Source organism: Melospiza melodia, chromosome 20 (genome assembly GCF_035770615.1).
Source record: "Melospiza melodia melodia isolate bMelMel2 chromosome 20, bMelMel2.pri, whole genome shotgun sequence".
Taxonomy (NCBI): Eukaryota; Metazoa; Chordata; class Aves; order Passeriformes; family Passerellidae; genus Melospiza; species Melospiza melodia.
In genome coordinates this window covers 5600769-5740665 of record NC_086213.1, presented here as the reverse complement: position 1 = coordinate 5740665, position 139897 = coordinate 5600769, and the positions used below count along the sequence as shown (strand labels likewise).

The 139897-nt window shown below is 50.6% G+C and overlaps 1 protein-coding gene across 1 annotated transcript; it reads left to right on the top strand.

The window, feature by feature from the left end:
• Positions 1-63206: 63206 nt before the first annotated feature.
• On the top strand, positions 63207-125354 carry RBM19 (RNA binding motif protein 19). The gene is made up of 25 exons (XM_063173119.1): positions 63207-63330; positions 63966-64148; positions 64927-65052; positions 65824-65862; positions 73798-74011; positions 75102-75358; positions 75795-75869; positions 76110-76188; positions 76835-76906; positions 77836-78036; positions 78507-78637; positions 78963-79084; positions 79788-79884; positions 80295-80405; positions 81210-81410; positions 81923-82040; positions 82270-82403; positions 83744-83804; positions 85069-85148; positions 85545-85600; positions 87518-87634; positions 106491-106596; positions 112089-112209; positions 118282-118395; positions 124976-125354. The coding sequence occupies exons 1-24, from the start codon at positions 63295-63297 to the stop codon at positions 118371-118373; spliced, it is 2829 nt and encodes a 942-aa protein (XP_063029189.1). The 5' UTR covers positions 63207-63294; the 3' UTR covers positions 118374-118395; positions 124976-125354.
• Positions 125355-139897: the final 14543 nt, after the last annotated feature.

The following is a 139897-nucleotide window of genomic DNA, read 5'->3' as shown; positions in this document are numbered from 1 at the left end:
TATATTAAGGCACTGAGATTACAGTGTTATTCATTAGCACCACATCTGCTGGAAATCAGCGTGGGGAAGGCTGCTGAGGGTGCTAAAAACCTTCAGGATGGCACAGAGAGAATACTCCCCCAAAAAGGGAGAATTATGGCCCTCCCCTGCTGGGGTGGCTCAGTGCTGATGAGCCATAAACACGTGGGGCAGCCTTGGATGAGCTGCTGGGGACAGGGGACACTGAGAGCAGCAGGTCCCAGCCTGCCCACTCTCTTCCTTTCCCCCTGCCTGCTCCAAGTGCTCTCTTCTCTCCTGGCACAGCTCTTTGCATGGCACATCAGGTTTAACCCACATCACCCTTCACTGTCACACCATGGGATGAAGATCCCGTGTCCTGCGTTTTGAGGCTCTCAAAGATTCTGTCTCAATCCAGTCATACAAGAAAACTTTGGTTCATGACAAATCCAGAGTGATAAAGGAACTTTCTGCCATTTGTCCTGCCTTGCACAGAGACCTGCCCTGAGGGCTGCCCCAAAAAGCCTTCAGCTTTCTCATATTCCTCTGACAGGTGAACTAAACTCATGGATAACTTCAGGAGGAACTTCCTGATTTTGTTTCCTGCCTGGCCTGTTGAGCAGCCAAACTTCATGGCTCTCCTGGTTTATAGGCTGCAGGAAAACCCCTTGCAGCAGAATTTGCTGATTCTGAGGTTCAGCAGTTGCAGCAAGATTTAAACCATTCTTCAGGACCACTCCTTGGCTTTTCCAAGCAATTTCAGCCACCCAGAGAACAAGGCATCAGGAACATTAGGGCTCCAAAGGTATTTCATGGCCTTGTGGCTAAAAATGCAGAACAGGCTGTGAACTGTGAGGATCTCCTGGAGCTGCCATGGTGGATTTTCTTCTCTCCAAAGTCTGAAGGTGACTCCTGAGCCATGGTGGATTTTCTTCTCTCCAAAGTCTGAAGGTGATTTCTGAGCCATGGTGGGTTTTCTTCTCTCCACAGTCTGAAGGTGATTTCTGAGCCATGGTGGATTTTCTTCTCTCTGAAGTCTGAAGGTTTCTGAGCCATGGTGGGTTTTCTTCTCTCCAAAGTCTGAAGGTGGTTTCTGAGCCTCTCCAGGCACCGCAACCCACGGCAGCCACGCTTTGATTCCCAGGGATGATGTGGAGGATGAGGAGCACTGCTGGCAGGCACTGTGCTGATGTGTGGCTCTGCACGAGGGCTCAGAAATCGCATCCAGCCTTCCCTCAGGAGCCAGGGCCGCTGATCTGCAGAACCTCAGCTCGAGGAGCTTTCAAAGGACCGTTTCAGCAGCTGGTGTGAACCATCCATCAGTGCTCCTGTCTTCGCTCTAACCCGCTCCATTCTGGGCTGCCTTAATTCAGTTATGATGAAATTTCGAGCAACTGCTCCTGACAAATGAGACTTCCTCTAGTGGGTTGCTTCTTTAAACTGTTAACACATGCTTAAATATTGTCAGAGCTCAGAAGGAGAACGTTTTAAGTTCCCAAAGTTCCTTCATTATCAAAGGCAGCTGCTGGCGTGCAGGGGATCCCTGCTGCCCAACTGTGCATCCATGGGAGAGTGTCCTGGCAGGGATCCTACAGTTATAGGGACGAAGGCTGCTGTCCTGGAAAAGGGGCTGGAGGTTACAACAGCAGGGGTGGGGAACTGTCCACAGGCAGAAGAGGAAAGGGGTGGAAATGCAGAGTGGACAATGCTGACTTCCAGGATGTGAAGGGAGTCTACAAAGAAAAGATGGGGAGGGAATTTTTACAAGAGCCTAAAGGGACAGGACACAGGGAATGGCTTCCCACTGGCAGAGGGCAGGGTTAGATGGGAGCTTGGGAAGGAATTGTTCCCTGGGAGTGTGGGCAGGCCCTGGCACAGAGGCTGTGGCTGCCTCTGCATCCCTGGGAGTGTCCAAGTGGACAGGGCTTGGAGCCACCTGGGATAGTGGAAGGAGTCCCTGCCACAGCAAAGGTGGGATGAGATTATTTGAGATGAGCTTTAAGATCCCTCCTATCCCAAAACACTCTGGGATTGTGTGGCTTAGCACTTCTCCCCATTCCACATGGACCTCAAGGAGCTTTAGCTTCCAAGGAAAGTCTTGCAATGAGAACAAAGGTTTTGTGCAGCCCCTCTCCCAGCTCAGCTGCCATGGCTGCTCAGCCTGTCCTGCAGAGAAAGGAACCCCAGGAGATTCCCCTTCTGCTCCTCCCAACCTCCCCCACCCCAGTTTCCACTGGTGCTGCTGTGACAAGCATCTCTGGAGGACACCAGGAGCTCTGGTGGCTAATCCTCATTAATTGATTCACCAGGAGCGAGGAAGAATCCAATCCAATTAGAGATAAATAATTGATGCCATCGAACGGCGAGATTGGGGCGTTATTGATCACGGGCACGAGAGGGGCTGACAGCTGTTCCTGGTGTCAGAGCCACGGAGCCTGAACTGAGACAATGACCCCTCAGCAGTGCCAGGGGACACCAGCCCCACGTGAACCATCTGAGCTCTGCACAGAGGAAACCACTTCAATCCTTTAATCCTTGGCCTCTGACCACACTGAGTGCCCTGAAACCTGCAAAGCTCAAAGGATGCCTGAGGTATCAACAGGAGGCAACTTTTATCCCTGGGAGCTCAACTTTAGTCTTTAAATTGACATTGGTCATCCTACTAAAGCCATATCCTGGACAGGAATGAGATGTCCCCTCCAGAAGCACCAGGGAGGAGCTTTGTTGGACAAGTAGGACAGGATGAGAAATGATTCTGCTGCAGCTTTGTGGTTTGGTGGCTCCAGACAACATGGAAGGGAGCAAGAGGGAAAATGCTAATAAGAACATGGCCTTAAAGGTATCCTATAATGGGAAGAAGAGGTTGGGGGTTGGGGTGTGTGGGGTGAGGATTCCTTTCCTGGGGATTGCTCCTCTGGGTCTCCCTAATGGAGGGGCATTTCAGGAGCTGGGGCTGGAATGTGGCCAAGGAGGATCAGAAAAGTTTGGTCTCTGCCCACCCCATCCTTTTCAGCATTTTAATGGCTGAGGAATTGTTGAAAGCATGTGAACCAGATGGAGATTTACCCCCAGCTTTGGTGCAAGTTGGATTAGGCCCAATGGGACTGGGTCCTCACAGAGCTCAGGGAGAAGGGGGGAAGCTGTAAGAGGTCCAGAGAAGTGAGGATTGCTCACTGATATCCCCTTGGCACGAGCACATGGTGATTTCAGGCAAAGGAAATCTGTTATTTCCACTCCAGGACATTTATTTGGGTCAGGGTAGGGAAATTTGATTTATTTGCCAACATCCCACCGGGCTGGTAAAATTATAACTCCCACACATGATTCTGTGTGTATCCTGACCAGTGCCTGGCGACTGTGTTTATTACACTTGGCCACTCAGAGTTCTCTCTCTGTCCCCTCTCCTAAATTCACTGGAGTGAGTTTGCCCTGAGGGCTGCCAGGACCTGTAAAACCACGGAGAGGGGCTGGAACCAGAGGGATCTGCTGGTCCCCAGCTCCCTGCAGAGCTTCCAGAGCACAGCCTGCAGAGGGGAAACACCACAGGTCCTGTCCTCTGCTCAGGGACTCATTCCATGCCTCACCTGCCAGGGATGGGAGCTGTTCCCAGCATCCCAGAATGGGTTGGGAGGGACCATCCACTGCCACCCCTGCCATGGCAGGGACATCTCCCACTGGCCCAGGTGGCTCCAAGCCCTGTCCAGCCTGGCCTTGGCCACTGCCAGGGATGCAGGGGCAGCCACAGCTTCTCTGGGCACCCTGTGCCAGGGCCTGCCCACCCTCCCAGGGAACAATTCCTTCCCCATCTCCCATCTAAACCTATTCTCTGTCAGCTTGAAGCCATTCCCCCTCATCCTGTCACTCCAGTTCCTGGTGAACTGCCCCTCTCTGGTTTCCTTGCAGCCCCTTCAGATGTTGGAAGGCTGTTCTGAGGTCTCCTCAAGCTGCTCCTCTCCAGCCCCAGCTGTCAGCCTGTCATCACTCTCAGAGCTGCATCTCCCACGGGAGCAGGACATGGATTTCCCCAGGCTGGGCTGATGATGATTTCCCTTGTGATGATCCAGAAAGGTGCAGGGCAAAGAGGACCAGCATTGTGAAGATGCACTTCATTGATGAGAGGACAAATTCAGATTTCCAGGTTGGATTTCCAGGCTGGATGAAAACAGAGGCAGTGGATTGGAGCCTGTCAGCCAGGCACTGATCTCTGCTCTCTGGGGAGCAGGGACAGCACACAAAGCATGGCTGCAGCTGTGCCAGGGCAGTTTTGGGGTGGATACCAGGGAAAGGTTCCTCTCCCAGAGGGTGCTGGGCACTGCCCCGAGGCTGCCAGAGCTCCAGGGGCATTTGGACACCACTCCCAGGAACAGGGTGGGATTGCTGGGGTGTCTGTGCAGGAGACAGGCTCAGGATCAATGATCCAACTCAGGATATTCTATAACCCAAATGGAGCTTTCTAGCCCTACATTCCCAGCTCTGGGCCACAGCCTTCACTCTTGGCTTCCCAAGCCCCAGAACCGCCTTGTGAGCTGCACTGGACCTTATTAATTTGAACCTGTGCCACCCCCTGCTCTCAATTACCCCTGGCTCAGGGATTGCTGTGGGTGTGTCAGCACCAGGGTGCTGAGAGCTCCAGGCTCCTGCCTTGGACTGGCTGAACTCTGCTGCCTCTGCATATTAGGATTGGCCTGGATTTTTTTTCTAGGCAGGAAAAAGGTTGTTCTGCTGCTCTGGCACCATCATTGTAACAACCCCCAAGAGTCACTCTGAGCACTCAAGCTCCTGCTCTAAGGAAGGAGAGAGTTTTCCTTTGTATTTATCCCCCGCAGCACCAGACTGCTCCCTGTGCATTCTGCCAGCACAGCATCTCCATCCCCAGCAATCCAAGGGGAAAGAGGTGCCAGGATCTAAATCCAAACCCTGCTCCAGCTCCATCCCTGCCCGGGGCTGCGTGTGAGCTCTGGGTGCCAAAGGCAGCCCCAGGGTGCTCAGAGCTCCAGGATCCTGCCTTGCACTGGCTGAACTCTGCTGCCTCTGCATATTAGGATTGGCCTGGATTTTTTTTTTATTATTTTTCCAGGCAGGATAAAGGTTGTTCTGCTGCTCTGGCACCATCATTGTAACAACCCCCAAGAATCACGAGCGACTCTGAGCACTCAAGCTCCTGCTCTAAGGAAGGAGAGAGTTTTCCTTTGTATTTATCCCCTGAAGCACCAGCCTGCTCCCTGTGCATTCTGCCAGCACAGCATCTCCATCCCCAGCAATCCAAGGGGAAAGAGGTGCCAGGATCTAAATCCAAACCCTGCTCCAGCTCCATCCCTGCCCAGGGGCTGCGTGTGAGCTCTGGGTGCCAAAGGCAGCCCCAGGGGCAGCCCCTGCCCTGCCCTTGCTGGAGATACTGCATTAACTCACGTTCAGGGAGGGATAAAAGCAGAGGGAAATCAGCTCCCAGCCTGACCTGGGGCTGGCAGCACCCTGTGGAATTGCTCCCTTTTCTGCTGCAGCACACACTTCCAGGTAACAGCTTTGTCCATGGAAACGCAGCAGCTTTAGGAGGAGCAGGTGCTGTGCAAAGGCAGCAGCAGAGCCCACAAATGGAAAACTCCCTCACAGGCAGATGGGAAACCAGTCCTGCTCCCAGGGAAGAGAGCTGGGGGAGGTTTGCTCCCACCGAGGAGGTGCTGGCTGCAGAGATTTGCATATTGAGTGACTTCATGCACATCCACTCACCCACTTCCTTCCCCAGCCTCGCAGGGATTGCTCATTATTTGTTTTCACAGCTAATTAAAGCCTCCCCGAGCTCAGCCCCCTGATTAGGGAGAGGAGCTGAGCCCAGGAGCAGCCAGAGTGGAGGATGCCCCAGCCCACAGGCTGACCCCAGCCGCTCTGCAGACCCCACGCTGCAGTTGGGACATTATTTACCCCGATATTGCAGCGCTCTCCTAAAATATATTGAAGGAGAGATTGGGAAAATGAAGTGTAGAAGATTTATCCTGCACTAGAGGATTTCAGCATCCAAGAAAGCCAGAGAGTCCAGTCCCTCAGACTTAATAGAAACCTCCTGCTTTATTAATGTTGCCTGATTTTTTTTTTATTATTTTTTTCTCCTTGTCCACAGGTCCTGGGCAGAAAGTCAAAGCTGTATTTGAGGAGCTTTCCTGGAGGTTTTCATTAATAATAAGGCCAGGGAATCCACTGCAAATGTAAAAATAATAGATTTGAGAGCCCTAAAAGGATGGAGATTTACTCACTGTGGAAATATTAGGGAGAAAGTGGGAGTGGGAGGTTCCCAGGGCTCTGGAAGCTGCTGGCGGTGCGAGAGGAGGGAAGATTGCCTCCGAGCGGCTCTGCAAGGCAGCTGCGACTGCTCTGCCGAGCACCGAGCTCCCGGAGCCCTGGAAATTGCTGAGAAACGGAGAATTTCCTTCCCGGGGTCACGGGAAAAGGAGGATGGGGAGCTTTCATGGGGCAGGGTGGTGCTGATGCTGGGCAGGTCAGGAGGGACACACAGGCATGGGGATTGAGAGAGGGATTGCTGATTCTCGCCGTGCCCAGCTCTTGTGGGGATGCTGGAACCACGTCCTCTCCTCCCTAGGGGCTGCTCCTGCACCCCACACTGGTCACAGGCCATGCTGCCACTGCTGATGGTGGCACTGGCATCAGAGCCGATCCCAGGAGCCCTGACAGCCACCAGCATCTCCACACCTGAATCCTGACACGTTTCAGGGAGTGCCAGGGTCCCAGCTCCAGCTGAGCCTTATCACCAGCTGGGCTCTGTGTACAAATCACAAACGGGGCAGGACTGCCAGGAACTGCCTTGAGCTGTTTGATTTTCCACCATCAGCCTCATTCCATGGTTATGACAATGGGACGATGCCACCAGCTCACATCTCAGCCAGCAGACACAGAACTCAATATCACAACTCACTTTATAAGTTTTTTGCCCAATCACACAAAGCAAAAGCACATTGACAGCAGTTCTATCCAATCACTGTAAGCACAGGTACCTTTGGTTAAACAATGCCTGCTTATTTCAGATACAATACCTGCTTGTGAGCCTTAAAACACAATGCACAGAGCTCCATTATTAAGCTTCAAACTTCCTAATATCTTGCTAGATAAACTTTTCTGTAGCTTAGGGACTTATTCTAGTCAAGTGTTAATACACAGATCATTGTTCTATTTGTCCTTGCTTTTCTACAATTTAAATAATTTTTCTGCTGACCAATCTCATGGCTTCTGCTTAGCTCTAATCACAGTTCTGCTGCCTCTGAGGCCTGCCTTCTGCAGCTTTCCCAAAACCCTCTGGTTTTGTGGATTCCCACAGAGCCTGGCCTCAGGAGCTCCTGCAAGGACGGAGCCCCTGGGCCTCACGGACCAGTGGCTTGAAGGGTTTGCCCTCCTCAGCCCACTCCAAAATAGAGGTAATCTTCTGGAGCTTCTGGGGATGGGCTGGTTTTACTGTGGAAAATGGGTTTAGGTTACTCTGGAAGGAGGAACCCAGCCTTTAACTCTGTGCCATCTTCCAGGTAGATGTGAGAACCCCCAACGGGAGCTTCCAGCTGAGCCCTCCGGACACCAGAAGCCTGGGAGATGGAGGCATCAGTGAGTTTTCCTCCATCTGGACAAAAAAGGCAGCGACGCCCATGGGTGCAGACGGAACCGACTGCAGCTCGGATGCCAAATGAGCCCTCCTAGGAATCCTGGGGAGCCCCTGGGAGCAGCATCCAGCCTGCCCCGGCGCCCTTCAGCTCCTGCACAGCTCCTCCCTCGGCGTTCTGAGCGCCCCCAGCCCCGGCCGGCTGCGCTGGTGGCCCGGGGGCTGCAGGCATTTTCCCAGCGCTCTAATCTAACAGCACCAGTGGGAATGTTTACAGCACGCTGCCACTTGAGGGCTTATCAGCCTCGCTGCCTATCTCCCAGCGGGCCAGGCTGATAAAGGGAGGGGCTGCTGGCACCCGGGGGAAGCGGCCGGAGCAGGGCATGGAGCTGGGGACCTGTCCAGGGAGCCCCTGTGTGTCACCGAGCATGTGGTGCAGAGATGGAGCAGAGCACAGCCTTGCCCAAAGGATCCCTCAGAGCGATTTGGGAACATCTCATGGAAAGGTGAAGGGGCAAGGAAATGCATCCCTGGGAGGATTAGAGGCATGACATGAAATCACAGATAATTTATGTGGGATCATCAAGTGATCCCAGCACTGCCAAGGCCACCACAAAGCCATGTCCCCAAGTGTCACATCCACAGGGCTTTTAAATCCCTCCAGGGGACTCCGTCACCACTGCCTGGGCTTGACAACCCTTGGTGAAGAAAATTTCCCTTTTATCCAATCTAAACCTCCCTTGGTGCGACCTGAGGATGTTTCCTCTTGTCCCGTTACTTGGGGGAAGGGTCTGACCTCACCATAGTGGGCAGCTCCAATATCTCTATCAAGGAAACCAACTGCTGGGACCTGCCTGCCTTAGGAACAGGTTTTCCTTAATTAGCTTAATGAGCTGGGGATAAACTCAGCTCAGCTGGGCTCCACCCTCTGCTTTGTGTTGGGGCTGCAGCGACTTCTGTCTGCGTGAATCCCACAGGTACATCTATCCCCCTTATCCCCCTCCAGAATTAGAGAATACTCGGGTATTTTTACCTTAAGGGTAGACAGGTGCCCCCTGTGTCTTTTTGCGGTCCCCGAGCAGCCCTGGTGCCGCTCCGGGCGTGGGACACTCCACGATTGCCCTCTAGCGGCCCCCGGCCCGGGCAAGGGGCGCTCCTGGCCCGGGGGTCCCGCTGCCAACCCCCCCTGTACCCCTGCCAACCTCCCCTGTCCCCCAGCCGGGACCTCGGCTGGCTCAGCGCAGCTCGCCCGGCGTGCCAGCACCCGCTCCCTATCCCCTGAGTGTCCCCTGGGCTGAGCCAGTGACACACGCCTGGTCTCCATCCCCTGCGTGTCCCCCGGGCTGTGCCAGCAGCACATACCTGGTTCCTGTCCCCTGCATGTCCCCTGGGCTGTGCCAGCAGCAGAGCAACCTGTCGCTGTCCCCTGGGCTGTGACAAGAGCACACACCTGATCCTCGTCCCCTGGGCTGTGACAAGAGCACACACCTGGTCCCTGTCCCCTCGTGTCCCCCTGGACCCTGTCTCTGTCCCCTGTGTGTCCCCCGGGCTATGACAGGACCAGAGCACCCATTCCCTGTCCCCTAGGCTGTGACAGGTAGCACACCGCCAGTTCCCGTCCCCTCGTGTCCCCCGGGCTGTGCCAGCAGTACACACCTGGTCTCTGTCCCCTATTTGTGTCCCCTGCGCTGTGACAGGAGCAGAGCACCCACTCCCTGTCCCCTGAGCTGTGCCAGTAACACAGCACCCACTCTCTGTCCCCCATGTCTCCCCTGAGCTGTGCCAGCAGCTCAGACCCTGTCGCTGTCCCCTGAGCTGGGCCAGGAGCACACACCTGCTCCCTGTCCCCTGGGCTGTGCCAGTGTCCCCTGGGCTGTGCCAGTGTCCCCCATGTGTCCCCTGGGCTGTGCCAGTGTCCCCTGGGCTGTGCCAGGAGCACACACCCGCTCCCTGTCCCCTGGGTTGTGCCAGTGTCCCCCATGTGTCCCCTGGGCTGTGCCAGGAGCACACACCCGCTCCCTGTCCCCTGGGCTGTGCCAGTGTCCCCCATGTGTCCCCTGGGCTGTGCCAGTGTCCCCCATGTGTCCCCTGGGCTGTGCCAGGAGCACGCACCTGGTCCCTGTTGCTGTCCCCGGGCTGTGCCAGTGTCCCCTGGGCTGTGCCAGGAGCACACACCTGGTCCCTGTTGCTGTCCCTGGGCTGTGCCAGTGTCCCCTGGGCTGTGCCAGGAGCACACACCTGCTCCCTGTCGCTGTCCCTGGGCTGTGCCAGTGTCCCCTGGGCTGTGCCAGGAGCACACACCTGCTCCCTGTCACTGTCCCTGGGCTGTGCCAGTGTTCCCCATGTGTCCCCTGGGCTGTGCCAGGAGCACACACCTGCTCCCTGTCGCTGTCCCTGGGCTGTGCCAGTGTCCCCCATGTGTCCCCTGGGCTGTGCCAGGAGCACACACCTGGTCCCTGTTGCTGTCCCCGGGCTGTGCCAGGCTCTGGCCATGTCCCAGGTTCAATGTCCCACACCTGGCTGTAGCCCCAGCACGGCTGTTGTGCCCCTACCCCACCCCATGGGGAGGTTCCCCCACGCAGGGAAGCTCAGAGTTGAGTTTTGGAGGGTGGTGGAACAGGGAATTCAGTTTGGAGTCCTCCCCAGCTTTATTTGAAGTGTGTTTTTGTAGAATCACAGAATTATTAGGGTTGGAAAAACCCTTTAGGATCATTGAGCCCAACCATTGCCCCAGCACTGCCCAGGTCACCACAACCCTCCAGGGATGGTGACTCCACAGCTTCCAGTGCTTAATAATCCTTCTGGTGAAGAAATTTTCCTTAATATCCAACCTGAACCTCCCCTGGCACAACCTGGGGCTGTTTCCTCTCCTCCTGATGGAGTTAGCTGGGAGAAGGGAATGATATTTTAATTAATTAGAGATAAGAAAGTGGCTGCTGCTCCTAGCAGGATCCCCAGATCCCACATGAGATCCAACAGAGATCCCAACACCAGAAACAGAAAAATTGAGAGGTAAACTCAGGGAATGAGGGAAGTTTGCACAGGGAATGGGCTTTGTGTAATTCCTGGGATTGAGGGAAAGATTGATGAAAGATGTGGATGCAGGGAGGGAGAGGCTGGAGAATCACTGTGGATTTTCAAGAGTGCTGGAAGAGCCATGCATGGCACATTTTGCCCATATTCACCCTCCCCCTTTATCTCAATACATAAGGACCTTTTGGAGAGCAAAAATATCCTGCTCTTGCCAGAGTTGTGTTCCCAAAGTGTTGTTCTGAACAAATCCCTCCTCTGGTGGAGCTGGATGTTGCTATTCTGGTCCCTGCAGTAACAGGAACCCTTTGTGTGACTTGTCAGGACCTGCTTCACCCCAGACATGAGATCACAGCCTCAGTTCTCATTTATAAATAAATAAATGTTCTCATTTATAAATAAATAGATGTGGTCCTGGCAGGGCTGGAGACATGGGGGAAGCCTAAAGGAACATTTCCTCCCTGGGGTGGTCCCAAAGGGCTGGGCAAGGGGAGAAGGTGCTGCAGGAGAGGGTGAAATGTGGTGTCAGCCCATCCTCTGCAGTTGTTTCTGGAGAGGTTTGAGATTTTGGGCTCTTCCTCCAGCCCTGGTTTATGGAGCACAGGGATGGGCAGCACTGGGATCCTGATCCTGGTGTGTCCCAGTGCCTGACATGGAAAAGGGAGAGGACATTATGGGAGACTTTGAAGTGTGTGGAAGTTTTTATATAAAGCTCCCACTAAAGAAAATCATAGAATTTTTTTTCAGGGGTAGAGAAGGTCTGGGAGCACATCACCAACGCATGCAAACCACAGCCCACACAGTGACACTGTGCACAAACTGCACCACAGGTGCCAGCTGAGGGATAAATCAAATGTGAGCTGTGGATTGCACAGAAAAATACAAGGACAGGGGGGAAAAAAACAAAAGGAGAGAGTGAGAAAGTGATGTAGAAAGTCAGAAAACCATGTGGGGGAAAAAACCCAACCCCAGAGCAATAATGGGGGAGAGGAAATAGTTGGGAGCAAGCAAAAGGAAGTGAAGCTCTTGCAGAGGGTTTATTGTTCTCACCTGGAGCATTTTATGTCCTCCATTACCTGAATGTGTCCCTGGGTGATTGCAGGGTTTCATTAACTCACTGTGTGAGCCCTCAGGGGTTTTCTGGCTCAGGACAGGCCCCAGAGGAGATCACCACTCAGAGCTCCAGCAGCCACAGCTGTCCCCAAGCCACACCAGCACAGGGGCTCAGTGTGGCTCTCCAGGCTGCAGGGCCAGAGCTGGGGGTGCTCAGGTGCTGTTGCAGGGTCCTGGGTGGTGTTTCCATCCTCTCCTGGAAGCTGCTGCCCCTTCAGAGCAGGACAAAGAACACCCCTTAAAGCTGATTTAGCCATGCAGGAATCTCTTGTGTCCCTTCCCACAGGCAGAGGGGAGGCAATGAGGAGGTGCTGATGGGCTGAACCCTGTGCCTGGATTGGGATTTTTCTCTCCCAGGGAGACCAGGGGTGAGAAGGTCTCATTTCTGAGCCTGCAGGCTCTGATTTTTGCCCCTCAGTGACACTCAGTGCTGTATTTTGTGCCTTCCAAACTGCAATCTGGATAACCCAGCCCCCCCTCCAAGGCTGATCTCAATCCCTGGCCAGCCCCATCCTCCCTGCAGCCTTCCAGCCCCCAAACCCAGTTCCCCCGTGCTGCCCAAGGCTCTGCCCTGCAGATCCCTCCTCCTGTGCCCTCCTGGGCTGCTGAGGTGCCCTTTCCATGGCCAGGCAGCCCAGCTGCTGCTCAAAGCCTGCTGTGATGCTGTGCCAGCCCTCTGAGCGTGGCTCAGGGCACCTCTCCTGCCCACCAGCCCGGGGGGGACCAGGAGCCAAGCCCTGGAGCACAAAGGGGGCTGTGTGGCTGCTGTTTGCCCTCCAAGACCTGCAGGAAACTTGGCAGGGAGAAAAAAGCCTTTAGAAGCTCCTGGGATAGCCAGGATTTAGGTTAAGCTGCTCTCAGGAATAAAGGGAATCTTGAGTGCGAGCAGGTATGGCAGAAGGGATGTGGGCAAAGGGGATTTGTCTCCATATAGCCAAGAGGAGCAGTTCACTGTGCAGAACTCAGTTTTTGTCCTCCTAAATCACCTTTGTCACCTGTGGGAGGCTAATCCTGCTCAACCTTTGGTTCCTGAGGGGGTCTGGAAAAAAAACACCTCAGCCACAAATTTTGAACCTGAATGTCTTTAACGTTAGATCATGGAGAACGGCAAGAAGAATGAAAAACCCCAAAAATCTCAGGGAAAGGAGGCATGGTGCATACATCTGAGCTGGAGAACAAAAAGGTGGCTGTTTGGAAAGAGGGGCAGAAGTAGGGTGAGCTTAAAGGCACAGAACATGGAAAAGCCTCTCCTTGGAGAAAGGAAGGCTCTATCCCTGTGGCATTGTCCCAGGACTCGGGGAAGATGAGCTTCCCTGGGGATGAAAAGCCCTGCTGTGAATTTATTCCCTGCAGAGGGCTGGGCCCTGGCTTCTTTCAGGCCTTGTGGTTAAGGGCAGGCTGTCCCCAGCCAAAGAACAAAATCAATCTCCACCCTGGCCTGACTGAGCAGGGCCTGAGCCTGCTGTGGGGCTGGGACATGGCCAGGAGGGTGGTGGTGTGTGCTGGCCAGGCTAGCACAGACCTGGCTTTGAGGGCCAGGAGCCTGCCAGGCAAGCCTGGATCTCAGCTCCCTCTGGGAATGCCTGTCCTGGTGGTCCAGCTCTCAGAGCCCCATTGTGAGCGTTCCCAGGCCAAGGAAGGCTCAGGAGGCTTTCCTACAGCATCTGTGTGAGGGGATTCTCCTGCTTGCTTAGGTTTTATTCCTTTACATTTGAACCTGGTTTGCCCTTGGAGTGTTTTTCTCCCACTCCTGATCTCCACTCACGAGCCCTTCATTAATTTTCCCCCTCTCCTCTGACTAACTACAGCAGGAAAGGGTGAATGAACAACTCCTGTTAGTGCCTGGCCTTTGGCACACCAAGAGAGCCTCTCCCAGTGCAGATCCCCTCTGTCCTGCTGGTTCTCCATTGTCTTCAGCTTCATCCTGCTGGCTCTCCATTGTCTTCAGCTTCATTCTGGTGGTTCCTCAAGGTGGTGGCTCAGGACCCTCCTCTCTGAAGAGTGTTTGTGTGTTGGAGCTGTACAAAAGTGCTCTTCTTCTGCCTTATTGCCTGCGTGCCCCAGTGCTGACGTTCTCCAGCTGTAACCTCAGCCCTGGGCTCTGTGGGGGGAAGGAATCCCAGCCTGCCCATGCTCAGCCCTGTGAGTGACACAGCTCTGGGAGCCAGAGCCAGCCCAGCAGCTGGGAGTGATGGCATCCCATGAAAGGCCTCCTGTCTGAATCCCTGGGGGCTCCAGGGAAGGCCTTGGAAGCACCAGCTGTCCTGGAAGCACCAACTGTCCTGGCCATGGTGGAACAGCTCTGGTTAAACACCCTGGAGTGCTGAGGGACTCTGTGGGGCTGCTCTGTGTGACCGTGTTCACAGGGGTCCCAGGAAGAGGGAAGAGATGAGGATCTGACTCCATGTTTCAGAAGGCTGATTTATTATTTTATGATATATATTATATTAAAACTATACTAAAATAATAGAAGAAAGGATTTCATCAGAAGGCTGCCTAAGAATAGAAAAAGAAAGAATGAATAACAAAGGCTTGTGTGTCAGACAGAGTCTGAGCCAGCTGACTGTGATTGGCCATTAATTAGAAAACAACCACATGAGACCAATCACAGATGCACCTGTTGCATTCCACAGCAGCAGATAATCATTGTTTGCATTTTGTTCCTCAAGCCTCTCAGCTTCTCAGGAGGAAAAACCCTAAGGAAAGGATTTTTCAGAAAATATCATGGCTACAGCTCTGCCCGTGGGTCCTGCCCATCTCCCCAGCCTTGCTGGCCAAGAACGTTCCCTGGGGGTCTCCAGCTCCCTGCTGCTCTCCTGGCCCTTGGCTGCTGCCCAAACTCCCTTTGTCCCCCAAACCCAGGGTGTCCTTTTGCCTCTTGTTTTCAGACATTGGACTTCCTGTGCCAGCTGCCCAGACTGCCTGAAACTGTACAACAAAGCCAGGCTGACACCATTCCCTGGAGGAAAGCAGCTCATGCCCCACGTTCCGTGCTCCCCCTTTTCCCTCCTCTGCCTCACTGCTCCCCAGGAAATCTCGTGCTGGGGATTTATGGTCACTGAAAGGGAGAAGGAGCCTGACCTGGGGCTGGCTTTGCAAGGCCTCAGGGGGCCTCAGGCTTTTGCAAGGCCTCAGCTCAGCTTTCCTGGAAGGTGTTTCTTGCTGGTGGCTGCAGGTGGGTGAGCCTTGCCAAGCTGAGGGGCAGCAGAGCAGTGAGAAGCCATGGAATTAGTTCAGGCACTTTCTGTGGGCAGAGTGAGGGCAGAACCAACTGGTGAGAGCTCTGAAGCTGAGGATGGCTCCAAGCACAGCTGGCCCAGCCGCAAGCTATTCTCAGGACAAAGTCACTTTTGCCACCAAATGTCCATATAATTTTATGGCTCTGGTCTATCCATCATGCCTAATATGAGGCTGTGTAAGCCAAGCTTAAGTAATGAGCTGTGGCAGGCTGTACATTTCTTGGTGATTATGGCATGTGTCATAAAGCAAAGAGCTGGAGGCAATAATCCCCTGGAAACACATTGCCCAGGGGTGTCTTGTTACCGTTCTGAAATAAAATTACAAATGAAAAAATAATGAAAACACTCAAGAACTCCAGCCATAGGTAGGGCAGGACTGTCAGGGAATCAATCCTCCAGCTCCAAACTGTGGGGATCATTTAGATTCAGTGTCAGTACCACTCTCCCAGCCCATCTCCAGGCCCTGGATGCTGCTGTTTCTGCCTCCAGAATCCTGGGAAAAGCAGCTTTTCCTTGGGGTGAGGGGTTCCCTGCACTCTGCTCACCCCCAGCTCACCCTGGGGGATTTTCAGGGCCTGGGGAGGTCTGCACTCCAAACCCATTCAGTAAAAGCTTCCTAGTCAGTGAGCTGGGTTTTGGTGGTCCCTTCCAGCTCAGGATATTCTCTGACTCCTCTTTTATTCCCTGCATTAAGGTGAAGCATCTGTGAAAAGTTTGGGATGATAATCTCTCCTTTACTAACAGGGCTGCAGGAACTGGAGCCTGAGAGAGGTGGAATCTCAGAATGGAGAGGCTGAGAGCACTTGGCTTTTCCTTGCTTCTTTTCCTGGCCTCCACACCTCCATCTACTCCTTTTCCAGGCAGCAGGGAGCTTTTCTTCCCAGAGAAAGCTGGGAATATCAACTCAGGGAGCTGCCTGCAGCACAGGGACGTGCCTGTCCTGCCTTTGGACACAGCCAGGAGGGACCCAGTTTGAGCCCAGTGGGGACCTCGGGCACCAGGTTGGGCTTGAAAGCTCTCAAGGATCCTCCTGAACTGGTATTTCTGTGACTCCACAGGAATTTGGTGCCTTTTGGACACCAAGTTGCCTCTCTTTTCCATGAAATCTCATCCATGAGGAAACCACTCTCACCAGTACCAGGCACTGGTTGTTCCATGGGTTTTTCTCTCTTTTTTCAACACTAAATAAGGGATTGATCCATCACCACCATCCTGCAGACAGAGGTTTGTGGGACGACTTTCACCACCACCACGTGAGTGATATCAACAATAATTTCTGTGGCTGTGCAGAGAATTCCAACTCAAAATTGGAAGAAGAGCAGAAGAACTGCTCCTGTTCTTCTCCCAGCAGAAGCAGAAGAAGATGTTGGGAAATTACAGCACAAGTCTTTCTTCTCTTTCTTCTCTTTCTTCTCTTCCTTCTCTTCCTTCTCCTCCTTCTCTTCCTTCTCCTCCTTTCCTCTTTTTCCTCCTTTTCTTTTTCCCAAGCTTAAAAGAAACACCCAACAAAGAGACCTTCTTTTTTTCCCTTCTCACATCAACAGGATTTGAGAAGTAATGAGAGAGGACCAAGATGTGTCAAATGCCATCCCAGAAAGGTAAAGTGGCTTTGATATTCCACAGGATCCAGGTTTGTTTGCAAATTTGGGGCTTTTCAGGACAAAATCTTTGTCATCATTTCAATTAACAGGAGCAGAGTCTTTTCTATCAAGTTTTTATTTAAGAGAGAACTCAAAAATCTTGGTGGAAAAATCTTTTCCTCCTCTTTTCCCTCTGTGGGAAAAATACAAGCTGAGGAATGCCAGTGCCTCAAGAGCTGACTGAAAACTGCAGTCTTTTAGTTTGAAAACACAAAATGAAATTTTCCCCTTCTGCAAAGCAATTAGAAACCAGCATTTTTCATGCAGAAAAATGGGAGAAAAGCAGTTAAGTGTGGAGAAAGTCTATAATGCTTCCTGACTCTGGGATTTATTTTTTTTAATAATTTATTTTAATAAAAATCTGCCATTTAACTAGGAGAAAATGTTTTATTTGGATTTTTGTATACATAGTTGACATTTACCAGCATCAGAATGCATTATGACATTTAATATATAATAATATGTCATTTTATATTTTAATATTCTTTAAACAAAATGGTCCAGTGAAATAATGGCCAAAGTGAAATGAAATATTCCAGCAGTGCCTCTGGAAAACTGAGGAAAAGCTTTGTCCCTCTTCAAAAATTTCAGAGAAATTGAGAAGTTCTTGCAAAATATTCTGATTTTGATCCAAGTGTGGGTTTGGAAGGAGCAAGAACTTCACTTCCAGGAACTCTTTGATCAACTCCTTTGGATCCATGGCTCTCTAGCTGCACTTGGAACTCCAAAATGTGCTTTTTTGTCATTTCCTTCAATCAAATTATCTCATCCCTCTAGAAGGAAAGGCAAAATTGGTCATTATCCTCATTTTACTGCCCAGGAAGCCAAGTTTTAGGGAGAGTTGGAGGGAAAGCCAAGGTTTAGTGGCCAGCTCAGTGCCTCCCACAATGTGGATGTTCCTACAGGCCCAAAGGAGGAATATTCTGGATTAGGGATTTTGGGAAGGACTGTGGGAATCAACCTCCCTGCTAAATCCACTTTTGGGGGTTTTGCTGTGCTGTATCCAAAATAAACTGGGACTTTTACGCACTGCCACTGTGTGTAAAACTGTGTTATTGCCATTTCCCAGCTGGATTTTTCAATTTCACAATTTAATTTTGTCATTTCCCAGTTTGATTTTTGCCATTCCCAGTTGGATTTTTGCCATTCCCAGTTGGATTTTTGCCATTTCCCAGTTGGATTTTTGCCATTTCTCAATTGAATTTTGCCATTTCCCAGCTGGATTTTTGCCATTTCCCAGCTTGAATTTTTGCCATTTCCAGATTGAATTTTGCCGTTTCCAGATTGAATTTTTGCCATTTTCCAGCTGAGTTTTGTCATTTCCTGATTTAAATTTTGCCATTACTCAGTTTGATTTTTGTCATTTCCCAGCTGAATTTTGTAATTTCCTGATTTAAATGTTGTCATTTCCCAGTTGAATTTTTGGAATTTCCAGTTTGATTTTTTGCCATTTCCCAGTTCTGATTTTGCCATTTCCCCGGTGAATTTTTTGCCATTTCCAGACTGAATTTTTTGCCATTTCCAGACTGAATTTTTTGCCATTTCCCAGTTGAATCTTGCCATTTCCAGACTGAATTTTTTGCCATTTCCCAGTTTGATTTTGCCATCTCCCAGTTTGTTTTTGCCATTTCCCAATTGAATTGACCATTTCCAGTTTGAATTTTTGCCATTTCCCAGTTGAATTTTTGTCATTTCCCCACTGAATTTTTGCCACTTCCCAGCCGAACCCCCTTGGCAAGGAGCTGCCCCCATCATGAATTCCCTGAATATTCCCCAATTTTCTGTTTATTTGCTACAAACTGGAAGTGTGGCCGAGCTGCTCAGGGTTGAATGAAGGTTGTGTCCCGTTTCCTCAGGCTCTCCTTGATCCTGATTTTAGGAGAAGCTTCCTGAAAACAACATGACAAGTGTCGTTTGTCCCGTCACAGTCAGCCTGTGTCCCATCAAGTCACCCTCAACAGAACTGCAACCAGATTTGAGAGGTAAAACCTGTTTCTTTTTTATTTTTAAAGTGCCTGGTTTCCCCTGGAGGAACCTCTGGAGTCCTTGGGAAGACTCAAAAGTGACTGAATAAACTGGATTTTTTTAATATTAAAGTGTTAAAAACTGGTTCAGGCTGAAAGGGAACATTAGGAACATGATTATTTATTTTTCCCCCAAATTCCTATTGAAAACAAATAAATAACTTTATGGATTGGCATCTATCAGGGCTTTTTTCATGGTAACAAGTTTTTTTAGCCAAGATAAATGGCAAAATTAGATCAGGAAATGGCAAAAATTCAATGGGGAATGGCAAAAATTCAGCTGGGAAATGACAAAATCAAACTGGAAAATGGCAAAATTTAAATCAGGAAATGACAAAATTCAGCTGAGAAATGGCAAAGTCCAACTGGAAAATGACAAAATTAAACTGTGAAATTGAAAAATCCAAATGGGAAATGGCAATCACACAGTTTTGCACACAGTTGCAGTGCTTGAAATGGATAATAAATATAATTTCCAAATTACAGTAAATCACAGCAGCTTTGCCCTTGCTGCTTGAGACCCTTTGACCCAAAACTCTGGTGGAGGATTGCGATGAGCTGGGATTAAGGTCCTGGAGCAGGATAAGGTCCCACCTTCTGGATTTTGGGGTCTGTTCCTCTCCTTGGAGAAGCCAACAGGAAGAAGTCTCCACAAGGTCAGGTGAATTCAAGTATTTCTGCAATTTTCTGTCCTTTTCCAAGTTCCCATTCCTCAGATGGGTGGGAATCTGTCCCTTCCCAAACCTTCACCATCCCAGCTGTCCTGAGGAGGATCTGATCCACAGCTCCCAGAAACGGCAGCAGCCAGGGCAGCTCTGAGGTTCCCCCAGCTGGAATTACAGCAAACCCTGCAAAAGGGACCCTGCAAAGGGATCCCTGGTGTCCCGTGACAGGGACTGCCCTCATTTCCAGCCTGTTTCCAAAGGCTCTGACAGTGGCTGAACTGCAATCAGGGAAGCAATAAACAGGCTCCTTGGCCACAAATGAGGAATTAATTGAACACTTGCTTTTCATTTCCCCCCTCCTTGCCCAGGACTGAGCCAAACTCAGATCCCTTTGATAACGTGCTTGCCACTGCAGGAAAAGGCCACGATGGCAATTTCCCCCTCTTGGTTGGGGTTTCCATCATTTTCTGCTTGATTTGGGGTTTTTTTTACCAGTTCTTTTTCCTCTTTTCCCACAAGATCTTCTCTTTTTCCAAGCATGGTGAGCTGGGAGGAAGATTTGGGACAATGTCTGTGGAAAAGGTGTCAGTGGTAGCAGGGAGTGGCAGTATTTAGTCAATCCCAGAATTCCAGGATGGAATTTGAGTGGGAAGGTTTTGTATTTGCTGGGACCTCCATGGCAGGAAGGAATGATGAATGTGACTCCACGTTCTCAGAAAGCTAATTTATTATTTTATGATACTATATTATATTAAAGAATACTATCCTACACTAAAGAATACAGAAAGGATACTTACTGAATGCTAAAAAAATAATAATGAAAACTCCTGACTCTTTCCAGAGTCTTGACACAGCTTGGCCCTGATTGGCCAAAGAGTGAAAACAACTCACAGCAGAATGCAATGGAACAATCTCCTGTGGGTAAACAATCCCCAAACACATTCCACGTGAGCACAACACAGGAGAAGCAAATGAGATAAGAATTGTTTTCCTTTTTCTCTGAGGCTTCTCTGCTTCCCAGGAGAAAAACCCTGGGCGAGGGAATTTTTCAGAAAATGTGAAAGTGACAGTGAAAGTGACCTCAGAACTCCTTTTGTTCAACCCCTGCTGGGTTTTGCTATCCCAGGTTGCTCCAAACCTCATCCAAGCTGGCCTTGGCCACTTCCAGGGATGGGGCAGCCACAGCTTCTCTCAGTCCCTTGGTGTCACATCCTGTGCAGCACCTGGATCATGGATTGAGGAGAGTTTCCCATCTCTGCTTGCACCTTTGGATACTCCAGGTCTGGAATGACTTCAGAGAGCTGCTGGGATCCCTGAGAGCAGGTAAATTGTGAGTGAAACTCCTTTTCCTAGGGGACGTGTCTCCAGCTACAGAAAAATTGCTGCTGCTGTGGGAAAATGAGCTTTTCCCTCACCTTTAAGTGTCCCTGGCACTGGGAATTCCTCAATCCCGTTCCTCCCTGGTTTGCAGCATGTCTGTCCTCTACAAATATGGGAAACCTCCTGAAAATGATGGGAACAATGTTTGTGTGCCTGAGGAGAAGCAGGAACACTGTGCTCAGTTAGGGGTTGGGTTTCCCTCCCCATTTCTTGGTAGAAACGACTCCTCTGGGTCCCTGCCATGGATTTTCCCTTCCAGCCCTGATATTTTAAACTGAATTAATCTCTTTACCCTCAGGGCTGGTCTCTCCCCAGCCCTTCTCCCAGAGCAGAGGGACCATCCTGCACAGGCAGGATCTGACCTGTCCCAAGGCCATCCATGGTCACCACCTTGCTCCTCATTTCAGCGACCCCGTTCCAGGATTTTGCAGCAGAATATGGAATTGCAGAGAAGATCTGACACTTCCCTTGCCCTATTTTTGTCTCTCCCTCTCTTCCCCCAGCACGGCCCAGCCCCAATTACAGCCTGGGGCACTCCCAGAGGGGACATTCAGAGCCAACAAAGCCCCATCCTCCGCCCTACAAAGGCGACATCTCCTGGGCTTGTGCCCTAATGAGAGCAAATTTTTTGTCCAAACATTTGAAGCGAGGAGGTGCCTTCTCCTGCCACCCCCTGCTGGGGTTAATATCATTATCCACTTGGCTCTGGTTGGGAATTAAACCAGGGGCATTCCCTTCTTTTAATGAGAGCTGACAGTGGCTCCAGCAGTTCAGAAGGGAATTAGGGAAGCAGGGATGGCTGGGGAGTCTGTCTCCCTGGGCTCTTATCCACCAGCCCTGCTGCCCCGAGGGATCAAAGGCCATTTACCTGCTGCTGAGCACAAATCCCTTGGGCTGGCACGCTGGAATAAGGCTTTACCCCTCTGGAAAAATCATTCCAGCAGGCAGAGCAAGCCAAGGATCTGCTTCAACAGGGCACAGAGGAGCCCCTTGAGGTTTTGGGTGTCGGGAGTTTAGTTCAAGCATGGCTTAAAGAAAAAGGCCATGAAGCCATACAATTGAGAGAAAAGTAAAAGGTAGTTGCAAAGCAGTTCCAAAGCAGTTCCCAGCCTGATTTCTATAAACAATTAGACTCTCTGAGGCATCATTGTATAAACAATAAGGTTCTCAGGCAGTCTTCCCATAAGAAGTGTAACACTCTCTCTGGGAAAAGATGGCACCCTGAGAACAGATGTGGAAGTTTTGGGAACCGTTCATATCACAGTGAGAACACTGGTTTTGTTTTGTGTAAACAATCAACGGTGTAGTAAAACAAAAGGTGTGGTTAGAGTTTTCTCTGTTAGCCTATCATAAACCTGTATTTCGGAATATGCATGAAGTTCGTTAACACTGTTATTTAAACTGGCTGATCAATCAATAAATCGAGTCCGATGCATCACAGGATGGTCGTTCTCCCCTCACTTCAACATTTGGGCATCGTGGCCACATCTAAAATAGGATTTTGGAGTGTTAAACCTGGTTTTGCTTAGGATTTGGTGTGAACAGAAAATTGTTGGTGTAGACAGGCTGGTGAAAATGTAGCCAGAGTAACATTGAGGAGAAAATGCTGCATATACCTCTATGCTGCATATACATCTATTTAAATTTTTTTTTAAATTGAAAACTCAAAGTTTTCAATGGCACCTTTTGGAGTTCAGATAAGTGCTTCAGAGAAGGGGTTTTATTTTTAGAAATGAAAAAAAAAAAAGCAAGCTGATTAGAAAAACCCACCAAAACCTCCCCCTGTGTCTTATCACTGAAAAACAGCAAGTTCAGCCTGTCCTCCTCTCTGTCTCAGGATAGGTTTGATTAGAAACATCAAAAAAATGCGGGACAAAAATGTGAATTTTTAATCCCATTTTAAATGACCTTTACCCATGCGTGAACTCTCCTTTTGAAGTGCTGCAGTGGCTCTTGCCCAGTCTGCTCCGAGGGAGAGGTGCCCAAACAAAGGGAACCATTTGCAGGGATGGTTACTTGTGGCAGGATTCCAGATTCCAGCGCTGGGACATGACCAGGAACTCCATTTCCTGGGATGCCAGGGGAATTGCTGGTGCTCTGGAGGTGGGGAGGAGACACTGAGCCACACAAAACAGCCCCCAGGGTGTGAGAATGGACTGAACAGGCTGATTGCAGGGAATTTTCTTGGAGTTTTTTTTGTGTGCTGGAATAGTTTATAGCTGCCCTGTGAAAGGGATTGGGAGAAAAACCAATTCCTCCTTCATGGATCACAGAGAGGATGCACATTGCACTGCTCTGCCATGGAGCTTCAGGTGTAGCTGGATGATTTCAGGAGCTGATACAGGATAAATTCAGCCCAAACCCCACCATTTCATGGCATGGTGTCCTCAGGAGCATCCCCAGCTTAAAAGTCATGCTCTAGCATAAATCTTTGTCTAGGAATTACTAGCATAGATCTGGGGAGGCAGGATGCTTGCTGGAAGAAAATGGGAGAGTTAATGGCTCTGGGGATATTTCCTTGCTCAAAAGGGTCAGGTCAGGGGTGCTGCTGCTGGGGACCTGGTGGCTCTTGCTGTCCCCTTGGTAGCACTGGGGACAAGGGACAGCAAACAACAGCTTTGGGGAACTTACAACACTGGGAAAACCTGGGCAAAACAACAGTTTTGGGGCATTCAGAATACCAGGAGAAACTGGAGAAAATAACAGATTTGGGGTACTCACAACACCAGGAAAAGCTGGATGAAATAACAGTTTTGGGGCACTCAGAATACCAGGAAAAACTGGACAAAAAGAACAGTTTTGGGGCACTCACACCGACAGGAAAACCTGGATGAAATAACAGCTTTAGGACACTCACAAAACTGGGAAAACCTGGAAAAATAACAGTTTTGAGGCACTCACAATAACTGGAAAAACCTGGATAAATGTGTTGCAGTTACAGCTGTGATAGGAGAAAAAAATCCCTTTCCCTGATGTGCATCACAGAGAAAAAAAAAATCCCGCTTTTTCCCTTTAATTGGAAAGCTGAAAATTAATAATTAATTTGAAAAGGAAAGCACTTTTAGGCTTCTGGATGAGAGCTTTCACTTTCCAATGGCTGGGTGACAGAGCTTGGGGAAAGCCAACACTCTTAGGGGGAAAGCTGCCTGGTTTGGTGCAGGGCAGGGCTGCAGGGAAAGGCAGCATTAAGGAGCTGAACCCACTCATGCATGCCCAGCAGGGCTGGGGGTGCAGATGGAAGTGGCTGGAGCCATCCATCCCTTCCCTGCAGGCTGGGAGGGCACCAGGCAGGAGCTCAGGAAACAGCCTGTGAGAATGCAGCCCTCTCTGGCAGGAAATCAATTTGATGTGTGGGGGCTTTAGGTTGGCTTTTTCCCCGTTTCCCCTCCTCTTTCCCATCTCCAGGCAGGTGCCTGAGGTGAGGGTGTGGGAGGAATTGCTGCTTTGCTGCTCCCTGTGCTCACAGCTGAGGTGCAGCACAGCCCCCATGGCCCCAGGGTTTGTGCTGCTCCCTGTTCCCCATGCTCAGGGAAGGGGATGGAGCTGGAGAGGTTTTCAGAGTCACACATTTGAGCTGTTTGTGATAAAAACGAGAGCAGGCTCTGGGTACTAAAGTGATTTCAGCATTTATTATAGTAAAAGAAAGGCCCAAAGCAAGGGGGCCCTGGGCTGAGCAGGAGCGCTCCTGTTGAGGATGGAGCAGCAGAGATGTAGTGATGTTCCAGGAGGAGCAGCACACATTCAGTGGGTCAGAAGCCCTTTTTTATCCTGTTTTTGTCCCTTTGGATTGGTTTCTGTTTGGATCCTTCATTTGCATGAAGGTTTAAGGTGCATCTTTGATTGGTCTCATGTGATTGTTTCTTATTAATGGCCAATCACTCAGCTCCAGCTCTCTCAGCCTCTCTGGTCAGTCACAAGATTTTATTATCATTCCTTTCTATTCCTTGCTAGCTTTCTGATTAAATCCTTTCTTCTATTCTTTTAGTATAGTTTTAATATATCATTTTCTTTTCATATAATATATATCATAAAATAATAAATCAGCCTTCTGAAACATGGAGTCAAGATTCTCATCTCTTCTCTTGTCCTGGGACCCCTGTGAACACCACCACAGGGTTTGACTTCTGAACTTGATCAGAGAAGAAGAAAGGCCGAGCAGGGGGTTAAATCCAGCTCTGGTCAGGGAAAATCACTGAAGTGAAGGGGCAGCACAAGGGGTTTGGTACCAGGAGAACAGAAAATTGATGGGTCAGGCTTGGTGGATTCAGCAGGGCTGGCTGTATTTGGGAGCAGACCTAGCCAGGGGTCTGGGATTTGAGAGTGACCCAGCTTTGAGATCAAACCTCTGATCTTTAGATCCTCTTTGTCACTTGTCCTTGGTGGTTTGGGACCTTGCTTGCCTTGCTCCTCCCTTAATCCCCCAAAAATCAAAACTGGCCATCCCTTTCCACTGCTGGGTGCACAGAGACCTGGGCATGAGAGGAAGAGATGGCACTGGCTTAATCAGGAAGGGCCAAACTACATCTTTGCAAAGGTGGAGATGAGCTTAAGAGATCAAACAGCACCAAGAAATTGGATTTCAAAAAGCTTTCTGCTTGGAAATATCAGAGTATCTGGTGGTCTGGCCTGTAATGTCATGTTTTCATAAAGCAAAAACTGCCTGAGCTGAAATATCAGGTCTTAAATGGCTACTTGGGTCAGCAAACAGTCTTTCAGCCCAAATAATGAGGAAGGGAAATGCCACAGTGAGGGCAGGAAAGGGGACAGAGCAGGGGACTGATGGCCTTGAGACCAGGCCCATATCCCTGCATAGGGGCTGGCAGAGACCCTGATACATCATCTGTGCCTTTGAACAGCCCCAGGTCAGCCAGGCAGCTTCATTCATCTCCTTCAGGCAAGGAGAGGAGCAAATTCCCTGCCTGGTCTGGATTCCAGATGTGTGGCAGTACCTGGGCTGCTGAGTGTCAGCAGAGCCCCTGGGTCTGGAGAGCACCAAGTGCTCCTGATAGCAGCAGCACATCCCTGGGCACACCAGAGCTGCTCCAGCCTTTGGAGCATCCTGCTGGAGCTACCACCCACCACTGATGGATGTAACCCATTGCAAACGTGAAATGTTATTTAAATTCTTTCTCTGGCCAAAAGCTGAAGGAGAGAACTTCACACCACGGTCATTAAGACCCAGCTACCAAATCTCCCTCAGCTGCTTTTAATCATCTGGACATGCCCTGAGCTCCCAGATGCCAGGTTGGGTTTGTTCCCCTGCAGGAACTTGTTAGGCTGTCAGCCCTAAATGTTCCAGTATCCCAGGTGAGGCACCTCCCATCTTCATTTAATTATCTATCTCCACTCCTACAGATATATGCAGTCCCCCAGCTTGTAGGGGAAAATAGATGGCTTGGAAAGGAAAGGATTGAGGAGAGTTTGCTTTGCCTTTTGTTCTCCAGCCATCAGGTCTGGACTGGAAACCACAAGCTGACAAAAAGGCTTAGTATGGGGGGCTTGTACATCTGCTGCCTGCATGTCTGATCTGCTCAGGGCTGTGTTGGGCCACTTAAACCTGTGGTTTTCTGCCCTGTTAACAAGGCTGATGTTGGGAAAGGAAATGTCATCCTGGTTCATAATTTCAGGGAGGGGATAGAAGGGAATCAGTACACAGAACATTACTTGGCTTGGGCAAAGGGGCATTTTTCTCTCTCTTTTTCCGACTTCATTTAGATTCTGCAGAAGGAAACTGCAGTTTGGTTCAAGCCAAACCTAAATGGAAATATTATCTATAGAAGGCTTCAGAATGCTGTGGATTGGGGGTTTTTGTCTGCCTGCACATGATGTCATCTTTTAACACTTGTCTGTGTCAGCCCTTGGTGAGCCCAGCGTGGCCCCAGCGCTGTTCTGTAGCTCATGTTCAGCTCGTTGTGTCCCTGCTCAGTCCCTGGGAAGCAAAGATAAGGCCCTAAGTTATGTCTCTACCTCTTGGCTGTGTTTCCTGCTCCCCACAAACGAGCTGGAAACAGGGAGGAGGAAAATTCTCCAGGGATTTTTGCCCAGTTGCCTGCGAGCAGAGACCCTGCCAGGCTGGAGCATCCTCGCTCCCTGCTGCAAAGCCCAGGAGGTGCCACTGGCTCTGACAGGGAGAAGGAGGCTTTGGAAAACACTCACGTTTCTGCCGAGGCCTCTGCTGTGTCCTGTTCCTGCCCCCAGCCCACCGCTCTCATTTCAGCAATCAGCTGCAAGACAAACCAGCTGGCCCCTGCCGAGGTGTGGAAAGTCCACCGGGGGATTAAGCCGGTCTTACCATCAGTCCTCACTTGTGAAAATACAACCTACTAAGTTTTCCTAGATGATGCAGTTTTCAATTGCTTTTGTTTGCTTTTCAGGCAGGTCCTAAATCAGGCTGTCAGTCAGGCTCCCTTCCTCCCCCCGCCTCGCCTCCGAGGCGGCTTCCAGGCTGCTGCAGGACCTGCGATCTCTTTCCCATTGCCCTTTATTTATGGGGCTTTCCCTTCCTCCCGCTAGCAAGGGAGGGAGCCTGAGCGCTGCAGCTCGTTCTCTGGAGCTGCCAAAGCAGGGTGAGGGGCAGTGATGCTGTCAGGGATGCAGGGGCACCGTGGGGACACTGTGGTGGCACTGTGCATCTCCATTTTTCTCCTTCACCATCTGCGATGCTGCAGCCTCTGAAGGGAGGGTGTGGAGATCGTTATCAGTGTCCTACGAAGCTCTCACCTGGAGGAGGATTTCCCGTGAAAAGCTGAGGGAGAGGCTTTATATCTGCCCTTCCTTCCTGCCCTGGGCTGTCACATCCCTCTCTTGGCTGCAAAAGGGTTTGTGCAGTGTCCTGGTGTAGTTGAGATGGTCACAACACAAAGCAACTCTCCATTTCCAGAAGGTTTCAAATCCTATTTTATTACAGCATGCATGCTTTTTATATATTCCTAAAAAACTCCTAAGTTTACGTTTTACTCATTGGTCAGGAAAGACAAACAAAGTGCCGATTGGAATAGGCAGTTGCAGGTTTCTCTTAATTATAATTAATATATTTCATTATATAACTAATTATAATTATCCTTTCTTACTTGGTTTCTATGTCAACGAACTTGGTAGAGAATTCTTTCAGGGGTAAACATGGATCCTCTTCTCAAACTTCTCTCTGCTCACAGAAGTTGCTGTAAAACCCCTTCCACAATATCCTGCACGTAGAGAAGAGCTGAAGTTTGTTAGAACTCGTTGCTAGAGTTCCAAAAAAGGGTGCCACGTTTTTGGGAGGATGAGGAGAGGCTGAGAGGAGCAGGGAGCAGCTCTGGAAGGTGGAAACTGTGAGTTCATGAGGAGTCAGCTCAGCCTCGTGCTCCATCCCACCAGGCACATTTTTATATCTTTAGGTGCTTGAGTACAGCCCTGTCAGCACAAGGGAAAGGAGGTGGTCCTGCCTGAGTGTGTGCAGCACATCCAGCACATCCCAGGCAGGGATTGGCTCTGCCTGACCTCTGGAGCAGGTTTGTGCCTCTGGGATGCAGCAGAACTGCCCTGGGAACGTTCAGGGAGGATGGGCCAGGATTTCTGGGCATCCAGAGCAAGGCCTGACCCACATCTCTGGGCACTAAGGTACCTCTCTGAGCTGCTGCACAGGTCCCTCTGGCAGAGCTTGCTGATCTCCAAGGACCTCTGTCACTGTAGGACAGGAAACAACACAAGCGCACATCGCTGCTCTCAAGGTGAAGAAAAAGGGGAAGTTTATTTGCTGACTTCAACATTTGTTTTCTGATTCCAACATTTATAGTTTTCCAAAAGTGACAGTGGATTGGAGGGTGACAGTGCCACCTCTCCAATGACACTGGACAAACCAACAGTCCATCAAATTTCTCCTCCTCCATAAAAGAATGCAAAACAATGAGTTATTTACAGAAAGTGTGTGAGAAAGTTTGTTACAAGAATGTAAACATCAGAAGGCTTAGAAAATCTTAAAAATCTTGGAAATCTTAGAAAATCTTTAAAATCTTAGAAAATCTCAAAAAATCAGGGTGACAGACCTCTACAAATCTGGCCCCAATCCTGCAAGCAGCCACATCTCCCGCCCCCAGCCCGGCCTCAGCGCTCCAGGTGTTTTCTTCCACCTTTGTCTCATAACACAACTCACAAAGGACACAGCTCTTCCAGATCTGGCAATCCCCGAGTCTGCTCCCAGCAGCCCTCTAAATCCTGCCCCTGGATGTGATTTGAATTGCAGGGGCTGTGCCTAGGGGGAGGATTCGAATGTCACCTGGTTAACGAGCTCACCGGGTCCCTTCCCTTGCAGGGACAGCAGCAGGCAGGGATGGAGCTAAAACCCTCCAGCTAAAACCCTCCAGCTCTGCTGCTGGAGAAGCTGATCGCTCTGATTCCTCTGATTCCTCCGCTGTGGCTGGTGTGACACAGAGCTGGTGGGGCTGGGGCATTGCTGCTCTCCCCAGGCTCCTGGGGGAGCACCGTGCTGAGCTGCTGGAAACTCTCACCTCTGATAAGGGAGAAGGCAGAGAAAAGCCAGGGCTTGTCTCATGCTGGTGGAGCTGGAATTTGGTGTGCAACCAATGCAGAATGGTCCCTTCCTGGCAGAGAGGTGTGTCCTTGCACTTAACCCACAGAACAATGCAAATCCTGCTCTAACACACCCCATTGTTGCCACAGACAGGCAAGGAATCATCCCCAAATATTTTATTTAGTGAGAAGTGTGGCTACCTGGGCAGATAAGCAAGGCAAGGTACCCTAAAGCTGCTTGATGCCAGAGGAAGATTTGGGAGTGTTGATATCCAGGTGAATGGTGGTTTTCTGGCTGGCTGTAGGATGGGAGAAAGGGATTCCCAAGCATTTTTCCTGCTCTTGGCTGATGTAAAAATGGCTTGGTCAGCTGAAGAGTCACCATGCAGATGCATGGTCCCAGCCATAAGGCTGACAGTATGGTGGCCCCTCTCTTTAACAGCTAAACCCACAGGATCTCCTCACTCCAAGCCTTGAGCTGGGTTTATCTCTGATTTTAGCCAATCCTGAAAACATTGGAACTGAGATAAAGCTTTATTTTCCTTGTCTTCTTTGCATCTCCTCCCAAGCAGCCTGGAGATGAGTGGAGAAAGCTGCACCTTCCAGCGCTCCAGAGAGTCAAGAAGGACCCAAATTTCTGCTCTTAGTGGTTTTGTTCCATGCAGCAGGAAGGAATAAGAAAAATCCTGTCTGAAACACGAAGGTGGCTGTGCTGTTAAAGAGCCCAGCCCACAGAAGGAGGGGAAATACATTTTCCCCTGTGCCAAAATGAGCTGAAACACCGAAATTCCCTCGTGACACAGCCCTGATGTGAAAGCCAGGCTGCCTCCCCTTCACATATCTGCAGCTTCAGGGGAAAACCAGGCAGGCACAAGCCCTGCCAGGTGTGTGCAGCACAGCCAGGGCCTGGGGGGCTGCAGGGAACCAGGCTGGGGTGCACAGCATGGCTGGGGAGTGTTTGGGGGATGCTCGGGGTGGGAGCTGCGTTGTGACCGTGTTCACAGGGGTTCCAGGATGAGGGAAGAGATGAGGATCTGACTCCATGTTTCAGAAGGCTTGATTTATTATTTTATTATAAATATTACATTAAAACTATACTAAAAGAATAGGAGAAAAGGTTTCACCAGAAGGCTGGCTAAGAATAGAATAGGAAAGAATGATAACAAAGGTTTGTGGCTCGGACTCTCTGTCCGAGGCAGCTGAATGTGATTGGCCATTAATTAAAAACAACCAACATGGGCCAATCACAGATGCACCTGTTGCATTCCACAGCAGTAGATAATCAATGTTTACATTTTGTTCCTGTGGCCTCTCAGCTTCTCAGGAGGAAAAATCCCAAGGAAAGGATTTTTCAGAAAAGATGTCTGTGACACTGCATCATTGCCCTTGGGTGGCTTCATCCCCAGCAGCTTGAGCAAGGGTTTATCGAATTCCCAAAGTCCCCAGGGATGTGGCTCACTCAGCCGGCTCAGCTGGAGGAAGGAAAAGCATCTGGCTGGTGTCAGAGGTGGCTGTGGCTGAGGGAGCAATGAGGCATCACTGCACTGTGCCTGGAACTGGGATCTGCTGGATCTGGGACCTCCTGTTTGCTCCCAAGAGATCTCCACACCCTTGGAATGATGCTGGATTCATTGCTGGGAAAATGCTGCTCAGGAGTCTTTACCTGGGAGCTTGGTCCTGATTAAAATTGCAACATCTCAAAGGTAAAAAGGGTTCCTGAAAGAGCTCCAAAATACCTGCTGTAGGTATTTTAACCCAAACATAATAACCAAAGGGTTAATGTTTAACTGAGCTCCATGCACCAGCTTCCCTGGGAATCTGGTTTTTAACCTGATACAGAAAAATGGGAAAATGGCAAAGGTTTTATATTTTATTTGGATTGAGAAGCATCCAGAGGCAGCACCATTCCTCAGGGGGCTCTGGTGGGGACAGCTGGAGGCAAACCAGGCTGTGCTGTGGCACTGCTGTCCCAGTCATTGGAACAGACCTTGCAAGGGAATTTGGGAGCCACTGGAAGCAGAGCTGGCTGGGAATCTTTTTGATAAAGCACATGTTGGAGTCACTTGGTCAGATGAAACTTCTCAGAGCAATGTGTGACATGTGTCAAAGCTGAAACTGGGAATGCTTCCTCCTTCAGAAAGGAGAAAAAAGGAGATCCAGGAATAGAAATGGATTTGTGGAAGCGCATCCAGGCTGTGTTGGCTCCAGCTCTCTGCAGTCCCAGAGGCACAAGGGATGGCTGTCACTGACACCTCCTTGGCCACCCAAGACCCCTGATGTGGTGCCAGGACCCACCATGGTGTTGGTGTCCTCAGGGAGGGCCACGTGCCAGAGCCTCTTGTTCCGTGCATGGTGGTTTGGATAAAAGAATTCAGGTTGGAAGGGACTTTTAAAAGTCATTAAATCCAATCCCCTGCCATGGGCAAGGCCATCTTCAGCCTCAGAACCCCAGCCAGCCTGGCTTGGATGTTGCTGGATGTTTCCAGGCATGGGATGAGCCATGCTCCTCAATCCCCACTCAAAGCAAACTCTTGAGCCCAAGCCAATAATTCCAACCCCCGTGTTCTCCTTTCCCTTTCAGAAAAATTCTGGAGGTAGCCACTTCTGTGTGGTGGGAAGCAGGAACATTTTGGGAATGTTTCAGCATCAGTGTTCCTGCTGGGCATGGAGAGCTGCTCTGAGGGTGAGCTCCCTTCAGCTGCTCCTCAGGGTAAATCTGACCCACGTGCTCCCCCAGTGCATAGACACTGCCTGTTGAAAAGGCAGTAAATCAGCTAAAACCCTCAGTCAGAGCTGGCTTGGCAATGTTTTATGGTGGAATTAGAATAATGAATGAGAAGCCTGCTGTTTGTGTTAGTTTTGGCTTAGGAGCTGCAGAAAAAGTCTGGTACTGAACTTGGAGATAAACTCTCCTCCATCTCAGGTTGGAAACAACTTTTTAAAGCCTCCAAGAGCCAGGAGGGTAAGAGGCTGGCACAGCACGAGCTGAGTGAGCATTAGGGCTGGGATCAGAGGCCTGGGTGTGTTTTGGGGCATGATGAGCCCTCATCCAAGCTCTCCAAAGCTTTGGACACTCTCATCCTCAGGGCTGGCCCATGCTGGAGGAGCAAAGGGAGTTGGCCAAACCTGTTAAAATCCAGCTATTTCCATGCTCTGAGTACCAAAACTCTCTGGGATCTTTGGGGTTGCTCCACCCCTGGTGGCAGGTCACCCCTCACATGTCCTTGGCAGGTTCCTTTCCAGCTTTGCTCTCAGATCCCTGCCTGAGCTCATGGGTGTAGAATGAGCTTTGTGCTCTGCCAGAGCTGCAGGGGCTGGAGAGAACCTGGCTGGGATCTTGCCAAGCTTTGACCTGGCTCTGGATGGCTCCTGGGTGGAGCTGGGCCAGTTTTCCTCTGGCTGGGAGAAGATACTCTGGAAAAACCTGAGTGGGACACAGCTGGGATGGATGGATGGATGGATGGATGGATGGATAGCATTTCTGTGTTAGCATGAATGATCCAACAATGCAGTTCCAATGCATGAGCCCTAATCCATGCATGCTGCAGCAAATTCCCATTTTCTGGAGCACTCTGTGCCCATCAGCCCCTCTGATGGCACTGGGAGGAGTGGGCACCTGGCTGTGCTCAGCTCCCTGCCCTTCAGAACTCAGCAGGGCTCTACAAAGAGCTGGAATTATCTCCCTTTTCTGGATCCAGGTTTTATTTCCTGGTGGTGCTTTTTGCCCCCAGATTCCTGCTGCTTGGCTCTGAGTGGGAGACTCATTTCATCAAGGTTTAGGATCCTTCTTTTCCAAATCCTTACCCTAGAATATGGACCCAAATCCTAATTCTTTCACAGTATCAAAACCTGGCAACATTCAGTCTCATTTTTGCTTCCATGGTTGATTTTCTATTTCTAATTAATGTCACCTTTCCAGAGGAAATCCCTGCTCACCTGCCCTTGCCATTTTTCATCTTATTGGTGTTTTTTCCTCTGGATTTTTGAACTTTTCTTTCTTAAATTGTTTAAAAATAAATGTTTCATGATGGGAAACAACTTTTGAGAGCTGCACAAAGGCCTCTCCCACCTGGTGAGGTGAAACAAAAGCTGTGACATGCAGTTTGCAGATGGAGCCTCCCCTTTCACTCTAATAGGAACACCATTCCTAGCAGGATCCTACTCAAAAGACCAAACCATCGAAAGCCTAAACACATCCTACCTCACATCCATGTTGGATAAGCTGAAACCTTTGTGTGGGGGCTGCTTAAAGGGCGGAGTTTGGATTTCCAAAATTTGGAAAGGGTAGGATTTTCTGCCCTGCTGCATCTCCTGTGGGTGACCCCAGGGGAAGGCCCAGGCTTGGCTTTTGCCAGCAGCCATTGCAAGGCCCAGGGACAGCAGAGCCCTGTCCCCACCTCTGGCACAAGCGTGGGCTTTGCACACCCATGTTGAGCTCAGAAGCACAAAACAAATCCCAGCTGAGCTCAGCTGGCTCATCCCAGCTTGGTGTGCCCTCCCCAGCAGGGAATTCCCTGAGGGCTGGATCAGGGGAGAGCTCTGCCCTGTGGGCCCAGCCATGCCTGGACCTGCAACTCGGCATTTCTGTCACATCTTTCGGCATTTCTGTCACATTTCCAGCTGCTCTGGCAGGGCCAGCAGGTCTTGGGGGGACAACAACACCACCAGGGATCCCTCTGTGAGCCCTGCTGCCACCACAAAGCACAGGCTGTCCCCACACCAGCACCAGGCCTGGCCTCTCCGCGTCCTTCCCTGCCCCTTCTCCTCCTCCTCCATCACCCCTGGACTCCTCCACGCTGGGTTCAAGTTGGTCCCAAGTTTATTTTGGAGCTGGATCAGCCTCCCCTGAGGCCAGGCCCGTGGCTGCCTCCTGGCAAAGTGGCTCTCTCAGGGGCAGCCTTTATCTCTTTGAAGATTAGGGGGCTTTAACATGTCTTTAAAGTGAATTTCATCCCCCCCCTCCACCAGCACTGCTCTGTTTTATTATGATAATTGATGACCAGCAAACTTTTCTTTTCCTTTATCTCCTAAATATGTTTCTTTACCCTTAAAAATGCAATATTTCTTTTAACTGGGAATATGGATGGGTCTGTGTGGAGCAGGGCTGCCTTGGAATCATCTGTCAATTTGATCGTGTAAAGCCTCTGTTTTCAGCTGGCATCCAGTGCAGATTTCAAAGCTGTGACTCACCCCTTCTTTGCACAGTTAGGAGTGAAAAAAACAAAAAAGGTAATAAAAAAAAATTAAAATAAACGTTTTCCAAGTGGTCAATTACTGAGTTTTATTTTTGAGCCTCTGTGTCAAGGAGTTTTGGGTGTGTGAGCTCAGGAAGGATTAAAAGCACTAAAAGATTTCAGTAGCAAGGGCTACAAAATGAATGGCTGGCCTTGGAAAGAGGAGGTTGTAAGAAAGAAAATTATTGTAAATGAAAGGCTAAAATTCAAAGTTTTTTAACAAAAGATAAGGCAGGAAAGGGGAAGTCATGGTATTAATTTAATATATAGTCAAAACATTTTATTTGAGTATAATGTAGATAAACTCATATAGCAAATGCTTGGAACTGAAACTGCCTTTTTCCTCCCTGCAATAACTGTATAAATAACTAAATAAATCCATATCTAATGGATAAATATATAGCTATAAATCTAAATAACTAAAATTAACCCACTATTAGACACAAAGGACGTGTAAAACTGAAACACGGATACTTCAGTGAATATTGAAGTATGTGAAAATGTGAATATTTTCATATTCACTGAAAATGTGAATATGCTTTTTTTTAAAGCAAATTTATATGATTTTACCTAAATTGCCATTTTCATCAGTGTGATCAGAGCTCCACTGGGAACCATCCTGTGTTTGCTGGGCCTGGTACCCGGCCCAGGGTTCTGAAGGCTTCCAGGAGCTGACAGTGGCTCTGTGCTCCTGCCACCAGTGAATTCTGTCCCAAAATCCCAGGATTTCCCCAAGCCAAGTCTCTAAGTGGTGTCAGGACAGAGGGTGAGCAGCAGCTCGGGGTTTCCTGGCTTCTCAGAGATTTTTGTGACACCTCATCCTGGGCACCTTAAACCCACGTGTGGGGAAAGGAGGCACTAAAAATGAGCATTGGTAAAGCCTGAGGAGCACCAGTGGTGGCTCTGGGGCAGGAGGGTTCCAGCAGCAGGGATGATTCCCAAGGGCTCAGGGCTTGCCATGCTGTGGGTAGCAGTGCCAGCTTCCAGAATATCCCGCTCCAGGATGGGTGAGCCCAGCTCCCTGCAGGCTTTTGGGGTGAATGCCATGGGTGTTTGTGTTTGGGAGCTCCCACGTGGGACCCACCAAGGCAGGGTGAGCTCATGGTTAAACCCCAAAACCACAGAATTGTTTGGATTTAAAGGGACTTTAAAACCCATCTCATTCCACCCCTGCCATGGCAGGGACACCTTCTGCTATCCCTGGCTGCTCCAAGCCCCATCCAACCTGGGGGACACTTCCAAGGGTGGGACAAACCAGCTGTGACACCTCCAAAGACCCCAGAGAGACTGTGGGGCAGCAGAGCTGTGGGTCAGGACCTGGGTCAGATGCAGAAGTTCTAAGAGCACAAATCAGGACTTTTTAACCCCAAATTTGCAAGCATCTGCTGATGGGAAGCCCTTCATGATGCTGAGAAGAGCTGGGATCTGATGGTTGCTCAACCTCTGCAGTGAAGAGTGAGAGGGATGTGAAATGCAAAGATCCCACATGTCCACTCTAATTTACTGAGTTTACCATTCCTTGCACCAGACAGTGGCTGGAATTACTCCTTTCCTCAAGCATGATGATGTTTTTCCAAGTGTTTTGTAAGTTGACACCTTCCTTCTGGACCTGGGAGTGCTCCTGCCCAGCTCTGCTGGCTCTTTGTGATCACCTGCAATGAGCCACACTCACCTTTCCTTTGCTCAAAAATTCACACCAAGCTCCACCTAGAAGTGCCTCCAATGTTTTCTGAGCTTCTGAAAACCAAGAGCCGCTCACCAGAAATGTGCCAGGGGTTTTTTATAGCCTCTGAATGTGGCCTAGACCTGCAGAGAGCTTGAAATTGGTGTTTTTCAAAATATGGCTGGCAAAGTGAAGTAGAGATGAGATGGGGAGTGAAGGTTGGAAGGAGACAGACAGGAAGGAGAGCAGAACTACCAGACTGACCCCAGAAGAGCCCAGAGTTTGGGTCTGAGGGCAGGATCTTTGTGGTGACTGTGCTCTCTGACTGCTTTCAGTGAGTGAGCTGTTGGTGCTGAGGTGGTCCTGCACACACCCATCGCCTCCTGTCTCGGGCTGCTGTTGTTAGTTGCTGCCCCGAGATGTGCAGGATGTCTCTGCTTTGGCCCGTGCGTCTGAAGAACGAGTCTGGACTCTGCACTTTTCAGTCTTGAGGTTGTTTATTAATTTTTATCTATAAAATTTTATTTCTGCTCAGCTGAGATCAGCTCAGCAGGGCAGCCACAGGCACTCTGTGTTGTTCTTTTATACTACAAACTACCTATAACATATTTACACTTAATTCCCAATACCTATCACCTGTGTTAGACAGTGCACTTCTACTCTAAACCAATCCCAAAGTGCCAACATCACTGCAGAAAATGGAGAACAAGGAGAAGAAGAAGAAAGGCTAGACATGCCCAAGTTCCTCCATCTTGTCCCCATAACCTCCATGCCAAAAATCCTACAATCTACATTTTCACCCTGTGATTATTTTGTTATTACACCATTCAAACCTGTGTGACTTTCATGTCCTCATACAAAGCTGGCAACTTGCTCCAGGGGTCAAAATCAAATCCCCAGATTTTGGGCAGCATTGCCAGGGTCTCTGAGCCTCCCGATGAGGTCCTCAGCAACTCTGGACATCCAGAGGGATGTGCTGAGTTCCTACACTCCTGGGAAAGGTGATGGCCTTGGAACGAGATGGTTTGAAAAGCAGAGTCAGGCAGAGCTGGGGAGAAGCTCTGCTGAAATCCCCCTTGACCAGTGAGGCTCCCCCTGCTTTTGGGGCCACCTCCATCAGTAGCAACAGGCTCAGGCTGGGTCCTGAGTGGAACCAGGGATGAAAAGCTGCCTTACAGGTCCAGGAGCCCACCCAGGGCCCTGCAGCCGGCCCAGTGCCAGGATGAGGATGAATCCAAGGGCCATTGAAAGCCCTCATCCGGCGTATATTTGGTTTGTCTTGTGTGACACAGAGAACCTGAGTTATTATTTGATCCTGCTCTGAGTAATAACCAGATAAATGGGCCTGAGGATTTCCAAATAAACATTTTAATAAATGAGGGGGAATTAAAGGAGAGCTGCTCCCCCCTCCCCTCTCCCCTGCTGCCAATATTAATGTTCAAATGAAGGCAGGCAGTGTCTAACAGAGCCCCGTGTACTGTAAATACATTTCTTGCACTGTCACATATAAACACAGCAGAGATGGAGATCAAAAGGTCTCTCAGTGCCGAGCAGAGCCGTGTGATGAAGTGAACATGTTGCTTTGTGCCTGGGCTGGGGTGATGGGACGCCTGAGAATAACAGACTGGCTGGAGACGGAGCAGCCCAGAAGGCCTGGGGGGCCTCAAAGGGGAAAAAAAAAAAAAAGAAAAAAAATCCCCACTAGCAGCAGGAAAAATAAATAATTCCGTTATCTCTGATGAATTTCTGCCTTTGATCTGGCTTTTCCTCTCCCTCGTGCTGCCTTTTCGTTCCCTCTTCTCCCCCCAGCTCCCCCTCGGACGCTTTTTCCCCCCTTCCCCTCTGGGTTTGATTTATCCCTGATGGATGGGCAGAGCTCTCTGCCCAGCCCTGCCCCAGGACATCCCGGCTTCCTTTCATTCCTGGAGAGCCCCCTGGGCTCTGCTCTGCCTCCCTGGGATGTTCTTCCCCTTGGGCAAGATGATTTTTGTGCCTCTCCCAAAGCCCAGCCTGCCCCATGCCGGGGTTATTCAGCTTAACCTTGACAGCTGCTAAATAATTGGGTGTTTCTGCCAGGGCCAGTGCCTCCTTCCTGAGCCACATGGGTGCCTCTGATATTTCCCTGCAGCAGGAAAGGAATAAAGGTGGGGTTTGGAAGCAGCAGAGAGGGGTTGGGGTGGTGGGAGAGCCTGCTGAGGGCATGGATGGGGAGCAGGGATGGGATGTGGTGGGGTTCATCCTCCTCAGGGCCACTGGGATGGTCCTTGCAAGGAGAGGACACCAAGATATTGCTTGTCTGTACCTTAGGCTCAGCTCAGCTCTGGAATTCAGGTCCAGGAAGGCCCAAATTGCAGGAAAAGGCAGCAAAAGGGAATGGCTCAGGGAGCTCTCAGTGCCCAGGTGAAGATGTCCTTTAAAAACCTGAATTTTTGTCTCTCTTTGCTTGATAATCCATCCAAACCACTCCATGGGCCTGCTGCAAACTCCCAGCCTTTTTCTGTAGCTACAAAGGCAATAAAATGGTGTGGCTCTTGCTGGAAGGAGCTCTCGGGAGATGTAACAACCCCCTGCACACATCCCTGCTGCTGCACCCTCTGTCCCACCCCACAAACCCCTGGGTTGATGCATCTCCTGTTTCCCACAACTCAAAGCCAAAATTCACAGTGTCTTGACCATTGGGTTGACAAAAGGTGCATTAAAAAAATCCTGACAACTCTGCTTTGACATGTCCTGTCTCCCACCCCAGCTGGTTACAACTTCTGCTTCTACATCACATTTAATATTTAGAATTTTCCTAAAAATCCCTGTGAAATAAAGGACATTTCTGGTTCAAGCCCAGCTTGGTCAGATGTTCCCTCCCTTTTCATTTTTTTTCCTGCCTGTGGTGCTGTTCTGATCAATCATTCCTGATTTTCCATCCCCTGGAGATGTCTCAGCAGTGGCAATCTCTCCCTTTGGGCTCTTTGGCCCTAAATGAACTCATCCTTTTTCCAGAAGAGGATAACCTAAAAATTGATGCCCCACTTTTGGTGATTTGTATTTTAAGGTGTTTAAATTGATACAGAGTTCACTCATCTATTCCCTTTTGCAAAATCCTCTGGTACTTTTATTTGTGCAATTCCCTATTTTTGCTAGCTATAAAAAGAAGGTTTTGCATAAAGAATTTTAAGGATTTTTGTACAATCAGCGTGCTCATGGAACCTGCTGGCAGTGAAATTCCCCCAGACTTCTTAGTCTCACCAAAAACCACCTAACCTGTGAAAATTCCTACAAAACCAATGTCATAAAACCCTGAAATCAGCCTGACTGATGCTGCTGAGCACCATGCAGGGCACTCCTGCCCTTTAACACTTCAAGCAAGGGGGAAGAACTGATAGCAAAACTCACAAGGAGAAGAAATAATTCCAGAAATAAGAGCCCAGAGCAGGTTGGAAGCAGAGCTGGGAGGAGAAATTTGGCCTCTCCAAGCATTTTTTGTGGAGCTGCAAGGTGAACAGTAGCAATTGCAGTGCCAGGGAAGGTCACACCCAGCCCCTGGAATCATCCAGATGTGCTTTGAAGACATCCAGAGATGGCAAATCCATCACTTCCCATGGAGAGCTGTGCCAGAGCTAATCACCCTCACTCCAACATCTGTGCCGTGCCTTTGCTTGGAATTTGCAGGGCTTCAGCTTTGGATTTTTTAAAATTTTTCTTTCTTTCCCTTACAGAGCTTCAGCTTTGCATTTTTTTTTTTAATTTTCCTTTTTTTCCCTTGCAGAATCACAGAACCTTCCTGTCCTGACACCCTGAGCAAGGGCTTGGAGAGCTTTTCTGGGATGCTTATCTTGGATGTTTGATTAATTCACTTTTTTCCTACAGCTCAATACAAAACTCTGTACTCCCATCAGAGTGTACAGAGTTATCTTTTTATTAGGATAATAATACAAATTATTATTAGTAATTATACTATTAATAACTATATTATTATATAATAACATTACCATTTAATAACATATTAACAATAATTTAAGATATTAATAATTATTATTAACATTTATTAATTATCACTTAATTAACATTTAATAATTTCTATATTAATATTTATATTAACCAATAATATTAATAACTATATTAATATTAATATTATTAATAATGCTAATTAGTAGTAATATTGATAAATAATATTGATAAATAATATTGATAAATGATTTATAATCAATAATATTAATTTCTTGATAAGGAATAAAGAATTATCATTCTAATGAATGACAATTTCATTCTTCCTTTTATAATTAAGGAATAAAGAATTGTCATTCTAATTTAAATAAATATATATATTTTCTTATCCATGAATAGGAATTTTGGCATTAAATAAAAATGTTCTGATTTAAATCCCCTGCCAGCGGATTTCTCTAAATTGATAATTTGCAAAAAAAACACTCAGAAATCAAAATCAGGGAGGTGCCCTCTGTGTTTTTGTGGTACTATTTTGGTTTTTGGAGTTTCACTTGTCCAGGTTTCCATGGTAAATACAACATCATTTATGGGAATGATGGGGAAAATATTTTTAAAATTTCATTTTATCTCCAGCCATGCACCACAAACCAACTGTACAACTCCACACACTGGAGAGGCACAAGGGAACTGATCTCCACTCTGATTTTAACCAAGAATGGGATATCCTGATGAGCCCAGCTGGTAAAACACCCAGGAGGGAAGGAGAGAGGATTAATTAGCTGCCGGTAATCAGAGAAAGGGCAGGAGTGCCCCTCCCTGGGGTGGTGAATCCTTTATAAAGCCCTGGGGCTGCAGGAGCTGCTGGGATGCTGCGGTGGCTGCTGGCCAGGTGGCATTCCCTGGGGTAGGTGCAATTCTTTCCTGCATGGGGAAGGTGTTGTTTGCTTGTTTGTGTTATTTTTTGGGGGGCAGAAATCTCCTGTCCTGGGTGCTGCTGGTGTTTGGGGAGCAGCATTCAGAGGGCTGGCTGAGGAAATGCTCTGGGCTGGCCCAAGGGACAGAGTTTAGTCACTCCCTGTCCTGTTGAGCAATTCCATTGAGTCCCCTCCTCAGGCAGGGGCTGCTTTGTGCTTTACCAAGGTTCCTGTTCCAGCTGGATAATCCCTAAAAACCCCTGAGAGTCTTTGCCTTGGGGCTTGGCTGGCTCCAGAGCTGCAAGCAGGAGGGCAATGGGGATGTGCTGAGTTTCAGTTTTGGGGTCTTTGTTTCCTTGTTCTCCCAAATTCAGGTGTTCTCCTGAATTCTGCCCCAGTGGCCTTCACTCAGCAGAGTCTGGTGTGTCCCTGAGCCCTGCTGGGGACAGGAGGTGGCAGACACTATGGTGAGGGTTTATACCTTGCCTCCCCACCTTCAGACACCCCTTGGTTTTGGGAAAAGCCCTCAAAATCTTTGGATGAAGCAGGGCACTAATGGGCAGCAGTGGAAGCCACGGCCTCCTCTATCAAATAAATCCTCTAGCACAGATTTCTTGGGAAGTGATTTAAAAACCTGGACTTTAAAACCTTAAAACCCAGGATGTTTTAAGTCTGGAAGGATTTTTCTGTTCTTTAACCCCCTGAATCTCACTGAGCCTTTGCTGCCTCTGATTTTCAGGCTCCATCACGCATGTGGAGGTGAAGCTCTGGAGATGTTGGGGGCCAGCTGAGCAGGCTGGAGCTCCCTCCTGTTGGGAAGGATGAAAGTTTGACAAGAGAGTCTTACAGGTATGTGTGCTTAGCAGAAAGATTTTTAAATGTAGAGTCTGATGAAGAAATAGAGATGGAAGCAAGCTGTGATATTGAAGAAAAGAATTGCCGAGCCAGTCTTACTGGATAACCAAGGAGGCAAAGGGTGTGTTAGTTAGAAGGGGTTTTTATGGCTCAGAGCAAAGGATAAACCCACCTCAAAAAAAAAAAAAAAAGATGTTTTTACCAAGCAAAAAGATAGCACAGGCAAACAAGTCAGCAAAGTTGCAAGTAGAAAAAAGGTCTCAGAATTTTCCACTGCAAGAAAACTGAAAAACAACTAAGAGTCTAGTTTTTAAGCTAGAGCTTAAACTGTAATGTACTGACTTTAGTGATTGGAGAACAGTAACATGAATATGGTAATTATAGTAGTTATGATAGGCTATAGATAATAGTTAAGGTGTGGATTGGTTCTTTTGTATTAAGATGCTCAGCAAGGAAAGTCTATAATGCATTGTAACCAAATGAAAAGTATATAATGCAATGGAACCAAAACCACAGGGACTCCAGGCCTGCCTGCAGCTGGAGCTGACAGCTGTGGGCACAGCTCTGTCCCCCACAAGCCTGGATTGCTGTAACCTCTTGGATGGAATAAACTGCATTTTGGAGAGCCCCTGGAGTCCTGCATCCCTCATTTAGGCTCTTGGAGCAGCAGCCTGAGGAGGAGGAGGCTGCTGATCCAACATCTGGGAAGGAGCAGCTCGCTGAGCGCTCTGCTGAGTGACTCTCAGAAAGAGCCCAGGCCTGGGTGGGGAGGGGGGCCTTATCTCTCCCCCAAACATCTGATCTTGCTCCTGAGGCCAGGACCTGACAGCCTTGTACATTAGCACTTTTTTAAAGTGATGTCCACTTTTGAAATAGTACCTGTCCCAAGAGTGGTCACTTCATTTGACAAATGCCAGCGATGACAGCTGGATGTTACAAACTCCAGCCCAGCTCACCCAGAGCTCAGGGGGGATAGCTGTGCTCCCCTTGGTCTGTGGGGTTATCTGGATGTGGTGCCCACCCTGAGCCATGGCCCAGGGCCCTTTTGGACCTTGGATAGGGGCTGTCCCCATGGGATGGGTGCCTGGATCCCACCGGCAGCACGGTGGGACAAATGGGGCAGCTGAAGGCAGGAAGAAAAGGTAAAAGGGTTTTTACAATGGGGTTTTACCACCCTCTGTCTGTCCAGAGCAAGGAGTGAAGCCAAGCAGAAAATTCATTCATCTCCTCCTTACACAGGAAGGTTTGAGCTGAAGTTTCTGGAAAACCCACTTATCTCCTCTGTCACAGACATCTTTTATGAAAAATCCTTTCCTTAGGGTTTTTCCTCCTGAGAAGCTGAGAGGCCTCAGGAACAAAATGTAAACATTGATTATCTGCTGCTGTGGAATGCAACAGGTGCATCTGTGATTGGTCTCATGCAGTTGTTTCTAATTAATGGCCAATCAGAGTCAGCTGGCTCAGACTCTCTGTCAGACACACAATCCTTTGTTATCATTCCTTCCTTTTCTATTCTTAGCCAGCCTTCTGATGAAATAATTTCTCCTATTCTTTTAGTATATTTTTAATATTATATATATCATAAAATAATAAATCAAGCCTTCTGAAACATGGAGTCAGATCCTCGTCTCTTCCCTCATCCTGGGACCCCTGTGAACACGGTCACACTGCTCCTTACACAGGAAGGCTTTAGCTGGAAGTTTCTGGATGAGGCTCCATCTCCAAAACTGCCCCTGGATGGGATTTGCCCTGGACAGAGCTGGCTCTGGGGGCCTAAGGGGGTTTGCCTGGCTTTGTGGGGTTGCTGTGGGCAGCGTGCTGAAGAGCTGGGGCAGCCTGGGTGAGAGAAACAGGGCTGGGAATTCCCTCCCTGCTCTGCTGGGCCTGCCAAGAGCCCTGGTGCTGCTGCTGGCCTGTCCAAGTCACCACTAAAAGCTGCACTGAAAGAGCACAGCTGAAGTGACAAATGAAGAAAGCTGGGAAACACCACAATTTGGGTTGCTTGATGAATTTTCTGCCTTTTATTTCAACAGGAGGTTAAGTACACCCGCTGCCTTGGATGGTGGTGGCCTGCAGAGGTTTCTCTGGCAGATGCCTGGGGGTGCTGCAGCGATGTTTGTGGTGTGTTTGGTGTGAAAGGGCTGCTCACAGCCCCTGGCTGAGGGGTGCTGGGAGCAGATGGGGTTTTCTGGCCACTTGCCTGCGCTGTGGGATGCCCACCCACTGCTGGAAAAGTGAACTCTCAGCCCTGGAATCCAGAGGGAAGCAGAGGGAGCACCTGGATGTCAGCAGTGCTTTGCTCTTTTCTGTGCCTACCAAGCCTCTCCCCAAAGTTTCCCATATTATTCCCATTTTCCCAGCAGGATTTCCTAGAGAACAAGATGTGGCTGAGTGTGTGACTGCCGTGCCCTGGGGAGCACCAGCTCTGCCCAAGGTCCAGCGTGTCTGGTGCTCCTCAGTGTGTTTGGCTCCTCATGCCAGCAATGCTGCAGCTCGGGCAGCGCGTAGCTGGGCATTGGGCACCTCAAGGCAGCCAAAAACCCCTGAGCATGGAAACCTCTTCAGATAGAGCAGAAAAAAATGGTTTTTGGGAAATTCAGGCATAGCTGAACTCTTCTCTTGCTGATGGGCAGAGGGAAAGGATTTCAGTGCTCTTCAGGCATCTCCTGTGGGTTGATGTTCCTCTCTTCCCTGGTTCTTTGGCTCTCCACAGTTTGGCCCCACACCCTTTCTCCTCTGCCAGCCCTTTCTTCCCTTAAAAATATGCTCATAAAGAATGTCAGAGGCTGAAAGGATCCACAAGGATCTTTGTCCAGCTCCTGGCCCTACACAGGACAGCCCCAACAATCCCCCCCTGTGCCCCCTGGCTGATGGAGACTCTCAATTGCCAAACCCATCAGTTTTTGGGCAGTTGTGGGTGGGAGTGGGAACTGGATGAATTTTTTCTCCATTCAGAGGCTCTTAGATGCTTTCCCCAAGTATCACTTTGATGTCTTGTAGCCATCCCTGTATCTCTTGGCGCCCACCTTCCCCTGCAGCTGCCACATGTCCCTCCACCCCTCCTCACCTCCACTGAGACCCGAGTTATGATGTGAAACTCAAACACTTCTGGACAACTGGCACAGCCCAAGCTGAGCCTGCAATTTCCTGGCTCATAAAAACATGAGCTTCCTTCAGGCCCAGGTCTCTGCCAGGTCACACTGATCCAAGTCCCACACCACCTCCCCAAGGCTTCCCCACCTCCAAAATATTTTGTGACACCAGCAATGAGCTTGATTTTTCTTTTTTCTTTTTTTTTTTTTTTTTTTTTTTTTTTATTGTTCCATATGTTGGAGACACATGGAAAAATGCATAGGAGAAATCCTCTCAGCCAGGGAGTGAAAAGCCCCTGAGTTTACAGGGTGTTGCAAATAATCTGAGGCAAAACAAATGTTTAAGGCTGCCTCAACTGCCAATTTGGAGTGCATTGTTTTAAACCTGGGAAAACAGGCCAAGGGGCAGTTGTTAATGGGCCAGTAATTTTCTTCCTTTCTAGGCACCCTAGAGCAACAAATATCAAATATTCCTTGGGAAAGGAATCAAGTGTGGGGGCCTTTTTATTGAACATCTCCAAAGCCTTCATTGCCTGGCCCTTGGAGCGCTGCAGCTTCCAGGGAGGGCTTTACAAGCAATAACCTGCTTGGGAAGCAGAGCAGGGAAGCCACAGAGCCCAGTTTGCAGCTCATTGTTGGGGCTGCCTTTTACAAGCCACACTGGGGGCTCCCAGCAGCTGAGCTTTTTGTAGCCCAGTCCATTAAACACAGCAGGCAGAGCTAAAGAGCAGCAGGGGATGGAGCCCTGGGGATCCTGCAGAGCCAAGCCCTCTGCTCTGTAACCAGCTCAGCTGCATCCCTCTCAGCATCCCAGCAGCAAACAGCCTGGGCACTGAGGCTAATGTGCTGCTGAAGGGAAGGTCAAGTGTGGAAAGGGCCGGGAATGGGGTTTTTCCTCAGGGTTTGGTTGTTGCTGCAGGAGCAGTTGGCCAAAACGCTGCTGGTTCTGGTCATGAGCCAAGCCTGGTGTGTGTGTCACGGACATCTTTTTGTGAAAATCTTTTGCTTGAGATTTTTTCTTCTTGAGAAGCTGAGAGGCTTCAAGAACAAAATGTAAACCATGGTTGTCTGCTTCTGTGGAATGCAACAGGTGCATCTGTGAATGGTCTCATGTGGTTGCTTCTAATTAATGGCCAATCACAGTCAGCTGGCTTGGACTCTGAGCCACAACCCTTTGCTATCATTCTTTCCTATTCTATCCTTAGCCAGCCTTCTGAGATGAAACCTTTCCTTCTATTCTTTTTAGTGTAGTTTTAATGTAATATATATCATAAAATAACAAATCAAGCCTTCTGTAACATGGAGTCAGATCTATGTCTCTTCCCTCATCCTAAGACCCCTGTGAGCACTGTCACACGTGTGGGACTTTGGAGTCCTTGTTGAGGCTTCTCCTCCTGAGGTCTTGGTGTGCAGTCCAGGAGATGTGGCAGGACCCAGGGAAAGGCTGGAGCTGTGGCAGGGGAGGGTTGAGATGGATTTCAGGAGAAGGTTCTTCCCCCAGAGGGTGCTGGCAGTGCCCAGGCTCCCCAGGGAATGGGCACAGCCCCGAGGCTGCCAGAGCTCCAGGAGAGCTTGGACAATGCTCCCAGGGACAGGGTGGGATTGCTGGGTGTCTGTACAAGGCCAGGGGTTGGATTTGATGACTTTTGAGAGTCCCTTTGCACTCAGGCTGTTCTGTGTGTGCTGGGCAATGTCCCCAACCCCAGCTCCCACCTTTCCCTGGGCACGGTGTGGCTGTGCTGGCTCTGGGCAGCCAAGAACACCAACACTTCTGGAAGGTGCCTCAAACAAAGCCAGCCTGAATTTTGGAGATCCATTATTTCTCTTTTGGGCTGCAGGAGAAGGGAGGGCTGTTGCTTCGTAACATCAAGTGAGGGACTCTCACTCCATGGTGCTGCTGGTGCCATGAGAGGGGGGCGTACAGGGAAAAGGGATGAAGCACTTGGTTTTTACAACTCCCAGCTGCCCTCCCTGACTGCCAAGGGCACAGGCACTCCCTGCCTTGTTCACTAGCTGGGATTGCTGGTGTTTTCCCAAGAAAAGCCCCCCAGAGCACTGAATTCCCCCCTCAGCTCCAGCCCTTCCCCTCAGAGGCAGCAGCGTGGAAATCCTGCAGTGCTGATCCTGCAGGGGATCACCTGCCTGGGACAAAACTGACATGGGCTGAGTGGGGGGCAGCAAAAACAAACAAACCACCACTATACACATTTAATTTTTAAATTTGGCCTGGCTGAACCCTCTGCTGTCCTTCCTCTGCAGGGGCTGCCCTTGGTTCTCAGCTGCTGTCACTTGAGCTGAACATCTTGGTGTCCTCTCAGAGGACCTGTGTCTTCTTGTCCTTCCCCAGTGCTTTCAGTGTTTCACTTGGAGGCTTTTACCTGTTGGCAGCTCCTTTTCTGCCTGCCAAGGCTGGGGGAGGGAAAGGAGTTGTTAGATAATGCCCAAGGACTGTGGGCTAACACCAAGGCTGGCTTGCAGTTTTCATCAGTGTTTTTAGTTGGAAAAAATAGAGATCTGACAACCTGAGTATGCTGTGGGAGCTCCAGGCTGTAGCATATTGATGGAGAAAAGTAAATTTCTGCTTGAATTCCAACTGTTCACCTCTACTGTTTGCAGAATTGTCCTGTCATTTGTCTGCTTTGGAGCAACCTTGTCATTTAGCTGTTTTTTATCTTTGATTTTGAGGGGTTTTGTTTAAACCACTCGCATTACTTCAGAGGAAAATAGCTTGAGTCTGTATTTTAAATTAACTTCTGATTTATTGATTTGCAAGCCCAGGGTGTAAATTGGTCTGGTTCTGGTGTAAATGGTGATAATTCCACTCAAGCCCTCTGTGATAATTCAGCTGCACATTTTCCTGTGCAGGTACCTGCTATTGTCCCATCCCTGGCAGTGTCCAGAGCCAGGCTGGGCAGGGCTTGGAGCACCCTGGGATAGTGGAAGGTCCCTGTCCACGGCAGGGGGTGGAATGAGATATTTAAGGTCCCTTCCAACCTAAACCGTTCCATGATTCTATTGCACTCGTGAGGTAGAAAGCTTAAAATCATGGCTCTGAAAACAAGTTAATTTTTATGTAAAAAGTCTGGGTCGCAGTTCTCTGTGTTTAAGGAGGAATAATTCCTGTTCATTAAGGGATTCAGGGCTGTGCTGAGCATCCCGTGGTCCAGCGCCGGTCACTGAGGGATGCTGCAGCCGCTGGTTGCCATGGAGACGGGACAACAGCGAGCCTGGGATGCGATTTGGTCCCCAGCGATGTCGGGGGAGGAGGGGACGCGGCCGGGGACCCTCGGGGCGCTGCCCCAGCCCCTGCGGAGCGGCGGCTCCGGGGCTCTCGGGGCGAAGGGGGCGGGTGACACCTTGTGGTGGCGGCTCCTGGCCGGGGCTGGGCCACCAGAGCAGAGCCCGCTGGGTCACTGCGCTCAAATCCACGGGGAGACATTCCCGGGAGCTCCTGGCCGGGGCTGGGCCACCAGAGCAGAGCCTGCTGGGTCACTGCGCTCAAATCCACGGGGAGACATTCCCGGGAGCTCCTGGCCGGGGCTGGGCCACCAGAGCAGAGCCCGCTGGGTCACTGCGCTCAAATCCACGGGGAGACATTCCCGGGAGCTTCCCGGGAGCTCCTGGCCGGGGCTGGGCCACCAGAGCTGAGCCCGCTGGGTCACTGCGCTCAAACCCATGCGGAGACATTCCCGGGAGCTTCCCTGCCCGAAGCGCCCGCACAGCGCGGGATGGAGCCAAGGCAGGAAGGCCCGGGGTCCTGCAGGATGCAAAAGCCATTTTTTCCTCCTTGTGCCAACCAGGATGTGCGCCGGGGAGTGGAAATTCCAGCCATCCTCAGCAGCAGGGCTGTGGATGGGTTTTCCTGGAGTCCTGCCTGGCGGGGTGCTCGGCTTGGCCCATCCTGTTCCTGCACAAACCTGGGGAGGCTCTGGGACCCAGTGGGCACTCATTGCTGCCCTCCCTGGCATCCCACAGCACTGCCAGGCTCTGGGAAGGAGCCTCAGGAGGCAGAGGGCTCTGCCAGGGGGTGTTAAACACCAGGGCTTGGAGGTAATGGGGATGAGCTGTCCCTGGAGCAGCAGCAGGAATAACTCTGGAACAACTTTGTGCATGTGTTGACTCCTGATGCTGGCTGGTGTGAGGAGGATGCTGAGCCCTCTGGGTGTTCACCTCTTCCTGCTGGTTTTTATGGGCCTTGTGTCCTTTGGGAATCTGTTTCACCCCCAGATGTGGAGATAAAACATTAGAGCTCTGAGAATTCCTCAAACTGCAGGAAATTCCTGCCCTGTGCTCCATCCTGGAGAGGAGGGACAGGTGTGGTGGTGTTTGCAGGGGTCTGAGGATGAGGGAAGAGATGAGGATCTGACTCCATGTTTCAGAAGGCTTGATTTATTATTTTATTATATTTATTACATTAAAACTATACTAAAAGAATAGAGGAAAGGGTTTCATCAGAAGGCTGGCTAAGAATAGAAAAAGAAGGAATGATAACAAAGGTTTGTGTGTTGGACAGAGAGTCAGAGCCAGCTGACTGTGATTGGCCATTAATTAGAAACAACCAACATGGGCCAATCCCAGATGCACCTGTTGCATTCCACAGCAGCAGATAATCAATGTTTACATTTTGTTCCTGAGGCCTCTCAGCTTCTCAGGAGGAAAAATCCTAAGGAAAGGGTTTTTCATAAAATGTGTCTGTGACAGACAGGCACCCTGCTTTCCTGGGAAATGGGGAGGTTTGGAAGTGTTTGGCCTGTCCTGGGCAGGAAAAGGCTCATCCCTGCTTGGGACTGGGATTTTCTTATTCCCCTGGAGTGTGGTTTGGCTTCTGGCTCCCAGCACCCTCCTGCCACTGTCCTGGTCCCTGTGAGTGACAGGGACCTGCCTCCTCTGGGATGCTGAGGGAGCAGCCAGCAATTCCTGCTGTGTCCATCCCTCCACCAGCAATCAAGGAATAAAGAACCTTGGGGCTTTGGTGCTGGAGGTCACTGGGCTCCTGCTCTTTGGCTCCCTGGCTGCCAGCAGGTCCCTCCCCTGCTCTGCGTGAGTTTGGTGGCACAAAGTCCCTGGTTTGAGTCACTTTTTGGAGTGGGATCTTCTTGGTTCACCCAGCTCTGGGTGGGAGCAGGACTTGGAGTGCAGCTGGGATTTTATATCTGATGGGGGGTTACAGCTGCAGGTACTTCAGTGCTGGATTAATCAAGTGGATTTTGTAGTGCTGGAGGGAAGGAGCTGTGGAGTGAGACCCCACTTTGGGGGTTGTGGTTCTCCTTGGCCTCATGAACCCCTGGTGGGGGGCAGGTTGTCCCCACAGAGGCTTCTGAGAGCTCCTCTCTGGGCAGCTGAGTTGATGGGCAGTTAATGATTCGAGAAGGATGGAAAGGTTTAACTCTACCCTGCCTCAGCCACCATTTTTCTGGTTGGGTGGGCAGGAGGCTTAAAATGCCACTTTGGCTGGCAGAGAGATGGGGGCCAGAGGAAGGGCAAGGAAAAAAGCTTTTACAGCCAAAAATAACTCTGGAACAAAACGAAGAGGGCAGGGGGCAAGCAGGGAAAGGGAGAAGTGCCTTCTCCAGGGAGCAGCCCTGGAGTTCTCATGCTCTGAGCAGGAAAGCTTGGCTGTATTAAAGGCAGTCCCCAGGTGCAGAGCTAAAACAGGCACGTGTGAGAGCAGCAGGGGATGGTGGCACAGGGCACAGCGCTGCCCTTCCTCCACTGCATGCTCCAAGCTCAGCAGCCTCCCAACAAACTCATCTTTTCCAGCTGGGACACGCTGGGACGTGGCCATGGTGTGGTGGAGTTCACAGGATGAGGGAAGAGATGAGGATCTGTCTCCATGTTTCAGAAGGCTGATTTATTATTTTATGATATATATTGTATTAAAAGTAAATGATATATTAAAGTATACTAAAAGAATAGAGAAAGGATTCATCAGAAGGCTAGCAAGGAAAGGAAAGAATGGGATGATAGCAAAAGCTCGTGACTTTCAGAGAGTCAGAGCCAGCTGACTGTGATTGGCCATTAATTACAAACAACCAACATGGACCAATCAAAGATCCACCTGTTGCATTCCACAGCAGCAGATAATTATTGTTTTTCTTTTCCTCTGAGGCTTCTCAGGAGAAAAAATCCCAGCAAAAGGATTTTTCATAAAATGTGTCTGTTACAACCATGGCCCCTGTCCTTGCCTTGTCTCTGGTGATGCTGCAGCTTCCTCCCACCTCCAGCACTGCTGTGACCCTGGCACAGGGCAGGAGAGGGCACTGAGGGGATCTTGTGGCCCTTAATCCATGGATGTGGTCACCTCTTGTGTCCCTTAATCCATGGATGTGGTCACCTCTTGTGTCCCTTAATCCATGGATGTGGTCACATCTTGTGTCCCTTATCTATGGATGTGGTCACCTCTTGTGTCCCTTAATCCATGGATGTGGTCACATCTTGTGTCCCTTATCTATGGATGTGGTCACCTCTTGTGTCCCTTAATCCATGGATGTGGTCACCTCTTGTGGCCCTTAATCCATGGATGTGGTCACCTCTTGTGGCCCTTAATCCATGGATGTGGTCACATCTTGTGTCCCTTATCTATGGATGTGGTCACCTCTTGTGTCCCTTAATCCATGGATGTGGTCACCTCTTGTGTCCCTTAATCCATGGATGTGGTCACATCTTGTGTCCCTTAATCCATGGATGTGGTCACATCTTGTGTCCCTTATCTATGGATGTGGTCACATCTTGTGGCCCTTAATCCATGGATGTGGTCACCTCTTGTGTCCCTTATCCATGGATGTGGTCACATCTTGTGGCCCTTAATCCATGGATGTGGTCACATCTCGTGGCCCTTTATCCATGGATGTGCTGCTCCATGCCCATGGCTGTGTGTCCTGGAGATGAAGGATGGCACTCTCCAAGGCTGGGAAGGGCTGTGGTGTTCACCAGGCTCAGATCTGAGAAGAGCTGAGGACACCCAAGGACTGGGTGTCCCTCTGGGGACACCTGAGGGATGGGGACACATCTCCAGCCCCTCACTGATCAGATTTGATTTGGACAGAGGGAGATGCCTGTGGTGGCCGTGGGGAGCTCTGGCTGGAAGTGTTGCAGGTGGGACAGGAGGAACTTGCTGCTTTTTTGGGATTTTTGGATTTTGTAGGTTTTTTTGTCTCACCCCACTTGATCTAAACACCCATTTCCCTCAGGACCTCAGAACCCCCCTGAAGAACCTGTTCTCTCTCTGATCCTGCCAGATCCCTCCTGTCACAGGGAGCAATCCCATGGGACCCAGGAGCTGGCAGCTTTTGAGCACCAGGAGAGCAGGGAAAATGGAAAAAATTCCTGTGCCAAAATGGCAAAAAATCAGAATAACACCCCAGAGAGGATCTCCTGGCCAAGAGCAGCATCCCTGCAGGGCGCAGGGGCTGTCCCTGCTCCATGAGTGCCCTTGGTGCGTGTGCCAGTGCCTGATGCTGCCCAAGCCTCATCCCTGGGGCAGAGCCCTCCCACCAACACTGGGATTTTCAAAGGAAGATGCAAGGCAAGTGTTGGTTGGGTACTGAACTGTCAGTGGTGGCCAGGAAATGCTGCTATTCCTTCCCTTGCCAGAGCTGGGAGATGATAAACACCGGGGGCTGCCTCCATTCAGCTGTGATCCATCAAGGAGGGGGGGCCTGGCCCCAGGGAGGGGTGAGCAGAGGTCAGTGATTGTGTAAACAGGCACTTCAGAGTTCACCCCGAGCTGGTATTACTGTAATTCATTAGAGGTGTCAGCCTGCTTTGTAGTTCCTTGCTTGGAGAGCCCCCTTGCCTGGCAGCTTCCAGCACCCAGCCGTGCCAGCAGGAAAATAAACTTTGCAGGAGGCAAAGCTGCACTTGCAGCACCACCCTTAAGTAAAATAACATTTAAAAAAAAACCTTTTAAAAGTGAGGTTTGGTGGCTCTGCTGGTTTCCTGCCCAGGCTTTGCTGCAGGCTCAGAGGTTCCTCCTGCACTGGGGAATCTGGGCTTGGGGAAGGCTCTTTGCTCCTGCCAGACACGTGGAAGCGAGGAACAAGGTGGTGTCTGAGCTGGAACCAAGGGATTTGTTTAGGGAAAACACCCTGAGGGCACAGAACACCCCACAGGCAGCATTTGCTTCCAGGAATTCCAAACCCTTCCTAGGCAGGAGCTCAGGGAGCACAGCAGCTTCTCCCTGTGTGGAGCATCCTTGGAGCCAACCTCACCAAATCAACAGCTCTGTTGTGCCCAGGGCAGGGTGGGGAGCCTCCTCTGCAGCCCCCAGGTGGATGCTGGGCTTGGCAGGGGGCTTGGTGCCACTTGTCACCATCTGGGGAATGGTGACAGCAGCAGGAGCCTGCCAAGCCCAGGAGGAGGAGGAGGGCTGGAGCTCTGGAACAGCTTGTTCTGCTGCAATGCTTCACCCAGCACAAAAGGACACTCAAATTCCCCCTGATAGCGGTGAGGAATCCCAGCATGGCATATAAAGTGCCAGAGGTGCCCAGGGAGAGGCTCCTGGGGAGGATGGAGCACTGTGGGGGCAGCCCCACCAGCTCAGGTGGGCGCTCTGGTGTGGGGGCATGAAAAGAAAGGGAAAGAGAGAGAGAACAGTGATGCTCCACTGTGCCCAGAGGTGATAACAGCTCCCCTTCCCACCACAGTGTCCCTGCAGGTGTGTGTGGCACAGCAGAGCAGGGGACTCTGCAGATGGAGGTGTTGGGTGGCTGCTGTTCCCCTGGACCCTGCCCAGGAGGGACTGGGGGCTCAGCTGGCTGCTGACAGGGATGAGCTGGAGACTGGGAGTCCCCTGTGGGTCCTGCTGGGCTCTCCAGCTTTGGGGGTGTCCCTGTGTGGGTCCTGGTCAAGTCCAAGGTCACCTGCCAGTGCTGGTGCAGAGCTGAGAGGAACAGGCACAAAAATGCAGAGAATTCAGCTCTGTTTGCAGACATGGGGGCCTGGCAAATCCCTCTGCAGAGCTGGACTTCATCATCATCATCATCATCATCATCATCCTCCAGGGGACACAGCAGCCCTAGGTTTGCAGGTTTTGAGGCACCAATGGAGGTTTCTCCTCCCCTGGGGCACCTGCTGCTAAATGCTCTTTGCTCTCACCAAACCCCTGCTAAGGCAGATGCAATGTGGTGCCCAACCATGCTGGTCTGGACAAAGAGAACAGAGCCCCCAAAAACTGCTGAAATTCCAGAACTGGCTTGGTTGAAGGCTGGATTTGATGATTTGGAGGCTTTCCCCACCTTAATGATTCCACAATTCCAAACCAATGACTGCTAAGCCAGGTGACAATTCCTATTTCTCCTTTATCTGCCTCCTAAACGCCACAATCTGCTCCAGTCCCACCTCTCCACTCCCCAAACTCACTGCTGAGGTATCAGAGTGCTGCATTCCCAAACAAATCCATCCTCTCCCACCCCTCTGCCAGGCACTGTGTGTGAAACACTCTGAGATGGGCCCATTCCTGATCCCTTGGGGCTGGAACCAGAAAAGTGGCAGCTCCAGCACTGTAATTGCCAACAAACCATCTGGCCTTGCTTGTTTGAACGGTGTGCTGCTCCCTGGAGGGTCACTGAGGAGAGAGGGTGCCCTGCATTCCCCACTGGCATTCCCAGGATCTGTGCAGGGATCAGCACAGGCTTTGATCCCCAGCCAGGGCAGGTGCTGCCAATATTGCCCTGCTCAGCCTCTCCGAGAGGGAAAAGCATCTGTGAGATTGAACTGCAGGAGGAGGGAGCTCAGCTGGGGTAGGTGACAAATCCTCGGAGGGGGCTGCCCGTGGCCTTGTGTCACAGCTGTCCCTGTCACATCGGGCCCTCCCCACGCTGCTGTCACCGAGTGTGGCCCTCCCGAGGTGTCAGTGGTGGCCTGTCACCCTGTGCTGCCTCAGAGCAGTGCCCAGCGCTGTCCCCTCCCCTGCCACAGCTCTCTGTCCCTCCCTGCTGCCTCTCCAAAACTCCTTTCCATGGATGGGGATGGGGATGGGGATGGGATGGGGATGGGATGGGGATGGGGATGGGATGGGATGGGATGGGATGGGATGGGATGGGATGGGATGGGATGGGATGGGATGGGATGGGATGGGATGGGATGGAGCAGCTGCATCCCTGTGCTAAGGGTTGATTTCACAGCTTAGGAAGCCTCTGGCCACTTCCAGAGCCCCCACAAAAGTGAGGGTCCTTGGGTTGTCCTTAGTGCTGGAGCACAAATGGTGCAGGTGTGGCAAGGGGAGGCTGTGGTGGCACCCTGGCTGTGTCACCTGCCTTTTCCCTGTTCCTCAGTTTCCTTCCCTGCTCTTTGGTGCAGGATGTGGCCATAGTGGGGGTTGTGGATCTTGGTTTGTGGGGGATATTTTGGCAGGTGAACCCTTTGAGCTGGGACTTGACTGTGGGGACATGGCAGTGCTGCTCACACCATCCCTCCTGCCTTATTGAACCTCATTTTTCTGGCAAATCTTTCCAAGGAGCCTTCAGGTTCACTTGAGAAGACCCAGCCCCATATTCTGTGGGTCTGGCACAGGAACACCCTATTCATTCCCTGCCTGCTGCTTATCCTGCTCTGGAATGGGTCACCTGCAGCGGGGAGGGCTCAGCCTCAGGAGGAGCTTCCTGCTCTCCACAGCTCCCTGAGCAGAGCCTGGAGCCAGGTGGAGGTTGTTCTTTTCTCCCAGGCAATGACTGACAGAGAGGAAACAGCCTCGAGTTGCACTGGAGGAGATTTAGTGTGGATATTAAGGAAAATTTCTTCCTGGGAAGAGTTGCCAAGCACTGGCTCAGGGCAGTGGTGGTGTCCCAAAGCTGGAGGAATTTAAAAGATGGGTGAATGTGGCACTGAAGGATGTGGTTGGGCCTGATAATATTGCAGAGTTTTTCCAATCTGAATGAGCCCATGAGCTCAGGCACCCCCTCTCACCGTGGCAGCCACTCAGGTCATGGGGGATCCCAACCCTCCACTGCTCCCCAATTCCTCTGTGCCACCCCCATCACCTCTCCAACCCCAAACTCTCCATCCACCCCAAAAAAAGCCTCAGCCCTGCCAGACTCCCAGCCTGCTGCAGGACCATTTCCATGTCTTTATTTTCCCAGGCTTTGCTGATAAATGCTGTCTCCGTGTTCCCGGCCGTGATGGACTCGTTATCAGGCACTGCCCGGCGAGGAAGCGACCTGTGACCCCGCCCGGGGACACGGGGTGAGCCCGAGGGAGCCGCCCTTATCGGCCCTGGGGAAAAGCTTCCCTTTTTAAAAGCTTCCCAAAACACAGGAGCCTCGGCCGAGCCCCAACAGCCGCGGGGAGGAGGAGGAAGGTGAGAGCGGGCGGGATGAGGGATGCGGGAAGCACCAGGCATGGGGTGGGATTATTCCTGCTGGGGATGGAGGGTGTTCCTGGGGTTGGAAAGAGCTGAGTGCTGCAGGGGAGAGGGGCTGGGTTTGATGAACACCTTGGTGAGTCCACCTGCTCCTCCAGACAGGGATCCCACCCGCGTTATCAGAGGGATGAGATAGGAGCGGCCGCAGGGAAGGTGACACGGGACATCCTTGGCACCGGGACACAGCCCACACATCGGGGCTGTCCTGCACTGCCACCACCCGCCTGGCACAAAGCAGGGCTGGGAGCTGTGTCCCCCTGTCCTCTGTGTGTGTGTCCTGTGTCCCCCTGTCCTGTCTGTGTGTCCTGCACTGCCACCCACCCGCCTGGCACAAAGCAGGGCTGGGAGCTGTGTCCCCGCTGTCCCCACAGCCCACCTGTCTGGCAGGAGGAGCCGATTTGTCTTCTCTTTTCCTCCCAGCTGTTTTTAGAGACAAACGACCTGTCCATCCATCTTTTTGGAGGTGATAAAAGTCTCAGGCACTGAGACTGCCCCTCTTTTTCTTCAGCTGCCTCTCCAGGGAGGAGCTGCAGGGTTTGTGGGAGCAGGGATGATGGAGTGTCGTAGTTGAGATGGAGACAATACAAAGCAACTCTCCATTATCAGAAGGCTTCAGAGCTGTTTTAATTATAGAATTCATCCAAACCCTTTCTAGGCAGGAGCTCAGGGACCACTTCTCCCTGTGGGCTGATCCACCTGTGTGGAGCATCCTTGAAGAAAACCACCTGCAGCTTTTTATACATTCTCACAAAACTCCTAAGTTTACACTTTACTCATTGGTCAGGACAGACAAAGTGCTCACTGGAATAGACAGTTGCAGGTTTCTCTTATTTATCCTTCTTTTTTTTTTTCCTTGATTTTTATGTCAACAACCTTGGTAGAAAATTCTTTCAGGGGCAAACATGGATCCTTTTCTCAAACTTCTCTCTGGCTCACAGAAGTTGCTGTAAAACCCCTTCCACAATGGAGAACCAAGGAAGAGATGGGAATCCCATTTCTTGTTGCAGAGAGGACAACGCCCTGCTGGGGACAGAGCCCTGGGCAGAGGGAGCAGCCCTGCTCTGCTCTCCATCCCTCTTCTGGGCTGGGGGCTGTGCCTGTGTGGCTCCCTGGGCCACCCCCAGCTCCCAGCAGGGATTAGCTGGGATGGGTTTTTGCCAAGTCCCGGCTGTCACTGCGTTCCCACCTTTGATCAGGAGTCGGCATTCCTGGAGTGCTCCCTCTCCCACATGTTGTGCTGATCAAAGGCAGCTGTTGCCTGGACCCTCCCCTGAGCCCATTTGCACACACACACACCCCCGAAAATGCAGAAATAAAGGAAACTCAGGGTGGTGGAAGGGGTGATGGATGAAGGAGAAAGCAGGTGAGGGCAGCAGCAGGAAGATCCCTCTCCCTGGGCTCCTCATGGAGGGTCCCATCCACACCCCTCAGCAAGGGGTGGGGAGTCTGTCAGGGTCTGAAGGGAACTGCTGCTTGGGGCAGCTTGGAAAATGAGCTGGACCTTTTCTGTCAGCGCTGGGGGGGTGACAGCAGCAGCCTGGGCCAGCTGTGGCAGAGCACAGCCAACATCTCCCCCAGCTTTAGGTGGGGTCAGGAGAGAGCTGTAATCCCACCCCAGTCCTGGCAGTTTGTGTGTGCCCAGTGCCAAACCCAGCCCATCCCCTCTGGAGCTCTGCTGGGAGATGTGATGGGGAGAGTGATGCCAGGAGGGATTTGACCTCGTGGATCACCTCCTTCAGCTCTGCCAGCCAGCACCATGCACTGCTCCAGAGGGAGAGGAGGAAGGTCTGAGCCTGCTCTGCTGGTGGCTCCTCTCCTGGGCAGGTGTGGTCCCATCAGATGAATTAATTATTGCTCGTGGACAGGGTTTAACCTCTGCTCCCCAGCTGCTGTAATGCAAAGCACTTGGATTAGCTGGATTTCCAAGTCCTTTGTGAACCCTCCTCCATGGAGGTGGCATCAGCAGCTTGTTTGTGCCTGATGTGAGGGGGAAAATCCCTCCTGCCCTTCCTCATCCTCTCCCCCATCTGCTGATCTCAGCATTGCAGTTTGGCTGGAAGGCTTGGAAAAGAGAGATTGGCACAATCTCCACCAAAAAAGAGGGCAGAGAGCAGGAGCATGGACACACTCCCAGCCTGTCCCCTTGGCTGCAGGTTCAGGTGAGGGCAGGTGTGCTTGGAAGCCAAATTGTGCTGCCCACAGTGACACTGCAGCAGTCACACCCCCAGGCAAGGACAGCATCCTTGCAGCATCTTGTCCCTTAGCAGAGGGTCTGGCAGGCCAGGTGGGCAGAGTCCCAGGGATGAAGCCCTTCAGAAGGGCAATTTCTCCTCCTCCTCCCTTGGCTCCATTGTGCAGCACACAGCAGGGACAAGTGTCCCAGGCACTGCCTTTCCAAGCACCAGCTCTGTCTTTAAAGCAGCTTTTTATCTCCTTCAGGACTGTCAGCACAATCTGCTCATACAAGGAGTCTTTGGCCATCTCCCCTCTCAAAATTTAACATCTCCAGCAGCAAAACTGAGGAGGTTCAGGGAGCATTTCCTGTGGTGCTGTTATTAAAGTAATGTTAGCCACTGAAGCAGGGCCAGCAGACCTAAAGCAGGCTGTGAGTGTTGCTGATCCCATTCATCCCGGTCCTTGCTGCTATCTGTGGGTGAATTTAGTCAGTGGAAGGTCCTCAGCCAGGTGACAGCCCTCTGCAGTAACCCCCAAGGCAGAATTCACTCATTTCCCACATCTCAAAGAAAAGAGAAGGACTCAAGGTCCGTGTGCCAAGGAAACCGAGCACCCCCCATGCTTTCTGCCATAGAGGGGTGTGGGTACACTGGGAACCCTCCACAGCCCCCAGAGCTGCTCAGCAGCATCCTGTGAGCTCCAGAGAGGCTGCCTGGCGTGGGGGAGTCTGTCAGAGCCAAGGTGACCCCGGCTCAGAGGGATTTTTACCTTCCCTGTCCACCTCCAGAAGCGTCCGAGGCTGCCCCAATCCGACAGGCATGAAGGGCACCCCGGGGCTGTGCTCGTCCTTCTCACAGGGCTGGCACTGCCAGGCTGGCCAGGGCAGGACAGCACAGCACAGGGGCTGCTCTGGCTCGGGGTCACAGCTCTGCTGCTGCCACTCATGCTGGCATGGCACGTGTGGCACCTGGAGAAGTTGGGGAACCTCCGGTGCCCCTTTGGGCACAGAGAGAGAGAAGCTCTCCAAACACCACATTTGCAGCTGACCTCTGCCTTCTCCCACCCAGGGGCAGACAGGCTCTGCAGCAGCTCCTTTCTCTTCTTCCTCTCCTCCTCAGTAGCACTTTTCCCCCTGGTGCCCTCAAACCCGGAGCACAAGGTCCCTTTGTCCCTCTGCCCACAGAGAGATGGCCCTGACCCCATGGTGGCCTGCTTGGCAAAGTTCAGTTCCTTGGCTGCAGGCAGCCCATAATAACCCTCACAGCCAGCTGAGCCCTGCTCTTTGGCAGGGGGAATCTCTCAAGGCCCTGTCTGACACTGCCCCGGTGTCCCTGTGTGCCCAGCATGGGTCTGCAGAGCGAGGGAAAGGGGACAGTTGTCACCTGGACCCTGCCACCAGTCTGTGGGCGCCCCAGCATGGAGTGTGGGGACAGCAGACAGACATGGGGCTCTCTCTGGGGGAGGATGTGTCACCTTTACTGGATCTGTCACCTCCCAGTCACCCTCTGCCCCTTGCTGCTCTCAGGCACCTCAGGGAACAAAGCCTGGCACAGCCCTTTCCCTCCCTGCCCACCCAGGTGCCCCCTGCAGCCACCCAGCACTGCTGTGGGGACAGGTGACACACAGTGACACTGGGACACAGTCGCCATCAAAGACAATCGTTCCCATGGGGAAAAACCTCCCAAATCATTGATTTGGACTTTGTTTTAGAGCATGTGTGGGTGACCTGCCCCAGTGAACCTCCACACTGGCTCTCCAGTGCCTGGCTTGGCCCCTGCCCGTGCTCTGTGCCGGCAGCAGAAGGGTTAAGGATGATTTTCAGAGCAGCCATTTGAGCAATGGGAACTTTCCAAAATCTCCTTTGAGCCTTCTCAGGACAGGGCCTCAGTTTCCCTCGTTCCCAGGGCTGGGATCTCAGGCTGGAACTGAGCCTGCCTTGGGGAAGGACCTTCCATGATGCAGCATAACACCTGCTGAAGGGACAGATCTCTCTGATCCCCTTAAAATCCCCAGCTCTCCAGAAAAAGGGATGTTCCCACTCTTACATGTGCAAACTTAAAATCTTGACCCACCCTGAGGAGCAGAACCCACAAAGGAAATCAAACCTGAATTTGGCGTGTGTGAATCTTGTGCTTCTGTACTGCAGCTTTACATGTACGGGGGAGGGATAAAATCAGTTTGCAATTAAGTGAGACCAGGATTGGCCACATTCACTGCAAGAGTCAGTGGGTACCTGGCCTGGTCTCAGGTAAGCACTGCTGGGAGTGAGAAGTGTTCTCTTTCTGATCCCCAGGCATCCTTAGGGCTCACACCTGCAGCAACTGTGGGCAAAATTCCACATGGGCAAAATCCCCCCTGATTGCAGAAAGGGCAACGAGGGGGCTGCAGGTGCAGCTGTGGTGGGAGTGGGGAGCTGCCCAGAGCAGAGGGGTCAGACACAGGCAGGGTCCATCCCTGCCCAGACCCTCACAAGGCAGAAACAGGCAAGGGCAGCCCTGTCTGGGCAGCGTGGGCACTGCTGCCAGCTGCACGCAGCAGGTGAGGACGACACGGGCAGGGTGACAGGGGACAAGTGTCTCAGAGAGGACAGCAGTGACAAGGGCAAGGTCTGGATGCGTTAGTGATGGCGTGAGGGTCCTGTCAGTGCCAGCCTTCGTGGCAAGTGACAGCCCTGACAGCCCTGGTGGCCAAGGACGAGGCAGGAGCGGAGGGCAAGGGGGGAGGGAGCTGTGTCCCTGTGCTGTGACACCGCAGGGACAGCCCTGTGAGGGGACAGAGGGGCAGCTCCCCTGCCAGCCCCCATCAGGGCGGTGGGGTGCACTCTGAGCGGGGCACTGATGGCATTCCCACTGCTGTGAGGTCCCCAGGACGAGGTCAGAGATGAGAATTTGACTCCAAGTTCTCAGAGGGCTGAATATTATATTACATTACATTACATTACATTACATTACATTACATTACATTACATTACATTATATCATTACATACATTATATATTATTACATACATTATATACTATAATATAGTATAATATAAATATAATATAGTAATAATGTAATGTAATTATATGAGTATAACATAGTATAATATAATATAATATTATTACTATATTATATTATATTCATACTATTACATTACATTATTGCTATATTATATTTATATTATACTATATTGTACTCTATTATATAATATTTATACTATATTCTACTATACTATATTTATTATATTATACTATGTGAAATTATATACTACAACTATGCTAAAGAAAGAGAAAGGACACATCAAAAGGCTGGCAAGGAATGAATAATGAAAACCTGTGACTGACCAGAGTCCCAACACAGCCAGACTGGGATTGGTCATTAAGTTAAAACAATTCACATGCTGGGTAAACAATTTTCCAAATCACATCCCAGAGCAGGAAAACAGGCAGAAGATGAAGCTTCACAGCTTCCCTGGAGAAGAAATCCTGGCAAAGGGATTTTTGATAAAATATCGCAGAACAGTGACACAATGCCTCCTGCTCCCCCTGCCCTGAGCCTGGGCTGGGCTCTGCTCTGCCTCCTGGAAAATGCATTTCCCTTGCTGAGAGCAGGGGCTGCCCCCCATCCTGCCAGGACACTGTCCCTGCCTTGTGTCCCTGCTGCCTTGGGGACGGGCTCAGCCGGAGCAGCCTCCAAGGGCACCAGGAGAGGCTGTGAGGGGCTGGAATTGCTCCAGTGACCCCTGGGGTAGCTCCAGACCGCGGGGAGAGAGGGTGAGGGCTGGTGCTGGAGCTCGGAGCTGTCCCCAGCATCTTCCTCTGGGAACAAGGGTGTAATTTGGATTGGTGTAATTTGGATTGGTGTAATTTGGATTTCCAGCTGGTGTAAGACAGACAGACAGAGCTGAGGGCTCTGAGCAGGAGGAGATGCTTCAAGAACAACAGTTCTGCTCAGCCTCCAGCAATGGGTCATGGAAACATAAAATACTGAGTTGGAAGGGACCTACAAGGATCACAGAGTCCATCTCCTGGCCCCTCTCTAGGGGGAAGAACCTTTTCCCAATACCCAACCTGATTTCCCCCTGGCATGACTGCAGCTTTCCCTCAGGGCACAGCAGAGATTGGAGCTGTCCCTCATGAGGAGGCTGAGGATGGTGTTCATCCTGCAGTGTTCAGTAACCCTCCAGGGATTGCTTTATGCCATGACTTTTGCTCTCTTTGATCCTTTGGAGCTGTCACAGCACAGCATCCTCTGGCTGTGGGGTTATTTAGCCATTCCTTGGAGAAAATCTTTATTCACACAATCACAGAATGGTTTGGATTTGAAGGGACCTTAAAGCTCATCTCACTCCATCCCCTGCCATGGCAGGGACACCTTCCACTATCCCAGGCTGCTCCAAGGCCCGTCCAACCTTGAATACATCCAAGAGATCCAGAGTTTCCCTGGACTAGACCCTCTGTCCCCCCTTCCGCATGACTTTTAGGGATGACATCGATGCTCTCTCTCTGCGCCATCCCCCTGCAAACTCAGCATCTCTGGACCCAGGACCGGCGGGCGCGGAGCTCCCTCCTGCGGCCCCGCGGAGCAGCGCGGACGGGCCGGGAGGCTGCAGCCCGCTCTGCGGGGAAACCCGGGGGTGCTCACCCCCTCCTCACCCTGCCCACCTCCCCTCCCCGCCCATTCCGGTCCCCGGTGCCCCATGGATGCTCTCGCCGCCCCCAGCCCTGCAGGCCCCGTTGCTAAGGGGCCGTTGCTAAGGACCAACATCCGGGTCCCAGCGTGCGCATGCGCGGTGCCGCCCGCGGACCACGTGATCAGGAGAATATGGCGGCGCCCATGGGGCGGCGTGCGCGGCGCTGAGCGCTCCTTCTTTGGCGTCTGTCGCTGCCATGTCGCGACTCATCGTGAAGAATCTCCCCAATGGGGTGAGGCTCTGTGCGGTGCCGGGGTCTGGGACGAATCTGAGGGCGCTGCGGGGTGAGCGGGATGCGGGGCAGGGAGAGGCACCGGGAGGGGAGCGTGTGGTGGGGATGGGGGAGAGAGGGTCTTAAGTGGTGGGAGGATGAGGTTTTGGAGTGGGAACGGCGAGATGTCCCGGGGGAAGGGGCTATGAGGTCGCGGTCAGTGCAGGGATGCGGAACATGGGGACACTTCGGGGGGGAGGATGGTGGGAGAGCTCCTGGAGGGGTCAGGAAGGGGCAGGAAGCAGCGTGAGGGGCACGGGCTGGCAGGTGGCAGCCCCTCAGGGTGGGCACTGGATCGCTGTGGTCGCTGTGCCCCTCTCGCTGCCCGGGGTTGGGTGCCGGTGCTCTCGGTGCTGCTGTGCCCGGCACGATCCCGCCCTGTTCCTGCGCCCGGCAGGATCCCGCGTGTTCCCCGTCCCCACGCGTGGATTCGGGGGGACATGAACGGGTTTGGGGGCTGAAGCGGGGATTTAGCTCACAATGAGCTTCCTGCAGCCTTCCAGGAGCCCTTTGAGACAGACTGTGTTGGGTTGGACTTGTCCTCAGAGGCTCCCTGAGGCTGATTTCCCTTTGTGCTTCCCTCCCTCCTTTCCCAGATGAAGGAGGAGCGTTTCAGGAAGCTCTTTGCTGCCTTTGGCACGCTCACTGACTGCTGCCTCAAGTACACCAAGGATGGAAGGTTCCGGAAATTCGGCTTCATTGGCTACAAGTCTGAGGATGAGGCTCAAACTGCCCTGAACCACTTCAACAAAAGCTTCATTGACACTTCCAGAGTCACAGTGAGCTATCTCCAGGAATAAATCCTTGGAATTCCTAAGGAATGGGATCTCAGGGAGGGTGGGCAGGCCCTGGCACAGGGTGCCCAGAGCAGCTGTTGCTGCCCCTGCATCCCTGGCAGTGCCCAAGGCCGGGCTGGATGGGGGTGGGAGCACCTGGCATGGTGGAAGGTGTCCCTGCCATGGCAGGGGTGGCACTTTAAGTCCCCTTGCCATCCTGGGATGGTGTGCCTGTGCACTCCTGCCACTCTCATGGTGATTGAATTTATAGCTCTGTGCTTTTAAAAGCTCTTCCTGCACCCTCCCTTATTACCGCGCCTGAGGGGGTCGCAGCTGGTGATAGAGAGACTGTGAATCTTGTTTCTTGATCAGAAGGCTTGATTTATTAAGATATGATATATAATGCATTATGACTATACTAATAGAATATAGAGAGAGGTTTGCAGAGCAGCTAGGCTAGCTAAGAATAGAAAGAAAGAATCTATAACAAAGTTGTGTTCAAGGACTCAGTCCCCTAGCTTGCACTGGTGATTGGCTCTTAATTATAAACACAGGAAATGAGCCAATCAAGGTGTTCCTGTTGCATTCCACAGCATCTGATAATAATTGTTTACCTTGTCTTCTGGAGCCTCTGGCCTCCCGAAGACACAGAAATCCGAAAGAAAGCATTTCTGTGGAGAAATGTCTGCGACACTCCCTCCATCCCACCAGGGTTTCAGTAACTCCTGAGTGAAACCACCCAGCAATTACAGCCCTGTGTTTAATTACATTCTCATTCCAGGTGGAGCTGTGCAAGTCCTTTGGTGACCCCACGAAACCCAAAGCCTGGAGCAAGCACTCTCAGAAGGCCCCTGCCCCAGAGAAGCAGAGCAAGGAGCAGCCCTTGGCAAGTTCAGGCACAAAGAAGGTGAGTCCTGCCTTGTTGTGGTGTGCTGTAATGTCCCATTTTGGCCTTCCAGGTCATTCCCCCAGGTGTGCCAATACCTCTCTCCCTTCCCCCTTGCCCCCATGCTGAGTGAGTCCTGTCAATCAGGCTGAACATTCCAGCAAGGCGTCGTGTGGTTGGCCAAGTTCAAAGGATGCCCCTGTGCCCAGGGGTCATTGGCCTGTCTGGGTGTCATCTTCCCCTGAGACCCTGCCCCTCTCACCTGGTTGGTGCTCACCTGTACCTCCCCTCCCCCTGTCCCTGAGCTTAAAAAGGTGATCAGACCATGCGGCCGTGTTCTGTTGGAGCAGTTGCTCACGTTCAGACCTCTGTAACCATGGAATGAACCTCTGGACATTAAACCCTCCAGCAGAATCCTCTCCTTTTTCTCTTCACCATCACCTGAAGCCATTCCTCCTGAGGTAAACGGGGTTCCTAACAAGCCTGGACTTGTTCAGTGCCCAGCTGCAATCTCCAGCAAGCCAAGGTATCTCTGGGGTGATACACCACAGTTGCTGCCTTTGGCCCAGCAGCGAGGGTCAGACTGGCCCAGGCACAATCTAACTGGGAATACTGGGAGCCTTTTTCCAATACTGCCTGACACCTGTGTGCCAGTGTGGGCTGTGGGCAAGGGCACAGAACAGACAGCACAGTCCTGGTGTTTTCTGCCTCAGGGTCTCTGTTCCCTGTGCTGTTGGGTTAACTGGCTTTGCCTGTGTTTCTAATAAACCTTTCTGGGTGTTTCCCCCCAAGGATAAAAAGAAGAAAGATCCAGTGGATAACTTAAAGGAGGTGAGTTGAGGTTGGGTTGCTGTCCCTGCATTCTTGCTGCTGAATAGGGGTTGCTGTCCCTGCATTCTTGCTGCTGAATAGTTCCTGTCTGTTCTGCTTCCCACGCTGTTCATTCAGGCTGGGACAGCCCAGTTCTGTTGTAAAAAATCATTTTAACAACCCCAACATGGGGGTTTATGGTCAGCTTCTCCTGTGAGCACACACTGCACCCAGGTCTGCTCTGTTTCAGCAGCTCTGGGGTTTAAACATATCTGAATTGTATCACATTTAACTTTTCCCCTTTTTTGGGGGGGTTTCCTCCTTTTTTTTGTGTTTCCTCCTCCTTTTTTTGTGTTTCCTCCTTTTTGTTTTGTGTTTCCTTCTCCTTTTATTGTGTTTCCTCCTCCTTTTTTTGTGTTTCCTCCTTTTTTTTGTTTCCTCCTTTTTTTTGTTTCCTCCTTTTTTTGTTTCCTCCTTTTTTTGTGTTTCCTCCTTTTTTTTGTGTTTCCTCCTTTTTCTTGTGTTTCCTTTTTTTTGTGTTTCCTCCTTTTTTTTTGTATTTCCTCCATTTTTGTGTTTCCTCCTTTTTTATTTCCTCCCTTTTTTTTGTGTTTCCTCCTTTTTTTTTGTGTTTCCTCTTCCTTTTTTGTGTTTCCTCCTCCTTTTTGTTTTGTGTTTCCTCCTTTTTTGCATTTCCTCCTTTTTTTGCGTTTCCTCCTTTTTTTTTGCGTTTCCTCCTTTTTTTTTGCGTTTCCTCCTTTTTTTCCTCGTTTTTTTTTGTGTTTCCTCCTTTTTTTTGTGTTTCCTTTTTTTTTTGTGTTTCCTGCTCTTTTTTTTGTGTTTCCTGCTTTTTTTTGGTGTTTCCTGCTTTTTTTGCGTTTCCTGCTTTTTTTTGCGTTTCCTGCTTTTTTTTTTGCTTTTCCTCCTTTTTTTTTTGTTTTTCCTCCTTTTTTTTTGTGCTTCCTCCTCTTTTTTTTGTGTTTCCTCCTTTTTTTTTGCGTTTCCTCCTTTTTTTTGTTTCCTCCTTTTTTTTTGTGTGTTTCCTCCTTTTTTTTTGTGTTTCCTCCCTTTTTTTTTGTGTTTCCTCTTTTTTTTTCTGTTTCCTCCTTTTTTTTTGTGTTTCCTCTTCCTTTTTTGTGTTTCCTCCTCCTTTTTTTTTGTGTTTCCTCCTTTTTTGCATTTCCTCCTTCTTTTGCGTTTCCTCCTTTTTTTTTGTGTTTCCTCCTTTTTTTTGTGTTTCCTTTTTTTTTGTGTTTCCTGCTTTTTTTTGCGTTTCCTCCTTTTTTTTGTTTCCTCCTTTTTTTTTGTGTGTTTCCTCCTTTTTTTTTGTGTTTCCTCCCTTTTTTTTTGTGTTTCCTCTTTTTTTTTCTGTTTCCTCCTTTTGTTTTGTGTTTCCTCCTTTTTTTTTTGCGTTTCCTCCTTTTTTTTTGCGTTTCCTCCTTTTTTTTGTGTTTCCTCCTTTTTGTTTTGTGTTTCCTCCTCCTTTTTTTTTGCGTTTCCTCCTTTTTTTGTTTCCTCCTTTTTTTTGCCTTTCCTCCTTTTTTTTGTGTTTCCTCCTTTTGTTTTGTGTTTCCTCGGGGTTTTTTTGTGTTTCCTCCTCCTTTTTTTTTGTGTTTCCTCCTCCTTTTGTTTTGTGTTTCCTCCTTTTGTTTTGTGTTTCCTCCTTTTTTTTTGTGTTTCCTCTTTTTTTTGTGTTTCCTCCTTTTTTTTTTGTTTCCTCCTTTTTTTTGTGTTTCCTTTTTTTTTTGTTTTTCCTCCTTTTTTTTGGGTTTCCTCCTTTTTTTTTTTTTTGTGTTTCCTCCCATTTTTTGTGTTTCCTCCTTTTTGTTTTGTGTTTCCTCCTTTTTGTTTTGCGTTTCCTCCTTTTTTGTTTCCTCCTTTTTTTTTGCGTTTCCTCCTTTTTTTTGCATTTCCTGCTTTTTTTTGCGTTTCCTCCTTTTTTGTTTCCTCCTTTTTTTTGCGTTTCCTCCTTTTTTTTGCGTTTCCTCCTTTTTTTTGCGTTTCCTCCTTTTTTTTTTGTTTCCTCCTTTTTTTGTGTTTCCTCCTTTTTTTATTGTGTTTCCTCCTTTTTTTTGTGTTCTTTTCTTTTATTTTTTGGTTTCCTCCTCCTTTTTTTTGTGTTTCCTCCTCTTGTTTTGTGTTTCCTCCTTTTTTTTGTTTCCTCCTTTTTTTTTCTGTTTTCTCCTTTTTTTTGTGTTTCCTCCTTTTTTTGTGTTTCCTCCTTTTTTTTTGTGTTTCCTCCTTTTTTTTTGTGTTTCCTCCTTTTTTTTTGTGTTTCCTCCTTTTTTTTTCTGTTTCCTCCTTTTTGTGTTTCCTCCTTTTTTTTGTGTTTCCTCCTTTTTTTTGTGTTTCCTCCTTTTTTTTTTGTGTTTCCTCCTCCTTTTTTTTTTTGCGTTTCCTCCTTTTTTTTTTGCGTTTCCTCCTTTTTTTTGTGTTTCCTCCTCTTTTTTTGTGTTTCCTTTTTTTTTTTGTGTTTCCTCCTTTTTTTTTTGTGTTTCCTCCTTTTTTTTTTGTGTTTCCTCCTTTTTTTTTTGTGTTTCCTCTTTTTTTGTGTTTCCTCCTCCTTTTTTTTTGTGTTTCCTCCTCCTTTTTTTTTTGTGTTTCCTCTTTTTTTGTGTTTCCTCCTCCTTTTTTTTTGTGTTTCCTCCTCCTTTTTGTTTTGTGTTTCCTCCTTTTTTTTGTGTTTCCTCCTTTTTGTTTTGTGTTTCCTCCTTTTTTTTGCGTTTCCTCCTTTTTTTTTGTTTCCTCCTTTTTTTTTGTTTCCTCCTTTTTTTGTGTTTCCTCCTTTTTTTATTGTGTTTCCTCCTTTTTTTGTGTTCTTTTCTTTTATTTTTTGGTTTCCTCCTCCTTTTTTTTGTGTTTCCTCCTCCTTTTTTTTTTGCGTTTCCTCCTTTTTTTTTGCGTTTCCTCCTTTTTTTTTGCGTTTCCTCCTTTTTTTTGCGTTTCCTCCTTTTTTTTTGCGTTTCCTCCTTTTTTTTGTTTCCTCCTTTTTTTTTTGTTTCCTCCTTTTTTTTTGCGTTTCCTCCTTTTTTTTGTGTTTCCTCCTCTTTTTTTGTGTTTCCTTTTTTTTTTGTGTTTCCTCCTTTTTTTTTTGTGTTTCCTCCTCCTTTTTTTTTTTGCGTTTCCTCCTTTTTTTTTTGCGTTTCCTCCTTTTTTTTGTTTCCTCCTTTTTTTTTGTTTCCTCCTTTTTTTTTGCGTTTCCTCCTTTTTTTTGTGTTTCCTCCTCTTTTTTTGTGTTTCCTTTTTTTTTTTGTGTTTCCTCCTTTTTTTTTTGTGTTTCCTCCTCCTTTTTTTTTGTGTTTCCTCCTCCTTTTTGTTTTGTGTTTCCTCCTTTTTTTTGTGTTTCCTCCTTTTTTTTTGTGTTTTCTCCTTTTTTTTGTTTCCTCCTTTTTTTTTGTGTTTTCTCCTTTTTTTTGTTTCCTCCTTTTTTTTTGTTTCCTCCTTTTTTTTTTTGCGTTTCCTCCTTTTGTTTTGTGTTTCCTCGGGGTTTTTTTGTGTCTCCTCCTCCCTTTTTTTTGTGTTTCCTCCTCCTTTTGTTTTGTGTTTCCTCCTTTTGTTTTGTGTTTCCTCCTTTTTTTTGTGTTTCCTCTTTTTTTTGTGTTTCCTCCTTTTTTTTCTGTTTCCTCCTTTTTTTTGTGTTTCCTTTTTTTTTTGTTTTTCCTCCTTTTTTTTGTTTCCTCCTCCTTTTTTTTGGGTTTCCTCCTTTTTTTTTTTTGTGTTTCCTCCCATTTTTTGTGTTTCCTCCTTTTTGTTTTGTGTTTCCTCCTTTTTGTTTTGTGTTTCCTCCTTTTTGTTTTGTGTTTCCTCCTTTTTTTTGCGTTTCCTCCTTTTTTTTTGTTTCCTCCTTTTTTTTTGTTTCCTCCTTTTTTTGTGTTTCCTCCTTTTTTTGTGTTTCCTCCTTTTTTTTGTGTTTCCTTCTTTTTTTTTTGGTTTCCTCCTCCTTTTTTTTGTGTTTCCTCCTCCTTTTTTGTGTTTCCTCCTTTTTTTTTGTGTTTCCTCCTTTTTTTTTCTGTTTCCTCCTTTTTGTGTTTCCTCCTTTTTTTTGTGTTTCCTCCTTTTTTTTGTGTTTCCTCCTTTTTTTTTTGCGTTTCCTCCTCCTTTTTTTTTTTGCGTTTCCTCCTTTTTTTTTTGCGTTTCCTCCTTTTTTTTGTTTCCTCCTTTTTTTTTGTTTCCTCCTTTTTTTTTGTGTTTCCTCCTCTTTTTTTGTGTTTCCTTTTTTTTTTTGCGTTTCCTCCTTTTTTTTGTGTTTCCTCCTTTTTTTTTTGTGTTTCCTCCTTTTTTTTTCGCGTTTCCTCCTTTTTTTTTGCGTTTCCTCCTTTTTTTCCTCGTTTTTTTTTGTGTTTCCTCCTTTTTTTTGTGTTTCCTTTTTTTTTTTGTGTTTCCTGCTCTTTTTTTTGTGTTTCCTGCTTTTTTTTGGTGTTTCCTGCTTTTTTTGCGTTTCCTGCTTTTTTTTGCGTTTCCTGCTTTTTTTTTTGCTTTTCCTCCTTTTTTTTTTGTTTTTCCTCCTTTTTTTTTGTGCTTCCTCCTCTTTTTTTTGTGTTTCCTCCTTTTTTTTTGCGTTTCCTCCTTTTTTTTGTTTCCTCCTTTTTTTTTGTGTGTTTCCTCCTTTTTTTTTGTGTTTCCTCCCTTTTTTTTTGTGTTTCCTCTTTTTTTTTCTGTTTCCTCCTTTTTTTTTGTGTTTCCTCCCTTTTTTTTTGTGTTTCCTCTTTTTTTTTCTGTTTCCTCCTTTTTTTTGTGTTTCCTCCTTTTTTTTTTGCGTTTCCTCCTTTTTTTTTGCGTTTCCTCCTTTTTTTTGTGTTTCCTCCTTTTTGTTTTGTGTTTCCTCCTCCTTTTTTTTTGCGTTTCCTCCTTTTTTTGTTTCCTCCTTTTTTTTGCCTTTCCTCCTTTTTTTTGTGTTTCCTCCTTTTGTTTTGTGTTTCCTCGGGGTTTTTTTGTGTTTCCTCCTCCTTTTTTTTTGTGTTTCCTCCTCCTTTTGTTTTGTGTTTCCTCCTTTTGTTTTGTGTTTCCTCCTTTTTTTTTGTGTTTCCTCTTTTTTTTGTGTTTCCTCCTTTTTTTTTTGTTTCCTCCTTTTTTTTGTGTTTCCTTTTTTTTTTGTTTTTCCTCCTTTTTTTTGGGTTTCCTCCTTTTTTTTTTTTTTGTGTTTCCTCCCATTTTTTGTGTTTCCTCCTTTTTGTTTTGTGTTTCCTCCTTTTTGTTTTGTGTTTCCTCCTTTTTCTTGCGTTTCCTCCTTTTTTGTTTCCTCCTTTTTTTTTGCGTTTCCTCCTTTTTTTTGCATTTCCTGCTTTTTTTTGCGTTTCCTCCTTTTTTTTGCGTTTCCTCCTTTTTTTTGCGTTTCCTCCTTTTTTTTTGTTTCCTCCTTTTTTTGTGTTTCCTCCTTTTTTTATTGTGTTTCCTCCTTTTTTTTGTGTTCTTTTCTTTTATTTTTTGGTTTCCTCCTCCTTTTTTTTGTGTTTCCTCCTCCTTTTTTGTGTTTCCTCCTTTTTTTTGTTTCCTCCTTTTTTTTTCTGTTTTCTTCTTTTTTTTGTGTTTCCTCCTTTTTTTGTGTTTCCTCCTTTTTTTTTGTGTTTCCTCCTTTTTTTTTCTGTTTCCTCCTTTTTGTGTTTCCTCCTTTTTTTTGTGTTTCCTCCTTTTTTTTGTGTTTCCTCCTTTTTTTTTGTGTTTCCTCCTCCTTTTTTTTTTTTGCGTTTCCTCCTTTTTTTTTTGCGTTTCCTCCTTTTTTTTGTTTCCTCCTTTTTTTTTGTTTCCTCCTTTTTTTTTGCGTTTCCTCCTTTTTTTTGTGTTTCCTCCTCTTTTTTTGTGTTTCCTTTTTTTTTTTGCGTTTCCTCCTTTTTTTTGTGTTTCCTCCTTTTTTTTTTGTGTTTCCTCCTTTTTTTTTTGTGTTTCCTCTTTTTTTGTGTTTCCTCCTCCTTTTTTTTTTGTGTTTCCTCCTCCTTTTTGTTTTGTGTTTCCTCCTTTTTTTTGTGTTTCCTCCTTTTTGTTTTGTGTTTCCTCCTTTTTGTTTTGTGTTTCCTCCTTTTTTTTGCGTTTCCTCCTTTTTTGTTTCCTCCTTTTTTTTTGCGTTTCCTCCTTTTTTTTGCATTTCCTGCTTTTTTTGCGTTTCCTCCTTTTTTGTTTCCTCCTTTTTTTTGCGTTTCCTCCTTTTTTTTTGTTTCCTCCTTTTTTTTTGTTTCCTCCTTTTTTTGTGTTTCCTCCTTTTTTTATTGTGTTTCCTCCTTTTTTTGTGTTCTTTTCTTTTATTTTTTGGTTTCCTCCTCCTTTTTTTTGTGTTTCCTCCTCCTTTTTTGTGTTTCCTCCTTTTTTTTGTTTCCTCCTTTTTGTTTTGTGTTTCCTCCTTTTTTTTTTCTGTTTTCTCCTTTTTTTTGTGTTTCCTCCTTTTTTTGTGTTTCCTCCTTTTTTTTTGTGTTTCCTCCTTTTTTTTGTGTTTCCTCCTCCTTTTTTTTTTTGTGTTTCCTCCTTTTTTTTTGCGTTTCCTCCTTTTTTTTTGCGTTTCCTCCTTTTTTTTGTTTCCTCCTTTTTTTTTTGTTTCCTCCTTTTTTTTTGCGTTTCCTCCTTTTTTTTGTGTTTCCTCCTCTTTTTTTGTGTTTCCTTTTTTTTTTTGCGTTTCCTCCTTTTTTTTGTGTTTCCTCCTTTTTTTTTTGTGTTTCCTCCTTTTTTTTTTTGTTTCCTCTTTTTTTGTGTTTCCTCCTCCTTTTTTTTTTGTGTTTCCTCCTCCTTTTTGTTTTGTGTTTCCTCCTTTTTTTTGTGTTTCCTCCTTTTTTTTTGTGTTTTCTCCTTTTTTTTGTTTCCTCCTTTTTTTTTGTGTTTTCTCCTTTTTTTTGTTTCCTCCTTTTTTTTTGTTTCCTCCTTTTTTTTTTTTGCCGTTTCCTCCTTTTGTTTTGTGTTTCCTCGGGGTTTTTTTGTGTTTCCTCCTCCTTTTTTTTTGTGTTTCCTCCTCCTTTTGTTTTGTGTTTCCTCCTTTTGTTTTGTGTTTCCTCCTTTTTTTTGTGTTTCCTCTTTTTTTTGTGTTTCCTCCTTTTTTTTCTGTTTCCTCCTTTTTTTTGTGTTTCCTTTTTTTTTTGTTTTTCCTCCTTTTTTTTGTTTCCTCCTCCTTTTTTTTGGGTTTCCTCCTTTTTTTTTTTTGTGTTTCCTCCCATTTTTTGTGTTTCCTCCTTTTTGTTTTGTGTTTCCTCCTTTTTGTTTTGTGTTTCCTCCTTTTTTTTGCGTTTCCTCCTTTTTTGTTTCCTCCTTTTTTTTTGCGTTTCCTCCTTTTTTTTGCATTTCCTGCTTTTTTTTGCGTTTCCTCCTTTTTTGTTTCCTCCTTTTTTTTTGTTTCCTCCTTTTTTTTTGTTTCCTCCTTTTTTTTTGTTTCCTCCTTTTTTTGTGTTTCCTCCTTTTTTTATTGTGTTTCCTCCTTTTTTTTGTGTTTCCTTCTTTTTTTTTTGGTTTCCTCCTCCTTTTTTTTGTGTTTCCTCCTCCTTTTTTTTGTTTCCTCCTTTTTTTTTGTTTCCTCCTTTTTTTTTTGCGTTTCCTCCTCTTTTTTGTGTTTCCTTTTTTTTTTGCGTTTCCTCCTTTTTTTTTGCGTTTCCTCCTCCTTTTTTTTTGCGTTTCCTCCTCCTTTTTTTGCGTTTCCTCCTCCTTTTTTTGCGTTTCCTCCTGTTTTTTTGCGTTTCCTCCTTTTTTTTTGTGTTTCCTCCTTTTCTCCTTTTTTCTCCTTTCTTTTCTCTTTTTATTTTTCCTCCCTCCTTTTTCCTTCTCTCTCTTTTGTTTTGTTTTCTTCTTTAAAATACTTTCCAACCACCTATTATAAAAAAGAATAGGAATGAGACACCTTGAGAACATTTTAATCACCTTGTCAGTGAAAACTGATCTCCCCTTAAGGGATTTTTGGTTTTACACTGCTGGAAATGAGGTGATATCTTGGATTCCAGATTCACTATGAGTCTCTGTTCACAGCTTGTCCTTTTTTTTCCCCCTCAGCTGAAGGAAGATAAAACATTCCAGGAGTTCTTGGTGGTTCACCAGAAGAGGTCCCAGGTGGCCACCTGGGCCAATGACACTTTGGCAGAGGAGCCCAAGAAGGGAAAATCAGCCACAGCAGCAGCATCTGATTACCTGAACTTTGATTCAGATGAGTCTGAGGAGCTGAGTGAGGGTGGGCATGAACCCTCTGAAGATGAGGAGGAAGTCAAAGGTACCTGAGGGAGCTGTCACCCTTTGCTTGTGTGCTGTCACAGGGAGGGACAACATTGGACTCAGTGCCACCAGGAGGGCTGGCTCTCACCTTTCTCTGCTGGGAATGCCTGGGTGTCTCCCCAAATTTGGGGAAATGCAGTGTCTGATATCTTGGGGTGCCATTTATGCTTTCCCTGTGTCAGTAACAGGACAGACATCTGCAGCTTTCCTTGAAGTGTTTTCCTTCTTGCAGCCCTTTCATCCTCCAGGATTTTCAGGGCTGGAGGTGGTTTTGGTGCTTTAGGAACCTGTGGGTGGCTGGGAACTCATCTGGTGTCCCTTTGATGGATGTTTCTGGAAATTGGGCCTGCCAAGGTTGAGGGGAAGGGACAGGGTTCAGTGTCTTGGCTCCAGAGAGCAAATCTGGAGCAGTGGCTTCATTCTGAAGACTCACAGCCTGGTGTGTGGAATTTAGGATGCAGTGTCCCTGCTCCCACAGAGGGAGAAAGAGAACCTTGAATGTGTTTAATTTGGAGGCAGAAGAGGGAAACTTCAAATTTACAAAGTTTGGGGTGGATCTGAAGGGTTCACCTCTAACCTGCAGGAAGCCTCCTGCCAAGCAGGCTCACATAATCACACCAGGAAATAAAGATTTTTTTATCTCCCTCCCTCCTTCCCTCCATGGGATTTCCTTATCTGTTCTGGTGGAGTGGGTGATGTTTCCCCTCCTGCCCCTCATCTCTCCTTGGGTAACTCAAATCCAGGTGTGATTGTGTCCTTTTCCCTGTAAAACCAAACACTTCAAACCCTTCTCTGAGGCCTGCTTGGGGTATTTAGTTAAAATTGTGACAAAATACTTCATCCTGGAGTACCTCAAACCCCTTTCTACCTAAAACCTTTCGCGTTTTATACATGAACTGTTGCTTTGAAGTCCAGGCTGTCAGTCTGGCAGTGCCAAGATGAAATTGCTCTGTTGTTTTCCCATGGAAAAGGTGGAGGATAAGGAGGGGATGGCCATGATTGTGTCAGTTCTCAGCTTTTTCCTGGCCTGGGGGGAGAGCAGCAGCATCTGTGTGAATAAAACTTCTCTGCTCTCTCCTCTCTGCCAGGAAAGAAAGAAGGGAAGAAGGCAGCTACCAGCAAAGACCTCTCAGATATGGATTACCTGAAATCTAAAGTGGTGGAGGATTCTTCCTCCTCATCCAGTACAGAGGAAGAAACAGAGACTGAGGAAGAGGAGGAAAGTGAGACTGAGGAGGATTCAGGCATTGCAGAAACACACACAGAGAAAAAGGGGAAGCCAAAAGCCAAACAAACAGAGCCAAAAACACCAGTGGGGCAGAAGAAAAAAGGATCCACACCAGAGGTACAGCTGGGTTAGATTTGTCTTCTTTGAACAGCAGCTTTGTGGATAGCAGGTGTCTGTCAGTCCTGCAGAATGAGCTGACAGCCTGGGAAGCTGCAGGCCCCACTGGATACCAGCTCTCTTGCTTGGTGTGACCCATTTACAAATTTCACTGAATCCCCTCAGGGCTGACTAAATTCCCAAAGATGGGGCTTCCAGATAAGTGCTGCTGGTGCCCTTCTCAGAGGCTTTTTTCCAGGAAATGCTGCCCTGGAAAAGCAGAACTCAGCTTTTCATGGCAGTGCTCCTTCAGCTGGCACCTCCTGCCCCAGGCTGCTGCAGCTGTGCCATCTCCTGATATTCCCTGCCACTCTTCAGCCTCCTGTTTGTTGGCCAAGCCCAGCTGGTTGTGCTGTGATTTCTGTTCTTTCATTCAGCTTTTTCTCCTCCTCTGCAGAGCCAGGCCAGCTCAGGGGAAGCCAGCACTGCATTCACAGTGAAACTCCGTGGGGCTCCCTCCAACATCACTGAGGCAAGTTTGCTTTCCCAGCTGGAGAAGGGGGGCTCAGGGGTGTCTCAGAATGTACCTCTGCAAGATATTTGCAGAAATTTTTCACTTCTCAGTCCTTTGAGGGCTTTGTGGGTGATCAGGGCAGCTTCTGAACTGTCTTTGTGCAGAGATCTCAGTGCTTTATTTATAAAAAACTTAAGCCTGCAACTTGCTGCTTCCTGTATCTGAGAATTATTCAAACAATTCTGATTCTTCCCACAGCAAAAAATTCGGGAATTTTTCTTCCCTCTGAAGCCAGTGGCAATCAGGATGGGGAAAAAGGGCCAGGGGAAGAATTCAGGTAAGAGCTGTGTGTGGAAGAGGGGTGGGATCTGTGAGTTAGGGGATCTGTTGCTCACCCCTCTGCTCTTTTAGCCTGCATTTCCACATCCCTGGCTCGTGGCCTGATTGTTGGAGACCTTTCTGTGACTTTGCAGCTCTCCTGCCCTACTTGCTGGCCACAGGATGCCCTGGGCAGGGGAATGTTGGCTGTGCTCCCTTTGGAGTAGCAGCAGGAGCTTTTTTTTATTGAGTTACATCCAAAACTTTATTCTAAACACCCCAAGCCATGCCAAGGAAAAGCCTGTTCCCCTGGGATAGCTGCAGCAGCCCAGGGCACTGTGCTGATTTGTGGGAGCAGGTCCCTGGAGCTTTGCTGTGTGCAGAGGTACTGCCTTCAGTTTTCACCTTTTATTTGCTCTCAGAGGCACCTGTGAAAGCCTCCTCCAGCTGCTAAGTAAAGTTTTTGTGATTTTTTTATATAAAGAATAAGCTTTGAAAAGGCAGTCTGACATCATTTCCAGGCTGGATTGAAACTTTCCATGGGAGCTGAATGCTCTGCCTATAGGAATCTATATTAAAGCAAGCCCAATTCACCCTTAATTACCCAATTAGTGGCTGTGTGTGTTCCCCACATGATGCTCAGCTGAACCTTCCCTTCCTCCAAGGTTACATCTTTGTTGACTTGAAGAGTGAAGCAGAAATGCAAAGGGCCTTGAAGCGGAAAAAAGAATTCCTGGGTAAGGGCTGTTTGTTCTCCTCCTTGTTCCAGCCTGGGAGCTCAGCTGCTCGAGTGTTCCCTGCACAAGTGGCTGCTGTGATTGGAGTTTTTCCCAGGCACATGGGGGGGGGTTTGTTCCTTGGGATAAACCAGGTGGGGTTTTGGGGCCCTTGTGTTTCGCCCTGTGCTTGAGGTGGTTCTTGTTGGGGTAAAACTGACAGTGCTCGAGTGCAGCTTGGTACAGACAGTGCTGCAAGGCTGGGCTGCAGCCCTGGGCTTGGCCTAACCCTTGCAGTAACTCCTGAAATTCTGTTTGCAAATACTGCCTAGGCTGGCACAGACTCTCTGAAAGGAAAGGGGGCTGGGGTTGATACCCCGATTTTTATGAAGACTGATTTTTACAGCTCCCACCTCCCCCTTGTTTTTGAGTCCTGCTTAGAGCCTATGGGGCTGTAATTGTGTCTAACCCTGGGTTCTTTGTGATGCCTTAAGCTTTAGCTTTCACATTATCCAGATTCTGTGCTGCATTAGTTTATAACTCTGAACTTCATATCAAGTGTTAGCAAGTTCTCCTCACAGCTTAGTCAGACAAAATCCTTTTCCAGTTCAGACCCAAAAAGTGTAAACAGCAGCAAATTGAGGAGAGCAATCTGGGGGGATAGGACTTCACAACATAAGGTGTAATTGGACAATTAACCCCAATATGTGAATGGACCAAAACCTATAAAAGTGTGAAACCTCCATGACCCGAGGTTGGAGCCTTGGCCAGGCTCTTGTACACCCCAAGGTGTATCCTTTGGAGGCCTTTTAAATAAATACCTGCTTTATTCCTTTAACACTGCCTAGCCTGTGCTCTGGGCAGCCTCTCAAGGCATCATTTGCATGTGGGTGCTGTTTGCTCCTGGCCTTGGGAAGCATCCAGGATCCCTCTGTGTTCTTTGGGGTCAGGTGGGCACTGTGTGGAGGTGTCCCGGTGCAGGAACACCCCAAAAGAAACTGCTCCAGCAAAACCTGAGCACCAGCCCTGGCACAGGACCCTGAGGGATGATGAGGAGGAAGAGGACCTGTCTGAATCAGGGAGGCTCTTTGTCAGGAATCTGCCTTTCACCAGCACTGAGGAGGACTTGGAGAAGATCTTTTCAAAGTATGGTGAGTGTTTGCCACGGGATGGACAGAGCTTGGACATTGCCCAGCTCCCACATCTTTTATTTTCTGGTGTGATTGTGAGCCTGTTTGGCAGGAGGCTCCCTGCAGGTTAGAGGTGAACCCTTCAGATTCACTTCACATCCCAGACTTGGGGTGTAAATTTGAAGTTTCCCCTCTTTTACCTCCAAATTAAAGGCATTCAAAGTTCTCTTGGCATCCTGGGGCAGAGAGGGTGAGGCTGTGGATGTGTTTGCCCCTGACTGAAGGTCAAGGCAGCTGCTCAGAGCTTGCCTGGTTTGTGTCACCTGTCAGAGACCTTGGGCTGCTTGTCCTGGGCCCTCCTTGTCCCTCTGCAGCTCCTGGCCCAGGCTGGTGTCTCCCCACCCATCCAGAGCTGCCCCCCTCATCCCTGATTGTATCTGGGAGGTGCCAGTTCAGGGACATCTGTGACCACTGAGCCTTGCCTCCTGCAGGACCCCTGTCAGAGATCCACTTCCCCATTGACAAACTCACCAAGAAACCCAAAGGATTTGCCTTCATCACCTACATGATCCCTGAGCATGCTGTGAAGGCCCTGGCAGAGCTGGATGGGCAGGTGTTCCAGGTACAGCTCTGATGCTTTTCCTCTGCTTTGGACTGCAGCTGGTGGGGATGTAGCTGAGTTTGCTTCTGGGCTTTGTTAAAAAGGGTTTGAGGCTTTCCTGCAGGTTCTTTTGGTAGAGCAGCTTGGTTTGAGCAGCTTTCAGACACCAAAATCCTGGTAGAGGTGGGGAAGGAGCTCTGAGTCTGTCTCAGAGCCACTTTGACTTGCAGTGGTGGCTCCTTTGGGAAGGAAAATTCCCTCCTTCCACTGACTGGGTAAGATACCAGGAAATTTCCTCCATGTGGATTATTCCAGAGCTGCTGGACCTCTCCTTCCTGTCTTGCAGGGCAGAATGATGCATCTTCTACCGTCCACCATCAAAAAGGAAAAAGTGGAAGATGGAGATGCAGAAGAATCTTCCTCCTACAAAAAGAGCAAAGAGGCCAAGGACAAAGCCAACAGTGCCAGGTATTACACAAGCTGCCAGATTCCCAGGAATGCATGTGGGATCTTGACAGGGGTGCAGAGATTCCCAGAGCTGGTGAAGCATTTGCTGTGCAGCTCTGTTTCCTTTCTCTCTCACCTCCCCAGCCCCTCTGCCCAAGAAGCTGCAGCAGCTCAGTGAGCAGCAGGAATTGAGAGGTTTGAATGGCTTTGGTGGGAGTTCCTTCTCTAATAAGAGTTAGTCTGGTTCTGTAATTTCTGTAATTCTTCAGGGGGGTGGTTTCAGATCAGCTGGGCCTTTCTCCTCTGCTTGGCCACCTGTAATTGTAATTGTAGAGGCTTTTTCTTGCTGTGTGACAAATCAGTGTGAAAGAAGTGCCTGATACTTTCTGTCTTGAAGGGAGAAGGGTGCAAAGGGAATTGCAAGCCAGGGGTTTGCATGGTTTAGGAAACCAGTTGGAAAGGTGTGTTCCTGTGAGGCAGAGCCTGAACTTCAGCTGCAGAGCTGTGGCCAGTGAGGTGTGGGGAAGCAGAGCTCACTGCCTGCACAGCTTCTCTTTGCTCTCCAGTCACATCTCCCTCATCCTGTCCCTTCCCTAGGCATCTTCCACCCTTCTTTCCCTCTCCCTTCACCCTGCCTGCTCGTGCTGGTGCTCAGAGCTGTTTTATCCCAGGATTTTTGGCTGGAGGGGCCATGACTGACCCTGGCTGTGTTTTCTCTTGGCAGCTCCCACAACTGGAACGCTCTGTTCGTGGGGACGAATGCTGTGGCTGATGCTATGGCCCACAAGTACAATGCTGCCAAAAGCCAAGTGCTGGATGCTGTGAGTTGGGTTGGGATGGATCAGCTGGGCTGGGACATCATTTTCCTGCCTGTTTCTTTGTGGCCAGGGCCTTGTCTTGCACAGGAAAAGCCTCTGTGCATCCATGGGCACCACACAGGCTGTGGGGTCTGAGCCTATTGATCCCTTGGTCCCCAGCCTTCCTTCCCACTCTGCTTTCCTGTGGCTGAATTTTGCATTTCCACATAACTAGAAGTGGTGAAAATTAACACCCTAAAGCTCAGATCCTTCCTGGAAATTCCATTTTACTCTGGGACGCGTTTGAATTCCAACAGCACAATTTATTTCCAGCAGCTGCAGAGGAGCTGGAGCATTTTACCCTCCAGCTGCCTGCCACATTCCCTTTTGCATGTGCTTCTGAGAGCAGCAGGTGACTGAATTCTTGCCTGCAGGAGAGCAGAGACAGCGTGGCAGTGAGAGTGGCTCTGGGAGAAACGGAGCTGGTGCAGGAAATCCGCCGGTTCCTCGTGGAAAACGGAGTCAGCCTGGATTCCTTCAGCCAGGTGAGAGGCACCAGTGGGGATCCACCTCTTCTAGTCCTGGAAATTGGTAACTAAATCCTCAGCATCTTGCAGGATTGAACCCTCCCTGATGAGTTTGGAAATTATTGTATTTGTGGGGTGCCCCATGGCAGGAAGGAATGATGCATCTGACTCCATGTTCTCAGAAGGCTCATATATTATTTTATAACACTGTATTATACTAAAAAATACTAAAGTAACTAACTAAAGAATACACAAAGGATGCTTACTGAATGCTAAAAAGATAATAATGAAAACTTGTGACTCTTTCCAGAGTCTGGACACAGCTTGACCCTGATTGGTCATTAAGTCAAAACAATTCACATGAAACCAATGAAACAATCTCCAAACACATTCCACATGGGCACAACACAGGAGAAGCAAATGAGATAAGAATTGTTTTCCTTTTCTCTGAGGCTTCTCAGCTTCCCAGGAGAAAAACCTGGGCAAAGGGATTTTTCAGAAAATGTGAATGTGACAGGAAATGTATCCATTTGAAAAGGCAGTGGCTCTCAGGATGGGTGAAATCCATGATCTGATGGCATGAGGATGGTGGGCAGGGAAGGAGCCCTGTGGATCTGCAGCTGACGCCTCCATCCATGAGATGTGGATTTTCCAGGGAGTGTTTCCTTACATGCCTGTCAGTCCTGTTGGATCTGGGGAGAGGAGTGACACAGAGAGAGGGAGAACACAGCCTTGGAGATCTGAAATCTCCAGTTAGAAAATTGCTGGATTTTCTCTCTTCCATGCCATATTCTTTCTTTCTTTCCCTGCTGGCTGTGCCAGGCTGCTGGTGAGAGGAGCAGGAGAGTGATCCTGGTGAAGAATCTGCCAGCTGGCACGAGTGCCCTGGAGCTGGAGGAGCTCTTTGGGCAGCACGGGGACCTGGGCCGGGTGCTGCTGCCAGAGGGAGGCATCACAGCCATCGTGGAGTTCCTGGAGCCCACAGAGGCCAAGCAAGCCTTCACCAGGCTGGCCTACTCCAAGGTGAGGGCCCTGCCTGGGGAGGGGGGTCTTGGTGAGATGGGGAGCTGCAGGAGGGCTCACTCTGAGTGTGGGGGGCACAGGGAGTAATGGGAGGGTGTTATCCCAGAGACACTGATGCTCCAAGCTGTGTCCTTTGGGTTTAGGGAGGTGCCTGGTACAGCAGAGCAGGGCTCAGCCTGCAGAGGATGCTGGAGAAGGGGCTGTGACACAGCTGGAGGGTTTCCTTTTCCTTTCTCAGTCTGGGAGTGACCCATGGCAGGCTGTGGTCCTGTAAGGCTGGATCCTTCTGTGACAGAGGGTTTAGGCTCTGGTCCTGTAAAGCTGGATCCTTACCTGACAGAGGGTTTAGACTGCAGTCTTGTAAGGCTGGATCCTTACCTGACAGAGAGTTTAGCCACTTGCAAAGGTTATTCAGCTTTTCCACTGCTGATTTTCATTACAGAGCAAGGTGAAAGTGAAGCTGAGAGCAGAGTTTTTCCTTCACTCCTTCCTCTCCTGTCTTCCCTTCACAGTTCCATTCTGTGCCCTTGTATCTGGAGTGGGCTCCAATGGGGGTTTTCCTCAGCCCAACCCCTCAGAAAAAAAAAGCTGGGGTTCCAGGAAAGGAGAGTGAAGCAGGGCTGGTACCAGGTAAGAACTCTGGCTCACTTGCTGGGGTCTCTGTGTTTCTCTGGGGTTGTGTCAAGGCCCAGGATGTGTTTTATCTGGGTGACCTCCCACTGTGAGGGCTGATCTTCCCTCCCTAAACACATCACCTTTCTCCCCATCCCAGGGGCTCCCCCACAGTTTGAGTGGGAAACTCCCCCAAAATTTGGCTTTGTTGCATCTTACAAAGTTGGGTTCATTCTCCTTGGTTCAGGTGAAGCTATAAAAGACTCAGAGGAAGCAGCAGAAGAGGAGGAGGAGGAGGAAGAAGAAGAAGAAAATATTCCTGGTTGTACCTTGTTCATCAAAAACCTGAACTTTGCCACCACAGAAGACACACTGAAGGAGGTGAGCAGTAAGGACACAGTGTTTAAAGGATTTCAGCTGCAGCCAGTGTGATCTGGTGGGAGATGAGAGAGCACTGGGTTCTGCTGGGGCTGGGAACATCACTCCAGGTGTCAGATAAGACAAATGCATCTGGAGCTGGTTTTGTGGGGTTTAATTCCACCTAGAGACAGGTGGAGGCAGTAGGAAATCTTCTAACAGAAATCTACTAAATCTTCTGATTTGCCATGTTTTCTGTAGTGCTGCTCCTTGGGACAGGCACTGCTGCAGCTCTGCCACTGCCTGGTGTGTGAGAGGCAGTGAATGAATAAATAAATGATGATTTCTGAGTGTGCTTTTCCTCTCAGTTCTGCTGACAGTGTGCTGCCTTGTGCTGCTTCACCTCAATAAGCACTTGGGAGAGAGAGTGGCATTCCTGGAGTTACGTGGGGTGGTAATACCAAAATAAGGAAAAGCAGCTGGAATTTCCACCTCTGGCACTTCTTGTGGCTGTGTAAAATGCCACATTCCATGGCTCAAGCACCCTGTGAGTCCTGCAGAGACTCTGCTCCAGCTGTGGACAAATAAATACCCAGTGCAGCACTGGGACTTGTCCCCTTTTCTTTTTCTGGCTTTACAAGGGAGTCAAATAAATAGTTTTCTACCATCTAGCCCCCATTTTTGGGAAGAGCTGTGTTCTAGGGACAGGCAGCACCCACCCTTAAGGCTTCAACCTGGCTAAAGGCATCTTGCAATCCAGACTGTTCCTCCAGAGCCACCTCAGATCCCTGCACTTTTTGAGGGGTGATGGAGGATTTCTGTGAACTCCTGCCTTGATACCTTTCAAACTCTGTGTGTGTGTATTTGTACAGAATAATTTGCTGGGGAAAGGCTCAGCTGCAGTGCTGGGGAGGTGGGGCTGTGTGGCACAGGGCCCTGCTGGCAGTTGAGTTACAAGCCTGGAGGGCTGGGATTTGTCCTCTTTTCTTTTTCTGGCTTTACAAGGGAGTCAAATAAATAGTTTGCTACTCTCTAGCCCTCCCATTTTTTGGGAAGAGCTGTTTTCTAGGGACAGGCAGCACCTTTAAGGGCTCTATGTGGCTGAGGGCATCTTGTAATCCAAAGTGTTCCTCCAGAGCCACCTCAGATCCCTGCACTTTCTGAGGGGTGTGGAGGATTTCTGTGAACTCCTGCCTTGATACCTTTCAAACTCTGTGTGTGTGTATTTGTACAGAATAATTTGCTGGGGAGAGGCTCAGCTGCAGTGCTGGGGAGGTGGGGCTGTGTGGCACAGGGCCCTGCTGGCAGTTGAGTTCCAAGCCTGTGACAAAGGGAACTGAATCACGTGTCCAAATTCCTTGCAGACATTCTCCAAAGTGGGAGCCCTGAAGAGCTGCACAATATCCAAGAAGAAAGACAAAGCAGGTACTCTAGATGCTGCTGTTCAATTCCTTCCCTCAGCTGAGCTGAGGGCTCAGGTGTGGCATTGCTTCAGCACTCATCTGGCTGAGCATTTGTGCTCCTGCTGGCAAAATCCTCAGTGCTTCCAGAAGTGTTCCCGTGGAAATGGCTGCAAGCAGCAGCCAAAGCTCCCCCCAGGGTTGGGTCTAGAAGGTTAAAACTCCATTGTGGGATTTGTGGAGATGTGGCCTTCTCTTGAGATCTTGAGATGGGAGAAGCCAAACTCCTTCAGGATCACAGAGGAGAGTGGGATGCAGGCTGACAGGAGCCAGTGCCCTGTGATGATTAAACCCTGCATTATCCTGCAAATATCCTCAAGGATGCCTGGCTGAGAGCTGTGCTGAGTGGGCTGGGTTTGCCTTCTCCCTGCCAGCCCTGAGCCCCCCAGGCTGCAGGGATGAGTGCCTGTGCCTGCTGTTGGCTGCTCTCCCTTCCCAATGACTTGGATTAAGGGAAACACTGGCTGGAGGGGCTGGGGCTTCTCCCTGGGAGCTGCACAGCTTTGTGGCTTTTCCCCTTGACAGAGCTTCCTTGTGATGTGATATTTAAAAACTCAGATCTACTGGGAGATAAAGAAATGAAGTGAATTCTTCAGTTCTGTGGATCCAAACAGGCAGCGCCAAGTGTGGGCTGATCTTGTAGCACCTGATCCCTTCAGGCACTGGGGGTCACCTCTACACTGTGCCACTGCTGAGGCTCTGAAGTTGAAAATGGGGTGTTGTTTTCTCCCCTCATTATTAATTGTCCCTTAATTATGGCTGCTGTGCTAGGCACCACGTTGCTCAAGGGTGTGGTGGGACTGCAAACCTTGGCTGGGCAGGGAGGGGAAGGATGGGGAAGGATGGCTCTCCTTTGTTGTGCAAGTGCCAGCTGCTCACCCACTCATCCCAGGTTATGGGATGTCTGTCCCACAACAGGATCTCTTCCCCTGATTGTGACCAGCAGTTGCTTTGCAGTGTTTTGTTTAAGGAAGTTGCACTGAGATGACGCAAAGCAAAACATTGGTTTTGTGTGCAGCACCTCCTCATCACATCAGCACCAAAACCAGCTGCTCCAGAGCAGAGCCTTGCTCAAAAACTCAGCCAGGGCTGCTCATGAGGTCAGCCATGGACAGGCTGGCCCTTTTCATGGGATGTTAAGCTTTTGTCCCCTCAGTGCTTGCTCCTGGTTTGTTTTTATATCCTATATCATCACTGCTTTCTTACCAAGCCCCTTTCTCTCCTGACAGGCACTCTGCTTTCCATGGGCTTTGGCTTTGTGGAGTACAAGAAGCCAGAGAGTGCCCAGAGAGCCCTGCGCCAGCTCCAGGTGAGCCTGAGCCCGACCCCATGGAGTTCCCTCCAGAGATTTGCTTCAGCCTGGCACTGCCAAATGCCCCTGGGGATGTCAGGGCTGAGGGTTGCACTGCACAGGTGGAGAAGCCTCTGAAATGGGCCAGGCTTTGGAGGGAAGAGGGTTTGTAAAAGGACAGACTGGTGGAGAAGTTTGTTTCTCAGTGCTGATCCAAGGTGGGAATCCCAGAAAATGTGCAAGGATTAAATTTTCATGAGTTTTCCTGTCAGGTGCAGACCCAGATATCCCCTCACAGAACAAATACTGATTAATGTTCATTTAGTGCTGCTTTACCTTCTAATTCTTGTATATATTTATTTCTATTAATTATATCTCTTTTTTTTCCTGCTGTTTCTTTGTTTGCACTCCCAGGGCTGCACTGTGGATGACCACAAGCTGGAAGTGAAGCTGTCAGAGAGAGCTGTCAGGTGAGGCTCACCTTTCCCCTCAGTGACATTTCAGCTGCAGTAATCCTTGGGAGCTCCTTCCCTTTTTCCCTTTTTCCCTTTTTCCCTTTTTCCCTTTTTCCCTTTTTCCCTTTTTCCCTTTTTCCCTTTTTCCCTTTTTCCCTTTTTCCCTTTTTCCCTTTTTCCCTTTTTCCCTTTTTCCCTTCTTCCCTTCTTCCCTTCTTCCCTTCTTCCCTTCTTCCCTTCTTCCCTTCTTCCCTTCTTCCCTTCTTCCCTTCTTCCCTTCTTCCCTTCTTCCCTTCTTCCCTTTTTCCCTTCTTCCCTTCTTCCCTTCTTCCCTTCTTCCCTTCTTCCCTTCTTCCCTTCTTCCCTTCTTCCCTTCTTCCCTTCTTCCCTTCTTCCCTTCTTCCCTTCTTCCCTTCTTCCCTTCTTCCCTTCTTCCCTTCTTCCCTTCTTCCCTTCTTCCCTTCTTCCCTTCCTCCCTTCCTCCCTTCCTCCCTTTTTCTTCCCTTCCTCCCTTTTTCCCTTTTTCTTCCCTTCCTCCCTTTTTCCCTTTTTCTTCCCTTTTTCTTCCCTTTTTCTTCCCTTCCTCCCTTTTTCCCTTTTTCTTCCCTTTTTCTTCCCTTCCTCCCTTTTTCCCTTTTTCTTCCCTTCCTCCCTTCCTCCCTTTTTCCCTTTTTCTTCCCTTCCTCCCTTCTTCCCTTCTTCCCTTCCTCCCTTCCTCCCTTCAACATCTGCATCCAGGAGTGCTCCAGCTATTGAACACATCAGCCTTTGCTCTGCTCTACTGACTCAGTTTAGCTTGAAAGGGAAAAACAAAACGGGGAATGAGCTGAAGTGGGGCCCCAAAAATGAGCCTGAAGTGAGAACCAGGCAGAGTTTTCTTCCCTGCCCAAGGAAAAAATCCTGTTTTGGAGTTCCTAGGGGTTTAAAAAGTTCTTGGAAAGAAATCTTCTCTAGGTAATGAAGTATTCTATCTGCTCATCTGAGAAAAAAAGAGCTTAAGAATAATATTCAAATTATTTATCAAATCTGATCAAATCAAGACAAAACCAAATTTCCTGCTTGAAATAAAAGTTTGGATTTAGCTCCTTTGCTCTAGGCAATCAGGCACAGAGGAGAAGGTTACTTGTGGGTGAATTTACTTAGAATTAGGCTCAGTTTTTAGGGATTCTTTCCTAGTTCTTACTCAGCACAGAATATTCTAACTGTAAAGCTGCAAATTAATCCAGGTACTTGAATGTTGGCACCTAAACCTTGTGCTTCAGACACTCTGGAAACCCTACTGGAAGTGGTATCTGTTAAATGTCAAAATTTGTTTGAAAATCTGGTTCCTGGGGACCACAAGCAGTCTGACAGCTCCCTGTGTCTGCACTTTGTATTTCAATTCTTTCATAAACCATTTTTATCCAGTTTGATTTTGAAAATCCCTTCAGCAGGTATCCAGGCCACAATGGGAAGTGCTTTGCTTTATGAAATAAGCTGCTGCCTTTTGTGTTAGGTGAATTCTGACCTTGTCCAAATGCAATACAATTCCAGAGGTAAAAAAAATTAAATTAATACTCTGTTACAAAATTTCATTGACTGTTTTATAAGCCAGGAAGAAAAATAATTAAAATTAGCTTACATTAAGCTAATTTTTAAAAATATATTCATTAATGCAGTCTCCTTACAATTAAAGGGCAAGATTTGGTGACAGATGTGGCAAATTGAGATGAGGACCTCAACTGGAGCAAGATGGGCTATTTCATTTCCAGATGGAGGATTTTAGGGTGTTTGGAATTCGATATTTCTTGGTGTCCTGTGCCACTGGCACAACCCAGGAAGCCAGTGTGAGCTGGTTTCTCAATTTTCCACATTCCAAGTCCTGAGGGAGCCACAGTTCAAAGAGACTTTGCTGCTCCCTGCTCTTCACCTGCCCTTCCCGTTGCCTTCCAGGCCTGCTGTGAAATCAGCCAGGAAGAAACAGACTGCTAAGAAGCAGAAAACTTCCAAGATCCTGGTCAGAAACATCCCCTTCCAGGCCACTGTCAAGGAAATCAGGGAGCTCTTCAGGTAGGAAAGTGATTTCTGGGGTCTGTGGGTCGCTCTGGGGTGGAGCTGCTGTGATTTTCATACGGGGTCTTTCTCACTTTGTGAATATTGTGAATTTTTTCTTGTCTTTGTGGAAGAAAACGGGGATTTTGGGATCACCTCTGTTCTGTGTGTCCTCAGCCTTTTGTGCTGTGATTTAAGCCTTGTTGCATCCTGAAAACTAGACAAAACTTTGTAAAAGGAAAAGCATCTTTGCTGCTCCCAGGAATGTTTTGGTCACTGCCCCAGGCTGTGGTCCCTGCTCTGCTCTTGTTTTGCAGGAATTGTTGATTTTTTTGCCTCTGTGGGCTTGTCTTAGCAGAAGTTGGGTGCTTTTGTCACATTTCTGGGCCATTTCTTTCCTTAACCCTTTAAAACCTGCTCAGACCACGCAGCGCAAAGCCCCTGGCAGTGATTTTTGTGTTTCCCTGTCTTGATGGAATTGCACCTCCTTTATTTGTGTCAAGATGTGGCTCCTGTGTGTCTGGCAGGCTGCTCCCTTGCAGGCTGTGAGAGATGAATCCCAGGGATTCATTTGGGATGAATTCCAGGGATTTCACCAAAGGCAAAGCACGACTTGGCTTTTGGACAGGGGTGTGATGACGGTCACAACAACGAGATGCCTCTAGAAGAGCAAAAGGTTTTTCTTGAAGCATTTTGCTTCAGTTCTGCCCTGAGGGATCCAGGCAGAGCCCCTGGGCTGCCAGTGCCATGCTGAGTTCCCTCAGCACGTGGAGCTTTGCTAATTTAAATCCCAACACTCCCAGCCAGAGCCGTGACCCTCGTAAAGCTGGAGCCAGCAAAGCCGGGGCTGAGGTGAAGTTCAAGGCACTGGGAGGGTTTGTACATCACAGGCACAGAGCCTGTGGGGGGTTTTTGGTGTGGGATTTCTCCCTCCTGTCTTGTCTGGCACCTCAGAGCTGTGGAGAGGAGGGGCAGGGGAGCATCTGATTGATTTTTGCAGCATCCAGCTGGTGACAGCGCTCTCAGAGCTTCCCTTTCATTCACCTGGGATGTTCAGAGCTGGGTTTATCCTCAAAACAAAAACCTGCAGCTTGGGGGGATGTTCTTTTCACTCCTGTCCTCTGGAGCAGCCCAAACCAGGCACAACCAGCACCTCACCCTCCTGCATTGCTTTGTTTGTGCCCTTCAGTCAGCTCTGGAGCTCTGGGCTTGCTCTGCATTTAGGAACCTGCCTTAGTTTGGCTTTTGTTAGGCATTTATTGGCAATGGCAAGCAGTCCTTTGGCAGTGGAAGGGCTGGCAGGGCTGCAGGGGGCACTCTTAGCCTGCCCAGGAAAGCCAGCCTGGGGACAGCAAGGGACAGCCAGCCTGGGGACCACCAGGCCACTCTGCCAGGCTGATCACCACACAGCCTGGGGACAGCCCCAGGTTGTGCAGGATGAGCATCTTCCCTATTGTTTCCCCTGCTCCAGAGCCACCTTCCAGCCCTGCAGCAGCAGAAAAATCAAGAAATACGAATTTAAAATAAATAAATATTAATTTCAAAATAAATAAATGTTAATTTATAAATATTAAATTAGGAATAACTATTCAGTTGATATGTGTGTATTTATTATATGTACACACACATTATCTGCATCCACACAGACTCTATATGTATGTATTACCCCAGAAAAATACATAGATGATGTCAATATTGTTCAAAAAATATCTGTAACACATTATATATGTGTAGATATATTTATTTTTCCCCCCAAACAAATATTCCCATGTTTTGAGCTTTGTCAAGGAGCTCAGTCCCCCTTCTCAAATGGCCCCACAGGAGGTTTAGGTGGCACTGAAACAGCCAACCAAGGGAGCTGGGTGTTCTGGAGAGTGGATTTTTCAAGCTGCTGTACCTGCCCAGCTCTGGCAGTTCAGGGATCCCTGCCCAGGCTGGTTTTACACTTTTGGATCTTGTTTTTTTATGGATCCATCACTGAGATGTTCAGCTTTGCCCTGCAGCACTGCCTGTGTTCCTGCAGCAGCCTGGAGGAACTTCTCCACTCTGCAATGTGGGGCCAGCAGGCTCTGTTCCCTGGATTGGAGAAAGGTGCTGCTTAATTCAGGGGTTTGAGGGGAGTCAGGAATGCTCAGATCCTCTGCCTGCAAAACAATCCAATTCTAGCAGTTCCACAGGCCTCAGGTGCTCTCTGCTCCCAGCCTATCCCCTGTGGCATTGCTGGGGGGGTGACACTGGTTCAGAGCATGTCCTGCCACGTTCTCCTGGAGGTTCTGCCCTCTCTTGCACCCTCAAGAGATTTATTTATCTTTTTTTTTTTTTTTTTAAGATAACACCTATCTTCTTCAGAGGGAGAACTGCTGTTCAATTATAGGGGCTGCTTTTGGGCGAGGTGTGAAGATTTAGCTTTTGTTGGGTGTGTTTTTTTCACCCATTTTTGTTCTTGATTAGATCCTACTCTTCTCTTTACTACCTGGAAAAATAACAAAAGGTAAATGGTGCTTAGTTCTTAGCAAAGAGCCACAGTTAGGGGAGGAGAGACAAAGGGATTGCTATCCCATGAAGGCTGCTAATTCTAATTTTTCCTACCAAATTGTGGGGCTTTTATGGCAAGACTTGTTTTTTTTTTTTTTTTTCTCAGAAGGAACTCTAGACGTGGCAAGCTGAATTGGAGATCTGTGAAAGGCCACATTTTCACAGATTGGAGCCCTGGCAATTTCTGAAAATTGGGCTCCTTTAAGAATCTACCTCATGAGATCCATGCAGCCTTCATTGGGAGTTCCAATTAACTCTTTGTTTCAGAGCATCCCCTTCCACCCTCCTTTCCCAACTCCAGGAAGATGGAAAATCAGGCTGTGTGCAAGTGGTTTATAATGTTTTGAGGAGATGGGGGTTTCATTTTCCTCAGAAAGGGAATGATAAAATTTAGAAAAACACTTCTTAAAGGATTCCTGCCCAATCCAAAGCAAGCTGGGGATGGAGTCAGTCCAGGGTGTGCTTAGAATTTGGTAGAGCTGCTGCTCATCCCACCAAAGGATGGAGTTCTTGGAGTTATGTGTTTTGGGAATTAAGTTGTTTCTTTTCTTTGCAGGATATATATCTGAGAACTCAGAATTTTGGTTTTATCTTTGATTTCTCTGGAATTTGCAGCAATTGTTAGTTCCAGTTAGCTGAGGAGATCGGGACTCAGGTGGTTTATCATCTCTCAGGAACTGCAGTCAAACACTTGCACAAAGCTGTTCAATCACAAAATTATCATTAGCTTTAGTTTGCCTAAAGAAGCAGTGAGCAGAAAAGCAATTGAAAGGTATTGCAGGGCACAGAACAGGTTATCAGGGACACTTATCTGCACAGCCTGACTTTCCTGCACAGAAAGTAACACTGCTTCTTGCAGAGACCTTTGGGGTGGGTGTCTCTTTTCATTTTAACTCCTTTGCTGACTGTTTTCTTTGTCTTGACAAAGACATGGCATTTATTGCATCTGGCAAAGCAAATGTGTGGGCCTGATGAGGAGGAAAAAGAACAATTCCTTCTGATGGAGGGGAAAAGTGAAGTGGGACAAGACTTGGGAGTCAGCCCCTTCTGAGAGAAGAAAAAAATCTCTGCAGGGAGAAAAAAATCTCAGGGAGATGCAGTGGATAAACTGGCAGAGAGATTTTTTTTTATTATTTTTTAAGGCAATCTTTATGAAGTTAATTTTATAAGATGATGCCTTTCACTTCTTCTGACCTATTATAATAAAGTGTAGTTACCAGAATGGGCTTTTCATTTCCCATTATAAAGGACACGGTGGGATAATGAATCCTTCTGCCAGACATGCTTGCTGTTCACACCTTTCTGCCAGTAATGGAGCCTACATGACTGGAGACAATTTCTCCTTCCTCCTGTTGCAGATGTGGAAAATCTGTGCTGGTGAAAGACACAGGAGGAGAAAAAGAAAATTGAGGAGAAACATGTGAGTTTGTTAAGCAAGTGCTGGGCAGAGTTAATTAGAGCATTCCATGCAAACAGAATGCCCAGTGCTGCCAGGATTGCTGGGCTTCACTTCTAAATGTTGTGCTAGAAATGGCTCAAAACTGATTGCTGCTGCTTCCTAGCTGCTTGGATTTTGTCTCCAGGCAGTGGCCCAAGGGCTTGGGGACAGCTGCAGAAATTACTGGGGGCTGTGAGGGATGCTGGGGTAGCACAGGGACTGCAGGTGGTTGATGCTGGCACATCTGGGGCAGGACAGAGCTGCTGATGTGGCAGAAGGAACAGGGGAATGATTCCCTGAGCTCCCCTGCAGTGCTGACACCTCTACTTGCAAGAAGGGAGTGCCCAAAATTGAGTCTTGGAGAAGCAGAAACCCCTGGAGAAGCAGACCAGGGCCTGGGTCCCACCTTGCTGGCCTCCCCTGAGGACTGGAAGGGCTGTGGAATTGCACCTTGCCTGGAAACCTGCCACAAACAGTACTTTGGGAGCAGAAGGTGTTCCAGAGGTGTAGTGGCAGCTGGGAGGTGCCTCTGAGTTTGATGTGGTGCTGAGTGGGTCACCACATCGTGTCCTCCAGGAAGCAGGTGAGGCCATGAGCTCTCCACAGCCTCCCCAGGCCCTGCTGCAATGCCAGGGGTCTCCATGTGCTGCTGGGCATCCCAGTGTGGCTGTGCTCTGGGCTTTCCAGCTTAGGGCTGGGTTCCCAAGCCTGGTTGTGGCCTCTCCTTTGGGATAACAGCATTTCAGGGCAGCCCATGCTGGGAGCTCTGGGCCAGGAGCTTCAGGGAGCTGGGTCAGGGCTGAGGGTGCTGGCACAGTGGATGTGGTGCCTGTGCTCCCATCCAGCTCCTCACTGCAATGCCAGGGCTGTGCTGGGCTGCTCAGGGGCTGCCTGGTGCCTCTGGGGGTGCAGGATGCTCCTCTGCACTGAGGCTTTTCCTCCTCTGTCCCTGTCCCACCCTTGCTGTTTGGAGGTTCTCACAAGGATTGCACCTTTGGAAGTGTTTGTTGAGTTTGGTTGTGGATGAAAGGAAGCTGCCTGGCTGATGGCTCCCTGTGTCCTGGCTGAAGGGCTCAGCCCCAGTGCTGGCTGTCAGTCTGTCTTTGCTGTGCCAGGGGCACACAGCACGTGTGGGGCTGTTGGAGACAGGCCAGAGGAGGCCCCAGAGCTGATGGAGGCGCTGGGAGATGCAGGAGAGAAGGATCCAGTGACACCTCAGAGCTCAGGGCTGCTCAGGGGCTGCCTGGTGCCTCTGGGGGTGCAGGATGCTCCTCTGCACTGAGGCTTTTCCTCCTCTGTCCCTGTCACCCGTGGGCTGTGGGGTCCCACCCTTGCTGTTTGGAGGTTCTCACAAGGATTGCACCTTTGGAAGTGTCTGGTTTTGGATGAAAGGAAGCTGCCTGGCTGATGGCTCCCTCTGTCCCACTGGTGGCTGTCAGTCTGTCTTTGCTGTGCCAGGGGCACACAGCACATGTGGGGCTGCTGGAGAGAGGCCAGAGGAGGTGATGGAGGGGCTGGGAGATGCAGGAGAGAAGGTTCCAGTGACACCTCAGAGCCCTTTCCAGTGCCTAAAGGGGCTCCAGGAGAGCTGGGCAGGGATTTGGGACAAGCAATGGGGTGACAGGACACAGGGAATGGCTCCCAGTGCCAGAGGGCAGGGTTAGATGGGATTTTGGGAAAGAATTCCCCCGTGAGGGTGAGGAACCCCTGGCACAGCTGCCCCCTGAGCCACCCTCTGCTCTCCCACCCCTGTGGGCTGTGTGCCCTGCATCCCCTGCACAGGTGCCAGGGGCATCACTGCAGCCTTTGGCCAACCCTGATGTTTCCATGCCCAAGCTGCAGTGTGGCACAGGAAAATACAGAGTGCAGGAGCTTTTTGGGAAGCAGCTTGCAGGAATGTGCACCAGGAATGCAGGGATCTGCTGGGCTGCTTTATTTCTCTATTTCAAACAGCATAAATTAAACTCTTTTTATTTATTTTTTCCCCTCCCTCTTCTTCAAATCTTCTCCTTGTGTGCTGGAAACCCAAACACAGCAGAATTGGGTTGATATTCAGAGGCCAGAAATGGAAGTGGCCACTTTAATTTGGCCACTCTCCAAAGAGAGCCATGGGGTGGGGGAGAGGGAAATGGGTTTGCAGTGCTGTTTTTCAGTCTGAATCATAAAGGTGTTTAACATAGATAAGGAAATGTTTAACTCTGTGTTATCTTAGCAAAGTTGCTTTAAAAGGTGGCTCTTCCCAAGAGCAGAAGTAAGATTTTCTTTTTTCAGCACATCTCTTTCCTGGGTTTGAATATTCATTACTTATTTGATTTTTATATTTATTTTTTCCCCTTTTTCTGTTCTCCATGTACTCCAGATCCCTTTTCTGCCCACCCAACACCTGGGTTTGTCCTGTGCAAATGAAGGGAATTTCTGGGCTGCTCTCTCCTGACTCCTGCCACCTCTCTCCAGGGCATCCAGCCGAGCTTCCCAAGGGAACTTTAATTAGTTTTCCACACAAATTCCTCAGCTCAGCAGCGTGGAGGGGCTCAGGGAAGGTGGAGTGAGCTGGGGAAGGGGCTGATTTTGGAATGTCTTGTTCAAATGCCACTCTGGGGTTTTGCTTTGGGCTTTTTGCCATTTTTTTCAGTGCAAAAAAATTTCAGATGTGGGCGGGTGGTTCTCCATAGGGACAAAAGCAAAGCCTGCTTGTGCTGTGTCCTGAAAATAACCCACTCAGGGTTCTTAGTGTTACAAGGTGTCTTTTTGTCTGAATTAAGAAGAGAGTGTGTGTGTCTAAGAAAGGAAAAACATGGATTTCTCTTTTTTTTGCCTTATATTGTGGCCAGTTCTTGTTAATTCTCAGAGTTGGGCCTTTGGGGGCTGCCAGCTGGGACACTGCACAATCTATAACATTGAAATTACACAACTTTTGAGTTTGTGTCTCAGCCTTTCATCAAGGTACAGCCAAGATGATTATCTCCTTGCTCTTAAAATTCCTCTGTCTGTTGGGTTTGTTAACTGCAGCTCTTTGCTGGTGATGTTGATCCATCCACCCCCCTGCCTTTCACTTGTGTGGGTATTTTTCAGTCTCACTTCACGAGAAGGTCCTGAACAAGCCTCTAATGAATCACAGCTTTCTCCTCACGATGACATCGTGTCCTTTATTTGCATCTCTGTTTGCATCATTATTTTTTTAACCTCATGCCTGCTGCAGCCTTTCTCCCTCTCCCAATCTGGGAGATTTTTCAGCCTTGGGATGTGATTGCAATTAAAGCCCTTCCATTCCAGAGTCTCTCACCTCCCCTGAGGCTCTGCCTGTGCCCAAGGCCTTTGAACTGTGCTGGCTTCTGCAGCTGCTGGCACCAGCAGCATTTCTGTCTGCACCTTGTTTTTCCTGAAGAAATCAAGTTAAGGCAGATCAGGATGACCATCTGTCTTCTCACCTCTCTTTCCTCCTCCCCCAGCAGTATCCTGAGCACTTCCAGGCATCTGGCAGAGGACAGGAGATCTTAAATTTGCTGCAATTAAGTCCAGGGGGAAGCTGCTGAGCCTCATCCTCTGAGGAAGGTGCTGTTGTGGGACTGACCCTTACCAGGCATCCAGGGATTCACATCAGCTGCCTGTGAAGATGGGATGGTTTTTCTGCCCATATTCCCATTTATTAGGTACCAGGGAAGCTGGAAAACCACATTTTGTTCTGCTGCCCATCAGTGGTCTGTGCACATCAGGCTGTCCCCTCCTGGCTGGGCTCTGGGCTGTTTGGAGAACAGCCTTGGGTCTCCTTCAGCCCCTCGTTTTTTTGGGCATCTCTTTGTGAAACCTCACTTGGAAAAGCAGCAATATTGACTTTTCCAAGCCCAGGAGTGCCAATCTCAGCATCTCAACAGGCTGGGGCTGCTCACAGGCAGCACCACTGAGATTTGTGCCAAAATCCACCCTGCAAATCCCATTTCAGCTGTGCTCCGTGGCCCTTCCCTACTTCTCTTTAACCCAGCTCTTGCTCTTCCCACTCTTTGATGCCATGCCAGCAGCTGAGGGGTTAAAAGAGTCTGGGGGGGGGGGGGGCGAGGGGGTGGGGATGAGGTGTTTCAGCTGCTCATTACTCACTGCCAGCTTCCCCCAAAATCATATTAATTTCACGCTGTCACGCAGGACTGCGCTGTCTGTGCCGGCAGCAGCCAGGAGGGTGACAGGGCTGGGGGGAGCGTGGCTGCCCCTCGTCCCCACCATGGCTGCCCCTCATCCCCACCCATGGCTGCCTTTTTGGGAGCTCTCTGGTGCCTCTTTCCTCGCCCAGGTGGGACTGGGGCTGCTCACCTTGCAGGGCGATGTGGGGAGCGCCGTGCGCTGCCTCCCGATGATCATTTTCCACCCCGCTGCTTGTGCAAAAACCCCATGAAATTGGGTCTGCTGCAGCAGGGAGGGCTGCAGGAGGGAGGGAAGGAGGGAGGGGAGCTGCCAGCCTGCCCTGCCCTACCTGTGCTCAGCAAGGATGCTGCTTCAAAGTTGCTTTTTAACCACTTGCCTCCCTTTTTTAACACCAGCGAGCACAGTAAAGATCGAGCTGCCTTTGCCTCCTGTCTGATTTCTCCCCCTTTTCTGCTGTTTGCTCAGTGCATCTGCCAGAGCTGTCACCTCTGCAGGGACTCACTGCCATCAGCTGGGTCTCTGACAGCTCTCACACAGGCTCAGCATTGCTGAGCCCATCCTGGCTGAGGCTCACTCTCCATGGCAGACATTCTGCTCTGTCCCTGCCATTTGGATTGTTCTCACCCCTAGAACTCATCTCACCTTTTTTCCAGGTTTGTGCTTGCAATTTTTTGTGGGTTGTGGCTGGAAGGATGATCCCTTCCCTTTTCTCTCATTGTGGCCACACTTCTTGGAGCTCTTGGCAGCGGGGGTTGGACTTAGATGATCTCCAACCCAAACCATGCAGGGATCCTGTGGAATCTCTGTTCTCTCATCCTGCACTTTCTGAGATGGGTGGAGAGCAATGAGCTTTCCACGAAATGGAGTGGGAACAGCATCACTGAAGCCCATGGTGGCTCAGGCACTGCTTGCACCAGTCACTCCCTGTCTTTTGGGACTTTTCTAGGTGACCTGTGAAGACAAATCCCACTGTGCAGAGTGGCCTCTGAGCTTTGCTGTGGTCATGGCATGTTGCCAAGGGGTGACCAAAGTCCTGGAGCAGGAGGAGAGCCACCATTGTGGCTTGGGCAGCAGCCACACCTCCAGTTTGGCTACAGGATGGGTAAATTGGGCTGTTAGCAGTTAAAAGCCACCTCTGCTCCCAGAGCTTTTCCAGCAGGAGCAGAAAATGGGATTTTCTGTCTCTGGAGCGTGGTGGCTCCCAGCCTGCCTCACCAAGGAGCTGCTCTGTGCCTGCTTTTAATGCTTGGCCTTGTTGTGAGCCCTGGCAGGTGTCCCATGTGGCCAGCCTGGGCTCTGGGGACAATCCTGAGCTCAGGAGAGCTCACAGCCTGGCTGTGTTTGAGCCTCCAGCTCAGCGCCCGCGTTCCCGCTGCGCTTGCGTGCATTTGATCTCCCCTCTGTGGTTCTCTGTTCCCCTGATGAAAATAATTAATCAGGTTATTTCTCTAAGTCATCCTGCAGCTTTACAGGGACAAGACTTAAATAAGGATTCTCTTTAAAGCAGAGCTGTGTTAAAATAGCTGTGTGCCTATAAATATCTCATTGCTTCTATATTTATTCCCCAGCTCAGTGCAGGAGGCTCTACAGCTGAATATAAGATATTTCTTTATTTTTTGGATTGTTGATGCAGCTGGTATCTTAACAGCAAGGCTGCCTGCTCCAAAGGATGCCCTGGGTACACCTTTGGGTTTCTTCTGAGTTTCCTAGTTGCCAGTTGTACAAATTTCCTCTTGTCTTTGAAAGGAGCTGACTCATAAGAATCCTCCAGGAGCAGAGATTTGCACCAGACCCTCCTGTGAGCACTATTTTTAGCATAACTTTTTTTTTTTTTTTTTTTTTTTTTGACCAGAGCTGCACTCTGATCAGGATTTTCAAAAGAGCCCAGGAGAGATAAATCCCCAAATCTCAGCTCTGTGGGAGCTGCAGGTTCCTTTGAAATGCTGACCCTCTGGTGATTAGGGCAGTGACTTGGTGGCTCCTAAGCCCTGGTCCTGCAAGGTGCTGCGTGCTGGGAGAATTGTGGCTTAGGAGTGTGAGCTCTGAGAAGGGCTTTGCAGGCATTGGGGGCTCTTGTTGGAGGCTGTGCAAGGATTGAGATTCCCTGAGGGTTGGGATACAGGGGTCTGTAGGTGACTGCTGCATTTGTACATCTCGGCTGCCAGGGGAGCAGGGTTTGGCCCTGCTGTGCTCCAGGGAGGTGATGTGGGGGAAGATGTCCTGATAGAGCTGCTCCTTTCTCCTCCAGGCTTGAATGTCTTTTGTCTCCCCCAGCAAAAATTAAAAAAAAAAAAAAAGTAATTACTATTAGGAGTAACTAGTATTACTAGTAGGATTAAGAAGGAAGATGTTGGATAGGTGAAATGAGGGGATTTGAGAGTGACAGCAGAGGGGACCAGAGCCCTGCTGTGACCAGAACCAGCTCAGAGCTCTAAGATTGCCCAAGAGAAGAGAAGCAAAACCTGAATAATATTAAAGTAAGATTTTCCACCTCCATCCTGTTTTGGGGTGACCTCTTCCATCACACACCCACCAGTTATCTTTAAATCCTCAAACTCTTTTGGGGTAGCTTTGAACTCCCAAACTCATGTCAGTGTTCAGCAGTGCTGCTAGAACCCAGGGCTTCCTAAAGCTTGTGGTGCTCCCTGTGCCAGCTCTGCACCTTCCCCTGGCCCTTAGGAACTGGAATTGTGGGCATTGAGGTGTGAAATTTCAGGAGGAAATCTGTTCCTGCTTTCATCAGCCAGTGAATCATCGCTGTCTTTAAAGCACGGAAATAAACGTGGAGAATAGGCAGGTGTCTTCTCCTGGAGGTGTCAGTGAGTCCTGGCTGCTTCTCCTTGATGTCACCAAGTCTAAAATAGATTTATGGCAAGAAGTGGATTTAAAAAATACTTCCCACCCCAGTGGTGCAGGCTCTTCCATCAGCAAGGAGCAGGAAACAAAGCAGGGCATGTGCAATATCCATAGGGAGGCACATCCTGGCATCTTGCTTTGCAGTCAGACCAGAAAAAAAGATGGGAACAAATCAAGAGATGCCCATCTCTCCATCCTAAAGGTGTGTGAGGCTGCTGGGTGGGGCTCTGCACATCCCAGCTCCTGCTGCAGGGGCTCCAGGGCTCTCATTCCTTTTTTCCACACTACAATTCCAGTGTGGGAGCCGGCTCTGGAGGGCAGAGCAACTGTGACAGTCACACGAAGCAGCTGGAGCTGGAAAATCAGCCTGGATTGGGAGGAGCAGGGGGCTGAGGAGCTGCAAAGGGAGGTGCAGGGACATGATGCTGCTGCCACCAGCACAGCAAATCCAGCCAGGGAAAGGCTCCTTTTCCCACCAGCCTTTAAAGCTGATCTCTCCCAATGTTAAAACCTCCCAAAGTCAGATTAAATGCAGCGAAATTAAGAAACCAAACCTGGTTGCAGCACCTGCTTAAAAATTACTTAAGTGGAGGGATATTAAAATTTTAAGACTTGCTGCTGTGCTGCTGATGGAGGATTTAAAAAAAATAATAATTACTGTTGGGTGGTTGTTGTTTTTGTTTTTTTTTCTTTCTGCTTGGTTTTCAGGATTGGTTTCTGTTTAGCGTGCACCCTAATTGCGTAATTACACGATAGACTGGAGTAGAATTTAGTGTGTGTAATACCAGTTATAAAGAAGAGCCCTAATTATGTAGATCTTCTCAGGTAAATAATACATCAGGGGCATGGAGTGGCCTAATTACTGTTCTGAAAACCTGCCTAATGACTAATTTGCTTGGAATTTCAGAACGCTTTTGATAAGGTCCCTCATAAGCAACTGTTAAGGAAAATAAATCGAGAAGGGATAAAATGTTTTGCTGTGTTTTTAAACAAGCCAGTTAAGCCACAGGAAGCAGCCACTGCCTCTTGATCCAGCATCTTGAGGAGAGGGAAGATCCATCCTCTGACTGCTCCTGCTCTGGGGCCAAAGCTGTTGTGTTCCTGATCCTGCTTTGCCACGAGCTCCAAGGGAGGCTGCTGCCATTTTCCACTAAAAATGGGATTTGTGGGTCAATTCCCAGCTCCTTGGAAGAAACACATCCATGTCCACATAGTCCCTGGCACCTGGAGTAGTTGTGGTGTTGGGCTTCTAAATAATTCTTGAAGATCTGTGCCAAAATTGGATAAATCCAGGAAGAACCAAGCTTGGAGCTTTTCACTGAGGGAGTGAGGGCAATCCAAAAGCTGGAGCTGTTTTCCAGTGGATCTCATGGACTTCCTCCATGATGAGCTGGGACCAGCAGCAGTGTTATTCCAGGGAGTGTGTGAGATGCTGCAGTGATGGGAGCCTGGATTTGGCCCTGCCACAGGAGCCTCAAGGACAGAAAACCAGGCTCAGGAAAGGATCCACAGAGCAGCTGAGCCTGGATAGGCAGCAGCACAAGGAAAAGGAGGAATCACACAAAGCAAAACCCACTTGTGCTGCAGCAGCACATCAAGGGCCTCCAAACAAAGATGATGCTCCTGGGCAAAGAGGAAGCTGGAAAAACTGATGATCCATGGTAAAGAGCAAGGTGCAGACGTGGCTGTCCCCTGTCCCCTGGCTTTTCACACAGATTTCACAGGAGCTTTGATTATCCAGCAGGGCGTGAATGAAGGATCAGCTTTGCACTGGGGACTGCTTCCTGGTGTGGGCCAGGGGGATGCTGCTCCCCTGCTCTGCTCCCAAATCTCTCCACCAGAGCTGGAGTGAGCCACAGTTTGAGCTCCAGGATCCAGAGGTTCCCTCCCACCTTGTCTTCCTGTGCCTTCATTTGCTGATTTCCAGAGGTGAAGGAGACATTATTGATGCTGCTGCTGATAATGGTAATAGGGGAGATGGGTGCCAGATAATTCCTGAACTCTCTAACAGGATTTAAGCTAACAAGAGAGGAAGGCTTTTTTCTTCCCTCCTTCCCTTTCCCTTCCTCCTTTTCAGCTATTTCCTGTGCCGGGGATAACAACACCAAGGAGTGTTAAATTGGCTCTGAATGTCCACCCCTGGCTGTCCACATTCTTGTAACGATTTCATTAGCTTGAATTATCCACGTTATTTTCTTGTAATGGGATTAGCCATCCTGGAGTCAGCTGAAGTCCTGGAGCGGGAGGCGGGAGGGCCCTTCTGCTGCGGATTCCATTAACTCCCTCATGCAGGGGGTGCAACTGGCCATGGCTCAGCCCAGGGGCAAAACCATTTGCCAGGGTCCTGCCTTCCTCCAGGAGGAAGAAAGAAAAAAAGGACCATTACTGTATTTTATTTCCTTCCCCCTTTTAATCAGCAAATGCAGAGGCAGAGTGTGGCGGGGCCTTCTGGAGGGGGAAGGTCCTGTTTGGGGGAAAAAGAATAAGGGATTGAGTGAATTCCATGTGGCTGCAGCCTGCTCCTGGCGCTGAGGCTGTGCAGGGAGGGGAGGGAAGGATTTGTGTCTCTTTTGGACTCTTCATCCCTGCCCAGAGGCGTTTGGGATGAGCGGTCATGGTGCTGCTTGGGAGAGCAAGGCAGCAAGAGGAGAGCAGGAGGAGGAGATGCTGGCAACCCAGGAGAAGGTTGGCAGCCTTGAGAAAGGTTTTCATAACCAGTTTTTCAGCGTGGTTTTGCTGTTTTTGTTTTTCTTGAAGGGATACAAACCAGAGAGGGGGATTTAGGACTGCTCTGTGCTGTGGGACCTCTGTACACACCTGCAGAACGCTCAGGGTGATTTTTGTGGTTGTTTTCCGAGATGTTCTGTGGTTTTGGCAGTGGACAGATTCATGGTGTCTGTTGTGCTTGGCAACTCAAGAGTCCTTGACCAGCTTGTGGATTGGGGTGCACCAAGATCAAGTCAGATGAACACATCTCTGTGTTTGGGACTTGAAAATGCCCATCAGGGATGGACAGTCTGGCCTGTCCCAAGGATTTTGCAGTTCAAGTGCTGCTCTTTGAGACAGGGGAGGGGCTGAAATTGAGTGAAAACTTCTCAGCTGGAGAGATGTTTATAATTTCTTTAGGAGAAACTGTTCCCTGTGAGGGTGGGCAGGCCCTGGCACAGGGTGCCCAGAGAAGCTGTGGCTGCCCCATCCCTGGCAATGCCCAAGGCCAGGCTGGACAGGGCTTGGAGCCACCTGGGATGGTGGAAGGTGTCTTTGCCGTGGCAGGAGGTGGAACAGGATGAACTTTAAGGTTTCTTCCAAGCAAACCACTCTGATTCCAGTTTCACCCTGGTCTGTGCTGTGAACGAGCATCCTTCACTGCTGCCTGGAGCTGTGGGGTTTTCTGGGGAGCAGGGAGGAAGGAAGGGGAGGGAAGAGGTTTTCTGAAGCCCACTTGCCCCTTCTCCTCTGTCCCATGGCCTCTGGGCTGTGTTGGAAGGATGTGTAGGCTCCTTCTGGTGGCCAGGCAAAGCCAGGTGAGCCGTGGGTTGTGTCCTGAGCTGGAATGTGCTGCTTAATAGCAATATAATGTCCTGTAATTAGCAGGCAAAGGACTTGCCTCCCAGCTGGCCTGTGCCAGAAGGATATAATTACAATCCCAAGGAGTGATTTCCTCTGACCTGCAGCCAGCTTGCAGTGAGGAGGGGAAATCTCCTTTTCCTGCCTGTGTTCAGCCAGGGAAGCAGGATGGCAGCTGGAAGAGCTGCCAAAGCAGCAGGAGAGCAGCTGATAGCCAGCAGTGCCATGGAGAAATGCTGCACCTCTTGTGGGTGGGAGGGAGGGGATGTCCCTGCTGGCATCTCTGGGATGCACCCTGAGCTTGGAAGGGGTGACTGGTCAAGGGAGAGCTCGTGGCTGTCTCTGTTCTGCAGCCCTGTGGATTGTGGCTCAGCCAGGGCCAGCACAGGCTTTTTCTGCTTTCCCAGCAAATCTGAATGGGCACAAAACAAAGGCTCTCATTTAGGAAATAGGAGTTGCAGTGTTAGTGGAGGCTGTCATCCCTCCCAGCCAAGAGCAGGAGAATGTGCCAAGCCTGGGAGAGTGAGGTGTGAGGCTGGATGTGCCAGCCTGGCTGGCAGGGCCTGCAGGGACAGGGGAGCCCAGGCAGAGCCACATCCTGCACACCTCTGCCCTCCCCTCCTGCTCCTGATCCCACCTGGGATTTCAGAGAGTAGCTGTGGGACACCATTTTTCATGGACCCGTGGGAAGGAAGCCAGGAACAGCTGTGTGCATGGCTGGTCACCAGAGGCTCTGCCATGCAGCAAAACTCTTTGCTTTTGGCCCTCAAACCTCTCTGTGTTAATTGTGAGCAGCTCCATGGAGGTTTCACCACAGATTTGGGGTTGCTGCACAGCTTGGCCACACTGAAATCCCATCCAAGTGTCCTGCCAGAAACCCAGCTCCAGGCCAGGCACAGGTAGGCTCTTCAGGACTGAGGATCAAGTCCTGTGCAGAGTTAAGCCAGGCTGACTGCAAACAAGTGAATGTCTCAGGCCTGGAAGGGCTTTGCTCCCACAACCACCAGCCCTGGAGCAGGGGCTCAGGAGCACTTGGAGAAGGCATGGATGGGTGAATGAGGATAAATCCAGAAACTGCTCTGGTTTCACACTCGCTGATGCTGGAATCCTCCCTGCAAACCGTGCTGCTGGAGGGAAGGAGCCTGGCCTGGTGCTGTGCTCCGTGCTGGCAGCAGGATTGCTGATCTCTGCCCACTTGGAGAGGAGAGGAGAGAGGCCCCAGCACCCAGAGGAACCTCACCCTGGGCTGCTGTCGGTTTTTTCACTCCATCTGGCAGTGCCACCATGTCTGACTTGCTGTGACTCCACAGCCATCCCAGCCTCTGGGACCACATTTTCAAACATCTCCACGACATCTAATGGAAAAGCTTTCTTCCCTCCCTTGCCATTATGCTCTGGTGTCACCTGGGTGATGTGCTCCATGCTTTTCCTCCTCCCATCTCCATGCCTTTGCCATGGCACAATCCCTGCCTGGCCATGCTGGATGAGCTGGAGTGGGAGCAAAGCCATCAGCACCTGGCTTCCCTCTGGCTCCCCTGGGCAGGGAGCCTGCCACTGCAGGGGGTAATTGGGTTTCCTTCTGCCTCTGCCTCTCTCTCCCCCCAAATCCAGCAGAAATAATTGGAAAGGAGAGGTGTGAGTCTGTGCCTGGCACCAGAGAGGAGAACATTAAAGGCCGGAGCTGTGCCTCATTCGCAGCTCCCGCCGGTAATTGCTGTGTTGTGTTTTCTAATTAGCGCCGCAGTGGGGGGGATGCTGCTCCCCTGCACGGCCCCTCTGGGGTCAGCCCTGTCCCCTCGGCTTCCCTCACCCTTCCACCTCGTCTGTTCCCTGCATCCATCCCTCTGGAAGCCCAGGGAAAGCTCCTGGCCAGCCCTGCTGTGCATCTGAAGCAGGTGTCCCCTCCCTTCCCTCCTCTCCTCTCCACGTGTGGGTGGCTTGGACTGCTCTGAGCTGATGAGGAAGGAATTGCCAGTTTCTCCCAGCTCTGCCCAGGCTGATGTGTGCCAGCACAGCTTCCCTGGCACTCTAAATCCAGAGCCATGCTGCTCCCGTGGGTACCCCTGGCCACCCTGAGTGCTGGGTTTTGGTATCAGAAGGACAGGTTGGTGTTTCAGTGCACAGACTGAGCGTTTTCTGAGACCTCCCTTTGAGCAACACTCTGCTCTTGTTCCTTCAGCAAATATTCTGCTGCCCCCAGGCAATGTCCTTGATATTTTTCATGGAGAGAGAGACACTGGAGTGTGCCCATGGCCCTTACCTCCCATTTTTCCTAGCTAGATGGGCATCCCCATGGCTCAGGAGCTGTCCCCTTGCCTCTCCCTTCACCCAACTGCAGCATTTGAGGTGCTCCGGGGATCCTGGGAGTCCCTGTCACCCCCACCCCAGGGAAAAGCCCCGGGATCTGAGCTCTCCAGCAGCTGAGGCTGCTCCCTGTGCCGTGCTGGGGTTTGTTTGTTTGTTTGCGTGGCTCCAGCTCGGAGGGGGCAGCAGGGAGAGGGAGGGAAAGCACCGAGCGCGAGACGTGCGGATTCATTTTGAAGCTTCATAATGGTGCATTTACACACCACGTTGCCTAAGGAAATTGGGTGGATGAATGCCTGGTCATGCTGCCAGTGCAGCAGGTTAACTCCCAGGATTTAGCTTATATCATTTCACGAGAGCGTTTATGGCCTTTACTGTGTTTATTCCCAGGTGCTCTTTGGCACTGCTGTATCCCAGGCTCCTTTTGTGTATGCACGCCTGTGTGGAGATTTTCAAATAAAATAACACATCTCTTCAGACCTGGGCCACATTAAATATTTATTGCCTGCAGTTTGTGCATATGTGTTTGATAAATGGGTGTGAGGGGAGGGGAGGAGAAGAGGGAGCTTGGCAGCAGGGAAAGCGTTGGCTTTGTCCTGGAATTTCTCCAGGGGATGGCACTGGAGAGGGGTGTCCAGCACGTGCTGCCTTCGGGGCTAAAAAAACCTTTGTAGGGTTTTTGGACAAAGTGGGATGGCTACATGCCTTGCTGCTCAAGCCACACGTTCCTTCTGTGGGACAGGAACCCCCTTATCTCCCCATTCCTGGCTTTCCATTGACACTGCAAAACTTGTCTGAAATGCTGTTGGATACGGAGGTTGTTGTGGTCTGCTGGATTCACCTGTTTCCCTTCCTACATCCAGAAAGCTTAGATAAAACCAGTTTATTCCAGCACAGAAGCTGCAGCATGGCAGAGGTTGAAGGGTTAGAGTGAGGAAATCCAATCATAAAAAATGCCCAGGATCCCTGGAGTTGGAGGGATGACACCTCTGGGGATGGAGGAGCTGTTCTGCAAACAGAATAATTCCCTGTGGGGCCATGCTCTGTATCCTGTGCACTCCAGCCCCTCCTTAAAGGTGCCAATAAATCTGTTTTGGGGGGATCTGGAGCAGCCCTGGTAACCTGGAGATGCTTTGCTCACCCTGAGCAGGGTATGGCATTCTGGCTGGATCTCCTGAGGGAAGGAGAAGCAAAGCAGTTACATTAGAGAAGTTTTTTGTATTGTTAAGTTTTATATCCAGAATTATGCTTAAAATCCAAGCTGAGTTTTTTCAGTGGTATTTGCTTTGGAAATGGGGCTTGCAGGGCTGCAGGACACCACTCAGTGTGGGTGTGCAGCTGGCACTGCCAGGGTTTGTGGGGAAGTGTCAGTTTCTGGGCTGTTTAGGTGGCCTGGAAGGGCCCGGGGTGGCCTTGGACAGCCCGCGCTTCAAAGGACGAGAAGAGACTTCAGATCTTTTCTCGGTCTCGGTGTTTATTAATTGTTTATCTAAAAGATTTTCTCTTGGCCCGACAGAGTCTGCACAGCAGCCAGCCATGAGCACACTGAGAGCCCCCGGGGCGGTCACCTATCTTTATACTCGAAATTACGTATACAATATTTATCAATTTTCCCCAATACCTTTTACCCTTATTAACCAGTGCACTTTTAGTAATAACCAATCCCAAAGTGCCACCATCACCACAGAAGATGGAGGCCAAGAAGAAAAAGAAGAAGAACAGGACACGCCCCAATTCCTCCATCTTACTTCTCTAGACCCCCCTGTACAGAAATCCTAAACTCTGTGTTTTATACTCTAATTAACTTATCCCTTCACCATTCACCCCAGTGAGATCCTCCCATCCTCATACAGGTGTCGTCTCCCGTGTAGGATCAAAGTCCAGCCACCAGACACTTCTGGCAACATTCCAGGACTCCCGAGCCCCCCAAGGGTGGTCTCGGTCACTCTGCACCTCAGTCCTGAGGTGCTGAGATCCCACAGGGAAGGGGTGACTCCTGCCTTCATCTCATGCTGTTCCTGCTCTTCCTTGCATTCCCAGCACCTTTGGAGAGCTCAAGACCGTCCGGCTGCCCAAGAAAATGGCAGGAACAGGATCCCACCGGGGCTTTGGCTTCGTGGATTTCGTCACCAAGCAGCATGCCAAGGTGAGCTGTGCCCTTCTGGCACTGCCCCAGGTGGGGAGGGCAGCCTGGAGGCTCTGTCCCACTGAGGTTTAGCCCAGGTTTGGGCTGGTAGCATTTTCCAGGAAAGCTGGATTCAGGCTGAAACCCCCATGTGGGCAGCAGCAAAACCCAAAAGTCAAACCTTAGAGGGGATAATTTTGGTGCAACTGATAAAATAACTCAAAATCCTTGTAATACAGCAGGACAGGAGCTTATTTTTTAGGTTTGGTAGCACCAAGGTGAGACCAGGATGGTTTTAACCCACATTAACACATCAGGAAACCTCTGCACGTCCCACCTCCAGCACCACCTTGATTTTAGGGGAGTTTTGGATATTGTGGCTAATATTAGTTCCCTAATTTGTAACTCGTGCAAGGCTTGTGTTCACCAGTTCTTCTGTGTGTTTTGAGAGCCCCCTGTGAGCAGCATCACCCTGCTGCTTTCCCAGTGACTGTGCCAGAGGATCAGTAGTTATGAATTTGCCTCATTGATTTATTTTTTGAAAGCTTTCCTATATCTTTAAGTTCCTTCCTTTTGCAGAAACAAGGGGATTGCAGCGTGTCTGATGATGGTATCCTGCTCTCATCCTTTGCCAGAGGTTCTGGGGCAGGGTGGATTTCATCCTGCTGTTGATTCCTGGTGGTTTGGGCAGGGTCTGGAAGGGAGTGGCTGTAAGCACAACCCACAGGATGTTATTGCTGGAGGGAAGGGACCACATGAGCCCCCAAAACTCCAGATTTTCCACACTGTGAGTGCAGATGAAGGAGAGAGGAGGGGGGAGCCAGCCAGAGCCCGTGTTTATGTTTTTAGACAGCATTCATTGATCCAGGATCACAAGGGACTATTAGATCATCCCTTCCAGCCTGACCTCCTGTATAACACAGTACATGGAGTTTCTTTGTTAGTCCTGTATTGATCCTAACTCAAACTTCCCTCTGCTCAGCTTCCCTCCTCCCCTTTGGGTCAGCTGGGGGTGCAGGGATCCCCCCAGTAGCCTGGTTCTTCTCCCTGCATCTTGAGCTGTGCCTGTGGCTCTGCTCAAAGCAGCTTTGCCTTCACCTCTGCTTCACTGCACAGTCACTCAGGCTTTGTTCCTGGGGTTTGAATTAATCTTTTTCCCAAGGAAACTTTAGGCTTTGGATGGAAAGGTACATAGAGGGGCCTGACTGGTTCTTTACTGCTGCTCTCTGGGGGAAACAGGCACAGGCTCAGTGTTTGCTTCCCATCCCTTTTCATGCCCTCAGGGGCTGATTCCAGCTGCACTGGACAAATGGGAATCTCAGTGATGGGCAGCCCATCTATGGTGAGGGGAGAGAGCCAGCCCAGGGCACAGCTCCCAAAGCTCATGGAGGGGAGCACGCAGGGAGAGAGCTGCCCTGTGGAACAGCTCTCAGCAGGGTTTTCTTCTTTCCCAGCAAAGCAGCTCTTCTTCCTTCTTCATATTTTTTTTCCACCCTCATCTCTTTGAGGGATTTAATTGTCTCACAAGTGGCACATCAAGTACACTCCATTGGCCGTCTGGAAGAGGATGCACGGTGTATTGATGAATAGGATCCTGAATATTGTAAACACGCTCATAATTGGCTTAGAGTTTATTGCTGAGTGAAATGAGAGAGGAGGGGAGTGGGCCTAGAGACCTCTGAGCTGAATAGCTCTGACTGTCAGTGACGCTTTTGCTCAGAGTGGTAATCTGGAAATTGCTTATAAGCATCTTATAAAACATGATGGGTTTGTAATAGAATAGTTAGGCTGCCTTTGTTGGGCATTTAAAGCCTGTGACCTCCCGTGTTTGTCTTTTTCTCTGAACGAGCACGGCTGCTGTGGGAGCGCACATGGAGATTTTCCACAGCCAGCACAGACACAGGGGCTCCTCCTCCCAACTCCCCAATGCTGTGCCTGCAGATCTGCCCCATCAGGCTTGGCTTGATCTCCTCAGCCTCCCCTGCAACTCTGATGCACTGGCAATACCAAATTAACTCCAGTTAAGGAAGCACTAAACGTTTCCTGACGTTCCCTGTGCAGAATCGTTGCGGAATTGTTTTTATTTTTGAACTATTAACTGGGAAGCCGAGTTCCCACTTTTCTCCCCTGTTGATATAAAAATACATCTGGTCTCCAAATAGAAATTGCCCATTTGGGAGAGACAGCCAGTGCTTTCAAAATGCACACACACGGAAAGAAAAATCCTTGTGTGCAGCTGGCATCGCGGAGAGCATCCTCAGTTGGGACCGGCTCTTGCAAGGGAGGGAGATTTATCAATCTCCTAATGTTGTTGACCCTTTGTCCCTCTAATGATTCCAGCCTGGAGGCTCTTTGGCTTGAGTATTTAATAGGGCAAGGGGGAATCTGGAGGCAGAGCAGCACTGTCCTCCAAATGAGTGCAGCAGGCAGGGCTGGCGCTGTCACACCCGCGGGTGACAGACGCTGCGCTCCTGTCCCTGCTCCTGGCCCTCCCAGCACAGCAGGCTCTGCTCCACAGCTCTGCCTGCCTCCTCCCAGCAGCCTGCCCTTCCTGGGGGGTTATCAGCCACCTCTTCACTTGGAAATTCTCTTTCTGAATCCCACAGACATGTTTAAGCTGCTGTTTCAGCCTCTCCCTTTCCTCTCCCCACTTTTTCCTGCCATGCTGAGCCGTAATGTTAAGCTTGAACCAAACTTTGCAAAAAATGCTCAGAAATGGCATTTTAAATCATGGTCACATCCTATTCTTGAGGAGGAGAAGCCCATAGTGTTTTCATGCAACCCCTAAAGCATCTGGAAAGAAAATGAGGCCTGGGAAAAGGTTTGCCAGGGATCTGCAGGCTTTGGGTGGCCTGGCAGAGGGTGTGTTACCAAATGCAGCAGAATCTGGTTTGGACATTTCCAAAGGAGCTTTTTGTGGCAAAGGCTCTCCTTAAAGGTGTAGGAATATATGGAGCATGGGAATTAGAGGGCTTTTGTGGTGAGTCTCTCTCTTGGATGAGCAGTCAGCACACCTGCCTTTATCCCTCATTTGGATACAGCTCCACAAACCTCTGGTCCTTCTTTGTTCTCCAGAGAGCTGTCCTGGGGAGGCAGATGCTCACAGGGAGGAGCTGCACCCCAAAAATAGCTCCTGCTTTCTGTGAAAGCCAGCCTGCTTCTCCTCATTTCATACTTGTCACCTAATTAAAATATATTTTTCCCCTACCTATCTCTTCATTTGGAATAGCAGCAGTGGCAGATTTCCTCCTCTCCCTGGAAGATTTCCAGCAGTGTGGATGTATGGGGATGGCATTTCTCCCCTTCATCCCTTTGTCTTTTAAATCATCAGTGCTTTCTCTTTTTTTTTCCCTGAAAAAGTCTCAATTCCTCTCAGAGCAATGAACAGCTAGTTTTGTCTTTTAGCTCGTTTCCAAAGAAGTGACGTCCATGTATTTGTCACCTGAAATGTGCAGCTTCCCTTCTGCATTCCCAGCTCCTGGAGCCCATCTGGAAGACAGGGAGCAGAGATCCCAGTACAGGCTGGAGCTTTCCTTCATCATGGGTGCAAACCAACTCATTTTGGGCATGTGTTTGGCCAGGAAGGGCCAATATCACCAGGCTGGTGTGTCTCACCCAGTGGGTTTCCTGCTCATAACATGACTTGATGGCAGCATCTGCCTTCTCTGTTGCTCCATGACCTTTCCCAGGGCTGCCAGCAAAACCAGAGGATGGCAATCCCATGAGGAGGAGGAGGTGGGGGCAGAGAGGTGGCTCAGAGGAGCAGAGCCCACCAAGTGCCACTTGCACCATGGTCTGCCCTCCTCCATGACTTGTGGAGCACAGATGAGCTGTGTGCTGTCACCCAACTTCCCTCTTCCTTGTGCTGTGGGAAGGAGCAATCCAAAAATAGGAATTAACAAAGGAAATGCAGTGTTTAGAGCCATGGGTTGTGTGCCAGGCTTTGGAAAAGGCTCCTGGTGCCAGCACAAACAGCCCTCACAACTCCCTCCCACCACCTCCCCCCAGTGTTTGTTTAAGCCAACACACTGCTCTGCTAATTGGGAGATAGGCCTCGAAAACACAGCAGCAGCAAATAAAAACAGCTGGAGCTTGCAACTCTTCCAGGAGGAATGTGCCTCTGGAAAAGGGGGCACTCTGCCCTGCCAGGCTCACCCTGGGGGTGCTGGGAAAATGGGAGTTTCACCCATGCCATGGTGCAGCTGGTGCTCCTTGTCACTGCTTTGTAGCACAGGAGGGTTATATGAGTGAAAGGAGTGTGGAAAGAGAGGAAAGCTCAGGTTACTGGGTGCTGGTTACTGAAAACGGGATTTTTTTACTGGGTTTCATAACCCAGCAGCTCAAGGAGGGTCTGAGGAGCAGCTGTGGGCAGCAAAGCAGGAGAAGCCCCTCTGCCCAGAGATGTGGCATTTGGGGACAGTGGTTCAGAGCTGCTTTTAACAGGTGGCTCAGAGGAGAGATGTGGGCTTTGCAGGACAGCTTGGGAGCTGCTGTGGGGCCTCCAGATGGGAGCACAGGGCCCTGCTGGACAGCAGGATGTGTGTCTGATCCTACAGTTGCCATTTTTGTTCCAGGGATGGAGTTTGCAAGCTCAAAACCTGAGCTAATCTCAGCCTTAGCTGAGGTTTTTGAAAAAGCATTTGGGGCATTTCTCTCCCCCTGTGCCCAGCCTTTACTGTGGGAGCATTTGTGGGCCCCTGGGGATAAAAATATTTGGCCAGTGTGTTTGTGTATTTGCATTGTGTGCCCAATCCTGCTCAGTCCTGAATTTCCTTGAAATTCTGTGGGAACTAAAGACAAAATCAAACTTCCCTGGACTGAGTCAGTGTTTTCTGGATGTCTCTGCTGGTTGGCTAGGGGCAGAGAAAGCCATCTGAGCTCTGGGCTGGCTGGCATGTTTGTATTCAATATCAGCAAGAGATTCCAGCTGTATGGGTGTTACCAAACAGGACCTAACACCAGGAAACCTCTGGGTTTCTGCAGTAGAGCAAACCAGCACAGGCAGAAAGAGCAGAGGATTTCTGTGCTGGCTTCTGCTCTGCCACATGTGCTGCCACCACAGCCAAGTCACCAAATGGCTGGCAGGAGAAAGGCAGTTTTCCATCTTGCTTCCAGAGCAGAAAGGAACTCCTCTGTCACAGCTGAGCTGTGTTCCAGCAGAGAACAGGGTGCTGGGCAGTCACAGGGTCCCACCCAGAGCTGCAGGGGCTGCAGCATTCCCGGCTCAGGGTGTGCTGGGTTCCAGCCTGCCCCCAGGAGCAGAGCCAGCAGCAGTGGTGATGGGAATGTGCTCTGCTGCAAGTGCAGAGAAGATAAATGACCGAGTCAGAGCCTCTGATGGAGATGGATCCTGCCCCATCAGAGCAAAGCACTCCCAGTACGATGTTCTCCGGTGGCCTTTCCACCCCGGGGCAGAGGGAGTGACATTTCTGCCTTTCCCTCCTGTGAGCCTGTTCTTATTTCCTCCTTTAATTTCTTTTTTTTTTTTTTTTCTCTCTCTTTGAATTGTGCAGAAAGCCTTCCAGGCCCTGTGCCACAGCACCCACCTGTACGGCCGCAGGCTGGTGCTGGAGTGGGCAGACACGGAGGAGACGCTGGAGGCCCTGCGCCGCAAAACCGCCCAGCACTTCCACGGTAACTCTGCTCACACTGCCACACTGCTGGGGGCTGCCAGCCCCCTGTGCAGCCTCAGCACGCTGGGGGAGGCACGAGGCAGCCAGGCCAGGCCTTTGTCTGGCAGCTCTGCCTGGGAGCTGTTAACTCTGCGTGTGCCCGGGCAGCCACAGCGCCTTTGCTCCCTCGGCCCTGGCTGCTCCCGAGGTGGGGACGGGCTCTGGGCATGCAGCACGTGGATTGAAAAGGGAAAACTCTGTGGTGATGGGATGCAGAAGGGGCTGCTTGGCTCAGGCTGCTGGGAGCGACAGCTCTGCAGATGACAGCACTGCAGGCTCCTATTGACAGCCATCGACAGGCACAAATGCATTGCTTGGCAAATATTTATGTTGGAAGGGCTCCCCTGGGCTGCAGGGCTAAGCTGGAGATCAATGCTCCTCCTCCTGCATCCCCTTCCAGCTTCCCTTCTCCATCACCACATGCCCATGGCCCGGGGCTTTGGCAGCAGTTGTGGGGCTGCACATCCCTGGTGAAAGAAGAGCAGCACATCTCGTTATTCAGTGATCCTGACTGATCCAGTGATCCCCATCTCCCTGAAACAGTGCAGGGGCAGCAGTTGTGGGGCTGCACATCTCAGTTATTTAGTGATCCTGACTGATCCAGTGATCCCCATCTCCCTGAAACAGTGCAGGGGCAGCAGTTGTGGGGCTGCACATCTCAGTTATTTAGTGATCCTGACTGATCCAGTGATGCCCATGTTGAAATGGTTCAGGGCTGCTCATTGCAGGCTGGGCAAGCTGCAGTTGGGTGGTGGCAGGGCTGAGGGTGGATGTGCCCACCCAGAACCCAGCCCTGGAGTAGGGACACGTTGTGCACGTGGAGAAAACAGCAGTGAGGTGTTTCAAGCTCCCAGTTTTATCTTCAGGATCTCCCCCCCTTTCCACTCTGCTCACTGTAAGGGGAAATAAGCAGTCTTGGCTTTAGGACCCTTGCAGACTCTCAGCGCGTTTCCCAAAACTTGGGAAATCTTATTCCCAATTTTTACCTGCCTTTGCTCCAGCCTCCTTGTCTGGGCTCCTCCTCACCAAGCTGGGGCCCTGGGGAGGGCAGCAGGAAGGGCATTTTCACATCCCAGCAGGAATGCAGCCTTGGAGCTGAAGTGGTTCCAGGGTCTCAGGTGAGACACAGGAGGCACAATCCCTGCTGTGCTCCAGCCTGTCTCAGGAACACCCAGGGACTCCAGGCCTGGCCAGTAGCTAATGCTGTGGCAGAGCAGGGTGTGCCAGGAGGGATCTGTGCCAGGAGAGCCAGGCTGGGGCACACCTGTGGGCACCAGGGTCTGGCTGGTGCCTGGCACCAGGTCTCAGCCTCTCTGTGTCACACTGGAGGGTCAGGGTGAGATTTTGTTCCCTTGGGAAATGCCTGCTCCTGGTTTCAAGGCACTGTGGGGTGCCCAGTGTTTGTGAGGTGAGGAGGGAGCTGGACCCTGTCCCTCTGTGGGTGTGCAGAGGGTGATATTGATAAAGAGAGGAAAAAAGGCTGGCCCCACTCTGCCTGCAGCCCTCTGGAAGGGGGATGCTCGTTCAGCTTTTCTCCCTGGTGTGGCTAGAGGCTGCTTGTCCCACATGGAGCAGGGATGGAGAGGATGCAGAGCACACACAGCACCCAACAGCCAGGCTGACACTGTACATCTCTTTTCACTGGTGGTACAGCCCAGAAAACAGGATTTTTCCTACTGATCCCAGTTTCCCCAAGACTCCTCCTCTCCCCACAGGGCCCAGGAGCAGCTCAGACATCCCTGTGCTGTTTGTCCCATGAATTCTCCTCTGCCAGCACAGTGTGGGTGAACTGTGAGGGTCTTCCCATGGCTGCAGTGGCCAGGTCCCCATCCCAAGCTGGAAATGGGAAAGAAAAGATCCTTTAAGGTCTTCAAGCCTCAGGAAACAATCAGGACTGAGGTCTGTGGTGTCCCCAGCTCTAATGTCAGCCTCATCATCTTTGTCTTAGCATTTCAAGGTCCTGACCTGGGCTGTGACAGACGTGTCCTACCACTCTGCTCTCTGCTACAATTACACACCTTATTTCTAGAGACCATTTAGAGAGATTGGGCTTCCAGTTCCAGGTCTCTGCTGTTATTTGTGAAGGAGAGGTCTGGTCTCCCAAATCTTTTCTCCATGCAGGCATTTGTCATGGCAATCAAAGCACTTCTGAGCCGACTTTTCAATAGGTCTAATAGATGCAATAAAATGGAATAGGCTTCCTTCCCATTTTGTGTAGTTTTCAGGTCATTCTTTATGGCTTGTTCTGAGGCTTTGTAATGTTCCAGGAGAAAGTGAGGAGCCCAGGAGTGGTCACTGACTGCCACGGGTGGTTTCAGTAGTTCTGTCAGGAGTGAAGCCACAGCTCAGCCCTGAGGCCTGGCACCTCAGCCCTGCTGGCTCCCAGCAGAGGTTTAAGGCTTTTTGCTCATTTCTGAGAGTATCAGCTCTTCATCCTGGGGCAGGAGGCTCTTATATTAGACAGAAAAAAAAAAGACACTTTGAGTTTTGTTTGCACCCCACTTAATTTGTGGGCAATTTTAATTGTTGTAAATTTAATTGTTGGCCAGGCTCAAGGGCCTGGCCAGGGACAGGCTGTGTGGATGAAATTAGTGACTCTATGTGGGAAGGAGCAGCCAGGGAAAGCTTGGCCAACAGTGGTCCCTGTAACCTCTAGTGCAGCCCATAACCTGGAGCAGGGCTGTGACAAATGCCTCAGCAGGGCAGGGACAGGTGACAAACGCAACCAACAGCAGCATCTCAGCCTGGCTTGGGCAGGGGGATCCTCCCTTTGGAAAAGAAGGAACACTGAAGCTTTGGAAACCAGCAGGGTGGCTGTCCTGGCTCGAGGACAAGGGATCCCACTGGGGCAAGGGGCAGCCGTGGATGTGTGCCCTGTGCAGGGGGAACACTCCACACTCACCCCTGCATCCCCAAATGATGGAGGCACCACTCCCAAAGGGCTGAGAGCAGCTCCAAGCCCTTTCCTCCCCAGCTCCATCCTGAGGGGAGCTTGGCAAGCACTGCCCAGCCCTCGGCGTGCTCTGCTCTCCCTGGGAGCCTGGGGCTGTGCAGGGAGGGCTCTAGCTCCCAGTCCCACTAAATGACAATTCTTCATGCTCCTCATGCAGGGGAGGTTCTGGCTCCCAATCCCACTAAATTATAATCCATCCCTCAACCCAGGCCCTGCAGGGAGGGCTCTGTTCCAATCCCACCCAGTGCTCCTCAGCCCAGGGCCATGCAGGGAAGGCTCTGGCTCCCAATCCCACTAAATTATAATCCCTCCTTCAGTCCAGGGCCATGCAGGGAAGGCCATGGCTCCCAATCCCACTAAAGGCTGATCCCTCCTGTTCCCCCTCAGCCCGGGCCATGCAGGGAAGGCCATGGCTCCCAATCCCACTAAATTATAATCTCTCCTTCAGCCCAGGGCCATGCAGGGAAGGCCATGGCTCCCGATCCCTCCTGTTCCCCCTCAGCCCGGGCCGTGCAGGGAAGGCCATGGCTCCCAATCCCACTAAAGGCCGATCCCTCCTGTTCCCCCTCAGCCCGGACTGTACAGGGAAGGCCATGGCTCCCAATCCCACTAAAGGCTGATCCCTCCTGTTCCCCCTCAGCCCGGGCCGTGCAGGGAAGGCCATGGCTCCCAGTCCCACTAAAGGCCGATCCCCCTGCTCCTGAGCCCGCCCCGCCGCTCCCCCGCCAGGCCTAACGGGGGCAGCCAGCTGTGCCGGGCCGCTTTCCTGCTCCTTGCCATCGATCAAAGCATTAAATTGACAGATGGGGAATTTCACCACACCGGGAGGGGAACAACGACTTGTGGGGGGGTTGTGATGGTGTGTGAGGAGGGGGTTCAGCTGGGAGGCCGTGGGGGGCTGTAGAGCAGCCGAGCCCCGCTGTGGCTCATCCCTGGTTATTTACAGCTGTGGCTGGAAGCAGGGGGTAGCCAGGGAAGGCACGGTCCTGATCCTCCTGCCGGGCTGGGAAAGCCTTCCTGCCTCCATCCTCTCTGCCAGATCGCTCCTCCTTTGGCCTCCATCCCCCAGGTTTCCTTTTCCCTCACCTCCCAACCGCTGGGCTCCCTTTTTATTCTCCTTTGTCCTTTCCTATTTCTTTTTAATTTTTTTTTTTTCTCGAGAGCATCTGTAACTAATGCAAACACATGCCGGAGCTGGGGAGTAAAACCCTGCAGGATTAGTGTGGCATCCACAACCCTGCCACGTTCTAATCCCGTGGTAATCCCCCTCCCGGCCCACCCCCGCCGGCTTTGCCCATTGTTTAAAGGAAGCAAATGGGATCGTTAGCGGGCAAACCTTAACCAGCTTGGAGCAGCAGAACGGAAGGAAGCCCAACCAATTCGCCTCCCCACCCTCCTGGGTTTTTATTTTCCCCTTGTTAGACAAGAGGAGGATGCTGCTGGTGCTGCCCGTGGCAGAGCTGGTGAATCTGGGGGATGCAGTGGGGGATTGCTCTGCCAGGTCCTGCTCTGCTGGGAGATGTCCCCTGTGCACCCAGTGCCCCATATCCAGCTTTTCCTCTGCTGTGCAGCCTCAGCATCTCCATGAGGCTCTGGGTGGGAAGAGGTGGCAGGTACAGGACACGCTCCTACAGAGTGGATTTGGGAGATGAGAGCACATTTGATGCCATTCCAAAGCAGGAGAGCTGGGAGCAGAGTAGAGAGGGAGAACTGCTGAGCTGGCACCTTCCTCCAGGGTGGGTTATCCCTGGTGCCTTTGGGTGATTGAACTGGGAGGAGGTGCTGGAGGGTCTGGGGGTGGCACATTGTGGCCCCCATGGCTCCCCTGAGGTGGAAGCTGAGAGGGCAGCAGGGTCCATCAGCACCCTCGTCCCCCTCCTGTCCCCACAGCCCCCAGGGAGAAGGCAGGCAGGTTCTGGCTCTCTGTCAAAGAATTAATTGAAAAATAAAATCATTAGATGGGAACTCCAGAAATGCAAAAATTGTTGGGAGTTGGGGGGAGGCAGAGAGGGGGGGGATGTGAGCTTTTGTCAGGTTAATTTCTTCTGTATTGATGTTTTGTGACATTTACTTGTTGTTTATCTCCCGCAGCAGCTGTAATACTAAAAGAAAATGCACAGCTTGTTCCATTTATTTATTTTACACCTTTTCTTTAGTCCTATGGTATGTTTGTTTGTTTGAGAAACCCAGCGAGGCTTTTGATGTCTGAAAGCAGGATTTAAACAGCTGTTCTCCATGTGCTGCAAGCGAGCTGGGGAGCCAGGGGGGGAGAGGGGGCTGTGCCACGGCTCCTGCCCAGCAGAAAGGAGGGTGTCAGCCTCACATCAGGGACCAAATGGCTTTGTCACCTCAGAGCCAGGGCTGGGATCTTCCCTCAGGTGCTGGCAGCCCCCTTGTGCTGCAGGCATTGGGAGGGATTGTGTGCAGGGTGCTGTGGGGCAGAGCAGGGACATGGTCCCACCCAGGTGAGGGATGTGCTGCTGGGATGGGGTGGTCTCAGCCAGGCTGTCCTGCCAAGAGCCCTGATGAGCTCCTGCTGAGGCTTGCAGCCACTTTTCCACAGGGAGATTGTGAATTCCACAGTGAATTGGGGTCTGCAGGAAGGGTTGGCATCACCATCACCTGTCTGGGTGCTGTTTGCTCCCAGGCTGTGAATTAAAGCAGGGACATGGTCCTACCAGGTGAGGGATGTGCTGCTGGGATGGGGTGGTCTCAGCCCGCGTGTTGGTGGGGCTGTGTCCTGCCAAGAGCCTGAGGAGCTCCTGGTGAGGCTTGCAGCCACTTTTCCACAGGGAGATTGTGAATTCCACAGTGAATTGGGGTCAGCAGGAAGGGCTGGCATCACCATCACCTCTCTGGGTGCTGTTTGCTCCCAGGCTGTGAATTAAAGCATGGGTGGGAGGTATTGGAATCCCAACTCCTTCCAGGACCTGCCTGGGGAGGAGAAGTCGATTATATTGATAACCCTCATCTGAAAGGGTATCCTGCTCCCTGCAGCCCCCTCAGCCCCTCCCAAGGTGTGTCCAGGTTGTAATTTTTGCTTTTCTCTCCCCCCCTTTGCTCCCACCCTGACCTGGACAGACTCCCCGAAGAAGAAAAAGCGATCGGAGCTTTTGAATGAAATCATGGAGCACCTGGAACAGGAGGACAATAACAAGGATGAGGACATCTAACAGCTGCCTGGGCTCTGCTGAGGTGGGTACTGGGGCAGGGTGGGCACAGCTGGACCTGAAAGTCACAGTGTCCATGCTGTAGGGTCGATAGCACCAGGAGCAGGAGAAGGTGGGATTCCAAAGTCTCAGCAGCCTCCAAGCAGGAATCTCACCTTTTGCATCTCCCAGCTGTGACCCCAGAGGCTCCTGGCTGTGGTCCCAGGGGTTACAGCCCAGATTTGGCTGGGTTTGAGCCCAGTGTTGAAGTGAGTGCACACCCTGGGTGTGTTCTGTGTGCTCCCCTGGCTGTTGGCATCCCCCAGGGGAAGGCAGCAGAATCTCTGTCAGGGTGTGAATTGTCCCTCCTTGTGGGCTGTCAAAAAATCAAAATCCCTGTTTGGACACCAACCTGCAGCTGCCACCATGTCACAGATACTTTGGCAAAGGCCAGCACCAAAATCTCCACAACTTCTCTCCCTCCAAAAGCACCACACCCTGAGTGAGTCCTGGCTGCCATCACTCCTGCTTTTGTCTTGGGGCAGCATCTCAAGGCTGTAAAATATGGGATGGCAGGAGGGAGCCAGGATGAAATGGCCCCTCAAGGTCAAACCCTGCAGTCCTGGCAGCCCCTCTGATCCTTTCCAGACCCCCAAGCTCACCCAGTGTGGGCTCAGGAGAGGTGAGGTGGGCTCGTGGTGTCCCTTGTGTGTGTGGGGCCACTGTGCAAACCCTGAGTATCTGATGGGAGCCTGTTCACAGCAGCTGAGCTGGGTTAAACCACACTGCCTGCTCCATGCAGGGCCCCTGCAGGAGTGCCAGCCCTTTGGGGTGACATCTGTCAGGCCTTTGGGGTGCCATCTGCCCAGCTCTGATTTGGGGGTGCCTCCAGGTGTGTGTGCTGTGCTGCTCAGAGCCCAGCCCTGTGCTTACAGACATGTCCTGTCCCAGCTTTTCTGCACAATTCCCAGACAGGGCTCAGCACTGAGCTCCTGCCCAGGGACCAGAGCTGTGACAGCCCTTGCTGCTCCCCTAAGCTGTGCTGCAGCTCCAGAGCCCTGCTGCTGCCACTGAGCTCAGGGGACAGCCCAAAATCCAGGAATAGCCCCTTGGGATGTCTCAGGGCTGTGGTGTGAAACCCTCATCCTGTGCAGCAGGTGGGGAAACTGAGGCACAGGTGTGGAAGCAGTGCTGTCAGAGGGGGTGACAGTGTCACCTCAAGTGGTGACAAGCTTGATTCCCCTTTTTTTGCTTGGCACTGATGAGTGGCATTCCTGGCCCTTCACCACCTGCCCCAGCACTGGCACAGCTCTGCACCAGGGGGTCACTGCAGTGAAATCTCAGCCTCAGCTCAGTTAAATTTCAGCCCAGCAGGGATGTCTGACCATCCTGCCTGGGCAGGACCAGCCCAAGTCCAGCACAGAGGACAGAGGAGCTGGGCAGGCTCCCCTCCAGGCACATGCATCACCCAGCACATGATTTCAGCAAAGCTCTGCAGCATTGCAGCTTGGGCTTGGATTTTCCTGTGGGCTTTTTTTTTTTTTCCTGTTTTTTCTTTTTTTTTTTTTTTCCTCTTTCCCTTCATTGTCTTTTGTGGCAGGGCAGGTTTCTTGCTGAGTGTCTCTGAGGTCTGCAGCAGCGACGAAAAGGATTAGCACAAGCAGAGCATGTAGGCTTTAGAGAACAGAGCAGAGTTTGGTTTCAACATCTAATTCAATTTGTTCTGCCGAGATTGAAATATGAAATGGTTGCCAGTCAAACGTTCAAAGGGGGAGGAGGGAGGAAAGAAGAGAGGGAGCCTTCTCAAATTTAAATTTTAATGAAAATTAATTTAACCCTTTGATATGTTTTAAAACATGTTATTTCCCAGGCTGGGAACAGGCTGGAAAACATTCACGAGGGTTTTTTTTTTCCCCTGTACCTTCAAACATAATGAAGATTTTCTTTTTCCCTTAATGATACTTATCTTGTGGAGCAGTTTGACATTGGTTAATTTTTCAGGCAATTTGGTATCAAGGAAATCTGTTTGATGTGAGCAGGGGGGGGCTGTGTATGTGTACACAGATATATATGTGCCTGGACATTAATTATGGAAGTGCTGATCACAGCTCTGGAGAACAGTTGGAGTTAATTCCTGCTCCACTTCTTTGTTACGTACTGAGAATCCCACACGTTGCACCCCTAAAATTACAGCAGGAATTTTCTCAAAACGAGCCTACACCTGAAATAAAATGATCACCTAAGTAGGTCTGCAGAAATTCAGCACTCCCCACTGACTGTTTTCCTTTTTTCCCCCTGATCTGAAGCAATCCTAATGATAAAATAATGCAAACTCTGTTACCTGTCCATGGAGCTAAAGCAGGGAACAGCCTCCCCCTGGTCCTTAACCTCAGCTGTGCTGCTGCAATGCTCTTGTTTGCTTTGGGAGGGGGAACAGTTCCTGTTCTATTATTCAGGAAGGTTTTGTCTGTACCAAATGATTGCACACTGCTGGTTGTGACTGGGCTGGGATGAGCTGTAGTCCTGTCCCCCTTGTTCTGCTGGCTCTTGACAGCCCAGGGTGGTGTCACCGTGTGTGCCTGTCACCCCTCAGCTGCCCTGAGCTCCCTGGGCACAGCTGGGCACAGGAGGGGCGTGGGGCTCATTTTTGGGGTGTGAGTGCTGTAGCCAGCCTGTGCTGTGGCAGAGAAGATGAGCAGCTCCAAGCTCCAGCTCATCCATCAGCCCTGGCTGTGCAGGTGAGAGCTGGGTACAGCCACCCCAGCCGGGCTCTCTGGGCTGTGCTCAGCCTCTGCTCTCCCCTCAGAAAGCCCAAAATAGTGCTTTACACTCAGTCCTGGCTGCTGGGATGCACTGCAGTGTCCCTGGGGGGCTGAACCCTCTGCCTTGGCCAGTGAGTGTGTGTCAGGTTGTGACAGCTCCATGCAGGCTGAGACCCTGGTGAGCTGGACAGGAGCAGGAGCTGTGCTGGCTGCAGCTGCTCCCAGGCACGCTGCAGATCCCCCTCCCCAGGGCCAGCTCTGCAATTGGATTAGGATATTATTCAAATGCAGCTTTTTTACTGAATGAGAGGGTTAAGGGGTTTTAATGTAGAAGCAGCTCTCCCTCATTGCTGCCTGTTGCCAGAGGCCTGTGTGGGCTTTTATCTCCTTATGGGGACAGGCAGCAAAGCAAGGCAAGGCACAGAGAGACCCAGGGAGCCCCTCTGCTGTGCCACAGTGCCCTGGGAGTGCCCAAAGTGACCCATTCCCTTAGAAAACTCCTGACCACCATCTGTGTTTTCCTCTCTGTGCCACAGGAGAGCTGGCAGGGACAGGCAGGCAGCAAATGTGAGCTCTTGGTGGTTTCTTGTCATCACCACTGCACTGCTCCTGCAGTTCAATTTCTACAATTCCTACAATTCCAACTCTTCTCATGCCTTCATTTTCCCTGGTCTTCCTCCCATGGAATGAGATCTGGGAAGCACTTCAAGGCCAAGCAGGCACAGTAAATGCCATTCCCTCACCCTCTGCAGGAAGATGTGTCCTACCTGCTGCTTTCCAGCCCAGCTGCTGCCTCCTGGAGCTCTGGAATCTCCAGAGCGAGGTTCAGGTTGGACTTCAGGAAGAATTTGCAAATGCAGATTGAGAGAGTTGACTTGGATGCTGGCTGGGAGATTTGGGGAGCTTCTCCTTAATCCCAGGAGAAGCTGAGTTGGAAGGGGCCAATATTCCAACACACCTGGGCTTTACCCTGGGGCACAGCACCACCAGTGTTTGGCACCACATTCCAGCTTCCAGCAGCACCTTCCTCAGCAGGAAACGCAGCAGGAGGAGGAGGAGGAGGGTGCAGCCTCCCTGAGTGAGGCACTCTGCCTCCTGTTCTCCCTAAATGTGTGCACTGGAGAGGAAGAGAAACCGCATGGCCGGGCTTGGGAGCTCAGCCTTCGACAGCCATGAATAATAATCAGGCTCAGTAATTCACAGCAAATAGGGATCCAAATTGGCTAATCAGGGAGGCTTTCACCCCAAACTGGAGCTGGGGAGGCAGAGCAGAGCAGAGCTGGGGGTGTGCAGGAAGTGATGGCAGCGCAGGAGCAGGGAGGTGGGCAGGATCCTGGAGGAGGGAGGGTCTCACCTCCCCGGGAGCTGCAGGAGCACAGTCCCTGCATTCCACAGGCTGTAATTAGTGCCATGTAATGAGGTTTGTCTCTCTGTTCCAGCCCCAGGACCACGGTGGGCTGCTGGGGACCAGGGGGGTACAGAGCCAGCGTCACCATGTCCCCACATGTGGCATCATCCCCAGCTCAGGGTATAGCAAAGCTGCTGGAACAGAGTGGGAGGGCAGTAAGGGCTGTGGTGTCAGGAGAGGTGATCTGGGGGGAAAAGGTTTTCTTAGTGTTCCCTCAAGTAAAATTTGGTGTTTTGTGGTTCATTTTCTCTTGCAATACCAGGTGGGGCAGTGGTAGGAGCTGTGCTCAGCTGCAGTGGGGTGGGGCTGGGGGTCTCCATCTGCCAGCATCAGGCTCTGACAGGGAGGAAACATCCCAGGGACACCCCCTGTGAGCAGGGAATGGCTCCAGGTGCCCAGCACTGGACAGAGCAGGGACAGGCACAGTCCTTCCCTGCTGCTTCCCAAAATACCCTTCCAGCAGCATCTGAAGGCACTGTTAGATCAAGTGAAGATAAAACCATGGAAAAACCCCTCAGCCCAGCCTCCCTGCAGACCTCAGCCCATGATTTGGGCTATTTGAGTAGGAGCTGGAAGTGCAGCTGATGAGGAGCTGGAGGAAGGCTGCCCTGCAAGGTGTTTTGCAGCTGCTGAGTGAATTTGGAAAGTGAGGAGGAGCCTCCAGCCACATTCCCAGTCCCCTCAGCCCCCTCCCCTGTCTGGGGCACATCACCCTGGAGAGATTACACTGCTGCCTGCCTCCTTTTGCAGCTCTCCCAGTGCTGCTGGCCTGCAGCAAGTCTGCATTCAGCTAACCCACAGCAGCTCTGTCAGAAGTGATTTCCCTCCTGCCCTTTCCCTCCTTTTCCCTTCTGTCCCCTCCCCACACCACTGGATTAAGAGCACTCCCCAAATCCAGCACACTGGGAGGGATGGAGCCAACAAACCTCCTTCAGCTTCCTTTGCTCTGGGACTTCCTTTCCTCTGCAAGGGGGTTTGGGGTGTGCAGTGTTTCTCCATGGGGTGTGATGAGAGCTGTGTGATGCCTCAGCCCCTCAGAGCTGATGGCCAGGACCTCCCCATCCCTCCCTTAGAGCCTCAAACATCCCTCACACCAGAGCTGGAGGTGGGGTTTGGCAGGGGTGACAAGGACAGCTTTATGAGCCACGAGGGATGGAGAGTGAAGCAGGCTCCTGCCTCTCCCACAGTGCTGACCCCAAATCTTTTTGGATGTAAGAGTAGCCCCTGGCAGCAGCCATCCCCCTGGTGCTGGTGGGGCTGAGAAATCCAGGGCTTTTCACTTCATCAGCTTAGAAACCAGACCAAAATAGGAGAGATCTGGGCCTAGGCAGCCACCCCTCTGAGCCACCCCCTGCCCCCAAACCCAGCAGCAAAGCCCAGGCTTAACCTCAGCCCCAGCAAGGCTGAGCCCACACTGGAGCTCCACACCTGGCTGGGACAGGGATCTCCCCTGCTGTTTTGGGCAAAGCATTAATTTCTGCATTTTGTGGTTTGGTTTTAAGCTGATGATGTAGAAAACTTTTAAATTTCTTTTCTCCCCCAAGCTCTGGGTGGGTGTGTGGGATTAGCTGCTGCCGTGGGCTCAGCCTGAGGCAGGCACACACAGCCCATGGGGCTGCTTTGGTGGCCCCAAAGTCTCTTGTGACCCCCAGCAACAAGGCAGGAGATGCTTTAATTCCATTTCCAGCTCAGCCCAGGAAGCAGCAGGGTGGACCGGGCCAGGAGCAATTCCACCCAGGTGGCACAAGAGCTGGTGCAGGGCTGCATCACCCCAGCCAGATAAACAGGACAGGCACATCACCCCAGCAGAGCAGAGCAGCAGCTCTCCCTGCTGAAAAGCAAAACTGGGAAGTTTCTGCTTTTAATTTAACAAATGAGAAGGCAAAGCAGCCCCGTGTGGTTTCAGCTGGGGGTCTGAGGCCTGGGTGGCAGCAGGAGGGGGCTCAGCAGGCAGGAGCCTTGGGCTTCGTTAGGATTCAGCCCTTGGAGCTCTCCTTTCCCTCCAATGCCTGAGTGTGATTGACACTTACAAATTACCCAGCCAAAAGTGTCGAGTCTTTGACCCCTGAGTAACATCTTTGGCAAGCCTGAGATTTGCCAGCATTTTGTCATCTAATTACTACAAATCCCTTGAAAATTCACTGGCTGGTGAATTTTTAATGCGGGACAATTTCAATGTGATGCATGGCCCAGATGGGCAGTGCAGGCTCCTTCCCTCTCCCCCCTCTGCCTCCCTGCCTGCCCTTCTCCTGCTTCCCTCCTTCCTTTGCCCCCCTCAGCCCCCCAATCCCATTCCTTATCTCCCTCCTGCCTCTGTGCATCCCCACCCATGGAAGTGCTCTGGGATCTCAGCCCCTCCTGGGCTCTCCAGCCCAGCTCAGTGTCCCCCCTGTCCCCTCTCTATCCTGCTGAGGAAGCTGCTACATGGAATTCATTTTCTTTCCCCACCTTCTCAGGTTCCTGGCTGATGGATGGAGCAGGAGAAGCCTCCATGAGGAGCCAGCCCACTTGTTGCCAGTGGAGTCCACTCATCCTGTGGACCCAAGGGCTGATTTATGCCCTGTGTCCAGATCCTGGGAATCCCAGCCTTTGAAATTCAGAGAGGAAGGAAAACCCTTGTCTGGTGGCAGCTCCTGAGCATCACTTCTTAAGTCCAGGCAGGGATTGGTTCCCTTCATCTCAGCCCAACCTGAGGGAAGAGGAGCCTGGAGCAATGGACACTTCCCTGCTGACCTGGGGACTGACAGAACCTGCTCTTAATATCTGAATTAAATAATTTCTGTACATTAAAAACCACATTCTGTACATTAAAACCCATATTTTTAATTTCCCAAACCGAGCCACATCTGAGTTTTGGTTAGGTTTGTTTCTTCTCCACAGCCAGGTAGTTTCTGGGGCCAATAGAGAGATAAGAGCAATAATTTCTGTACATTAAAAACCATATTTTTAATTTCCCAAACTGAGCCATGTCTCAGTTTTGGTTGGCTTTGTTTCTTCTCCACAGCCAGGTAGGTTTTTTGGGGCTGATAGAGTTATAAGAGCAATAATCCCTGTACATTAAAAACCATATTTTTATTTTCCCAGACTGATCCACATCTGAGGTTTTTTTGGCTTTGTTTCTTCTCCACTGCCAGGTAGGTTTGGGGGACCAATAGGAAGATACGAGAAACCATTCCTGTACATTAAAAACCAAATTCTCTGCATTACAAACCATATTTTTAATTTCCCAAACTGAGCCACATCCTCGTTTTGGCTGGCTTTGTTTTTTCTTCACAGCCAGGTAGTTTTTTGGGGCCGATAGAGAGATAAGAGCAGTTTTGGGGCTGACAGGGGAATAAGAGCAATAATTGCTGTACATTACAAACCATATTTTAGTTTCCCAAGCTGAGGCACATCTGGGTTTTGTTTGCCTTTGTTTCCTCTCCACAGCCAGGTAGTTTTTGGGGCCGATGGGGAGATAAGAGCAGTTGAGGAGGGAGGCCTGGGCTCTGCTGTGCTGGGCTTTGTGCCTGTGTCATTCCTGTCCCCGCTCGCAGGCAGTCGCCTCCCGTCTCTCCCTTCCCGGCTTTCAAAGGGAAAGAGGCTTTGCTTTTCAACCAGGGTACTGCTTTACATATGTAGGCAGCTGATAAAGTATTTTCACTTCGCCCCTTTCCCCTCTGGGAATCGCTGTCTTACGGCAAAACTGTTTTGTCTGACAAGGGCTGCAACAGATTACACGTGTTGGCTGCAAACACGGGGCCTTTTTTTACCCCCTTCCCCCCCCTTTTTTTTTTCTTTTTTTAAAAAAAATAAATCTCTATCTCTGCAGTGCCAGGAGGAGCTCTGCCTTTTGCCTCCAGCCCTCAGGAGCAGCCCAGAGTTGGGATCTGCTGGTGGCATCAGACCCCCCTGGGTGGTGCCTCTGGCCAGATTGGTTTTCTCACCGAGGTTAATTTGAGCCTGAATCCATGAAAATGTCACTGATTCCATCAGGGCTGAGCACATCAGATGGGCTGGCTCAGTGTTTGGGAGGGGGGAGATTTTAGGAGCCCTCAGCATCCAAAAATGCTGCAGCCACAGCATCCCCGGAGCTCAGGGGGACTCAGAGTGGTGCTCAGGGCCAGGCTGTCACACTGGGGACCACATCTGATCCACTCATGGTGGTCATCCAGGACACCCCAACCCATGGGCCAAGGGTTTCTCCCATCCCCAGCTGGGATAGGTTTACAATTTGCTTTTTAAATCATATATTCAGGCATTGAAAACCTTAAAGCCCTCAGGTGGCACCAGCAGGAGATGAGCAGATCTGAGAAACCCCTGCCCAGGTTTGTCCCCTGGCACCACCTCCTGAGCTGCCCCAGCCCTTGTCCTCCCAGCAGCACTGGCACCAGAGGGAAGGGCTGGGATGAAGGGAACTCCAGGATTCTGGGATGTTTGGCTGCTCAGAAGCTGCACACCAGGGCTGAGACGTGCCCAGATTGCAGAGGGAGAAAAATGAGGACACTGCAGTGCCTTGGAATGGGCACCCAAACCTGGGGGTGCCACAGGGGGGTTTGGAGGAGAGGAGCCCTGGGAGGGGGCAGCTCATCACCAGCTCATCCAGGCTGTGCCTTGGCTGCTTTAAAGGGAAAACACAAAAACTTTAGTGATGGTTTGAAGGATTCAGTCCTGGAGTCACCCCAGGGTGCCTGGAATATCCAGCAGTGCCAGCACTGAGGGACACCTGCCTGCTCCCAGACCTCTGGGCACCCAGCACTGGGCAGAGTTTGGGCACATTCCCCAGGGATCCACCCAGCCTGAGGGGATCCTGCTGACATTCCTGTGGGACAGCACCCCCAGCAGCACAGTCTGGCTCTGGGCACCTCGTGCTGGGCATTTCCACACCCAAGGATACCCAGAAGTTTTGTGAATCCCTACCTGCTCTTTTCCACATTTTCTCTTTTTTTCCCCCCGTTTTCACATCCTCACTCATGAAATCCCATGCAAGCAACAGGTCTGGGCCCAGGGAACACTTTGCTTGCCCCGAGTTGTTTGTGGAGATAATTAACTGTGTGTTCTCAGCTGAAACCTGCCATGGCAGCCTGGGGCTGTGCCATCCATGGGGGACGGACTGGGACAACCACAGGTGGAAAACACAGGAGGAACCAGCTGAGAGTGACCTCCCTGGGCTGCCTCTTCTCTTGGTGTGTCCCTGTCCCTCAGTCTGGGCCATTCAGATCTGGGGACATCCTTCCCCAGCTTCCCTGTGCCCCACAGGAGCCAGGGATGGGCACTGCATCCTCCCCTGCCGGTGTGGGAGCAGCTCTGGTGCTTTTCCCATCTTTCCCAAAGGATTCCAGGATTCCTGCCCCTCAGCCCCCACAGGAGCCAGAGATGGTTGCTGCATCCTCCCCTGCCCACGTGGGTTCAGCTCTGGTGCTTTTCCCATTTTTCCCCAAGGATTCCTGCCCCTCAGCCCCCACAGGAGCCAGGGATGGGCACTGCATCCTCTCCTGCCCATGTGGGAGCAGCTCTGGTGCTTTTCCCATCTTTTCCTAAAGGTTCCTCCCCCTCAGCCCCCACAGGAGCCAGGGATGGGCACTGCATCCTCCCCTGCCCATGTGGGAGCAGCTCTGGTGCTTTTCCCATCTTTTCCCAAGGATTCCTGCCCCTCAGCCCCCACAGGAGCCAGGGATGGGCACTGCATCCTCCCCTGCCCCTGTGGGAGCAGCTCTGGTGCTTTTCCCATTTTTCCCCAAGGATTCCTGCCCCTCAGCCCCCACAGGAGCCAGGGATGGGCACTGCATCCTCCCCTGCCCATGTGGGAGCAGCTCTGGTGCTTGTCCCACCTTTTCCCAAGGGTTCCTGCCCCTCAGCCCCCCTGAGCTCACCCCACTCGTGTTCCTGGCAGAGCCAGGCCTGGTGCTGCTCCTGGGAGCACACTGGGTCCATCAGCTGCCCAGGGGTGACACTGCTGGCCTGGACAGGGCCCCCCACACCCCCCCCCCAGGGTCTCCCCAAGGCTGGGAAGATCCTGGCACTCCCTGAACCCCCTGCTCCCTTCGTGCCTGGCTGAGGAAGAAGTAATTAGTGCCGCTTGCTCCAGCAGGCAGTGCCCAAATGTCAGGGGCAGCAGAGTCATTAGGACCTGGTTTTACTCCGTGTTTGCTCCCGGAGTCTGTGTGTGTGAGGAAATTCTGGGGGTGAATCCAGCCCCAAAGCACCAGAAAAGTCCCTTCCCTTCCCCTGGCTGTGCTGCCCAGCTGCTGCCTGCCTCAGTTTCCCTTCTGTCGCCTCTGTAAGGTCCCCGCAGCCTCCATGGGGACAATCACAGGGTTATGAGATGGGGGCTCAATGCTGGCCCGGGGGGTGCAAGGGGCACCCCAATACCCCTGGGGAGGCCCAGCAGCCAGGGCAAACCTCCTGCTCCCATTTAGAGCTACAAACCAGATGATCTGTCAGTGCTTGGTGCCCATCCAGGTGCCCCCACGCCCCCAGGGCTGGGTGCCCGAGGCTGTGGGCAGGTTTGGGGGCACAGGCAGGCACAGGGTGCTGCAACAGGACCATCCTGCACCCTCCTTCCCATGCCTGCTTCCCACTCCTGCTTCCCATCCCTGCACCAGGCAGGAGAGGGAGAGAGCGGCGGGAAGCGGGAGGGAAAGGACGTGTCAAATCAATCATATTTAAACAAAAGCCTCTTCGGCCCAAGGGCCCTTTTAAAAGCTGCTTATTTAATTAAAAGTCCCATTTTCCATATTTATGGCCCTTATTCAGTTAAATATTAACCGCCTGGGCCAGGGCTGGTTTATTCTTTGGGAAGAGGCAGAGTTGGGAGGTTCATTAGGGGTTTATCAGGCAGATGGATGGAGGGATGGATGGATGGATGGATGGACGGATGTGGGACAGCACATGTGGGCTCCTGATGGTGCCTGGGGACTGTGGGGATGACACCACCACTGCCCTGTCACCTTCCAGCAGGACACAGGGTTAAAAACAGGGGAATTGGGGCTGTTGGGATGGGGTGGGAGACAAGAAGGGACAGCTCCTGCAGGAGCCACCTGAACCACAACACCAGGCCCAGTTTATGCACCCAGCTTCCCTAAGCTGTGCCAGAGTAATCATAAAAACACCTCAGTTTTTCCCTGGGGTCACTGGCTCCTGGCCAAACCCTTCCAGGACTGTTTTCCCCAGGATTTTATTCCCAGCAGTGTGTGAGAACCATGGCTGTGCCAGACGGGCTCTGCTGGGTTTGGACATCTCAGGGCTGGGCACAACCTCACTGAAGGCTCATCTGTGGTGTCACTGCTCCAGGCTGGCCTTTGGGACCTCTGGGGTGTCCTTGGAGCCATGGAGGGGGCCATAGCAGCTCAGCTGGCTGCAGGGGCTTGGTGGTGGCTGCAGATGAGGGAATGAGGAGAAACTGGAGTTTATGTCTGGTTTGAAGGGACCCTCAAGACCCAGTGGTTCCATGGGCAGGGACACCTTTCCCTAGAAGGAAGGAAGGGAAAACCAGGGAGCAGAGGAGCAGCCATGGGGTCATCCCTCACTGCCATGGGGCACAGGGGAAGCCCTGCAGGGTCTCCTCAGGGCTGATCCTGCAGCACACCCTGCTCTGGACGTGCTGGGACATCCCTGTGAGAGCTGCAGACACACCAAAACCTCCCTCTGAGCTCGGTCCACCCTTCTCCCTTTAATTTTTTGGGAGCCCAGCCAGCATCCCCATGCAGCTCCCGTCCCTGGAATGCAGCGGGGTGACAGGAGCATCACCTCCATCCCAGCACGGTCCCCACAAAGCCACCCCTCCTTGTCCCTCCCACCCTGCACACCAGAGCCCACGGGGACCCTGCCGGGGGAGGGTGGTGCCGGCAGGGCAGGGAGTGAAACGGAGCCGGTGATTTCCTCCGGGGAGCGAGTGGGGGTTGGCTGGCGCTGGCAGGAGAGGGAGAGACACCGGGTTATCAGAGAAGTGTGAAGACAATAATGCAATCTGACATTTCTGAAATGAGACCCCCCGGTTGCCCTGGCAACGGCTCACGTGGGACCGGCTCCCGGGAGACGGCTCCGAGATGTGCTATAAATGATGTTTGATTAGAATTTAAATCATTTAGGCGGAGAGCAGATAGGCCTTTTGTCAGCGCGGGGACCCGCGGGGGTCACCCCGCCGCCCGCAGCTGCCGGCGCCCCCGGGGATGGGCTGGACCTGCCCTGCCCTGCCCTGACCCCTCCAGCCGGGACCAGAGCAGCTCCCGGCCGCAGCAGGGACGAGCACGGAGCCCCGAGTGCCTCCGAGCCCTGGAGGCTGCACCTGAGCTTTGCTTCCAAGCCGCCACAACTCCGCCGTGGTTTCTGCCAGATGAGAGCCTTGGCTTTTGCCGGGCTCTTAATTGAGATAATGACACTTCTGAATTAATCCTGCCTCCCTGGAAGGGTCCTTCAGGTGCAGGAATGCGGCATGGTGTCACCTGCGAGGGGAGTGCCCTTCCTGGGGGACATGTCCAGCTTTCCCCAGCAATGGGACATGTCCAGCTTTCCCCAGCACGGGGACATGTCCAGCTTTACCCAGCACGGGGACATGTCCAGCTTTACCCAGCACGGGGACATGTCCAGCTTTCCCCAGCAATGGGACATGTCCAGCTTTACCCAGCACGGGGACATGTCCAGCTTTCCCCAGCATGGGGACATGTCCAGCTTTCCCCAGCAATGGGACATGTCCAGCTTTCCCCAGCAATGGACATGTCCAGCTTTACCCAGCAATGGACATGTCCAGCTTTACCCAGAAATGGACATGTCCAGCTTTACCCAGCAATGGGACATGTCCAGCTTTACCCAGCAATGGACATGTCCAGCTTTCCCCAGCAATGGACATGTCCAGCTTTCCCCAGCACGGGGACATGTCCAGCTTTCCCCAGCACAGGGACATGTCCAGCTTTACCCAGCAATGGGACATGTCCAGCTTTCCCCAGCACGGGGACATGTCCAGCTTTACCCAGCACTGGGACATGTCCAGCTTTACCCAGAAATGGGACATGTCCAGCTTTCCCCAGCACGGGGACATGTCCAGCTTTCCCCAGCACTGGGACATGTCCAGCTTTACCCAGCAATGGGACATGTCCAGCTTTCCCCAGCAATGGGACATGTCCAGCTTTCCCCAGCAGTGGGACATGTCCAGCTTTCCCCACCACGGGGACATGTCCAGCTTTACCCAGCATGGGGACATGTCCAGCTTTCCCCAGCAATGGGACATGTCCAGCTTTCCCCAGCACGGGGACATGTCCAGCTTTCTCCAGCACCTCCAGAGCACAACCTGGGATAATTCTCCAGCATCCTGAGCTGTTTTGGGGACAGGAATTTTGCTGGACAGCCATCCCCTGAGCATTCCTTGCTCTTGGTGCACATAGTGATGCCTTTTTTGCTGCACAAAGCCTTCCTTGGGATGAAATTTACTCCCCTGGCTCTGGGGCTTGCAGGAATTCACACCTGGAGCAGGGTCAGCAGCCCTGGGTTGTGTTCCTGCCCTACCTGGGCTGCAGCACAGAGGGTTGGGGTCACCCTGGGGATGGGGATGGGAATGGGGACACCACCCCTGTCAGCCCAGGTGTCACCACCCAGTTCCGTGAGAAGGTGGCCTAAAGGCATCTGGACCTTCTGCTGAGCTCTCATGGGTGGTGGCACCATCAGAGCCAGAGGCCAGCCCGTTTTGGGGAGCCTTGAGAAGCTGTTTATGTGCTTTAATATCAACCAGGGCTGGGGCTGAGTGAGGAACACAAGTGACTGATTCCCCAGCTGGTGATACAACGGTGTCAGAAGCAGACCAGCAACAGGAAATTTATTTTCCTAGAAATTTTTAAATTCCTTGCTCTTTAATGCCATGATTTAGATCCATTGAATCTTTAGAGCTTGCTTTTCAGCTCCCCAAAAAATGCCATCTGATCAAGAAATTAGAGCTAAACTAATAAGTCTCAACAAATATTAATCTAATGAATTTAGCTTCTTTCTGTTTGTGGACCAGCAAAGAGGGGAATTGCAATGTTCTCATATGTATTAATTATGTGAATGTATTCCACAAACCTTTCCTGAGTGCCTTGGCCGTGAATATTCTGAGTTTTGGTTTGTGGTTGGGCCCACCCTGTACATTCAACTGTGGGTTTGGGATAAGAGTTCAACCAAGGGCAACCTGGATGTCAAAATCATTAAATGGTTTGTGTTGGGAAGGTCCTTGAAGCTCATCCCATCCCAATCCCTGTGGTGGAAGGAGATCTTCAGCAGGGCAGGTTGCTCCAGCCCATCCAACATCTTGCAAGCTCTGAGCTTTGCTGCAAAATTCTCCACTTCTGATGGTCTTCAAATGGACTCTCTGAGGGTCTGTGGGATGAACTGGGTGGGAGGAAAAGCCTTGGGTGATGCAGGTTCTGGATGTGTTTTGGGGTGAGGGATGCGCAGGGCTGGGCTGGAGGAGGCTCCTGGACACCTCTGGGTGGTTTTTGGTGGGATCTCCATGACTATAAAATCACTGGTGGTGCCTCCAGCCAGCTCTAGGGTGTTGCACTGGCATTTTCTGACAGATGATGTGTTGGAGTGGTGGTGAGCTCTTCCTTCGGGGAGCAGCTCAGCTCTCATCAGGGCAGGGCACAGTTGGGGCTGCTCCCAAGCCCTCCCAGCGAGCTCTGCCCCCCAAAATCCCTGCTCCTGTGTTTGTGTGAGGCTGCAGAGCCTGCCCAGCTCAGGGCCTCAGGAACTTGCTCATCTGGAGCCCTCCTTTCACAGCTCTGCCTCTGGAAATGGGGTTTGGAGCAGGAGGCTCCCCTGGCAGCTCCCTGCCTGCTCCCAGGGCTGTTCTGGAGCAGATTTTGGGTTAAGGCTGCTCTGCCCAGCTCTGGAGCCTTCCTTCTGGGGGAAAGCCTGGCACTGGAGCCAGAGGGTTGGCATTGGGCTTTGGGGATGGATTTCCCTGCTCCAGCCCATCCTCTGGGATTGGGGCACCCCCTGTTTGGGGGCTGGGATTGGGGCACCCCCTGTTTGGGGGATGGATTTCCCTGCTCCAGCCCATCCTCTGGGATTGGGGCACCCCCTGTTTGGGGAGAGGGGCTCAGAGAGCTCTGCAGGAGGGGAGGGTGGGCAGGGAGGGCTCAGGGTGACACCTCAGGGTGACACCTGGGGGTGACACCTCGTTAATTGGCACGGGCTGGAGGTGCAAACCCAGGCAGGAACGGGCTTGTCATCCCTGGGGAGCTGCCCTGGGCATGCACAGAACTGCCAGGAGGGAAAATAACGGGGTTTGTTCCAGATCAGAAATGAATTAAACACCCCTGATCCGCCTCCAAGCTGTGCCACCCCACAGAAACACAGAACTGCTTCTTGTGGTGTTGTTCTCCTGCAGTGCTTGGCTTTTGGGGCTCACCCTGCACACACAGGGCTGGGGACACTTCCCCGGGTGCCACCAGCTCTGCCCTCCTGGATGCTGATCCCTGGCAGGCCGGGAAGGAGCTGGAGTGGCCCCAGGTAATAAAGTCTGATCCAGAACGGACATAAAACTGAATATATGGCTGTGTCTGATTAAAGACAAATTATTTTTGGCAAATATTAATGTTCCAGCAGGAGTGGCACAGCACATCTCTTTATTTCCCTTCAGCTTTTCAGTTTGATGTTTGAAACACCCACCCAGGACTGGAGCATCCATCTGTGGGAGAGGCACCTGGGGCTGGGGACAAGGACAGGGACAGAAGAGGTGGCCCTTGTCACCTCCCTGGCACTGCCTGCTCCCTTTTCCCTGCCTGGAAATGTGGGGAAAAGCTGTGTTTGCCCCTCAGCTGAGGAATGCAGCACCTGCCTGGTGTGCAGAGGGTTTTCCCACTGGGAAGGTCAGTGCCTTGCTGTTATCACAAATCCCCTGGCCATGGACAGGGAGCTTCTGGGTGTGGTGGCCTGGGCAAAGCTGATCCTTGGGAAGGGTCAGGGTTGGTTGGGGGCTGGTTCTGGGGCTGTTACACTGGTTTGCACTGGAGAAACCTGGAGAGGAACTGGTAATAAAGGCCTGGAGTGATGGGGAATGGAGTTAAATTGACAGAGGACAGGGTTAGGCTGGATATTGGGAAGGAATTGTTGTAAATCCCTGGCAAAGGGGTGCCCAGAGAAGCTGTGGCTGCCCCTGGATCCCTGGAAGTGTCCCAGGCCAGGCTGGACAGGCCTTGGAGCGGCCTGGGATGGTGGAAGATGCCCCTGCCCTATATATATAAAAATATATATTTATGTATTTTTTAATATGTTTTCCTTTATCTCTAGACATTTGCTGCTTGCCCTCGTGCTAATGCAGGCATCTTCCATCAGCCAGTGCCTCGGGGGCAGAGGGAAATGGCACTGAGAGCTCTGCGGGCTGGGAGGGGGGACAGGGGACCCCAGGAGCAGATGGGGCCACTCCTTCTCCTTCTTCTCCTTCTCCTTCTCCTTCTCCTTCTCCTTCTCCTTCTCCTTCTCCTTCTCCTTCTCCTTCTCCTTCTCCTTCTCCTTCTCCTTCTCCTTCTCCTTCTCCTTCTCCTTCTCCTTCTCCTTCTCCTTCTCCTTCTCCTTTTCCTTCTCTTTTTCTCCTTCTCCTTTTCTCCTTCTCCTTCTCCTTCTCCTTTTCTCCTTCTCCTTCTCCTTCTCCTTCTCCTTCTCCTTCTCCTTCTTCTCCTTCTCCTTCTCCTTTTCTCCTTCTCCTTCTCCTTCTCCTTCTCCTTCTCCTTCTCCTTCTCCTTCTCCTTCTCCTTCTCCTTTTCTCCTTCTCCTTTTCTCCTTCTCCTTTTCTCCTTCTCCTTCTCCTTCTCCTTCTCCTTTTCTCCTTCTCCTTTTCTCCTTCTCCTTCTCCTTCTCCTTCTCCTTCTCCTTCTCCTTCTCCTTCTCCTTCTCCTTCTCCTTCTCCTTTTCTCCTTCTCCTTCTCCTTCTCCTTCTCCTTCTCCTTCTCCTTCTCCTTCTTCTCCTTCTCCTTCTCCTTCTCCTTCTCCTTTTCTCCTTCTCCTTTTCTCCTTCTCCTTCTCCTTCTCCTTCTCCTTCTCCTTCTCCTTTTCTCCTTCTCCTTCTCCTTCTCCTTCTCCTTCTCCTTCTCCTTCTCCTTCTCCTTCTCCTTCTCCTTCTCCTTCTTCTCCTTCTCCTTCTCCTTTTCTCCTTCTCCTTTTCTCCTTCTCCTTTTCTCCTTCTCCTTCTCCTTCTCTCCTTCTCCTTTTCTCCTTCTCCTGCCACCCCTCGCCTCCAGCAGCTCCAGCCCCTTGTTGCCCCTCAGTTCCCCCACCCCTGACCCCTCAGCACTGCAGTTCCTCCTCTTTGTCCCCTTTTTTCTCTTTTCCCAGCCCAGTTTGCTGCCCAGCTTTTGCTGCAGCCCTTTGGCTGATGATCATTCCGTTTGTTTGCCCAGGTTGGGGCTGGTTGGAGCCACAGGAGCCTCAGAGCCCATCCTGGTGCCCATCCTGGTGCCCATCCTGGTGCCCATCCTGGGGATGCACGGGCTGGGGTGGGAAGGGAGAAGTGAGCAAAGCAAACCCATTTCTGAAATTGTCCCCAGCTCTAGAGAAAAAAATCCCTTCATTTCTCCCAGGGAAATCAGGGGGTGGATCTGTTGGGTCGTGCTGAGGCAGCTGAGTGCGAGAAGAGGAGGATTTGGGGTGGTTTGGGGGTCCCACAGCTGGCAGTACCACAAGGAGGTGGCACCAAAGCCCAAATCCATTCTGTAGGGTCTACAGGGAATCCCTGCTCCTGCTGCCAGGGGGGACAGGGACAGGGAGGGGTGGCACAGGGTTGTTCAGGGGTCCCACAGCTGGCAGTGCCATGAGGAGTTGGCATCAAGACCCAAATCTGGAGTCTCTAGGGATTCCCTGCTCCTGCTGCTGGGGGGATGGAGACCTGGAGGGGTGGCAGGACTGGGGGTTCTGCCTGCTCAGGGTGACAGAACACACCCCAAAAACCCCTCCGGAGGCAGGCAGTGCTCAGATAGCCAGGCTTCGCTGCTGGGCCGTGCTCCCAGCCCTCCTCCAGGCGAGCAATGTCCCTCAGCATCCCCCACCCGCTCTTCCCGGTGCACGGGATGCAGCAGCGGCCCGGAAAATAAACACCCGGCGCTTAGTGAAGCTGTTCTGCCGAATTTACACCTTTGGCCGGCGCTCGGAGCGGGAGGCAGGAGCCGCGGCCGCTCCCCTTGATGGGCGCATCCATCACGGGCTGTGAATGGCCGCGCTCCGGGAGGACCGAGCGGGGACGGTGCCGGCTCCCCTCGTCCATCACCGGCCGGGGACAGCGCTGGCAGCCACCCCGGGGACGCTGTGGGAGCGGGGACAGCGCTGGCAGCCACGCCGGCAGCTCAGGGATGCTGTGGGAGCAGGGAGGAGCAGCAGGATCCATCCCACAGCCCAGGGATGCTGTGGGAGCGGGGAAGAGCAGCAGGATCCATCCCTCAGCCCAGGGATGCTGTGGGAGCGGGGAGGAGCAGCAGGATCCATCCCAGCAGCTCAGGGATGCTGTGGAATCAAGGAGGAGCAGCAGGATCCATCCCGGCAGCTCAGGGATGCTGTGGGAGCAGGGAGGAGCAGCAGGATCCATCCCAGCAGCTCAGGGATGCTGTGGAATCAAGGAGGATTGGCAGGATCCATCCCACAGCTCAGGGATGCTGTGGAATCAAGGAGGAGCAGCAGGATCCATCCCAGCAGCTCAGGGATGCTGTGGGAGCCAAGAAGGAGCAAGATCCATCCCACAGCGATCCAGATCCATCCCTCAGCTCAGGGATGCTGTGGAATCAAGGAGGATTGGCAGGATCCATCCCTCAGCCCAGGGATGCTGTGGAATCAAGGAGGATTGGCAGGATCCATCCCACAGCTCAGGGATGCTGTGGGAGCAGGGAGGAGCAGCAGGATCCATCCCACAGCTCAGGGATGCTGTGGGAGCTGAGAAGGAGCAGGATCCATCCCACAGCGATCCAGATCCATCCCACAGCTATCCCTCCCGGCTCCAGCAGCCCCTCGGGGACAAAGGTGTCACAATCCCCATGAGCTGGGCCAGGGCTGTGCCCACGCAGCCTTTTAAAGGGATTTTTACAGGGATTTTTGTGCAGCTGGATTCTCCTGGAAGCCACGGGGCTTCCTGGTGTCTCCCAGCCCTGGTTTTGTCTCTGTTCCCATCTCCTGCTCGAGTGCCTCTCACCTGTTCATTCCCTCTGATGGCATCAGGCACAAGTGGCTGAGCAGTTAAAATGAGCACCATCAGCACGGGTTTCTCTGTTTCCCTTTCCCTGGAAATGGGGATTTTTGCTCTCCTCCAGCCGCATTCCCAAGGGATTGGGCCTGTCCCTTTCCCTCTGTCCCCTTCTGAGGGAATGTCACCAAACTCCAGGAATGCAGAGCGGTCTGGAAATGCAGAGATCATAAACTGTGGGGCTCCTGTGCTTTGGGGTGCTTGAAGGGAGCAGATCCTATTATATTTTCACCAAATGGAGCTGGGGGAGCAGTGCTGGGGCTGGGTGCCCACCCTCCTGCAGAGAGAGGAGCAGAGCAGGGAATCAAATGGGGTTTTGAGGGAGGGAAAAGGGTTGTGCAGACCCCACCCACTGCTTGGTGCTCCCAGTGTTTTCCTGGCTCTCCTTTAAATCCTCATCCTGCTGGGATGGAGGTGCTGTGCTCCTGTGAGCCATGGGAACCCCAATCCTGCTGGGATGGAGCTGCTCCTGTGAGCCATGGGAACCCCAATTCTGCTGGGATGGAGCTGCTCCTGTGAGCCATGGGAACCCCAATCCTGCTGGGATGGAGGTGCTGTGCTCCTGTGAGCCATGGGCACCCCAATCCTGCTGGGTGGAGGTGCTCCTGTGAGCCATGGGAACCCCAATCCTACTGGGGTGGAGGTGCTGTGCTCCTGTGAGCCATGGGAACCCCAATCCTGCTGGGTGGAGGTGCTCCTGTGAGCCATGGGAACCCCAATCCTGCTGGGATGGAGGTGCTGTGCTCCTGTGAGCTATGGGAACCCCAATCCTGCTGGGATGGAGGTGTTCCTGTGAGCCATGGGAACCCCAATCCTGCTGGGATGGAGCTGCTCCTGTGAGCCATGGGAACCCCAATCCTGCTGGGATGGAGGTGCTGTGTTCCTGTGAGCCATGGGAACCCCAATCCTGCTGGGATGGAGCTGCTCCTGTGAGCCATGGGAACCCCAATCCTGCTGGGATGGAGGTGCTGTGCTCCTGTGAGCCATGGGAACCCCAATCCTGCTGGGATGGAGCTGCTCCTGTGAGCCATGGGAACCCCAATCCTGCTGGGATGGAGCTGCTCCTGTGAGCCATGGGAACCCCAATCCTGCTGGGATGGAGCTGCTGTGCTCCTGTGAGCCATGGGAACCCCAATCCTGCTGGGATGGAGGTGTTCCTGTGAGCCATGGGAACCCCAATCCTGCTGGGATGGAGCTGCTCCTGTGAGCCATGGGAACCCCAATCCTGCTGGGATGGAGGTGCTGTGTTCCTGTGAGCCATGGGAACCCCAATCCTGCTGGGATGGAGGTGCTCCTGTGAGCCATGGGAACCCCAATCCTGCTGGGGTGGAGGTGCTGTGCCCTGTGAGCCATGGGGACCAGTGGGGTTCTTTCTGGTTCTGGGAGCACTGAGTGCCTTGGAAACAGCTCCTGTCTGAGCTGTGGGGTATTTTGGGGGACAAAACATGGGGGGTTCAGGCTGGAAGCAGCCCTAGTGTGTGATGGGTGCAGGCACAGACTGCTCTGACCCCAAGATTTCCCTGCACCATTACATAAATCCATATCCACATATTCCAGCTGCCTCAGTGATTAATGCAGCTCAGCCCCTCCAAGTTTATTGCTCAGAAGTTCAGACCAACTCCAGACCCCAAAAAATGTTGGTTTCCCCTCTCTGAACTCTTTCTCTCTGGTGCTGGCGACCAGCAAATACAACATCCCAAACCTTGTGAGGAGGATGAGGGATCTTCCTCCTCAAGCCAGGCTGAATGAGGGAAAACCAAACGAGACTGCAAACAACCCTCTTGTAATTTCTGGGGTTAATAGAAACATCTCTGCTGGTTGGAAGGAAACAGATAACATTGCCAGGCCCTGTTGGGAATGGAGCCCCCTTTCTGCTGTCCCTTCCTTCTCCCCACTGTCCCCAAACCCACCGTGAGTGACCCCACAGCCACAGGGCCCTAACACACTCCCAATTAATGATTCCTGAGGCAGAGTGTGTTTGGGACAGGTGGGAGCTGCTGGAGGAGATCCAGCCCCTCCAGCCAGGGCTGCCTGGCCCAGCTTGGGGTGCCAGGGCGGAATCTGGTGCCAGGGCTTGGGGACCATCCCCAGGGTGGCAGCTGCTGGCTCTCCATGGATCATTGGGGACCATCTCCAGGGTGGACACTGCTGGCTCTCCGTGGATCATTGGGGACCATCCCCAGGGTGGACACTGCTGGCTCTCCGT

Bases quoted from the DNA above. Each gene is read 5' to 3' on its own strand.
- RBM19 (XM_063173119.1), top strand. From the start codon at position 63,295: ATGTCGCGACTCATCGTGAAGAATCTCCCCAATGGG. The intron at 87,635-106,490 runs GTAGGAAAGTGA...TTGCATTCCCAG, and splicing joins GAAATCAGGGAGCTCTTCAG to CACCTTTGGAGAGCTCAAGA. The intron at 106,597-112,088 runs GTGAGCTGTGCC...TGAATTGTGCAG, and splicing joins TCACCAAGCAGCATGCCAAG to AAAGCCTTCCAGGCCCTGTG.